Source organism: Coregonus clupeaformis, chromosome 9, assembly GCF_020615455.1.
Source record: "Coregonus clupeaformis isolate EN_2021a chromosome 9, ASM2061545v1, whole genome shotgun sequence".
In the NCBI taxonomy this organism is placed as follows: domain Eukaryota; kingdom Metazoa; phylum Chordata; class Actinopteri; order Salmoniformes; family Salmonidae; genus Coregonus; species Coregonus clupeaformis.
Genome location: NC_059200.1, coordinates 30,270,572 through 30,412,690, shown reverse-complemented (window position 1 = coordinate 30,412,690; position 142,119 = coordinate 30,270,572). Strand labels below are relative to the sequence as shown.

General features: G+C 42.5%; 3 protein-coding genes and 1 long non-coding RNA gene across 5 annotated transcripts; all 4 read left to right on the top strand.

Moving 5' to 3' along the window:
* Positions 1-5,956: 5,956 nt before the first annotated feature.
* LOC121574370 lies at positions 5,957-7,153 on the top strand. The gene is made up of 4 exons (XR_006002178.1): positions 5,957-6,007; positions 6,162-6,265; positions 6,374-6,439; positions 6,854-7,153. It is a non-coding gene; the product is annotated as an uncharacterized LOC121574370 (long non-coding RNA).
* Positions 7,154-28,648: 21,495 nt separating this feature from the next.
* LOC121574191 (melatonin receptor type 1C-like) lies at positions 28,649-32,319 on the top strand. The gene is made up of 3 exons (XM_041886830.1): positions 28,649-28,746; positions 30,992-31,360; positions 32,310-32,319. The coding sequence occupies exons 1-3, from the start codon at positions 28,742-28,744 to the stop codon at positions 32,317-32,319; spliced, it is 384 nt and encodes a 127-aa protein (XP_041742764.1). The 5' UTR covers positions 28,649-28,741.
* Positions 32,320-36,713: 4,394 nt separating this feature from the next.
* Positions 36,714-38,678, top strand: LOC121574369 (vacuolar ATPase assembly integral membrane protein vma21). The gene is made up of 3 exons (XM_041886991.1): positions 36,714-36,889; positions 37,393-37,502; positions 37,720-38,678. The coding sequence occupies exons 1-3, from the start codon at positions 36,828-36,830 to the stop codon at positions 37,863-37,865; spliced, it is 318 nt and encodes a 105-aa protein (XP_041742925.1). The 5' UTR covers positions 36,714-36,827; the 3' UTR covers positions 37,866-38,678.
* A 10,928-nt stretch (positions 38,679-49,606) lies between these two features.
* On the top strand, positions 49,607-113,367 carry npas2 (neuronal PAS domain protein 2). 2 transcript variants are annotated; one of them, XM_041885936.1, is made up of 22 exons: positions 49,607-49,745; positions 74,668-74,869; positions 77,783-77,839; positions 79,392-79,546; positions 86,610-86,701; positions 86,911-87,000; positions 87,372-87,492; positions 94,077-94,190; positions 95,161-95,279; positions 104,064-104,146; positions 105,374-105,480; positions 105,783-105,930; positions 106,429-106,513; positions 106,829-106,958; positions 107,168-107,274; positions 107,390-107,476; positions 108,045-108,230; positions 108,480-108,686; positions 110,385-110,578; positions 111,158-111,250; positions 111,549-111,759; positions 111,883-113,367. In XM_041885936.1, exons 2-22 carry the CDS (start codon positions 74,814-74,816, stop codon positions 112,081-112,083), a joined length of 2,643 nt encoding a protein of 880 aa, XP_041741870.1. In that variant the 5' UTR covers positions 49,607-49,745; positions 74,668-74,813; the 3' UTR covers positions 112,084-113,367. The 2 variants fall into 2 exon arrangements, with proteins under 2 accessions (XP_041741870.1, XP_041741869.1); XM_041885935.1 differs by lacking the exon at positions 49,607-49,745 and adding an exon at positions 70,745-71,042.
* Positions 113,368-142,119: the final 28,752 nt, after the last annotated feature.

The following is a 142,119-nucleotide window of genomic DNA, read 5'->3' as shown; positions in this document are numbered from 1 at the left end:
GTTGTCTGTAACTGTATTATCTTATCTAATTATATCCTACAGGTGTTATCTTTCTATTAACTTTTCAGTTACACACAATCTTATAGCAACACTATTGTGATGACACAAACCACTGTCTGTTTCTTTGCGATCCAACTCCTCGTTGACAATCACTGCCGGTACTACTGCACTCTCAGCTGATGTTTCAGGCCTCACTGGAACACTGTCACTGACTAGGGCTGTCTCACTATCATTTTCTTCACTTTGGCCTCCCTCTTGTTCTCTTTCTGATTCCTGCATGGGTGTCCTTGAAGTTAACACAATTGAAATGATGGTCATACTCGCTTATTTGTGTGCACAACAATAAGAGAGACATATTCCCAAAGAAAATAAATTATGCTACCCTTGCATTGCTTTAAGAAGTACATACCCATTGCAGCTCAATCTGTGCAGCTTCATCTCTGAAAAGGGAACTTCCTTCTGACAAGTGATGCAGGGGATGACTGGACCAGAGGCAGGACGTGAGCTCTCCTAACAACAACAACAAATGGCTTTTAATTAATGATTAAAAGTCACCAGTAATCTTTGTTTTGATTATGTATTAAACTAAGTCTCTGTAAATGTATGTACACAATCTAAGGGTAGATCCTGTTGAAGTGGACGTATGTAGATTGTAGCCTGTCCAATCATCGTCGATGGATCTTTCAGATAGGCAAGGGTGTATCCAGTGCTGGGACACTGAAGCAACGCAAGATTTCGACTGCGAGTAGATCCTACAAGTTTTAGAAATTCAAAGCCTCCCCCTTGTTGGAGCTTCGGAAACACTTCCATCAGTTTATTTGTTATAACCATGGGATCGTGGTCATTCCCTGGAGAAAAAAACAAAACAAAATCATAACTCACCTCACCTTAAATTAAGCAAATAAGCCTGTGATAACTATTATTGACACTATGAACACCAATTAAGTTTGAGTCACTATAAAAAGAAATGCAAATAATTTCAACAAGCCACAGACAGTACAAACTTTTTTTTACTTTTGGTAAATGCCTAGTTTCGCACTGACCTGAAAATGTTACTTTTTGCTCTCCAAGTCCTGAAGTAAGAAGTTCAGCTTTAAACAGTACGCTTGGAATTTTATCCGCATTGTGGTCAGCCAAACAACAGACAGTGTGTGTGTAGCTTCTTCGGCTAACTTGGACTTGTGCTGGTCGTCTCGTCATATTCCTTCTGGCTCCAATGTTATATGGCGCAAAGAGCCTTGCTACCTCCGCTGCAACACAGAAAAACGTAACAGCTCAATGGTCACCAGTCAGCTAAAACAGCCTCTACTTCTATCTTGGGATGCTCAAGCCAGCTAACACCATTTAGCCGATTAGCGAACTAGCTAGGTTTATGCTTCCCCCCATTAACAATAAACGTGTCACGCACGAAGCATCATAATACCGCATGCAAATACATGTTCGAGTCGATCTAATTTAACCTACACGTGTGTCCCGAATCATTAAATAGTAGCACACCTGGCTAACATGAAATTACTTAGCTTACCTTGGACAGGTGTACGTGATTGAGCGGCCGGTATCTGCTGTGACTGAGCTGCCGGAGTCACCGGTGCCGCGAGGAGCCGTTGGACTTCTGCTCAGAGCTTCCTCAATCAAATTCGCTGCTTCTCTCAGCAGCTCCGGGCAACTTTTAGACATTTTGTCCTGCACCTCACACAGCGTCTCAACATTGGGGCTAGCAGGACCGAGTCTTCTCTTGATTTTTAGCCGTTGCAATGAAAGTTCTGTTTAACCGTGTAACTAAACCAACGTAGAGGTGAATAGCGCCACCCAGTGTATTGGAATGTGTTCAGTAGCTCTGCATCAATCCATTATCCGGAATTGATTTGTCTTGGCTTGATGCAGAGGGTAACCAATCAGGCGTTAGGTTCCGCCTACCAACTTTTGATGGGTCAGTTTGACAGTTTTAAGTAATTCAGGAAGCACTCCAACGCAGGACCATGAAATGTAAATGTAAATAGTGAAATTATTATATATGTATTTTACATAAAATGAATCGGTATTTGAATTAATTAATGACACATTTAATAACACATTTATGTATTTAATTCTAATTTTAATTAATTAATGACACATTTAAGTAATTATTTAATGGTGTATTTATTTATTTAATTGTGGCACTTTTAGTCCTCCATAATTGAGAGGCTTTGAAGCCACCAATCGTCCAAATTGGTACTCCTCAGAAAAGCAGTCTTCCCTAGGAATGAATGGAATTCTAGGACAAAATTATGTGTATTTTAGTATTTTTGTTGTTGTAGTGAGGACAGTAACATTAGCATGTTCCAGCAGATTTTTTTTTTTTACCAATGATTTATATATACCTTAGATGATGTTTTGAAACCACCATGTCTCCATCTTGGCACCCCCCTCATTGTAAAAAAATATATTTTGGATTTCATATAAATTAATTTATTAATGTCTACATTTGTTTTTGCCACGTTTATTCTATTAAAGACACCTTAATGCATACTTTGAAATTATATTATGTGAGCTAAACATAACAATTAAAAAACATATAAAAACATTTTCCTTAAAGTGTACTTTTTTTAAAGTTCTAGTGTTACTGTCCCCACTACAACAACAAAAAATACTTAAATACATGTAATTTGTTCTTTTAAACATTTAATTTAAATACTATAGAATTTCATTCATTGCTATGGAGGACTGCTCCTTATGGGGAGTGCCAATCTGGCCGACCGGTGGCTTCAAAGCCTCTCACTGGCCAATACATAGTATCAGCAATCCAGGGTTTATATAAATTATTGGTTCCAACCCATCTGTGGAGAAGTCGGAAGAGACTTGGATGCAGTCTAGTGTGGAATATCAGGAGTACTGCATTACTTGGGAGTTGGGACAATTTTAAAGCATTTTGGTGTCACAGTCAACAGACTACGCTGAGCTGTAGGCCTTATTTCTAATAGGCTATGCCTATCAGATGACATTCTGGTCATCTACATTACTCTACAAGCTGTCTGGATCTAGAACCTATATTTTTCTACACAGCAAATGTTGGGTGTTAAAATCTCTGTGTTGAGGTAAAAAGTGTTGAGTGTTATATCTGAGTGTTGATTCTATTGGGGTTAACACCAGTGGGATTGAAATTGAAACCACCTGCAGTGAATAAATTAAGTGTTGAATCACAGTGGAATCACCACCGCGAGGTGTTGTTGTTGTTACTTGACTGTGTTGAGTTAATTTCCGTTAACTCTCTTGAGTGAAAAAGACATGGGAGGGGTCTCATTATCATATTTCCCAGCATGCTTTGTTGCAGGTTGCTTTTTAGAATATTTTGTTTTAATATCTATGTTTCTGCATGCACATTGATTGATTAATTGATCGAATACTACACAAAGATAAATAACATACATTTCCCTAAACTAATCCAATCTGTAAGTGGTTGGACTTATTTCACCCGTTATCGAGATGGTTGTTCCAGTTTAGATGTTTAGGTAGTCTAAATTATTAACATTTCCTACCTTGGCAGTCATTCTAACTGCAGTTGCGGGTGATTAAAAGTTCAAATTGTTGGTTATCCTAACTCTGCCTGGATTCCAATAGGAATGTGACTTGCTGATGTGGCCTGCAAACCAGGAGTTTCAGACCAATGTGTTAGGGTAAAACTAGGCTGTCGAAGTATGGTATTGTCAAAACAAGTATTTAGATTTTTATGATAACATATTCACTTAGGCACTGTCACGGATCCCCCCAGTACTGCTGCTCATTCCGTTCACCAGCTCCGGAGGTCTACGTCACCGGCCTTCTAGGCGTCACTGACCTGGTTCATTACCACCAACCCCCGACTGTCTTGTCTCATTACGCACACCTGGTTCCCATTCCCTCTGATTAGTATGTGTATATATGTGGCCTCTGTTCCCAATTGTCCTTGTCGATTATTGTCCCATTTCCGTTGGTCTCGTGAGTACATTGTATTACAGTTTACATACCGAGTATTGTACACTTGTTATTACGGGTCTCGTCCCGCGTATTATTTAGAGGTTTACACCACGCTCTTTTGTTTGGGTTACATCCCTGTGTTATATATATATGTGTGTTTGTTTTGGGCTTCGTCCCCGTCGTTTTCTATGACGTATCTTATGTTGGGTAAAGTAATAAAAACCCTGATTACGCATTCCTGCGGCTGACAGGCACTCACTTGGTGAAGGCTACAGGACTGAAAGCCATCGAACGCAACAATCATGTCTCTGTCATTGTTGCATGACTGGTACCTCTAAAATTCACTCAAAAGGCCCCCTGGGAAATAAATATGTAAATAAAGTTTTAGTGTTAAAACAACACCCCAAAACGAGTTACTGTAACACCACAGGTGTTCATTCCCTAACACTGAGAAAATATAACATCATCAACTCTAATAAAGTGTTAATTTAAGACGGAATTTGCAACACCCATGGTGTTAGGGACCAAACATTCTTGGGGTGTTAGTGTATCAACACTTTCAAAAGTGTTTGTTTTTACATTATTTGAGATGGTCACATCTCATTTCTAAGAACGTGTTGAATTTAACAATGTGGGTGTTAAAATTCTGATCGCAAATTTGCTGTGTAGATTTGCATCTCTCCTCAACTTTGTGCTCCTCCCTCCTTTGATACAATACATTAGCCAGAATATCCTAGTGAAAGTGATACAGATCAGTGGGAAATAGAGAATAAACAAAGGGCTCTTAGAGATATTTAAGGCAGTATTTGGACAGTCACGCCCCCATAATAGTTCTCCTCAGGATACATAACCTAGTGATTTAGACCTCAATGTGTGTTTCATTAAAGAGGCACTGTCTTTGTTTGTAGGCCTACTAAGTATGCCTCTATGAACGTGATTGTCTTTTAAAGTGTCTCACAGGCAAACTTCCTGCAGGGATGCCCTTGCCCACGAATCAAGTTAAATTTGCAGGTGAAATTCATGAAATGCACCTTTAAATAGCACTTAATTGTTTATTTTCTATGGCGAGCCTGTCATGCCAAATAGTGTCCCCCTGCCAAAAACACCGTTTTATTTTGTTCAGGTTATCTAGCTAGTTAACTGTTATTGTAGCTTTCTGTTTGTCTGTAGCTTGCACTTTAATGGCATCCCTCGAGGAGGTTTTATCTTTCCAACCAGGCAAAGTACAATGAAGCCACAACTGATCTCGACAAGAGGCGCAACATTCGTAGGGGGGCAGAGAAATTCACAATTCAGGGTAACGTTAAGCAGTTAATTTCTATTAGATCACTGGAAGGATTTATGCACAACCATTTTCCATCTAGCTAGTTGGTCGTCTACATGTCGCAAGCTATACATTTAGTTATATGTCTGTCATATTGAGGTATCTAGCTATAAGTTAACCCTGATCAATCAAATGGATAGGTGTAATAAATTATTGTAACTCCAACTGCCCTTAACTAGGTGTCTTCGCTAGACAGAGAGAGACTCATACAGAGAAAGACCCATACAGAGAGAGAGAGAGGATGGAAGTGGGAGAGAGAGATGTGGGAAGAGAGAGATGGAGAGAGCGAGAAACAGAGAAAGACAGCAGTGCAAATTTACTTAGACTTTAGTATTTCAACAACTCTTGTCTTCCAACTTGTTAGGCAATCACATGTACCTACGGGGGAAGGATCGCCAGCCACACAGGAGGGTGATTTTCACTAAGGAGGCCGTGCTGACAGAGATGCATGCTGGACATTTCGGCATGAAGCGCATGATTGCCAAAATCAACCTACGCTTCTTCTGGCGTGGGGTTGTCAAGGATGTGGACAGCTGGGCAAGTGAAATAACCTTTTGTTTATCAATTACATGCTATTATATCTGAAATTATTATGATTTCGATGAATGTCATATCAGAGCGCACAGTGTTTCAATTTGTCACTTTGTACTTATAGGTCAGTACCTGTCTAGCCTGCCAGACGTTTGAGAGGGTGAAGACTGGCGCCGGAGTTGAAGCCCATCAAAGTTGTTTCACCATGGCACATGATCGGTAAGTGTGTCACAATTCAAATTTTGCAAGTTGTTTTGTAATGGTTGTTCAATATTCAAACGTTTGTGTCAGTATCCTTACAAATATGAAAACTACATACTGTATGACACGGGTAAGAATAAAGTAATTTTCTCTCTAACACATTAAATGTTAGGGGTGGACCTCATCAGACCCTTCACGAAATCCAGGAATGGCATCCGCTGGTGTCTGACGGCGACCGATTAATTCACCAAGTGGGTGGAGACTATACCCATTAAGGTCAGTAAAGGAAGAGAATGTGCTTAACTCTAAATTCCCTTCTATAACCCATTAAAAAGGGTGCTTGGAACCAAAAATCGATTTTCATGTTGTATGATACCCATCAAGGATAAGACTGGCGAGGCCACCTCCAAGGCGATGATGGAGATCTTCAACACCCACGGTGCTCCTGAGGTAATCTTGAGTGACTGAGGTTGTGAACTCTGAAACAAGGTAATAATATATATATATATATATATATATATATATATATAATATGCCATTTAGCAGACGCTTTTATCCAAAGCAACTTAGTCATGTGTGCATACATTTTTACGTATGGGTGGTCCCGGGGATCGAACCCACTACCCAGGCGTGCTCTACCAATTGAGCTACAGCTATATTCTGTCACCAACTACATAAATAGCCAAGTTTATTTACTGATGTGCGATTTTCTTTAGACCAACAAAGCCTTGTTCGAGGACTGGGGGGTGAAGCACCGGATTTCCACTGCATATCATCCACAGACCAACTGTTTGTTTTAGTTTTTTTTACGGTACATAAATCAGACATTGTCAATAGATATCCCTTTCCTACCCACTCCTCCAGGTTTGGATGAATGGACCAACCAGACCCTCAATACTGCCATGGGCAAGTCCCTTGACGGGTACCAGGAACGGTAGGACAACCTGAAGGTAATTTTCTTTGCACACAACAGCAGTGTCCAGGCCTCCACCAAGTACTCGCCCTATCGCCTGCTGTAAGGACAGGAGCCGCAGCTGTTGACAGAGGTAAACAATGCAATTGTATATACAATTATATCAAATTATTGCAGATACTGCAGTCATTCAAATTTGTGATTGAGCTGGCTAACATGGTGGAATGCTCCCGGACCCGCTCAATGACTCCATGCTGTTTGGGTGTGTTATTCTGTAACAAGGTGAGTAGGATGGAGCCAGGCGCAGGAGGTGTGAATCATAGAATAGGGTTTATTTGGCCAATACAGCAGTCCACAGCAATGTGTAAACCAAATACAGTGCGACTTAAATGCGTACTGGGAAAACAAAACACGCGGGTGAATATCCCAGTGATAAAAGTAACATAATGCTCAACACGAGCTAGCGACACCTCCACATGGAACAATAACACACAAAGATATGGGGGAGCAGAGGGAATAATTATACAGAGACTGATGAGGGGATATGTACCAGGTGTGTGTGAAAAACAAGACCAAACAAATGGAATGATGAAAAGAGGAGCGGCATTGGCTAGAAGGCCGGTGACGATGAAGGCTGAAGCCTGCCCGAACAAGGAGAGGAGGCAGCTTCGGAGGGAGTCGTGACAGGAGCCAACTGAAAATTGACCAGAATATTTATTATTGCTCCTATCTGTCACATGCACTTATGTTAGCTTTGTCAAAAGCTTTTAAAACTGCCAGCGATGATGTTCAAAGAGCGTCTGCTGAATGACCAAAATGTACATGTAAAAATAAACACTTGCAAAACATGCTGGGTATTATTCTATTGAGCTCTGCACCTAAACAAGTACAAATTTGGTCGGTGTGAACCAGATCCAAATCTGAACGAATCATAGACATCTAGGCTATGTTTTACAAGTTTGAACATCACAGTACAGTAGAGCAGTGGTTCCCAAACTGTGGGGTTGGCAGGTGGGTCGCGGGGGTCCTCCCAAAAATACATTCTTATTTTTATTAAAACATTTTAAGGAACTCAATCTGGCTTTCAACTTACTCTTGGAAGTTGTAATAGTAGAATGCAGAAGGTGCAATTTCGAAATTGGGTAGTGCATTATCAGTTTTCCTCTTGTCATGTCAGTCATTGCATACCATAGAGAGCTATTTATAACTTGTCAGAAATGTCCAGATCAACTAGCCCATGTCAGCTAAAGTTTTTTAGCTAGGTTTCTTAGCCCAGTTGTTTGAGTCACTCAAATATCACACGAATACACATTAAACATTGCAAAATGTATAGAATTGCAAGAAAATTAGCTTTAAAAACAGCCAAAATGTATCTGCACCCCATTACAAAATGTGTAGAATTGTAGGAAATAAGCTTTAACCTTTTACTGCAGTGGCTAAATCAGGGTCACACAGATTGTTTCTTGGTAGTCTTAAACAAATCTACTTTGAAACAAAAGTATACACCTCACACACATGGTTATGGGCTTAATAAAAGAAGACACCTGTACCATGTGAGATATAGAGTTGAAATGTATTCCATTTTGAGTTTGCATCCCAATATTACACTTTATATACATCACAGAAGACTGAAATATAACAAAAGCATTTGACATAGAAACACTGGATTTTCAGCGGGTTTTTTGAAATAATGTTTATTAATTATGAAAACTATGAATAACATTCCACCCATGAGGCCACTAGGTCATTTGACTGCAGGAAAGGGCTACACCTGCAAAAAGTTATCTCCTCCAACAAGAGGGGTGTGAACAGTTTGTCTCATGAACAGTGCTTGTGCCCATAAAAATAGACGTGGGGCGCGGGATTTTCCCCAATGCTGGAAGGGGGCCTGAGTGAAAAAGTTTGGGAACCCCTGCAGTAGAGTATGGTACAGGACAGTAGAGTTTAATTCAGTAGAGTACAGTATTTTAATTCAATAGAGTACAGTTTAGTTCAGTAGAGTACATTAGAGTAAAGTAGGGTACAATACAGTACTCAACTTTACTGTACTCTGTTCTACTGTATTGTACTGTACTATACTGTAATGTATGGTCTCTGCTGTGCTCGACTGTACTGTATTGTGCTGTACTATACTATACTCTACTGTAATGTATGTCTCTGCTGTGCTGTACTGTATTGTGCTGTACTGTCCAAACTTGTGAAACATAGATGTCTATGATTGGGCCAAATCGAGGTCAGTCCGGACTGCACCAAATCTGAACCAATTATAGACGTCTATGTTTGGGACTCCAACAAAAAAAGAAAAACAACAGAGTGCCGGTCTGGAAAGGACCAAAAAAAGGTGTCCAAAAGACGTTGCCGTCTGTAAATGCTTAGTGGGATCTTACATTTAATATATCGCCTCGGACTCCTGTTCTGGATTCCTTTTGTGAAAAGTAGATATTGAGACCTTTGTCAATAGTGCATCTAATAACAACAGTATACATTTCACAATCATAGACATCTATGTTTCACAAGTTTGGACAGCACAGTACAGCACAATACAGTACAGTCAAGCACAGCAGAGACCATGGCTGTGTCACAGCCGGCCGTGACCGGGAGACCCATGAGGTGGCGCACAATTGGCCCAGCGTCGTCCAGGTTAGTGGAGAGTTTGGCCGGATGGGATTTCCTTGTCCCATCACACTCTAGCGACTCATTGTGGCGGGCTTGGCGCAAGCAAGCAGACTTCGGTCGCCAGGTGGACGGTGTTTCCTCCGACACATTGGTGCAGCTGGCTTCTGGGTTAAGCGAGCAGTGTGTCAAGAAGCCGTGCGGCTTGGCAGGGTCGTGTTTCAGAGGACGCATGGCTCTCGACCTTCGCCTCTCCCGAGTCCGTAGGGGAGTTGCAGAAATGGAACAAGACTGTAACTACCAATTGAACATCACGAAAAATTGCTTCCTACGCATTTGATGAGAATTGACATTCCAACCTGTCTCTTTTGCAGTTATGTTGGGCTTATGATATTAAATATATACAGTACCAGTCAAAAGTTTGGACACACCGACTTGAGGGTTTTTCTTCATTTTTACTATTTTCTAATAGTGAAGACATCAACTATGAAATAACACCAAAAAAAAGTGTTAAACATATAAAAATATATTTTAGATTCTTCAAAGTAGCCACCCTTTGCCTTGATGACAGCTTTGCACAATTGGCATTCTCTCAACCAGCTTCACCTGGAATGCTTTTCCAACAGTCTTGAAGGAGTTCCCACATATGCTGAGCACTTGTTTGCTGCTTTTCCTTCACTCTGCGGTCCAACTCATCCCAAACCATCTCAATTGGGTTGAGGTCAGGTGATTGTGGAAGCCAGGTCATCTGATGCAGCATTCCATCACTCTCCTTCTTGGTCAAATAGCCCTTACACAGCCTGGAGGTGTGTTGGGTCATTGTCCTGTTGAAAAACAAATGATAGTCCCACTAAGCGCAAACTAAATGGGATGGTGTATTGCTGCAGAATGCTGTGGTAGCCATGCTGGTTAAGTGTGCCTTGAATTCTAAATAAAATCACTGACAGTATCACCAGCAAAGCATCCCCACACCATCACACCTCCTCCTCCATGCTTTACGGTGGGAACCACAATGTAGAAAATAGTAAAAATAAAGAAAAACCCTGGAATGAGTAGGTGTGTCCAAACCTTTGACTGGTACTGTGTATGTATATAATAAATATATATATACATACACAGTGGGGAAAAAAAGTATTTAGTCAGCCACCAATTGTGCAAGTTCTCCCACTTAAAAAGACGAGAGAGGCCTGTAATTTTCATCATAGGTACACGTCAACTATGACAGACAAAATGAGGGGAAAAAAATCCTGAAAATCACATTGTAGGATTTTTTATGAATTTATTTGCAAATTATGGTGGAAAATAAGTATTTGGTCACCTACAAACAAGCAAGATTTCTGGCTCTCACAGACCTGTAACTTCTTCTTTAAGAGGCTCCTCTGTCCTCCACTCGTTACCTGTATTAATGGCACCTGTTTGAACTTGTTATCAGTATAAAAGACACCTGTCCACAACCTCAAACAGTCACACTCCAAACTCCACTATGGCCAAGACCAAGGTGTCAAAGGACACCAGAAACAAAATTGTAGACCTGCACCAGGCTGGGAAGACTGAATCTGCAATAGGTAAGCAGCTTGGTTTGAAGAAATCAACTGTGGGAGCAATTATTAGGAAATGTAAGACATACAAGACCACTGATAATCTCCCTCGATCTGGGGCTCCACGCAAGATCTCACCCCGTGGGGTCAAAATGATCACAAGAACGGTGAGCAAAAATCCCAGAACCACACGGGGGGACCTAGTGAATGACCTGCAGAGAGCTGGGACCAAAGTAACAAAGCCTACCATCAGTAACACACTACGCTGCCAGGGACTCAAATCCTGCAGTGCCAGACGTGTCCCCCTGCTTAAGCCAGTACATGTCCAGGCCCGTCTGATGTTTGCTAGAGTGCATTTGGATGATCCAGAAGAGGATTGGGAGAATGTCATATGGTCAGAGGAAACCAAAATATAACTTTTTGGTAAAAACTCAACTTGTCGTGTTTGGAGGACAAAGAATGCTGAGTTGCATCCAAAGAACACCATACCTACTGTGAAGCATGGGGGTGGAAACATCATGCTTTGGGGCTGTTTTTCTGCAAAGGGACCAGGACGACTGATCCGTGTAAAGGAAAGAATGAATGGGGCCATGTATCGTGAGATTTTGAGTGAAAACCTCCTTCCATCAGCAAGGGCATTGAAGATGAAACGTGGCTGGGTCTTTCAGCATGACAATGATCCCAAACACACCGCCCGGGCAACGAAGGAGTGGCTTCGTAAGAAGCATTTCAAGGTCCTGGAGTGGCCTAGCCAGTCTCCAGATCTCAACCCCATAGAAAATCTTTGGAGGGAAGTTGAAAGTCCGTGTTGCCCAGCGACAGCCCCAAAACATCACTGCTCTAGAGGAGATCTGCATGGAGGAATGGGCCAAAATACCAGCAACAGTGTGTGAAAACCTTGTGAAGACTTACAGAAAACGTTTGACCTGTGTCATTGCCAACAAAGGGTATATAACAAAGTATTGAGAAACTTTTGTTATTGACCAAATACTTATTTTCCACCATAATTTGCAAATAAATTCATTAAAAATCCTACAATGTGATTTTCTGGATTTTTTCCCCCTCATTTTGTCTGTCATAGTTGACGTGTACCTATGATGAAAATTACAGGCCTCTCATCTTTTTAAGTGGGAGAACTTGCACAATTGGTGGCTGACTAAATACTTTTTTCCCCCCACTGTATATATATATATACACAGTGCCTTCGGAAAGTAATCAGACCCCTTCACCTTTTGTTACATTACATGCTTATTCTAAAATTGATTAAATGAATGTTTTTCCTCATCAATCTACACACAACAAGGTACTGAGTAAAGGGTACCCCCCAAAAATAAAAATAAATAAAAACCTGAGCCATCACTTGCACTTGACCACCCCCTTTCTAGCTCTGACTGTACTGATAGCTACTGTACTTTATTAAGGAAAGATGTACTTTCTATGCCTGTAATATGTGGTTGTCCCACCTAGCTATCTTAAGATGAATTCACTAAATGTAAGTCGCTCTGGATAACAGTGTCTGCTAAATTACTAAAATGTAAATAGTGTGCTTCTAACGAAGAGCTACAAAAGTAAGTAAATTGCTGTATTAGACTGAACGATATAAGGTAATTTTCATCAAACTTGTAAGGCTCTCCATGCTCATTAGTTGCTCATTCAACCTATTTGCTGCTACTTCACTCAGTCCCGTTTTAAAGTCTCCCTTCATAACTGTTCAGAAATGTTTCCTTGGCCAAATAGTCCCAAATCACCCACACATGTGGTCTCGTTTCTGCATCACCAAATTTTGCGCAAGCTTGGCAAAAGAGTAGGCTACATGCAATTCAATAAGCTTGCTCGGTGTAGCGGGAGCGAGATGTGTGTGTGGTGGGGGGGAGTGCTGCCAAAAACATGTATTCATGTAGGCTACACTGTCCCGGGAAATCATCCTGTTGTCCCGCATTTGGGTATTATAAATGTGGTCTCCCTAGAGCTGCCCTCCCGTGGGATGGCCAAGAAACCAGAGGTGGCAGAACAGAGTGCTCGGGTTGGGGTGTAGGGTTTGAGCGTAGCCTGAAGTTAGGGAGAGGCAGTTCCCCTTGCTGCTCTGTAGTCAAGCACCATGGTCTTGTAGTGGATGCGAGCTTCAACTGGAAGCCAGTGGAGTGTGTGGAGGAACGAGGTGACATGGGAGAACTTGGGAAGGTTGAACACCATGGAGGCTGCGGTATTCTGGATAAGTTGCAGGGGTTTGATGTTACAAGCAGGGAGCCCAGCCAACAGAGAGTTGCAGTAGGTGGTGGACTGACATCAAGCTGTCTGCCAGACACGCACCTGGGTGTCAGAAGGGGGAAGGAGAAAAGTTGACGGACAATGGCGTGTATTCATGGCTGCTAAAGGAAGCTAGGCTACCCCAAAAATTGACCAATAATAAAAATTAAAAGTCTCTGTGTTTTATAATTTTCCTTAAATTCGCAAGGGGCTGAATGTATTTCACCGGATAAAGCATCCGAGCCAGCGAATCAGCGCCCCTCTGTCTCTGTATGTGTAGCCCATATATCTGATGTTGTCTGTTCAAAAAGAGTATGACATTGTTTCCACCCGTAGCATTGAATGCAAGGGAAGCCAGCGAGCATTTGGCCTCCCTTGATAAAAAAATAAAATAATAGCCAATCAGCGTTGCGCTACACTGAGTGAGCTCAACTTTGAATGGTCCTGGCGCACCAAAAAAAGTGTCAAGGGAAGCCAGTTTGGATTTGGCTTCACACCAATCACATCATATCCAGAGCAAAACATAATTTACAGAAAAAACTTGAATTGTTGCATCTCGTTGTGTTGGTGTCCTCCAGTGGCTAGCTAGCTAGCTAGCTAAAATAGTCATTTTCCTAAATTAGCCATGGATGGAGATAGGGATTTGGACTTCTGGTTTTACTTAAATCTCCGTACTGGCCAATAATTATAAAGGTGATTCTGATCCAACCATAAATTCATACATTGTGCCCCTGGCCTGAGAGGATGGAAGTTCAATATGTAGCTAGATGTAGTAGGCTAATGTTAACTAGCTGGCTCATCTTTGCCCATGAAAGGACTTTAGGCGAGCAAACATTTTAGCCAGGTAGCCTATGACAACAAAAACTAAAAGCATACTGTATGGGAGTCATAGACCGTTTCATCAACATGAAAGAGAGGAGGTTGGCATTGGCTTTTCTCTACAAGTAGGGTGAGTCAACATGTTTTTTCTATTTGCATGAACGCACGCATTCGCGCGCGCGCGCACACAGAAATCAGAACCATGGACAGCCAAATCGTATTTAGTTTACGTTGATTGGACTAAATAGTTTTTGGTATCTTTTAGTTGTCACTGTATTAGACTAAGCATAGGTGATTTGATGACGTTGAAATTTTGAAGTTGAAATGTTGTTGGAATAATGGACTCAGCCACGGAGCAAGATGGGAGGGCTGTGCCGGCCGGGAGGATAGGGGACAGTGAGTGTCATAGGATGCGGAAAGGGAGGAGAGTAGGGTCGAAAAGTGAGAATCATGAGACAGGAGAGAGAAGGATTTAGCAGAAGGTAGAGATGATATGAAAGAAGTGGAGAGAGTAGTGGGAGAGAGAGAGTGAAGATTGCGACGGTGCATGACCATCTGGGTAGGGTCTGAGTGGGTAGGGTTGGAGGAGAGAGAGAAAAATAAACAAAGTAGTGATCAGAGACACGGAAGGGGTTTGTTGTGCGATTAGTACATGAACAGCCTCTAGTAAAGATGAGGTCAAGCGCATTGCATGCCTTGTGATTGGGAGGGGACTGTGAAAGGATGAGGTCGAAAGAGGAAAGGAGCAGAAAGAAAGAGGTGGAAATAAATGTATCAAAGTCAGGCGTCGGGACATTGAGTACGACGAGTGGTGAACCATCGTCAGGAAATGAGCGTAACAAGGTGTCAAGCTCATTGAGGAACTCTCTAAGAGCACCTGGTGGGCAATAGATGACAACAATGTAAAGCTTGAGTGGACAAGTGACAGTGACGGCATTGAATTCAAATGAGGAGATAGACAGGTGAGGGAGGGGGAAAAGAGAACATCTCCACTTAGGAGAAATTAGTAGCCCCGTGCCACCATCGCTACAACCAGATGCTCCCAGACTACGAGGGAACACATAGTCAGATGCTGAGAGAGCAGCTGGAGTAGCAGTGTTCTGTGGGGTAATCCATGTCTCTGTCAGCATCAAAAGTGGTCAGGATTTAAGGGCAATAAAGAATGTCTCAACTCATTATATGATGTGTTGATGTAAGATATGGTTGCTTTTCCTTTTCCTCGTCATAATAAAAATAAATGGTATGTAAAAAAATTAATACTTGTGTGATTATCCCCACCTACAACAACTTTGTCTATGACCATGTTAATTTTTATCACTTGTGCTTAGGATGTTGCTTGCTGCTTGGTTAGACCCTGATTTAGTGTACCCTGCCTGATTTCATATCTGAAATGTACTTGAATTTCACAGTTCACATCATTTTAGTGGGTGGGCTGAAGTCTATATTTTATATATAGGCTACCATACATAGTTGTATCACCAAAAGGCTTTCTAAATAAAAAATAAATAAAAAACGGTTCCCTTTCAGTCGGTCAACTCTCTACAACATGGGGAGTTCGCGTTCTAGTGCCCTATATTGAAGAACATTAGAATCACGCCCGATAAGGCCAATGAACACCGTGCCTCAAAGGAAGCCCTGCCTTCCACATGTGATAAACCCGAGGCACGGATTGAAAACTTCAATTCTTCCGCTCTTCACCTCGAGCTGAGCAGAACAATTTCACGCATTCTTTAAAATAAACATGGGAATACGAAATCTATCAGGCTTTCCTCCAACTTAACTGTCTCACTTAAGGAGGGCATGTTCATCCTTCTGGACGTTATGTGTTTAAGCTTGGTAACTGGTTTCGTGAGTTTCTTGCTGAATCTGTTAGTTATTCTTCTGCCTGTTTAGCTTGGCTAACTGCCTGAGTAAGATGGCTAATGCAACCAAAACGATGAAGGTTAACAAGCGGGGTTGGGGTTCAAGACCATGCCCAAATAAATTAAAAGATACTCACGTTTTTTTCTTGTCTGGTATGTCTCGGCTCGGTGCATGCTCCGGCTGCCCCCGGTCAGGTCAGCTTGTGTGCGGGACGAAGGGACAGTGTAAGTAACAGTGGCTTGGCCGCAGTTGGCACTGTTCCCCTAGTCCGTGATGCTCGCAGGTTCCCTTGGCAAATGTGGAATTCTTAGGGCTTCCTCTCACGGATGTCCGTACCTTGGCTGGGTCTGAGTTACGGGACCCGGGATGAATTGGGGCTTTGGTCGGATCAAATGTCTTATCTGCCTGGGCTGAGGCATGCAGAAACGATGCTTGCTTAACCCTGTCACCGGCTAAGGGAGGCGACTTGAAGGGAGAGGGCGGCCGGGTCGGTGGGCACTCCCTGCCGCCTGTGCCTGCCTCGGTCAAGCACCGTTTACTTCTCTTCCCAGACTTGGTCGATGATCTAGTCTTATTATTATTATTTATGTTGACGGGATCAGGCTAGCTAAACAGCGTTGCATAACATGCTATCCAGGTTTGCTGACTCGTCAAGGCAAGCTAGCTAGCGTACTGTCAGGGGAGATTCCTGCCTCCCATGGTGGAATTGTTTGTGTAGCTCTCTCGTTTAGCATACATAGCATTCAGTTGCTTGGTTATTCTAAACGGACCATGCTGCGGTCAGAGAGATTCTCGAGAGCGTAGGCAGACGCCACATGAATTTCTTTGGCTAGCTCTGTGCTGGAAGCGGGCTTGGCTAGTGCTAGCCCACGGGGATAATGCCAGGCTACTGAGAAGCCGCATTGACTGACGTCGGCTAGCATATAGTACTGTGACAACAGTGTCTCGGTGTTTGGCATTGCTGGAGCTCCTGTGCCCATAAAAATGCTGACCTTCAGGCGGGCTATACAGTATCAGGCACTGTCTGTCCACAAGGGGGCACTCCTCCGCCATAGGTGGCTAATTACTGGGATTAATTGCTGATTCCTCCCTTCAGCTCACTGGTCCCTATGAGGTGATTAGTAATACAGGTTATGGACTCGGTAGGCAATTGGCAATCATGCTATTATCTCACACATATTATCTGAGGTTCATATGAACTACAAGATGTGTTGTCTGTTTCTTGCTTAACACGTTTCGTTTCTGGGAATTGGATTCAATTATGAATCGCCCTGTCTGTTATCACAGGTGGGGTCCGTTTTTCCAGCTGGGTTACAAACCGTTACCTATGAATGATGGGCATGATAACCTCCATGATAAAGTTTTTACCTGGGTCTATTTTTAATGAGTGCAGCCCCCAGGAACCTAGCGCGATTAGGGGGGAGGTGGCATGGTCTGGGGTCTCCCCTTTCCCCCCTCCCCAGATGTTCGCTGTGACAACAGTACCCCCAAGTGGCACGGCCAATCGGGGTATGTCACCGGTAGTCGAAGCCCCCGAACCCAGAGTGGACCGGGCTGCAGGCAAACGTCGGCACTTATTTCTACCCCAAGTTCCACAGTGTTTACGGGTGACAAGAGTGTTGTGTCCTCCACATGTAAGCTGAATTTAAAAAAGACTCCCTTCCCCACAGTCAGACACTCGGTTGTTGAGAATAGTGAAAATAAAAAATAAAAATGCATGAAAAAAGAACATATAGAATTCTCCCAGTCCACAAGGTGGCGTTCTGCCCCTTCAGATTGCACTTTACGGGAGACTCACGGTCTGTGTCAATTGTGCGCATGCGCAGTGTCGCTCTGGATTATGTGAACAGTGACATCCTACAGGCAACGATTCCTTTTGCGTCCCCCATGTTTTTGTCAGAGTGGTGCCTATGTCAGAGGGCCAAGATGGCTGGTGCAGCTGGTGTTTCCTGGTCCTTTGCGTCCCTTTTTAGACCTGCATGACCTTAACAAACACTTCAGGGTCTACAAATTCGGGAATTCTCACAAACAGCTGGTTGTTACAGTCAATGCGCGGTGTTATTACACACATCCATGCTGGTTTCCCATGTTCAGGTTCTAGGTTACATGGTGAATCAAGAGAAGAGACATTTGACTCCATCTCAGCGCATTCCATTTCTGGGTCTCGGGTTAGACTCAGTCGAGAATCGTGCATTATTTTTCCCAAAGAAGGAGGCCAGTTTCTGGCTTTGCTTGGCCCAATTTCGGCTAGGTCACATAGTGTGATTTCGCCAGTGCCTGTGCCTATTAGGAAGATGGCTTCTATTATAGCCATGGTTCCCCCGGGGCTGTTGCTGATTTGACCTTTCCAGCAGTGGGTGATAAACACTAAACCGGTCACTCTGGGTGTCCCCGTCATGCCTACGGGCTCTGGCTTGGTGGAGGGACCCGCAGCTGTTGTCACTGGGGACATGGGTCGAGTTATATCCCGCAAGGTGATCGCGACAGACTCATCCCCCCGAGGGTTGGATGCGCTGTGTGAGGGAAGCTCAATTCGGCGTACATAGTGCTCAGGCACTTTCCCCCATTGTTGGCAGGCCAGTATGTGCTGGTGAGGACCGACAGAGGGAGAGTGGTGGCATACATCAACAGACAGGTAGGGGTGTGGTCTTGCCCCCTCTTATCCTTGGCTCGCTCCCTACTGCTGTGGAGTGGTGCACACTTTTCCTCGCTCCGGGGGGCATTCTCAGGGGTCTCCCGGATATGGGAAATGTTCAGCAGGGCTGATGTAGATCTTTACACATCGCGAGAATACACGCATTATCGGCAGTTTTTCTCAATAAGGGACCTGAGTGCTCTGTTGGGAATGGATGCTCTCGCGCACCAGTGGCCTCGGTCCCTACTTTACGGGTTTCCCCCTGTGGACCTGATTCAGCCCACGCTGGAGAGGGTGCGTCTGGAGGGCTTGTTGTTGATCCTTGTGGCTCCCGTTGGCCCAAATGACCTTGGTTCTCGGAGATCATTCACCTTTTAGGCGGGGACCCATGGCAACTCCCCTTGCACAGGGACCTGTTGTCCCAGGTGCATGGGCAGGTCTGGCACCCGTGGGCAGTGATTTGGAATGTGTGGTCTGCAAAGGCACCCTCCACTAGAGGGTTGAATGGATATAAGTGGCTGGTGCTCGAGCTTTGGTGCCAAAATAAAGGAATGTCTGGTGGACATTTTAATATTCCTCCACAGGCTTTACAAGCAGGGCCGTCTCCACCCTGATGGTGGATATGGCAGCTATTTCAGCATGTCATGTGGGAATTGATGGTGCCACTCCAGGGGCTCTTCCCCTGGCGGTGCAGTTTTAAAAGGTGTGCACTGTTTCAGGCCGGTTTCTAAACCTATTGCGCCCACTTAGGATTTGGCTTTAGTTTTGAATCTGCTGTGTGAGGCCCCCTTTGAACCGATGGAGTCTGTGGATCTGAAGATCCTCTCATACAACACCGCCCTGCTTGTGGCTTTGGCCTTGGCCTTGGTTAAACGCGTTGAAGATCTCTACGCGTGACCCGTTCACACCTCCGATATGAGGTTTCGCCCTTGGCGACTCTAAGGTGACGTTGCATCCTAATGTGGCCTTCGCCCCTATGGCCATGAGTATGTCCTACAGGTCTCTAGCTTTATAGCTTTTTTTTTTAGCTCCCTTTTAGCCTCCTACGTTTGCTTCTGAGAAGCAGCAGAGGTTACATGCCCTGTGTCAGGTACAAGCGTTACACATGTACATTGAGCAGACCAAGTGTGTCTGTTTGTGTGACCAACTTTTTGTTCTAAGCAGTGTCTCTCCCACTAGATTGTGGAGGCTATTTCTCTGTCATGTGACAGCAAATGGCAGGAATTACAAAATGGTGTATGCACCCACTCCACAAGGGGTCTTGCGGTGTCTTATGCGTTTTTTAAAGGGTTGCCTGTAGGAGATATTTGTGCTGCTGCGAGTTGGACATCACCACACACTTTTGTTTTGTGGTTTTATCGCTTGGTTGTCACTGTCCCCAGTGTAGCCTACAGTGTGCGTATGGCTGGGACAGGAGAGGTTCATTAGGCAGCACGCAGGCTTTCCTATTGTTGTCTGCCATGGGACATTTCATTTTGTGTCCACTTGGGTCGGCTTGGGACGTGAATTCATATCCCCATAGCTTTGTTGTACCGAGTTGACCGACTGAACTACTGTTCCCTGAAGGAGGGAAATGAGGTACAACACCTATTTGGCCCGCGTCTCCCAGTTCTGGGCTCAGTGAAAAGCGGTACTGAATTGAAGAAATTAATCCTTGCCTCTGGTTTATCACCTGTGGAAGGCGGGGCTTCTGGTGAGGCACGGTGTTCATTGGCCTTGTTAGGCATGATTCTAATGTTCTTAAGTAGAGGGCGCTGGCGTGCGAATTCCCCATAGCGGTGTTGTACCTCGTTTCTCTCCTTCAGGGAACAGTAGTTATAGTCATAACTGTACGTTTTCTCCTTCACAGATGCTCAAAATGTTATGTTTTAGATTTTTTTAAATACAGGTGTCTCTCACATCACAAATGTTTGTGCCATTTTCAATCAGGGTCATTTTACTAGACACCTACTCAGTGCATTTGAGACTTGGAGTAAAATCATGTAAAATAATGTAAAAAATAAAAATAATTCTGTGAAATACATCTAGTAATTGAAATGCAACCATATGTCAGCTTGTTTAGAACACTGTGATGTTGCCAACCACAAAGCGGAAATACAGCAAGAGAGAGCGAGAGAGAGAGCATTTGACAGTTGACAGTTGACAGTTGAGTCAAGGCAGAGCCAAGATCAGTGGTTTGGTAATATGATAATCAAGAAGTAGATACTTAATCACACATCTGGCTTGGCTGGAGCACCATGGTATTTGTCAACTGGGGCCTTGGTCTAGCGCGCGAGATTACATTTTAAATTTTAGTCATTTAACAGACGCTCTTATCCAGAGCGACTTACAGTTAGTGAGTGCATACATTTTTCATACTGCCCCCCGTGGGAAACAAACCCACAACCCTGGCATTGCAAGCGCCATGCTCTACCAACTGAGCTACAGGGGACCCATGTGTGACTTATCTAATCTTTAGAGGACTGATCTTGTCCTGAATCTGATTTGTGGTTAAATTATGATTCTTTCTTTGGCTATAATCAACACTAGGTTATATCATTTCACCATACCTGGTTTGAAGTGGAATAATCAAATATAATGGACTGATAGAAAGTCCTAGACAAATGTACTCTGGTGAACTGTATGCAGATCCTCCTCCTAAATCAAGAATGGAACCTGTTGTCTATCTAAATGGCGAAGGGAAGGACGATGGGGAAGATTGATGATGCTAGTATGGAACAACCAATGTTTTATTATTCATTGGATGCATTACATGCTGCAATCAAAAATAAACCATTTAATTGGTTATCACTTTGCCCAGCTGGGGCTCATTCATTACTTTTTATGTTGTTCATAACAAATATATTTTGAATTTTGAAGTCTCCTAATGTGAGGAACTGAGTGGGTAAGAATATATTTGTTAAGGCTGTGAGGGAGTTTGTAGATGTGGAGAATAGCAAGAGGATATCAGGGACAGCTATCTGATGGTGGTTGGGATGGAACACCCAGCGACGATGTAAAAGACCCCCCTCTCCCCTGGTTGGAGGACTTGGTGGAAAACATAAACCTCTCTCTCTTTCTCTCTCTCTCTCTCTCTATCTCTCTCTCTCTCTCTCTCTCTGTATGTCTGGTGTTTCTTGGCCAAAGCAAGTCTCTTCTTCTTATTGGTGTCCTTTAGTAGTAGTTTCTTTGCAGCAATTTGACCATGAAGGCCTGATTCATGCAGTCTCCTCTGAACAGTTGATGTTGAGATGTGTCTGTTACTTGAACTCTGTGAAGCATTTATTTGGGCTGCAATTTCTGAAGCCGGTAACTCTAATGAACGTATCCTCTGCAGCAGAGGTAACTCTGGGTCTTCCTTTCCTGTGGCGGTCCTCATGAGAGCCAGTTTCATCATAGCGCTTGATCGTTTTTGCGACTGCACTTGAAGAAACGTTCAAAGTTCTTGACATTTTCCGGATTGCCTGACCTTCATGTCTTTAAAGTAATGATGGACTGTTGTTTCTCTTTGCTTATTTGAGCTGTTCTTGCCATAATATGGACTTGATCTTTTACCAAATAGGGCTATCTTCTGTATACCACCCCTACCTTGTCACAACACAACTGATTGGCTCAAACGCATTAAGAAGGAAAGAAATTCCACAAATTAACTTTTAACAAGGCACACCTGTTAATTGAAATGCATTCCAGGTGACTACCTCATGAAGCTGGTTGAGAGAATTCCAAGAGTGTGCAAAGCTGTCATCAAGGCAAAGGGTGGCTACTTTGAAGAATCTCAAATATAAAATATATATTTTTGGTTACTACATGATTCCATGTGTTATTTCATAGTTTTGATATCTTCACTATTATTCTACCATGTAGAAAATAGTAAAAAATAAAGAGTAGGTTTGTCCAAACTTTTGACTGGTACTGTATATAAAGTGTCTTTCCTAATCGCACTGGACTCAACCAAAACAACCAATCACTCCAATCTTAATTCCAACCCTCAAATGTCCACAGACTAACCCATCTTTCCCAGTGCACTACCATTTTACTATTTCCTTTTGCAATACATACCCTCTATTTTATTGTGATGTCTTACAAGGGTCTTGAACCTCTCTACCATTGTACCATTTCTACCGAGATTGCCATAAATAAATACTTTACCTAAGAGTATAATCATTTTTCCCATTGATTGACCGTGGTTTTTCAGATCTCCTAACAGTACTGTTTGTAGGGCCATCTGAACACAGACATTATGACTTAACTACCACTCCTGGACCTGACTCCAAAAGCGAGTCACCGAAGGACAGTACCAAAAGAGATGATCTATTGATTCTGTTTGAGTCTGCACAGCGCTGACTGTTCAATGCCCCATATATGAGCTTTGTTTTGGTGGCCAGAATTGTATATAATAGTTTAAATTGAAAAGAACGGATTGATGCGTCAGTTCATAAACCCGATACCATGGTATTGGGTCATAAAAAATCTGTTCCCAACTACACTATATATACAAAAGTATGTGGACACCCCTTCAAATTAGTGGATTCGACTATTTTAGCCACACCCGTTGCTGACAGGTGTATAAAACCGAGCACACCGCCATGCAATCTCCATAGACAAACATTGGCAGTAGAATGGCCTTACTGAAGAGGTCAGTGACTTTCAACGTGGCACCGTCATAGGATGCCACATTTCCAACATGTCAGTTCGTGAAATTTCTGCCCTGCTAGAGCTGCCCCGGTCAACTGTAAGTGCTGTTATTGTGAAATGGAAACTTCTAGGAGCAACAACGGCTCAGCCGCGAAGTGGTAGGCCACACAAGCTCACAGAACGGGATCGCAGAGTGCTGAAGTGTGCAGCGCGTAAAAATCGTCTGTCCTCAGTTGCAACACTCACTACCGAGTTCCAAACTGCCTCTGGAAGCAACGTCAGCACAATAACTGTTCGTGGGGAGCTTCATGAAATGGGTTTCCATGGTCGAGCAGCCGCACACAAGCTTAAGATCACCATGCGCAATGCCAAGCGTCGGCTGGAGTGGTGTAAATCTCACTGCCATTGGACTCTGGAGCAGTGGAAACGCATTCTCTGGGGTAATGAATCCAGTGGAGGCTCCTCAGAGGAGGAAGGGGAGGACCATCCTCCTCAGTGAATTTCATAAAAATAAAAATGGTGAAACATTCAAAAAGTTATCATTTTTAGATAAAACTATACTAAATATAATCACGTCACCAAATAGCTAGCTAGCTTCCATCCTCCTCTGGGTACATTGATTTCAATACAAAATCTAGGAGGCTCATGGTTCTCACCCCCTTCCATAGACTTACACAGTAATTATGACAACTTCCTGAGGACGTCCTCCAACCTGTCAGAGTTCTTGCAGCATGAACTGACATGTTGTCCACCCAATTAAAGGATCAGAGAATGAATGTAGTGATCAGGGGTGTATTCATTCCACCGATTCTGTAAAAAAAAAAATCCTAAATGGAAGCAAACGGAACAAAACAGGAATAAACATACAGTGGGGAAAAAAAGTATTTAGTCAGCCACCAATTGTGCAAGTTCTCCCACTTAAAAAGATGAGAGAGGCCTGTAATTTTCATCATAGGTACACGTCAACTATGAAAGACAAAATGAGAATCAAAAATCCAGAAAATCACATTGTAGGATTTTTTATGAATTTATTTGCAAATTATGGTGGAAAATAAGTATTTGGTCAATAACAAAAGTTTCTCAATACTTTGTTATATACCCTTTGTTGGCGATGACACAGGTCAAACGTTTTCTGTAAGTCTTCACAAGGTTTTCACACACTGTTGCTGGTATTTTGGCCCATTCCTCCATGCAGATCTCCTCTAGAGCAGTGATGTTTTGGGGCTGTCGCTGGGCAACACGGACTTTCAACTCCCTCCAAAGATTTTCTATGGGGTTGAGATCTGGAGACTGGCTAGGCCACTCCAGGACCTTGAAATGCTTCTTACGAAGCCACTCCTTCGTTGCCCAGGCGGTGTGTTTGGGATCATTGTCATGCTGAAAGACCCAGACACTTTTCATCTTCAATGCCCTTGCTGATGGAAGGAGGTTTTCACTCAAAATCTCACGATACGTGGCCCCATTCATTCTTTCCTTTACACGGATCAGTCGTCCTGGTCCCTTTGCAGAAAAACAGCCCCAAAGCATGATGTTTCCACCCCCATGCTTCACAGTAGGTATGGTGTTCTTTGGATGCAACTCAGCATTCTTTGTCCTCCAAACACGACGAGTTTAGTTTTTACCAAAAAGTTCTATTTTGGTTTCATCTGACCATATGACATTCTCCCAATCCTCTTCTGGATCATCCAAATGCACTCTAGCAAACTTCAGACGGGCCTGGACATGTACTGGCTTAAGCAGGGGGACACGTCTGGCACTGCAGGATTTGAGTCCCTGGCAGTGTAGTGTGTTACTGATGGTAGGCTTTGTTACTTTGGTCCCAGCTCTCTGCAGGTCATTCACTAGGTCCCCCCGTGTGGTTCTGGGATTTTTGCTCACCGTTCTTGTGATAATTTTGACCCCACGGGCTGAGATCTTGCGTGGAGCCCCAGATCGAGGGAGATTATCAGTGGTCTTGTATGTCTTCCATTTCCTAATGATTGCTCCTACAGTTGATTTCTTCAAACCAAGCTGCTTACCTATTGCAGATTCAGTCTTCCCAGCCTGGTGCAGGTCTACAATTTTGTTTCTGGTGTCCTTTGACAGCTCTTTGGTCTTGGCCATAGTGGAGTTTGGAGTGTGACTGTTTGAGGTTGTGGACAGGTGTCTTTTATACTGATAACAAGTTCAAACAGGTGCCATTAATACAGGTAACGAGTGGAGGACAGAGGAGCCTCTTAAATAATAAGTTACAGGTCTGTGAGAGCCAGAAATCTTGCTTGTTTGTAGGTGACCAAATACTTATTTTCCACCATAATTTGCAAATAAATTCATAAAAAATCCTACAATGTGATTATCTGGATTTTTTTTTCTCAATTTGTCTGTCATAGTTGACGTGTACCTATGATGAAAATTACAGGCCTCTCTCATCTTTTTAAGTGGGAGAACTTGCACAATTGGTGGCTGACTAAATACTTTTTTCCCCACTGTACCTGAATTTGTCCAATAGAATCTCTCATTTGCAACTGTTGGACTAATAATTACACCCTATATCAGCTAGATGCAGGCAAGAGTGTGCAAGGCAGTATTTAATGTGTCACTGTCTGTCCATGTGTCACTGTCTTTCACCTCAAATGTCTCGCTCGACCTGTGTCCACCTACGTTGTAAACTTTCATACACAGGCTAGGTTATAGCAACCTCATGATTGGTATAGGGAAAAATGTTGAATCATGTACAGTTGAAGTCGGAAGTTTACATACACCTTAGCCAAATACATTTAAACTCAGTTTTTCACAGTTCCTGACATTTAATCCTAGTAAAAATTCCCTGACAGTTAGGATCACCACATTATTTTAAGAATGTGAAATGTCAGAATAATAGTAGAGAGAATGATTTATTTCAGCTTTTATTTCTTTCATCACATTCCCAGTGGGTCAGAAGTTTACATACACTCAATTAGTATTTGGTAGCATTGCCTTTAAATTGTTTAATTTGAGTCAAACGTTTCAAGCTTCCCACAATAAGTTGGGTGAATTTTGGCCCATTCCTCCTGACAGTGCTGGTGTAACTGAATCAGGTTTGTAGACCTCCTTGCTTGCACACACTTTTTCAGTTCTGCCCACACATTTTCTATAGGATTGAGGTCAGGGCTTTGTGATGGCCACTCCAAAACCTTGACTTTGTTGTCCTTAAGCCATTTTGCCACAACTTTGGAAGTATGCTTGGGGTTATTGTGGCCTATTTATTGCCTTACCTCCATAATTTACTACATTCGCACACACTGTATCTATATTTTCTATTGTATTTTTAACTTTATGTTTTGTTTATTCTATATGTAACTCTTTGTTGTTGTTGTTTTTATCGCACTGCTTTGCTTTATCTTGGCCAGGTTGCAGTTGTAAATGAGAACTTGTTCTCAACTGGCTTACCTGGTTAAATAAAGGTTAAATAAAAACATATTAAAAAAATTGTCCATTTGGAAGACCCATTTGCAACCAAGCTTTAACTTCCTGACTGATGTCTTGAGATGTTGCTTCAATATATCCACATCATTTTCCTTCCTCATGATGCCATCTATTTTGTGAAGTGCACCAGTCCCTCCTGCAGCAAAGCACCCCCACAGGATGATGCTGCCACCCCCGTGTTTCACGGTTGTGATGGTGTTCTTCGGCTTGCAAGATACCCCCTTTTTCCTCCAAACATAACGATGGTCATTATGGCAAAACAGTTATATTTTTGTTTCATCAGACCAGAGGACATTTCTCCAAAAAATACGATCTTTGTCCCCATGTGCAGTTGCAAACCGTAGTCTGGCTTTTTTATGGCGGTTTTGGAGCAGTGGCTTCTTCCTTGCTGAGCGGCCTTTCAGGTTATGTCGATATAGGACTTGTTTTACTGTGGATATAGATACTTTTGTACCTGTTTCCTCCAGCATCTTCACAAGGTCCTTTGCTGTTGTTATGTGACTGATTTGCACTTTTCGCACCAAAGTATGTTAATCTCTAGGAGACAGAACGTGTCTCCTTCCTGAGCGGTATGACGGCTGCGTGGTCCCATGGTGTTTATACTTGCGTACTATTGTTTGTACAGATGAACGTGGTACCTTCAGGCGTTTGAAAGTTGCTCCCAAGGATGAACCAGACTTGTGGAGGTCTATAAAAAAATTCTGAGGTCTTGGCTGATTTCTTTAGATTTTCCCATGATGTCAAGCAAAGAGGCACTGAGTTTGAAGGTAGGCCTTGAAATACATCCACAGGTACACCTCCAATTGACTCAAATTATGTCAATTAGCCTATCAGAAGCTTCTAAAGCCATGACACAATTTTCTGGAATTTTCCAAGCTGTTTAAAGGCACAGTCAACTTAGTGTATGTACATTTCTGACCCACTGGAATTGTGATACAGTGAATTATAAGTGAAATAATCTGTCTGTAAACAATTGTTGGAAAAATTACTTGTGTCATGCACAAAGTAGATGTCCTAAACGACTTGCCAAAACTATAGTTTGTTAACAAGAAATTTGTGGAGTGGTTGAAAAATGAGTTTTAATGACTCCAACCTAAGTGTTTGTAAACTTCCGACTTCAACTGTATATAGACATTATGAGAGCTCATGGCTTTCAAGGCTGTAGTAATCCATATGTTTATTATTCTATGAACAAGCTACTGAACCTCTGTACAGAACCTAAACCACTCAGTAAAAAAAAATATATATATATATATATATATATATATATATATATATATAAGGTGCATTTTTGCATGTGAAATCATTCATAATGAACGCACAAGCCAATGTTTCTCACTTCATGTGAATAAATACCAGGATTTTGCCTTTGGTTTAACTTTAGGATAATAATTTCCTCCTTAGAGTCCAGACAATTCCATAATTGAGATGTGTGTGTTTCTCTGGCTGGGTATTGGTCATCGAAGGGAGAGAGATACTGTACACAGACTCTACTCCTGTCAGGAGGAATCAAGCTCCATAAATCAAACGGCGACATATTGAGTCCACAGCAGAAAATGATTTTGCTGATGCTTCTCAGACACTTGTAAGGTTACATCACAGATTTGCGGCTCATGTTTACCTGAACAAATACTACTATCAGTATGCACCTAGTCTCGTGAATCCAGACAAGTGCAGAGTATGTGAGCGGAGCGAGCAGCTGAGCATGGAGCGAGATTCCCAAAGGCTGGAGCTTCCGCCTTCTTGCCCGCTCCAATTTCTCTCCAGTAGCGCTCACTTCATGAGCTCAGGGCATGCCCAGCCCTTCATGCATTTGTAGTCTACTTGTGTGCTGCTATAGCCGCTTGCTTTAGCTACTGTCATGGAGTTCGCTAAATATTTGTTATAAAGAAACTGATAAAACACACAGGTGCAAAATCAAGGTGACTTACAAAGATGTAGACCAAGAGCAAGAGGAGTGCGGTGATGTAGTGTTCACAATGAAATAATAATTGTTGAATCTGAAAAGACACATATCCGGAAAGCCTGATGGTGTACTTACTACATGCATATGCTAAAAGTAAGGAATGAGGTGGGTAGCTAATTAAGTGTGTCATTGTAGCAACGTATTTATAACCCAAAATCAGATCTCTTAAAAGTTTCCTTCATTTTTGTTCTATTATCTATACAATAGGCCATACTTGATTTTGGCCCAATAGGCTTGGCATATTCCAACTTTCAAGGAGCTTTCTGTTTTGATTGGGTTATTTTACCTAAAAACCTTTGGGCCTACCTATCGAAAAAACAAAAACAAAACAAAAACTCTGAATCCCTGCTCAGCCTGGCAAGAGTGACCAAAAGGGTGTTTAGTATCCCCAGTGGCTCTGCAAGCGTGGAGTGGATATTCTCTCTCAAGGTACCATCGCATGAGCCTGAAGCCACAGACTCTGGCCAAACTGGTGTTTCAAAACAAATTATTCAAAGGCATTTTTCATTTATTTTGTATTTATTTCTAAGTAAGTCACAGCCTATATGCGCAATTTATAGACTATAATGATTTAATACAAATACATGTTGTTTAAATGCTGAGCGCTTAATGTCCCTGACTCCCTAACAGCCTAGTGTGTCGCACTCGCAAATGCTTCACAATGTATTTCTTTGTAAGCTATAGCCTTGAAATATTTGAAATAATATAACCTAAATAATTCATTTCTGTTCCTTCTTAGGCGCCCTGTCTGGCTCCTGACCTATTTAGAGTGTTTATATGCTGTTTAAAATATGACATGTAGCCTATTTGAAATGATGAGCGCTTCTTACATTCACCTTTTCATGTTTATTAAAATACTTTTCATTCAAATCATATGGTTTGGTTTCAATACTTCAAAACCAAATGGTAGGTCCAGGTAGTCACAAAAATAGTTGGGTGTTGGTTCAATTGTGATTTTAATGAATGGAGCGAATTTGGAGCAGTAGTTTTTTTCCCCCCTGTGAGTGTGGAGCGGTTTTTAGCGGAGAGGAAAGGACATGGAGGTGAGAAGCTCCATGAGTGATGAGCGTCAACTCCGCTCACATACTCTGGACAGTGTGTCTCTGAATATTATTCAGTAACTGTCTGGTCGTGAGATCAGTATGCACTGAAACACTCAGACATACACTACATTACCAAAAGTATGTGGACACCTGCTCATCGAACATCTCATTCCAAAATCATGGGCATTAATATGTAGTTGGTCCCCCCTTTGCTGCTATAACACCCTCCACTCTTCTGGGAAGGCTTTCCACTAGATGTTGGAACATTGCTGTGGGGACTTGCTTCCATTCAGCCACAAGAGCATTAGTGAGGTCGGGCATTGATGTTGGATGATTAGGCCTGGCTTGCAGTCGGCGTTCCAATTCATGCCAAAGGTGTTCGATTGGGTTGCGGTAAGGGCTCTGTGCAGGCCAGGCAAGTTTTCCACACTGATCTCGACAAACCATTTCTGTATGGAGGAAAGGGCTTTCCCCAAACTGTTGCCACAAAGTTGGAAGCACAGAATTGTCTAGAATGTCATTGTATGCTGTAGCGTTCACTGGAACTAAGGGGCCTAGCCCGAACCATGAAAAACAACCCCAGACCATTATTCCTTCTCCACCAAACTTTACAGTTGGCACTATGATTTGGGGCAGGTAGCATTCTCCTGCCATCGACCAAACCCAGATTTGTCAGTCGGACTGCCAGATGGTGAAGCGTGATTTATCACTCAAGAGAACGTGTTTCCACTGCGCCAGAGTCCAATGGCAGCGAGCTTTACACCACTTCAGCTGACGCTTGGTATTGCACATGCTGATCTTAGGCTTGTGTGTGGCTGCTCGGCTATGGAAACCTATTTAATGATGCTCCCGACGAACAGTTCTTGTGCTGAAGTTGCTTCCAGAGGCAGTTTAGAACTCGGTGGTGAGGGTTGCAACCGTGGCCTACCACTTCGCGGCTGAGCCGTTGTTGCTCCTAGACATTTCCACTTCACTGTAACAGCACTTACAGTTGACCGGAGCAGCTCTAGGAGGGCAGAAATTTGACGAACTGACTTGTTGGAAAGGTAGCATCCTATGACGGTGCCACGTTGAAAGTCACTGAACTCTTCAGTAAGGCCATTCTACTGCCAATGTTTGTCTATGGAGATTGCATGGCGGTGTGCTCAATTTTGTACACCTCCTCAGCAACGGGTGTGGCTGAAATAGCCAAATCCACTAATTTGAAGGGGTGTCCACATACGTTTTTATATATAGTGTATTTAATATGGAAGCATGTTTGTATTCAGTAAGTTTGACCACTAAAATTATTTTATTGTCTTTTGTAGGGACATCTTTGTGGTGAGTCTGTCGGTGGCAGACATGGTGGTGGCAGTGTACCCCTACCCCCTGGCTCTCCTGGCCATCTTCCACAATGACTGGACCGTTGGGGACGTGCACTGCCAGCTCTGCGGCTTCATCATGGGCCTAAGTGTCATTGGCTCCATTTTCAACATCACAGCCATTGCCATCAACTGCTACTGCTACATTTGCCACAGCCTGCACTACAACTGCCTGTTCAGCACCAGGAACACCTGCTGCTACCTGGGCATCACCTGGCTGCTCACTGCCATGGCCACGGTGCCCAAAGTTCTTCGAAGAACCTTAGGGTTCTTGGCACTGAAAATTGCCCCCAAAAGGTTCTTCCAAGAACCCCATAGGAGGTGGGGTTCATCGAGGAACCTCATTTGTTGGTGGGGGTTCTTGCAGGAACCTAACTGCCCAACTGAAAGATTTGGATTTGAATTTGAAAGGACAGCAGGTGCAGGCACTTAACTGAAAAATGTAAAGATCTCCACAAGGTATGTGAATGAAAACCGTTATCAAAACCGTTTTTTTCATTCACATTCACCACAAAATCCAAGGTTTGAATTCTGTCATGTGCATGTTTTGTTAATCATCTGTATAATTACTATTTTGGGGATTCACAGACTTCACCCTCTGTACACCTCTGATGAATATTACGGGAAACCTGTAAGATCACCATGCACTGCAAAATCATTCTGGCTATGGATACGGAGAACATTAACACATTAACATCAACACGCCAGAGGATATTAGACTTGGGGCTCTGCTGGGAGTTTACCTCATATTTTGATTTTTTAAATTCTGTTTTGCCACTAAAATCATAATAAACACTGAGAACTAAAATATTGTGTTATTGTTATGCGTATTATTATTATTATTATTATTATTATTATTATTATTAATAATAATAATAGGGAAGGGGGGGGTAGTTCAAAAATTAACCCCAAAAGGTTCTTCAAAAGGTTATTTGAGGATCCATTAGAAGGGGTTCTTTGAATAACCCCGTTAAAAGGGTTCTTCAAAGAGCTTATAGGGGTTTCCCCACAGTTTCAATTTGAAGAACCCCTAAAGGATACTCCAGGAACCTTTTCTTTTTAGATTTAGTGTAGAGAAAAGTTTGTATTGCAGCCAAGATTTGTACATGAAAGTTGTCCTTCATAAATTGTACGTAGAATATTTTGTAGAGCATATATGAAACAATACAAGTGCCGAAGAGGTTTAAAGCAAGACACTGATGTGTCACCCAGGTAATGAGAATAAAACAGTTTTGACCTCATCAGTGATATTGTCCCTCATCAGTCCCAACTAAAATTAGTCATTTTCACCTTTAATTTATCTCATCTTACTCAAGTGCTGAATGAAGGAGAAATCCACTTTATGCATAATGGAATTGATCATACATGGGGCGTTGGGACATTGGGACACCTTGGCGTTGATAAAGGGGGCAGAGGGAACACTTATACACGGACTAATGAGGGGGTAAGAACCAGGTGTGTGTGATTGACAAGACAAGACAAATGTAATTATGATAATTGGGGCGGCAGTGGCTAGTAAGCCAGTGACGACGAACGCCGAAGCCTGCCCGAACAAGGAGGGGATGCAGCCTCAGCGGAAGTCGTGACAACAATACATAACAAGAAGCAGCCACAATAAGTGAGTACATCTGTAGAAATAGTAAGAAAAATATCTCCATCAAATCAAAATGTATTTGTCACACGCGCCGAATACAACAGATGTAGACCTTACAGTGAAATGCTAACTTACAAGCCCTTAACCAACAATGCAGTTTTAAGAAAAATAAGTGTTAAGTAAAAAATAGATAAGTAAAAATACAAAAATTATACAAATAGAAAAATAAACAATAATTAAAGAGCAGCAGTAAAATAACAGTAGTGATGCTATATACAGGGGGGTACCGGTACAGAGTCAATGTGCGGGTCACAGGTTAGTCGAGGTAATTGAGGTAATATGTACATGTGGGTAGAGGTAAAGTGACTATGCATAGATAATAAACAGAGAGTAGCAGCAGCGTAAAAAGAGGGGGTGGGGGGTGGGGGACAATGCAAATAGTCAGGGTAGCCATTTGATTAGCTGTTCAGGAGTCTTATGGCTTGGGGGTTGAAGCTGTTAAGAAACCTTTTGGACCTAGACTTGGCGCTCCGGTACCGCTTGCTGTGCGGTTGCAGAGAGAACAGTCTATGACTAGGGTGGCTGGAGTCTTTGGCAATTTTTAGGGCCAGTAACAACAATGATGAATAAAATGCTCCTGCTAGAAACATAGGCATGGTACAAATAACACTGATTGACACTGCACAAATAAAAATACAGTACCAGTCAAAAGTTTGGACACATCTACTCATTCAAGGGTTTTTCTTTATTTTTACTATTTTTTACATTGTAGAATAATAGTGAAGACATCAAAACTATGAAATAACACATACGGAATCATGTAGGAACCAAAAAAGTGTTAAACAAATCAAAATATATTTTATATTTATATGATTCTTCAAATAATAATAATAATAATAATAATAATAATAATATTATGCCATTTAGCAGACGCTTTTATCCAAAGCGACTTACAGTCATGCGTGCATACATTTTTTGTGTATGGGTGGTCCCGGGGATCGAACCCACTACCTTGGCGTTACAAGCGCTGTGCTCTACCAGCTGAGCCACCCTTTGCCTTAATGACAGCTTTGCACACTCTTGGCATTCTCTCAACCAGTTTCATGAGGCAGTCACCTGGAATGCATTTCAGTGAACAGGTGTGCCTTCTCAAAAGTTAATTTAATGCGTTTGAGCCAATTAGTTGTGTTGTGACAAGGTAAGGGGTATACAGACGATAGCCCTATTTGGTAAAAGACCAAGTCCATATTATGGCAAGAACAGCTCAAATAAACAAAGAGAAACAACAGTCCATCATTACTTTAAGACATGAAGGTCAGTCAATACGGAAAATTTCAAGAACTTTGAAAGTTTCTTCAAGTGCAGTCTCAAAAACCATCAAGCACTATGATGAAACTGGCTCTCATGAGGACCGCCACAGGAATGGAAGACCCAGAGTTACCTCTGCTGCCGAGGATAAGTTCATTAGAGTTACCAGCCTCAGAAATTGTAGCCCAAATAAATGCTTCACAGAGTTCAAGTAACAGACACATCTCAACATCAACTGTTCAGAGGTAGTAGTGAATTGCTGCAAAGAATCCACTGCTAAAGGACACCAATAAGAAGAAGAGGTCTGCTTGGGCCAAGAAACACGAGCAATGGACATTAAACCGGTGGAAATGTGTACTTTGGTCTGGAGTCCAAATTTGATATTTTTGGTTCAAACCGCTGTGTCTTTGTGAGACGCGGTGTGGGTGAACGGATGTAGTTCCCACCGTAAAGCATGGATGAGGAGGTGTTATGGTGTGGGGGTGCTTTGCTGGTGACACTGTCTGTGATTTTTTTTAGAATTCAAAGGCACACTTAACCAGCATGGCTACCACAGCATTCTGCAGCGATACGCCACCCCATCTGGTTTGGGCATAGTGAGACATAGTCATTTGTTTTTCAACAGGACAATGACTCAACACACCTCCAGGCTGTGTAAGGGGTATTTTACCAAGAAGGAGAGTGATGTTGTGCTGCATCAGATGACCTGGCCTCCACAATCCCCCGACCTCAACCAAAGTGAGATGGTTTGGGATGAGTCTGACAGCAGAGTGAAGGAAAAGCAGCCAACAAGTGCTCAGCATACAGTGGGGAGAACAAGTATTTGATACACTGCCGATTTTGCAGGTTTTCCTACTTACAAAGCATGTAGAGGTCTGTAATTTTTATCATAGGTACACATCAACTGTGAGAGACGGAATCTAAAACAAAAATCCAGAAAATCACATTGTATGATTTTTAAGTAATTAATTTGCATTTTCTTGCATGACATAAGTATTTGATCACGTACCAACCAGTAAGAATTCCGGCTCTCACAGACCTGTTAGTTTTTCTTTAAGAAGCCCTCCTGTTCACCACTCATTACCTGTATTAACTGCACCTGTTTGAACTCGTTACCTATATAAAAGACACCTGTCCACACACTCAATCAAACAGACTCCAACCTCTCCCACAATGGCCAAGACCAGAGAGCTGTGTAAGGGACATCAGGGATAAAATTGTAGACCTGCACAAGGCTGGGATTGGCTACAGGACAATAGGGCAAACAGCTTGGTGAGAAGGCAACAACTGGAAGAAAATGGAAGAAGTTCAAGATGACGGTCAATCAGCCTCGGTCTGGGGCTCCATGCAAGATCTCACCTCGTAGGGGCATCAATGATCATGAGAAGGTGAGGGATCAGCCCAGAACTACACGGCAGGACCTGGTCAATGACCTGAAGAGAGCTGGGACCACAGTCTCAAAGAAAACCATTAGTAACACACTACGCCGTCATGGATTAAAATCCTGCAGCGCACGCAAGGTCCTCCTGCTCAAGCCAGCGCATGTCCAGGCCCGTCTGAAGTTTGCCAATGACCATCTGCATGATCCAGAGGAGGAATGGGAGAAGGTCATGTGGTCTGATGAGACAAAAATAGAGCTTTTTGGTCTAAACTCCACTCGCCGTGTTTGGAGGAAGAAGAAGGATGAGTACAACCCCAAGAACACCATCCCAACCGTGAAGCATGGAGGTGGAAACATCATTCTTTGGGGATGCTTTTCTGCAAAGGGGACAGGACGACTGCACCGTATTGAGGGGAGGATGGATGGGGCCATGTATCGCAAGATCTTGGCCAACAACCTCCTTCCCTCAGTAAGAACATTGAAGTTGGTTGTGGCTGGGTCTTCCAGCATGACAACGACCCGAAACACACAGCCAGGGCAACTAAGGAGTGGCTCCGTAAGAAGCATCTCAAGGTCCTGGAGTGGCCTAGCCAGTCTCCAGACCTGAACCCAATAGAAAATGTTTGGAGGGAGCTGAAAGTCCGTATTGCCCAGCAACAGCCCCGAAACCTGAAGGATCTGGAGAAGATCTGTATGGAGGAGTGGGCCAAAATCCCTGCTGCAGTGTGTGCAAACTTGGTCAAGACCTACAGGAAACGTATGATCTCTGTAATTGCAAACAAAGGTTTCTGTACCAAATATTAAGTTCTGCTTTTCTGATGTATCAAATACTTATGTCATGCAATAAAATGCAAATGTATTACTTAAAAATCATACAATGTGATTTTCTGGATTTTTGTTTTAGATTCCGTCTCTCACAGTTGAAGTGTACCTATGATAAAAATTACAGACCTCTACATGCTTTGTAAGTAGGAAAACCTGAAAAATCAGCAGTGTATCAAATACTTGTTCTCCCCACTGTATGTGGGAACTCCTTCAAGACTGTTGGAAAAGCATTCCAGGTGAAGCTGGTTGAGAGAACGCCAAGAGTGTGCAACGCTGTCATCAAGGCAAAGGGTGGCTATTTGAAGAATCTCAAATATAAAATATATTTTGATTTGTTTAACACTTTTTTGGTTACTACATGATTCCATATGTGTAATTTCATAGTTTTGATGTCTTCACTATTATTCTACAATAAAAACATTTTTTTTTTTACAAATAAAGAAAAACCCTTGTGAATGAGTAGGTGTGTCCAAACTTTTGACTGGTAGTGTATATACCATGTCAGCACCATTGACTTGGTCAACGTTCACATCCTGCCCCTTTCAATTGAATAGGTCATGGTCATGTGATGTAACCAGGAAGTCCTTTATGTTTACATCGCCACACTGCAAGAGCCATCGACATTGTAATCTTTTATAGAAATATATTGCTTGTGTCAGTCAGTTAAACCAAAAATGGATAACTATAATAAACAATCGTTAAACTCAATGCAAGGTCCTGTTCCAGATTTCAGAGGGTAAGTTGTTACAGATAGGCAAAGTGTTGCAAAACTGGAACCTTGCTAGCTAACTGAGACGGGATGGATTGTTAGCTAGCTAGATAACTTGCTAGCCAGCTTGTGAACTTAATTTATGCAATACTAGCTACTTGCATGTAGCTACATGCTTACATGTAATATTGTTAGCTACTGTACCTCAGCATGGGCATACAGTATTTGACCCCCTACAAAATCATCACCAGACAAGAAATATAGGTAGCTGCTCTCTCTGCCCAGGGTTAGCAAACTAGCTAAATTACTCTACAGTTAGCCGATACATGCACAAACGAATAATGGGGTTATGCATATGATGAAAATATACTGGAGACATTTTTCTTTTTTCCTTATACATTTCCGCGTTGTTTTCCTGCATAAGAAACAGTGTGTGAATCTAGCAAGTAAAGTGTTAGATGTGTGATATGTGGTCACCAAATCATCTAAATTAAAACAAAAGGGGTTTTCTTTGTTTCATTCTCTTTCAGGAACGATGGATCATTGGCGTCTGTACTGAAGACGTTGCTGTTTTTCACAGTCATGATGATAACCCTGCCAATAGGATTATATTTTACATCAAAATCATATATTTTTGAAGGTAAATGTGATAGCTAAGGGGGTAGCCCACCAAAAATCTAATTATGCGCAGCAGGAGCCACATTGTTGTTGTTTAGTGGAATATTTTATGTAAATGTTCCTAATGTTTTTGTCATTTTCTAAAGACATCCATTTCTGCCATCATGAGGGCTATTCCATAGGCCTACACTGTTTTAATGTCATATACAAAAACATGTTTTTCTCTCTTGCTTCCTTAGCTTCTGGATATTCCAGCAATGACAGTTATTTCTATGCTGCCATCGTGGCAGTGATAGCTGTCCATGTGGTCTTGGCCCTCTTTGTGTATGTTGCATGGAACGAGGGCTCCGGGTCACATCAGACGAGAGAAGGAAAGCAGGACTAGGAGGATCAGGCTGTGTGTGGACCAGGAGAGGATGACCACATCACTACCACAACACACAGAGAAGACAGTGAGGCTACAGCCTAGAGCCCACTGATGCAGTGCAATAGTGGATGGTTGATGTTCAGGATTTATATGCTTGGAGAGGCACGAAAGTATACAATGTGGTGGTCAGGCATAAGAATATACAGCAATTGCTCAATGAGTTTGTCCAGTTTTAGCAGTTAAAAAATTAGGGACAACTATTTTTAAAGACATGGGACCCTATTAAATCTAAGCTGGTAACAGGGTTTTGGGGATGAGTCAAAAACATGTTTTTGATATGTTTTCTTAGGGAAGAGCCTTGTATTTTGGTGTATTGCCATATGCCATTAAGGTAATCAATCATCATTCAGTCATTGTTTTGAATCTAAATACTTGATAAACATCTCTAGGTATCAACCTGATATGAACAGATGTGGCTTTGCATCATAGGAGGATAGATTGTATCAAAATGAAAAATTATGGATAAAATAGATGCTTAATGTCACGTACCACAAATCCATCTTCATGTTAATACGTTTGTTGCTTTAGAATGTGTTTTTTTCTCACAGATTCCTTTAAATGTGATTTGCACATTCTAGTTTGTTGAACTCCCAAGGCTCTTTTTGACTGTCACATATGTTGTATTCTGTTTTTGTTTTCACCTAATTTGATACAATTCATAATGATGCATGAAATACCCATGAAGTTGTTTGTTTTTATTGATCATGCTTGTAGAGACCACCCTGGGTCTCTTTCTGTAAGCTTGTCTCAATAAAGATATATTCAAACTGACACCATGAAATCACACAGAAAGGCAGGGACATTGTCGTCCTAAAATGAAGGTATGCCATCAGGGTTTGACAATTGGGTGAAATAGAATAGTAATTGGGGAAAACAAGGGGTTGTTCAATAAAGCATTACTCTCTGATTTGTGCTTCAAAACTGATAACAAAAATACTTGCAAGTCACACAGCAAATACTTACCGGAAAAACAAGAAAGAATGAAGGTCTTGACTTCATGACAGGCAGCAAACCAAGAGTTTAAAAACATGGAAAGTTAAGACAATCATGGAAACCTTGAGAACATGTCTAGGTTCTGACGGAGGAAATATGGAAACCAAGGCCACTGACTGGCCTAGTAACTTCGAAATGCTCTACTTAAATGGCCAATGATTAAGAAATCTAACCATTGCCTCAAAGAAAAACTATGCATCCTACAAAAAGGCATACCTAGCATTAAACCTCAGATTTTAGTCAGGCTTAATTTATATAAAACTTCAGATTAATGTAATGAACATATAATAAATAGCACTGGGTAGACATACTACACTTACACGTACAAAACAAACCCGTTCTGAAACCAACTCGTCACAGCAAGACTGACAGCCATGTGTTTCAGGTCAGGATTGGAGCAGTGGCGATTTTAGCATGTAAATCTTGGTGGGGTAAACAAAAAACAAAAATTGGGATGCATGCCAGCAAAGCCACTACACAACACTAAACAATACATTATGTGACGAACGGTGCCCACAAACTGTTAGGGCCTACATAAAGCTGTCCCAACAGCAGAGTCCCAACAGCAGTCCCAACACCTTACTACTGCTACACCTGGCTATGAGCGGAGCCTTGTCTGGCAGCGAAACAGTTAATTCAGCCTCATTTATTGCCTTTAAAAAAAATTGCTCATATGGCTGGCTTGCTTAAACAAATGTGGTTTCTACTGACAATTGAGATGTACAAACTATGGCATAAGGGGACGACAAGCGGATAAGAGGCAATCCATAGTTTCGATTAGGATGTCTGCAGTGGGGTTTTCACAGTATGAGTCATATTCCATGTGTCCTGTTCCCCCCTGAAAAACGTCTGCACCTCTGCTAGTCACGCACTCCTCTCTGGATCCATCTGGATGAAAAAGCCCCTGCAAGTCAGTCAGTACACTAGGACGGACGTAGTCAATATAACTATTTGTTCAGCACTTTTGAAATGGACAGCGACAGAATTCAGAACATGGGTCGTTCTTACAGTGTTCTCCCTGTACACCAAGTCAGAACTGTAGGATAAATAAAGGGGGCATATAAGCAGACAATGAAAGCTCTTACAATATTAGATGATTACATTTCTCTAAAACAGGCTATAGGCTACATGTGCACCACCAAGTCAGAACAGTAGGCGAAATTAAGAGGGGAAAATAGACCACATTATCAGGGTGAGTCACATGGTCTACTAAAAGCTTACTACACAACATACACTTAGTATTACTTTCTTAGCTACAGTATACATATCTCCCTGGCATATTACATCATTTATACAGCAGCATACAATACATTTTTGGACTCACCTTGTTGTCCTGTGCTCACTTGAACAGGAAGGTGGCACGCCAGTCCTTCTTGGGCAAATTTTGTCATCAAACTTTGTCATCAAAGTCTGGCATTCTCTGGATTTATGGTGCTTTCAAGACAACTGGGAACTCTGAAAAAAACAAGGTTGAATCATGATGACGTCAGTGATCTTCAGGTCGACGCTCTAGAGGCCCGATTTCCCGACTTACAATTCCAAGTTGGATGACCGTTCAAAACGTATTTTCCCAGTCGGAGCTCATGTTTTCCCAAGTTCCCAGTTGTCTTGAACTCTCTGAAGTCAGATTTCCCAGTTCCGAGTTAACAGTTGTTTTCAGCCTGGCACAAATCATGCTTCATAGACAGCATGGTCAATGTTGAACGTTAATAATTTTATTCTTGGAAAAGAGACCCTTAAACCCAGACTTGGGACCACACAGCCACTCCACTGAATAGCAGGCTAGTGATTGCTTATTTATCTTTATCTGATTGTCACGATCGTTTACGAACGAGAAGGACCAAGGCGCAGCGTGATAAGCATACATGTTTATTTAACGAATAAACACCACGACAAAACAACAACCGAAACGTGACGTCCAAGGTAGCATACACACAACATACCTTACACGGAGCAAGATCCCACAACTAACAGGTGCCAAAAGGCTGCCTAAGTATGGTCCCCAATCAGAGACAACGAGCGACAGCTGCCTCTGATTGGGAACCACACAGGCCAACATAGATCTAGACATACTAGAATCTAACATAGACAATCAACATAGCCAAACACAACACAGAAAATACACACCTGACTCAACAAATACAAGTCCCTTGAGTCAGGCGTGACAGTACCCCCAAAGGTGCGGACTCCGACCGCGCCACATAAACCTAACAGGGTAGGGGCCGGGTGGGCATTCCTCCTTGGAGGCGGATCCGGCTCCGGGCGTGACCACCACTTAATCTCCACCTCCCTGTTGCGCCCCTGGTCTGGTCTGGACCTCGGCGCGCTGCTTCCCCTCTCCTTCCTCCCACGATGTACCAAGCCCTGTTTGGACCCTGGCGTGGGAGACCCCGAACCTGGAGAGGGGCTTACGTCTGGGTCTGGACTGGAACCGCTGACTGGAGCTGGACCCGACGACGGTGGAGCGGACTGCTCTGGCTCCGGAGTGGAGCGACTGACCGGAGCTGGACTGGACCCCGGTGGAACGGATTGCTCTGGCTCCGGAGTGGATCCGCTGACCGGAGTAGGACTGGACCCCGGTGGAGCGGATTGCTCTGGCTCCGGAGTGGAGCAGCTGACCGGTGCCGGACCAGGCACCGGTGGAACAGGCACGGGCCGTGCCGGACTGGACACACGCACCACTGGCTTGGTGCGGGGAGCAGGAACGGGCCGGACCGGGCTGACGACGCGCACCACTGGCTTGGTGCGGGGAGCAGGAACGGGCCGTACCGGACTGGCGGCGCGCACACCTCTGGCCTGGTGCGGGGAGCAGGAACAGGCCGGGCCAGACTGGCGGCGCACCACTGGTTTGGTGCGAGGGGCAGGAACAGGCCGGACCGGGCTGGCGGCCGCGCACCACTGGCTTGGTGCGAGGGCAGGAACAGGCCGGGCCGGCTGCGGCCGCACCACTGGTTTGGTGCGAGGGGCAGGAACAGGCCGGGCCGGGCTGGCGACGCGCACCACTGGTTTGGTGCAAGGGGTAGGAACAGGCCGGCTTGGTGCGAGGGACAGGAACAGGCCGGACTGGGCTGGCGATGCGCACCACTGGCTTAGTGCGGGAAGCAGGAACGGGTCGGGCCGTACTGGGAACACGCACCACTGGCTTAGTGCGGGGAGCAGGAACGGGCCGGACCGTACTGGGAACACACACCACTGGCTTAGTGCGGGGAGCAGGAACGGGTCGGGCCGTACTGGGAACACGCACCACTGGCTTAGTGCGGGAAGCAGGAACGGGCCGGACCGTACTGGGAACACACACCACTGGCCTTGTGGAGGAAGCAGGAATGGGTCGGGCCGTACTGGGAACACGCACCACTGGCTTAGTGCGGGGATCAGGAACGGGCCGGACCGGACTGGCGACACGCACCACTTGCTTGATGCGAGGAGCGAGACTGGGTTCCCTTATAAACCCCCGCTCCTTCTGCTGCCTAACCAGCTCCTCTCGCCGTGCCTCTACACTCTCCTTCTCCCTTATAGCCTCCTGTAGCTCCTCCCTCTGACCAAATAACTCCTGCTCCCTCTGAACCAATAGCCCCCGTAACCTGGTGGCCTCCTCTCCTAACCTGCAGAATTGCCCTGTCGCTGCCACCTGCTGCCTCGTCGTCCACACCGTGTGCCCCCCCCCAATTTTTTTATTGGGGTTGCCTCTCGGGTCTCCGTCGTCGGCACTGTTGGCGCCGTTTCTCCTCTCCTACCTGGGCATCCTCATTCATCGCCCTCCGGTAACGGACGGCCTCTTCCTCCGTAATTCTCCCCCAACCGAGGAGGACATCAACTAATGTAACCTCCCGTTGAATTCCCGGCATTTGCTCCTGAACACGCTGCTTGGTCCTATTTTGGTGGGATCTTCTGTCACGATCGTTTACGAACGAGAAGGACCAAGGTGCAGCGTGATAAGCATACAAGTTTATTTAACGAATAAACACCACGACAAAACAACAAACGAAATGTGAAGTCCAAGGTAGCATACACACAACATACCTTACACGGAACAAGTGTCACACCCTGGCTCTGGGACTCATTATGTTGAGCCAGGGTGTGTTCATTCTATGTGTGTATTTCTATGTTGGTAATTCTGTTGTGTTTAATTCTATGTTTGCCTGAGTGACTCCCAATCAGAGGCAACGAGTGTCAGCTGTTGGCTGGTTGTCTCTGATTGGGAGCCATATTTAAACTGTATGTTTTCCCTTTGTGTTTGTGGGTTTTTGTTCCGTGTTCGGTCATTGATACCGTGGACTTCACGAGTCGTTTCTTGTTTTGTATGTGTGTTTACACTTTAACTAATTAAAGTATGTTCGTTCATCACGCTGCGCATTGGTCTCTCCCTGACGATCGTGACAGAAAAACCCACCATGCAACGACCAAGCAGCGTGTCCAGGGGCAGCTCTTGGGCTGGACATGGGAGGAAGCGCCGGGAGAAGAGACGGTGGAGGCGCGCCGTAGAGAGGAGCAACGGCGTGATCAGGGTCGTCGTCGGGCGGTCGAGAGGCAACCCCAGAAATTTTTTTAGGGGGGCACACGGCATGGACGACGGGGCTGACGGAGGCAAAAGAGGCGGATTCTGGAGGCCACCAGGTTGCGGATACACCGCCCTGTACGTCCTGTGCGGATGCCTCACACAGAGTGTGTGAGGGTAGGCATTCAGCCAGGACGGGTTGTGGCCGCTCTTCACTCCAGGGCTCCTATCCGTCTCCACAGCCCGGTTCGGCCTGTCCCTGCTCCACGCACCAAGCCTACGGTGTGCGTCACCAGCCCAGTCCGGCCAGTCCCTGCTCACGCACCAAGCCTACGGTGTGCGTCGCCAGCCCGGTCCGGCCTGTCCCTGCTCCACGCACCAAGCCTACGGTGTGCGTCGCCAGCCCAGTCCGGCCAGTCCCTGCTCCACGCACCAAGCCTCACGGTGTGCGTCGACAGCCCAGCCCGGCCTGTCCCTGCTCCACGCACCAAGCCTACGGTGTGCGTCGCCAGCCCGGTCCCGGCCTGTCCCTGCTCCACGCACCAAGCCTACGGTGTGCGTCGCCAGCCCAGTCCGGCCTGTCCCTGCTCCACGCACCAAGTCTACGGTGCGCGTCGCCAGCCCGGCCCGGCCTGTTCCTGCCACTCGCACCAAGTATACGGTGCGCGTCGCCAGCCCGGCCCGGCCTGTTCCTGCCACTCGCACCAAGTCTACGGTGCGCGTCGCCAGCCCGGCCCGGCCTGTTCCTGCCACTCGCACCAAGCCAGGGGTGCGAGTCGTCAGCCTGGTAAGGCCCGTCCCTCCTCCACGCACCAAGCCAGGTGCGAGTCGTCAGCCTGGTAAGGCCCGTCCCTCCTCCACGCACCGAGCCAGGGGTGCGCGTCGTCCAGCCTGGTAAGGCCCGTTCCTCCTCCACGCACCAAGCCAGGGGTGCGCGTCGTCAGTCCAGCACAACCCCGTGCCTGGGTCACCGGTGCCTGGTAGGTACCGGTCCAACTGCTCCACTATGGAGCTGAAGCTAACCGCTCCTGCTAAGTCCAGTTCGGCTCCAGCCGGCGGGGCCAGACTGGACCAGGGCGCTATGGGGGGTGTATTGGAGGGTGGTGGTCAAGGCCGGAGCCAGAACCGCCGCCGAGGAGGTATGCCCGCCCAGCCCTCCCCTGTTTTGTTTAGTTGAGGCGCGGTCGCAGTCCGCGCCTTTAGGGGGTACTGTCACACCCTGGCTCTGGGACTCATTATGTTGAGCCAGGGTGTGTTCATTCTATGTGTGTATTTCTATGTTGGTAATTCTGTTGTGTTTAATTCTATGTTTGCCTGAGTGACTCCCAATCAGAGGCAACGAGTGTCAGCTGTTGGCTGGTTGTCTCTGATTGGGAGCCATATTTAAACTGTATGTTTTCCCTTTGTGTTTGTGGGTTTTTGTTCCGTGTTCGGTCATTGATACCGTGGACTTCACGAGTCGTTTCTTGTTTTGTATGTGTGTTTACACTTTAACTAATTAAAGTATGTTCGTTCATCACGCTGCGCATTGGTCTCTCCCTGACGATCGTGACAACAAGATCCCACAACTAACAGGTGCTAAAAGGCTGCCTAAGTATGGTCCCCAATCAGAGACAACGAGCGACAGCTGCCTCTGATTGGGAACCACACAGGCCAACATAGATCTAGACATACTAGAATCTAACATAGACAATCAACATAGCCAAACACAACACAGAAAATACACACCCTGACTCAACAAATACAAGTCCCTTGAGTCAGGGCGTGACACTGATATGATATGATTCATATGATTTGCCAGTAGATTGCCGACTTGATTCATGATGATGACAGCTAGCTAAGATTTTGAAAGTATGATGTTGACATGATCAGTCCAATCAAAGCTACTGTAGATATAACGTGATTTGACGTCATTTTATCTGTGGCCAATGACCTTGAGCCTTCTTCGATGGGCACTTCTAATGTAACTCTATGGCAGCACCCAAGGGGCTTGAATTTTCAAGCTCTACCCTTAGACTTGGCGGTGACATAGTGTCCCCATGAGTGATGAACACTGAGCCAATCACGGCGCAACTAGTGAACATGACCAACCCCTATGCTCCGTACTTCCCGCTGGCTGCCCCACCACCACAGAAAGCTAGGCTGAAACACCTGCATTTTGGAGGTGCCTTACTCTTTTTTTAAAACATTTTAGTCATTTAGCAGACGCTCTTATCCAGAGCGACTTACAGTTAGTGAATACATATATATATATATATATATATATTTTTTTTCTTCATACTGGTCCCCCGTGGGAATCGAACCCACAACCCACAACTACTCAAGAAAGCAAAAAAGAGACCATGTTTGTATGCGGCTATATTAACTCAATGTTCTCTTGTTTGGCTTTGGGGAAATGCTGGACTACTAAATCCCAGCAGTACATAAAAAATAAAAATAAACATGGGGGATTGGAAGTGATGCAGACAATTACATTGATAGAAGATACAATCTATCTGCAATATTAAGCTGATCCATTCCCCCCGAAAAAAAATAAAAAAATAAAAAAATAAAATATATAAAAATTAAATAAAAAATAAAAAATAAAAAATAAATAAAAAAATATCCCAGCAGTACATCGTATGTGACTGGCTGGACGCTTGCGTTAATTGATTGTCATTTGTGTGTAAATGTGTGTGTGTAAATGTGTGTTTCTCACTTTATTTCTCCCCTCTTCTCTGACTAACCATGATGGCATATCCTCAGGCTGCCAGGTCTGTAAGGTAGATGGGAGTTGTATAACACAGTTAATTTCATTTACTTGTCATTGCTCCATGGATCCTGGTCAACTAATGCTAAAAGAATATGTACCATGATGACTCCACTGGTGTGTTAGGTGTGAATTGTTAATAAGGAAATTAATAATTTATGCAACTGCTACCATGGATACTATGACAACCCCTAATACATGTCTGTGTAGGCGTATAGTGATCGTTTTTTATGTTATAATAATCATGTTTTATGTAGGGCTGTCAAACGATAAACAAATGTAATCGAGTTAATCACTTAAATATTTGTGCACACATTTTTTTCAAAGTTTACTTGTAGAGAATTTTTTCCGCTCATACAGGAGTATAAATGCCTTGTGCACTAATTTGGTGGGACATTTTTAGTATATATATATATATATATACACTACCGTTCAAAAGTTTGGGGTCACTTAGAAATGTCCTTGTTTTCCATGAAATGAGTTTGAATAGGAAATATAGCAAAATGAATAGGAAATGTAGTCATTGACAAGGTTAGCAATAAGGATTTTTAATTGAAATAATAATTGTGTCCTTCAAACTTTGCTTTCGTCAAAGAATCCTCCATTTGCAGCAATTACAGCCTTGCAGACCTTTGGCATTCTAGTTGTCAATTTGTTGAGGTAATCTGAAGAGATTTCACCCCTTGCTTCCTGAAGCACCTCCCACAAGTTGGATTGGCTTGATGGGCACTTCATACGGTCAAGCTGCTCTCACAACAGTTCAATAGGGTTGAGATCCGGTAACTGTGCTGGCCACTCCATTATAGACAGAATACCAGCTGACTGCTTCTTCCCTTAATAGTTATTGCATAGTTTGGAGCTGTGCTTTGGGTCATTGTCCTGTTGTAGGAGGAAATTGGCTCCAATCAAGCGCCGTCCACAGGGTATGGCATGACGTTGCAAAATGGAGTGATAGCATTCCTTCTTCAAGATCCCTTTTACACTGTACAAATCTCCCACTTTACCACCACCAAAGCACCCCCAGACCATCACATTGCCTCCACCATGCTTGACAGATGGCATCAAGCACTCCTCCAGCAGCTTTTGATTTGGTGTGTGTCTTACAAATGTTCTTCTTTGTGATCCGAACACCTCAAACTTCGATTCGTCTGTCCATAACACTTCTTTCCAATATTCCTCTGTCCAGTGTTCGTGTTCTTTTGCCCATCTTAATATTTTATTTTTATTGGCCAGTCTGAGATATGGCTTTTTCTTTGCAACTCTGCCTAGAAGTTCAGCATCCCGGAGTTGCCTCTTCACTGTTGACATTGAGATTGGTGTTTTGCGGGTACTATTTAATGAAGCTGCCAGTTGAGGACCTGTGAGGCGTCTGTTTCTCAAACTAGACACTCTAATGTATTTGTCCTCTTGCTCAGTGTGCACCGGGGCCTCCCACTCCTCTTTCTATTCTGGTTAAAGCCAGTTTGCACTGTTCTGTGAAGGGAGTAGTACACAGAGTTGTACGAGATCTTCCGTTTCTTAACAATTTATCGCATGGAATAGCCTTCATTTCTCAGAACAAGAATAGACTGACGAGTTTCAGAAGAAAGTTATTTGTTTCTGGACATTTTGAGCCTGTAATCGAACTCACAATTGCTGATGCTCCAGATATTCAACTAGTCTCAAGAAGGCCAGTTTTATTGCTTCTTTAATCAGCACAACAGTTTTCAGCTGTGCTAACATAATTGCAAAAGGGTTTTCTAATGATCAATTAGCCTTTTAAAATGATAAACTTGGATTAGCAAACACAACGTGCCATTGGAACAGAGGACTGATGGCTGCTGATAATGGGCCTCTGTACGCGTATGTAGATATTCCATAAAAAAATCAGCAGTTTCCAGCTACAATAGCCATTTACAACATTAACAATGTCTACACTGTATTTCTGATCAATTTGATGTTATTTTAATGGACAAAAAAATTGCTTTTCTTTTCGAAAACAAGGACATTTCTAAGTGACCCCAAACTTTTTAATGGTAGTGTGTATATATATATATATATATATATATATATATATATATATATATATATATATATATACTTAAAAAATATTTTTGTTTTTATTTTTATTTATCAGGGGGTGCTGCAGCACCCTCAGCACCCCTACTTCCCGCAGCTGTGAATACAGCCAGGGAAGACCACAAGGGTAGGCAATGGCTAAGAGGTATCTCTTGCTCTCCTCTTCTGAAATAGAATGAAGTCACCCTGTCACCATGGACACACATTGAACTCATATCCTGTAAGGTTATAATGCAATGTAAACAAGGGTGATTCACCAAAGAGCAGTGATTTCCATAAAGGTTGTGCTATTATCAGATTTTCAAATCAATTCACTTCAGGTCAAAGCTGTTTTGGAGTGCAAGGACTCTTGAAATTACCACATTTTTAAGGGTTTTAATAGAGTTTATGTACAGCTTGCTTATAAAGCACTCAAAAATAATATTATATATTTTTGTATGAATGATGACTAAGCATGGAACTATATAAATGCCTAAAACCCACCCAGGGTAGAACATGTATTGCAAGCATTTTGGTTTGAAGTGAATGAAAATAGGTCAAAATAGCAAATAGGAGGGTTATACATGCACTATAAAATAGAGGGATTCTAACCCTTCTTGGGCCAGGGTGCTGGATGTGAACACAGCTCTCTGACCAAGACAAATGATTCAAGCAAGCAAAACAACAGTGATGTATTAAGAAAGTAAAGCTAGAATCCTTAAATGTAATAATAACAAAGGGGTACACCCCGCCTCTGTTTTGGTAAAAAGTTGAAGGATGGGCGTCAATTTATGGTGCTTTCAAGACATCTGGGAACTCAGAAAAATACTAGATCAAATCGTAACGTCAGTGATCTTCAAGTTGCCAAGTCGGAGCTCTAAAAAGAGGCCTGAATTCGAGAGTTGGAATTCCGAGTTGGATGACCGTTCAAAACGATATATCCCATCGGAGCTCGTTTTATTCCGATTTCCCAGTTGTCTTGAACGCACTGAAGTTAGAAGTCGGAGATTTCCGAGTTCCGAGTTCCCAGTTGTTTTGAACGCGGCATTAGAACTGAAACCAAAAAGGCTGCAGCACTGCACATGATGCATGCATAAATTGGAAACATAGCCAATGTGATACAAATGGGACGAGGTTGTCCTGCAGAAGCAGATGCCAGATGGCCTTGGTCATTACTACGAACGAATTGGCTGAATAGTGAATGTTGTCCATAATTTTAGGCGATTACATTGGCGGGCTACGCTTCTATGGAAATGAACTGAGGATATGCGCTCGTGCCGGACGCTCCTCCCCTCCCCAACTGTAGCGAATCTGGATACGACGCGCTTGGTTTGGTCACTCCCTGTAGCTCCTTTTAAGGTGCGACGATGGCTGATGATCTACATTTTGAGGTGTGTGGTTTGGAAAATGAACATCAGCAGAGAAAGCACTTCGAAGAATCTCATTGCATACAGAAACGGTGCCAGTTATATAACACTATTTCATGGTAGTCTAAAAGCCTTTTTGTATTTCTCGGATGGGATTTTCATATCGGAATCGTCGCCACGTTGCTGCTTTACATTAAGTAAGTTAATGCATTACTTTTACTCACAGCAAGTTCAAGCGTAACCTACATTGAGTGGAGTGAGTGACATCTGGCTAAACTTGATCGAAAGTTGATGTTCCACTGATATGCTGGTGCATGATAGTCTGTGGTTTTATAGTCGTGCATTTGACGGAAATGGGATCTTCCAGGTGATTTCATGGTTTTCTATTATATTACCTAATTTGACAGGCTAGACCAAGTGATGTATATTTGATTTTTCATCCAGTATTTAGGAATAAGGCTGCACCTTTTGGATGTGTTGAATAGCCTGTAGCCTACTTGGAAATACAGTAGGCTATCCATGCGAGCCAGACCAGTCGTGGAATTATAGTTTTGGTCCTATATAAAAGTGACTTAATTCTGAAAGGTTGATCGTGAGCACACTGTCAGGAGAGCAGTCCTTACAAAATCTAAGTTATGTAGGTTAATCACTAAAATAGACATTGTTATGTAACTCATGACTCATGAAGAAGCATGAGCCGGTTGCAGTGACGTCACGCCCCAGATGTATTTATTAAAGAAAGGAAACTAAACTAACCCGTGCTGCGCAGTTGTTCTGGGCGTCAGGAGAAAATAATTGCATCGAAAGCTGTTCATCCTTCTAAGAAAATGTAGGCCTATGATTACGTGGTATGATTGATGATGATGATGATGGGGACTCTTCTCCACACACATCCTCAATGTATATCAGACTCTCAGAAATAGTATTGACTTAGTTCAGATAATTGATATTATTCACAAATTAAATCTATGATGGCAAAACGTTAGTGGTCATCGTTGAATTACTTCAACACACACTGCAATCATGTGAGACATTATTTTGAAGACATTACATTATTCAAGTTTCCATTTGCCTTGATACTGACGATTTGATGATTTTTGGCTCATAATGATCCTGATAAAGTGTTCCAGGAGCCTTAATTGGTAGCCTATGTTGATGGTTTTACTCTTGTTAATCTGGTCTGTGATGAGGCTGGTCCCATGTGGTCAGGCTTTTAGGAGCCACAGTGAGGTGAGGTGAAGTAATGGTGAAGTGAAGTAGCTAAGCTTATTTAACTGAGCCAACCCACTAATAGTTAGACTTTTAACTCAAGAGATACACTGTCTGCCCTCTACTGGCTGCCCTCTCCTTTTATTTTCCTTTTCCTCACTCATCTGCCCATTTTTATCTATCTCTCCATGAACCTTCCCATCTATAGATACTTCTTCCCTTTCACTCTCACTGTTTGCCTCTACTATAGAGTACCACAGTATGAGTTATAATACCAATAAAACCTAGCGGTCAAACAGGGAAATGGTTCCAATTGTTTTTCCACCATTCATTTTTCCCATAGGGGATTTTAGAAACACTTCAAATAAGGGCTGTGTTTTGTGTAGGCTTACCCTGGCATGACGTTTTGATAACCGTGTAAATCTCTCAAGGACAAGGTGACTTTTATCAAAATATTCACCTGTATTTACCACCCCAAAAATGAAATGCTAATTAGGCTAATGTGGCTATCATAAAGAACTACAAATGCCATGATGATCTGGACGAGACTGCCGAATCGAGGCAAAGGTAAGAATCTCTGAATTAACTATCTAATGTTAGCTAAATGTAGAAATTAATAAAGTGGCAAAAAAATATTACATTGACACAATACCTGTTAGCAAAGGTGTCAGCTAGAGATGACGTACAGGAGCTTGCAGGGATTTCTAATTTTGCATGATGTCTACTTTGATACTAATTAGCATTTTCGAATCTGAGAGTAAATAGAGCCGAATATATTGATAAGTCACCTTGTCCGAGAGATTTACATGGTTATCAAAAAGTCACGTCAGGATAAGTCTACACGAAACACAGCCCTTATTTTAAGTGTTTCTAAAATCCCCTATGGGAAAAATGAATGGTGGAAAAACGATTGGAACCATTTCCCTGTTTTACAGCTAGGTTTTATGACACCTCCACTGTGGGGCTCTATAAGGTCTTCCTAGCAAAGCTGTGTCATGGCAGTATAGAGGGTCAGTTCAAGCCTTGGTTATAAAGGTTGAAAATATACAAATGCTTTTTATGAGCCTTTAGAACAGATGCAGTGAGCTCTGTTAAAGAGGTGATGCTATAACCTTTACTTTCACAGAGCTCCTTGACAGGTTTTTTTTAAATCGGAAGGGTGTACAGAGAGGAAATGGGGGTCTCTGCCCCCTCCTTATGCTGTAGAGGGTTTTCACGTCTCTCTGCCTGAAAAGATGCTGTGTGAACGTTAGGTAACTGATGACACGCAGCCTCTGCTGTTACGGAGCCTGCTGGAGGGAAAGTAGGTTACTGGGCCATGTCCTGCAAGCTTAAACGGAATGCTAGTTGGAATATCGCTGGAGATGCTAAATGTGACTAGCCATGCACAAATGGAGCAGGTCCATGCAATAGCAAAGTCATTTTTTCCCCTGTGCTCTGTCCCTTTAAGAAAGACAGTGGCTCTCTTCAAAGCTTTGATGAATGTTCAACTCATGACGATTCATTTCAACAACACAATAAATGAGTGAAACATGACTTCAGGTTTTTTTTATAGGGGTTTGGAGATGAGCAGCGAATTCACTTTATTCTTAAGTCTAGCCGTGAGCAGTGAGGATCGATCGCAGAGCACCATTTCCTGTTTCTATAATGTACCTGAGAATGCTTCATTATGTACTCTTTCAATGGAACTGACCTACTTGTAGTTTTTCATTGCATAAAGGCTAACCTGAGAAGAGTGTCTGTATCACTGAAGTGCTTTTATTATCGTGTTATTAGGTATTGTTGTTAAAGGGAAGCATCAAGCTCAACTCAAGTGTGCTGGCTGGAGTTTTTCTTTTTAAAGGGCAGTTTTATATCACCAAAAACTTAAATTTTTTGAAGCGACATGTTAGCATTGTGACACCCAGGTGAACTCCTCTATTCTGGGACATCAGTGAGGATTTAGCCTACTGCAGCGGTTCCCAACCTTTTCCGTTCTGAGGACCACCAAATCACTGTCAACAGCTCTCAAGGACCGGCATTCGCGTAGTCGCAGAATGTTTGTACATAAAATATTTTCCCAGTTAAATTTAGAGTCAATTTTATTAACTGCATATGAATATACAGCTCTCTGTCTCTTGCTTTGTTTGCCAATATTCTATTCACCAGACAATATTCTATTCACTGACACGGCCTCTAACTGTCTGACCTCTCACTTTGGGGTCACGAGGTCTCTACTTTTAGAGTTCACCGGCTAGGAGCATTCTGCTCAGCAGCAACTCAGGACACAATCCAATCAAACCTGCACTTCAGAAAAGTGGCTCTGCAGAGAAATAGCAATGCTCCTAATACAGTGTAAATGCAAGTGTTAGGTAATGAAACACATTCAGAGAATGATTCGGAATGGATTCAGACTTGATTAAATCAGACAGACTGTGGTCAGACAGAGACTGTGCCATGACCCTTTATGTCACGGACAGGTCAGGGCTAATCCGAGAAAAGGGTCTAACTCCAAAACTATGATGGTTTGATTTTGGGGTGCTAAATGCCTGGTAGCATTAGTCCTCAATTGCCTAGTGCGTTTGTATGGGAACAGGAGGTTTGGAAGATAGCAGATAGCAGGGGTTATCATAGCTTCACAGGCCAGTAGAAGTCAATAGTTAGTGATTTTGACTACATTTTAAACCTCCTTATACCTCTAGAATTTGATGTGAAAATAAAGGCAGCCACCCTGGCAGTGAACAGCTGTTGCACAGCAAGCATCTATTTACGGGCCCCTCTTCACTTGTTGTATCACCTAGTGGTTATAGTATGTTTCTTTGGGACACTGACAATGGCATGTCACATGAGTGTCAGCTGCACTGTTCCACATTAGATATCAACATAAACATGCCTCACATCACCAACATCATGCATTTGATAGTTGGTTTCCTGCCGCTTATGTCCTCAGGCAGTGACTGACATTAATGGACCTGGACACTGGGGGCTTGTTTCCTGGAAAGTCGTTGTGTAGCAAAATATTTGTTTCATTCATTTTTGAAGGGCATTGCTAAGCCCTACTTTTGGCACCTAATTGGAATGGATTTAAGAGCAGTAATTAACATTTAACTACTGTACTGAAGTGACAGTCAAGTGTGATGCATCTATCAACAGGATAAGAATATGACGTACTTATAATCACTCATGAGCAATTCCACGGTAACGGAATTACGCTTTGACTCACTTGGGGGTGCCAAATAAAAACCATTGATTTCAAAGTTTAACAAACCATACAAATCTATGCACACTGACTACTTTTAACAATTTCCACTGAAACATTTATAAAAACGTATTTAGAGGAAGAACTGTGCAGAGGAAAACTTTGGTAACGGAATTGTGGTAAAATCTCCCTCAGGTTTTTATGCGACCACTCTTAAATATCTGCTCCGTATTAAGATTCAAAGATGTCTGCAGAAAGAATGGGGTGTCAGCTATGACATGGCACCTTGAGTTTGAACAAATCTATTTTGGTTATTGAACTACAATAAGTGAAGTGGATTTACACCCAGTAACAGAATTACAGTAACAGAATTACATCATGGGTCCCTGATCTCTACTACACAGAAATGCATAATTATGGATATGAATGTCATTCTCCTCATGTTTCACAAGTGTGGACATCACAGTGCAGCACAGCAGAGTTGTACTGTGTTGTATTGTACTGCACTACTGTATTGTACTGTACTCTACTGTGCTCAACTCACTGTACAGTGCTGTACTGTACTGTTCTAACCAAACTTGTGAAACATACACTACCATTCAAAAGTTTGGACACACCTACTCATTCAACGGTTTTTCTTTATTTTTACTATTTTCTACATTGTAGAATAATAGTGAAGACATCAAAACTATGAAATAACACATATGGAATCAAAAAAGTGTTAAACAAATCAAAATCTATTTTATATTTGAAATTCTTCAAATAGCCACCCTTTGCCTTGATGACAGCTTTGTACACTCTTGGCATTCTCTCAACCTACATCTGATCAGTTATAATTAGGTCAGAATGTCAACACATCTGGAATAGATTATTAGCTCCTTTTTTGAGGTAGTGGGCCCAGGCTGCATCTGTCACCAGTGTGATGAGCGATTAAAATAACAGCTAGCATGAACTGGAGATCTTCTATGAAAGCTGCCTCTACTGGCAATTACTTGTAACTGGACTACGGCTGCCTCAGTTCATACTTTGTAGATTCCTTGAGTTGAATTTAGGTGAATTGATAGCTTGTATAAACCTCCTGAACAGTGATATATTATAGAGAGTAAAGTACCGTAGATGTACATCTTTCCCCTAGTCTTTTATGTCCCAATGCAGTTACATAGTGATAACATTTTGATGAAAAATAAATCATAACCAACCAAGCTTTTTTGGAAAGTCAGTCATGGCACCTCCACTTCTTTCAGCAGTGAGGAATATTCTTTGCATGTGTTTCACTTTTTAAAAATGAAGTGTAACAAAGATGAGATCAAGGTTCACGTGCTGATAATTACCCCAGTTGAATAGGCATGACAGACTAAACTACAGGCATGACACAACACAATCCTATCAAGCTATGGATTACATGACAGGTAAAAAAATAAAAAATAAAGGCTTTTCTGCTACTGTCAGATAACTCATATTCATCTAACAGATTAAACATATGGTGAAAATATAGCCATGCAAATCTAGAGGTAGAAAAGCTTGACATGATAACCTAAATACAGTGCATTCGGAAAGTATTCAGACCCCTTGACTTTTTCCACATTCTGTTACATTACAGCCTTATTCTAAAATTGATTAAATTGTTGTTTTCCCTCATAAATCTACATACAATACCCCATAATGACAAAGCAAAAACAGGTTTTTCGAAATTTTAGCAAATTTATAAAATAAAAAAAACTGAAATATCACATTTACATAAGTATTCAGACCCTTTACTCAGTACGTTGTTGAAGCACCTTTAGCAGCGATTACAGCCTTGAGTCTTCTTGGGTATGATGCTACAAGCTTGGAACACCTGTATTTGGGGAGTTTCTCCCATTCTTCTCTGCAGATCCTCTCAAGCTCTGTCAAGTTGGATGGGGAGTGTCGCTGCACAGCTATTTTCAGGTCTCTCCAGAGATGTTCGATCAGGTTCAAGTCTGGGCTCTAGATGGGCTACTCAAGGACATTCAGAGACTTGTCCCGAAGCCACTCCTGCGTTGTCTTGGCTGTGTGCTTAGGGTCGTTGTCCGGTTGTAAGGTGAACCTTCGCCCCAATCTGAGGTCCTGAGCGCTCTTGAGCAGGTTTTCATCTGTACTTTGCTCCGTTCATCTTTACCTCGATCCTGACTAGTCTCCCAGTCACTGCCGCTGAAAAATATCCCCAAAGCATGATGCTGCCACCACCATGCATCACCGTAGGGATGGTGCCAGGTTTCCTCCAGACAATACGCTTGGCATTCAGGCGAAAGAGTTCAATCTTGGTTTCATCAGACCAGAGAATCTTGTTTCTCATGGTCTGATAGTCCTTTAGGTGCCTTTTGGCAAACTTCAAGCGGGCTGTCATGTGCCTTTTACTGAGGAGTGGCTTCCGTCTGGCCACTACCATAAAGGCTGATTGGTGGAGTGCTGCAGAGATGGTTGTCCTTCTGGAAAGTTCTCCCATCTCCACAGAGGAACTCTGGAGCTCTGTCAGAGTGACCATCAGGTTCTTGGTCACCTCCCTGACCAAGGCACTTCTCCCCCGATTGCTCAGTTTGGCCGGGCGGCCAGCTCTAGGAAGAGTCTTGGTGGTTCCAAACTTCTTCCATTTAAGAATGATGGAGGCCACTGTGTTCTTGGGGACCTTCAATACTGCAGGAATATTTTGGTACCCTTCCCCAGATCTGTGCCTCGACACAATCCTGTCTCGGATCTCTACGGACAATTCCTTCGACCTCATGGCTTGGTTTTTGCTCTGACATGCACTGTCAACTGTGGGACCATAGATAGACAGGTGTGTGCCTTTCCAAGTCATGTCCAATCAATTGAATTTTCCACAGGTGGACTCCAAGTTGTAGAAGCATCTCAAGGATGATCAATGGAAACAGGATGCACCCGAGCGCAATTTTTGAGTCTCATAGCAAAGGGTCTGAATAGTTATGTAAATAAGGTATTCTGTTTTTTATATTTAATACATTTGCAACATTTCTAAAAACCTGTTTTCGCTTTATCATTATGGGGTATTGTGTGTAAATTGATGAGGGAAAACATTTATTTAATCCATTTTAGAATAAGGCTGTAACGTAACAAAATGTGGAAAAAGTCAAGGGGTCTGAATACTTTCCGAATGCACTGAATGTCAGGTAGCTTGTGGTGCAGTATGTCAGTAAGCAGAACATCCTGGTGATCCTGTGTGCTGTAGTAGTACTGTAGCATTCCTTGGTGTACTTGTCGGTGGCTTCATTCGCCCAGTGGAACTATGTTGCACATGACTCTTGAGAGTATGTCTGGTATTCATGTCACCCTCTTTAACCTTCTTACTGTGACAGACGAAATGTTCAGCTCGGGTTATAACTGCCAGTACAGACGTCATCGCTCATCTCTGGTCCACAGCACACTGTCTTTGTACCCACTAGCTACAGGCAGAGACCTACCATGATAAGACACTTCATTGCTTTACCTTTTATGTTCCTTTCTTCCGGTTGTTCAAATATGAGTAATGTTTTTTGTGTCAGCATGTAGCTTCAGAGGATCCATTCAAATGAGCTAGAAACATTATGCCATTTCCTCTAACGGCATTTGTTTTCCCATAGCACGGTAAGCTATGGGGGTTACTGTAAGTAGATGACCTGGAATCCTTAAACATACTGTGATCAGTGTAACTTGTTCATGGGATCATGGAAGAGATCTCCCACATAATGAGTCTAGTTAACTGAGAGGTGAAGATACTTTAATCTGGGTGTATTGTAATCCCCGACCGTGTGCAAGACAGGGATGCCTTCTATATATCTGGGCTATTCTGGCTCTCTTTTTTTCTGGAGTGTCTATTCTCATGTCCGGTTGTGATAATCCTGGCTGCTCTGGCTTTATCGGAGTCTCCCAAGGCAAAAGGTCACAGTCAAGGGTTGGGTGTGGCTACACTGGTGCTCTCAGAGGAAGACAGTTTGGTTTCACAATCTGAGCGGGCCCAGCCCTTCAGCTCTTGTGCTCAGGGTGTTGGTGTGCGTCTATTACTGACGTAATCATTTGTTTGTGTTACGGAATACTACAACATACACACTGTCCGTGGATTGTCTGAGGCGCCTCTCCCTGAATGTTTAACAAATTAGCAAATGTCTAAGTCACTGTACAGTAGAGCAGTGCTTCCCAAACGTTTTCACTCATGCCACCCCTGAAAGCCCCTACCTCTCTGCCAACCCCTGAAAGCCCCTACCTCTCTGCCAACCCCTGAAAGCCCCTACCTCTCTGCCAACCCCTTGTACCCCACAGTGTAGGAATCACTGCAGTAGAGTGTAGGTCTGACAACTCCCTGGTATGAACTAGAAAAAAGGTATTTATACATGTTCATACGTTTTAAAGGATCAGGAAACTGTAAAATTATTTTTTACAGATTATAAACTTTGACTTACGTGGGTTCAAATGTCAAAACTGTGCAAATTCTATTGTAGAATAATCATATTTATTTGTGGCGGCTTTTCCTTTTCCCAGAGAGGAGAGTCTGTCAATAGATATATCCTCTGGCGTGTTGATGTTAATGTGTCGATGTTCTCCGTATCCATAGCCAGAATGATTTTGCAGTGCATGGTGATCTAACAGGTTTCCTGTTATATTCATCAGAGGTGTAGGGAGGGTGAAGTCTGTGAATCCAAAAAAAATGTAAGTATACAGATGATTAACAAAACATGCGCACAACAGAATTCATACCTTGGTGTTTGTGATGAATGTGAATGTAAAAAACTGTTTTGATAATGGTTTTCATACACATACCTTGTCCATAATGTAGAGGCCTATGGGATATTCATTGAAGAGGTAAGGGAGGAGGATGTATATGTGATCAGCATAACATACCAATAGAAATTGACATACCTTTGTATGCCTACTCGTCTGAATACCTGCAGACACAGAAACAAAAGTGAGCAGTTCAATCATCTGCACCCAATACAGCTAGCCTTCAACATATTCTTACAGTGCCTTGCAAAAGTATTCATCCCCCTTGGCGTTTTTCCTATTTTGTTGCATTACAACCTGTCATTTAAATGGATTTTGATTTTGATTTCATGTAATGGACATACACAAAATAGTCCAAATTGGTGAAGTGAAATGAAAAAAATAAAACTTGTTTCAAAAAATTATAAAAAATAAATAATGGAAAAGTGGTGCGTGCATATGTATTCAGCCCCTTTGCTATGAAGCCCCTAAATAAGATCTGGTGCAACCAATTACCTTCAAAAGTCACAGAATTTGTTAACCTGTGTGCAATCTAAGTGTCACATGATCTGTCACATGATCTCAGTATATATACACACCTGTTCTGAAAGGCCCCAGAGTCTGCAACACCACTAAGCAAGCGGCACCATGAAGACCAAGGAGCTCTCCAAACACGCTCAAGTTCTGTTTTTTTGCTTATTACTTGTTTGTTTCACAAGAAAAAATATTTAGCATCTTCAAAGTGGTAGGCATGTTGTGTAAATCAAATTATACAAACCCCCCCAAAATCAATTTTTATTCCAGGTTGTAAGGCAACAAAATAGGAAAAATGCCAAGGGGGGTGAATACTTTCGCAAGCCACTGTAATAGAGTCCCTGTACAAATGTTATAATTGATCAATTAACATCAGGTAAATCAATTAATCAAAGGGTTTCATTATGAACTGGGCCTAAAGGAAATGCCTGCAAATTTAATAAATGATCAATTACTTTAAAACTACCAGGGCATAAACATAAGTTAAATAATTAATACCAACATTCAATAGACTCTGCTTTATTGCATTTATTTAAAAAGTGACCGTTTTAATAATACTCAACTTAAAAACTATACATTATTATTGATGTAGCTTGGTAAAGATTTTTATTTTTTATTAAATACTTCTTCACCATTACACTACATAGATTTCAGACATTTATTACCGTTTAACAAACTGCTAAGCATACACCACAAAATAAATAAATCATCAGTCCTGTCATTGAACAGGCCTCTTATACCGTCCTGCTCAGGAGCAAAAGACATGATCTTTGCAGCCTACATTATGACAATTACCTAAAGCGGTGTGTGAGCGGATATGTAGGTCATGATTCTAGGGCACGGGTGGAAGGACCATACAGCTCACTCTTTGTGCACACAAGCTCTGAGAGGAGGTTACATCTTGAATTAAATTATTGGCTGCAGAAAGGCCCTGATTATGTTACAATACCCTGAAGAGGCACTTTGGGCTGACAAAGTATCATCATCATTGTCACCATCATTATAATAAACCACATACATTTAAGAGGTGCAGCTGATACAGTTGGAAGCAAAGCACACTGGAACAGCTTTGAGAGTGAGAACAAACTATCCATGAAAAATATGATCCTATTTTTCATTCCTGTCAATTGCTACACTCTAAAAATGAGGGGTTCAACAAGGGTTCTTCTAAGATCCTCAAAGTTCTTCAAAGAACCTTGACACTGAAAATGGCCCACAAAAGGTTATTCCAAGAACCCCATAGGAGGTGGGGTTCATCGAGGAACCTCCTTAGTTGGTGGGGGTTCTTGCGGGAACCTAACTGCTCAACTGAAACATTTGGATTTGAATTTGAAAGGACAGCAGGTGCAGGCACTTAACTGAAATGTAAAGATCTCCTCAATTTAAGGTAAGGTTTGTCCCTTGTATGATCTAAATTGATATTGTTTTATGATGATACCATCTATCTTTTCATATTTGTGCAAATCATTCTAAAACAGAAAATGGACAGAATTCAATGGATATCAATCAACAAAGAGGTAAGAATATGTAGGCTATACAGTGGCTTGCGAAAGTATTCACCCCCTTGGCATTTTTCCTATTTTGTTGCCTTACAACCTGGAATTAAAATTGATTTTTTTTTTAGGTTTGTATCATTTGATTTACACAACATGCCTATCACTTTGAAGATGCAAAATATTTGTTCTTGTGAAACAAACAAGAAATAAGACAAAACAAACAGAACTTGAGTGTGCATTACTATTCACCCCCCCCAAAGTCAATACTTTGTAGAGCCACCTTTTGCAGCAATTACAGCTGCAAGTCTCTTGGGGTATGTCTCTATAAGCTTGGCACATCTAGCCACTGGGATTTTTGCCCATTCTTCAAGTTGGATGGGTTCCGCTGGTGTACAGCAATCTTTAAGTCATACCACAGATTCTCAATTGGATTGAGGTCTGAGCTTTGACTAGGCCATTCCAAGACATTTAAATGTTTCCCCTTAAACCACTTGAGTGTTGCTAAAGCAGTATGCTTAGGGTCATTGTCCTGCTGGAAAGTGAACCTCCGTCCCAGTCTCAAATCTCTGGAAGACTGAAACAGGTTTCCCTCAAGAATTTCCCTGTATTTAGCGCCATCCATCATTCCGTCAATTCTGACCAGTTTCCCAATCCCTGCCGATGAAAAACATCCCCACAGCATGATGCTGCCACCACCATGCTTCACTGTGGCAATGATGTTCTCGGGGTGATGAGAGGTGTTGTGTTTACGCCAGACATAGCGTTTTCTTTGATGGCCAAAAAGCTCGATTTTAGTCTCATCTGACCAGAGTACCTTCTTCCATATGTTTGGGGAGTCTCCCACATGCCTTTCGGCGAACACCAAACGTGTTTGCTTATTTCTTTCTTTAAGCAATGGCTTTTTTTCTGGCCACTCTTCCATATAACCCAGCTCTGTGGAGTGTACGGCTTAAAGTGGTCCTATGGACAGATACTCCAATCTCCGCTGTGGAGCTTTTCAGCTCCTTCAGGGTTATCTTTGGTCTCTTTGTTGACTCTCTGATTAATGCCCTCCTTGCCTGGTCCGTGAGTTTTGGTGGGCGGCCCTTTCTTTCCATTTTTTAATAATGGATTTAATGGTGCGCCGTGGGATGTTCAAAGTTTGATATTTTTTTATAACCCAACCCTGATCTGTACTTCTCCACAACTTTGTCCCTGACCTGTTTGGAGAGCTCCTTGGTCTTCATGGTGCCGCTTACTTGGTGGTGCCCCTTGCTTAGTGGTGTTGCAGACTTTGGGGCCTTTCAGAACAGGTGTATATATACTGAGATCATGTGACACTTAGATTGCACACAGGTGGACTTTATTTAACTAATTATGTGACTTCTGAAGGTAATTGGTTGCACCAGATCTTATTTAGGGGCTTCATAGCAAAGGGGGTGAATACATATGCACGCACCACTTTTCCGTTATTTATTTTGTATAATTTTTTTAAACAAGTTATTTTTTTCATTTCACTTCACCAATTTTGACTATTTTGTGTATGTCCATTACATGAAATCCAAATAAAAATCCATTTAAATGACAGGTTGTAATGCAACAAAATAGGAAAAACGCTAAGGAGGATGAATACTTTTGCAAGGCACTGTAGCCCGCTCTCTGAATTATTGTTGAATCTGAACATGTCTTAATTGATTGAACCAGATTAGTACAATCAAACATTTCTGAAAAAGGTCTTCCTTAGAGTTATCTGAATTATCTAGGGCGGCAGGTAGCCTAGTGGTTAAGAGCGTTGGGCCAGTAACTGAAAGGCCGCTGTTTTGAATCCCCGAGCCGGCTAGGTGAAACGTCTGTCGATGTGCCCTTGAGCAAGGCACTTAATCCTAATTGCTCCTGTAAGTCACTCTGGATAAGAGTGTCTACTAAAATCTAGGGTTTTGCTGTTACCAATAGATTATTTATGAATACTCACCTTTGGATGTGTATATTTTGTCACCTAATGATATCCATGTCACTCATCATTTTGAAGATAACAAATACATTGATTGCATGCTTTGTAGTCTGCTTGTGTATTTATTGTAAGGTCCATTAGTGTCAAATGCAATTTATGCCTAAGCAAAGCATTCAGTTACTTTCTGTTAAGCTGCATGACACCCAACATGATAAGATCTGATATCCTTATCTTATCTCAACATGAATATATTAACATTCTGAACGTACTCAGTCCATGCATGCATGGCATGAAATGAATTCTGAGGTACAGTCAGGTTTTAATTTGGGATTTTTAGACCTGTCAGCTGCTCTCCACTCACATGATGCCTGCTGCCCCAGGGCTTCCAATGGTGTCTCATTTGGAAACATTGTCTACACAGTACATCTCAGACGGTCATAAGGACAGGATGACCTTTTGGCAGATGAGATGGGACATGGTGCGTTTCATTTTGCAAAGAAAGAAAAGCTATGATAAACAATGTTAAGCCTTGTGAATATTAAATATTTATCAACAATTGACTCTTAGTTTTGCCAACAATGATGTGGAGGCTGCATTTAAAAGGTTTAGGTTAGGATTGGATCAGGCTTTAGAAAGCCAGTACTCAGTAGAAAGCCAGTCCTCAGTCTTGCGAAAACAAGGCCATTCTGAGACTAACTTCCAATAATTTTTTACCTATGGTAGGACTCTGCTTTGAGTCAGTGAGTTGAGGGAAAGAACTGCGTTGGCTGATGGAAAAGAGAGGACCACATGCATTTCCACCGCACAATGTTTCCATGGGAACACAGAGAGAACCGAAGTACCACAGCCTGATTCATTTAATTTAATTTAACCTTTATTTTGACAGGGAGTCATGTAGATGAGCTCAGTAATTAATGACAGTCAGTGCTTCAAATGACGACTGTGATGACATCATGATACCGGCATCACAGATGCCTGCTAAAGGCAGTTTGGCTCAACATTTCATTGATAGCAATGTTAAAAGACCCTCTCTTTTTTCAAAGATCTGAGGGCAACAGCTGGGCTTTAGGTACAGGGGAGTGACACACGCTGCAGTCCCTCCATTTATTACGTAGAAGGGGACCGTTTATGAACACTGAGTGTCATCCCATTATCCAATCGCCTGACCTACATAACAGAGAGGAACTAATCTCTACGTAGGCGGATGGTGAATAATGCAGTAAAATGTGGGTGATCTTTATGAATCATATATGCCTCAGACTTCTTGGCCGCTGGCATAGGAACAGTTCTTTCAGTGTGATACAGCATCATCGTCCTGAAATCAGTTTACTCTGGGATCATCATGCAATAAGGGTACATTTTTGACAAGCACGAGTGAATGTTTTTTTTAGGTTTTACTCAGATAACCTTATTTCAATCAAAATTATGATCAATATACACTACATGGCCAAAAGGATGTGGATACCCCTTCAAATTAGTGGATTTGGCTATTTCAGCCACACCCGTTGCTGACAGGTGTAGAAAATCGACCACACATCCATGCAATCTCCATAGATAAACAATAGCAGTAGAATGTCCCGTACTGAAGAGCACAGTGACTTTAAACATGGCATCATCATAGGATGCCACCTTTCCAACAAGTCAGTTTGTCAAATTTCTGCCCTGCTAGAGCTGCCCCGGTCAACTGTAAGTGCTGTTATTGTGAAGTGGAAACGTCTAGGAACAACAACAGCTCAGCCGCGAAGTGGTAGGACACACAAGCTCACAGAACGGGACTGCCGAATGCTGAAGCGCGTAGTGCGTAAAAATCATCTGACCTAGGTTGCAACACTCACTACCGAGTTCCAAACTGCCTCTGGAAGCAACGTCAGCACAAAAACTGTTCGTCGGGAGCTTCATGAAATGGGTTTCCATGGCCGAGCAGTCGCACACAAGCCTAAGATCACCATGCGCGGATGAATTACAGTCAAAGATAAAAGTTAAAAATGAAGTTAAAAAAAATTAAAAATAATAATAATATGACACTGATGGGCAACGTTGTTACATCTAATGCCTGTTTGCCTGAGGCTGATGCCACGCAGGTGTTTGTACGCGTGTACATATGCATATACACACACACTCGCATTCAAACGCATACACGTGCACATACACGGACACACACACATACACACGTAAATAGTGCCATACATGCACTCAAACGTATTCAGTTGGCCTTGCTGTTATGATTTCTGGTGTCCTTGATGTCTTCTGTTTTTGCATTGTTTTCTTTTTTTTGTCTGTTTTCTTTTTTTTCTTTTTGTTGGACCATTGGGGGACAGTGGCGTGGGGGTGGGGAATGGATAAAAAAAAAAAAAGCTCCTGGGGAACTGTGGGGGGGATCTTGGAGGGCTGGTGGTTGGGAGCTTGGGCCGGTGGCCGATAGGTCACTGGTTCGGGTCCCCTTTCTGACCTTGTGAGAGATCTGTCGACGTGCCCTTGGTTGCTTCTGTGGGTCGCTCTGGATGTTGAGCGGCTTCACTGCAAGTAGATTGTATGTTTTAATATTCAATAAAAATAAAAGATCACCATGTGCTATGCCAAACGTCGGCTGGAGAGGTGTAAAGCTCACCGCCATTGGACTCTGGAGCAGTGGAAACGCGTTCTCTGGAATGATGAATCACGCTTCACCATCTGGCAGTCCGACGGACAAATCTGGGTTTGGCGGATGCCAGGAGAACGCTACTTGCCCAAATGCATAGTGCCAACTGTAAAGTTTGGTGGAGGAGGAATAATGGTCTGGGTCTGTTTTTCATGGTTCGAGCTAGGCCCTTAGTTCCAGTGAAGGGAAATCTTAACGCTACAGCATACAATGACATTCTAAACGATTCTGTGCTTCCAACTTTGTGGCAACAGTTTTGGGGAAGGACCTTTCCTGTTTCAGCATGACAATGCCCCCGTATACAAAGCGAGGTCCATACAGAAATAGTTTGTCGAGGTTGGTGTGGAAGAACTTGACTGACCTGCACAGAGCTCTGACCTAAACCCCATTGAATACTTTTGGGATGAATTGGAATGCTGACTGTGAGGCCTAAGTGCCCAACATCAGTGCCCGACCTCACTAATGCTCTTGTGGCTGAATGGAAGCAAGTCCCCACAGCAATGTTCCAACATCTAGTGGAAACCATTGTTATAGTAGCAAAGGGGGGACCAACTCAATATTAATGATTTTGGAATGAGATGTTCGACGAGCAGGTGTCCACATACAGTGTATTTGAATAATGCTGATTCAAAAACTGTCCCCTTCAACACCAATACGGGTACATTTTTATATCCAATAAAATATATATCATTACAATGATGGTGTCATGGTCAATTGAAAGGTCAATAATTTTCCTAATCTAATGGATAACTATAAAGTAATCTTTGGATTCTAAGAGCCACGACCAAGAATATGGCATAGTTACCACAGCTTAGCATTAGCACAATTGCCTGCAAAATAGGAAGGGTAAAGTAAGCAATATTATTTGCCATATGAGTAAATTAGTCTGTTATACTGTATGCAGATTAATGAAACCACATGCACAATAACTTTATAAAGGGTACTGTAATTAATGAAGCATACTTGCAATTAACTATGTTCCCTTGATATTAATTAAGCATGGGACTCTGAAAATAGTTATATTTCTTTAATTATGCCTTTGAGCAGCGTTGTTTTCACAGACCTGTAACAACAGTGGTTAATGAGTCAACTGTCATTCATTATGTCACTACTCAGAGATTATATGGAAAGCAATTGCTGTAGCCGGTAATATAAATGCTCTTCACTGCCTGCAAGCCTCTGATTTAATTGAGCTGTCATTTGTGTTTTCCGTGTGATAAAAAAGTGTCAGAGTTAAATTCAAAACAGGTCACCTTAATTATACGCTCCCACATTGTTTAATTAGTTTGTGACTTTCCTCATCTCCTCTTATACAATAGACCCACATGTAAATGTTCATTTATCATGAGCTAGGCCTACTGTAGCTGACGGCTTTAATGAAAGAACATTAGTCTGATAATAAAGCAGAGGCAGATTAGTAGACAGAGAGAAGGAGAGAAAATTATAGGTTGTTCATAACTGTAGCCTTGCTTATTATGGTCTATGACGCAAGTGTGTAAATGCAAGTGCCATAAATATAGATTATATAAGGTGTACTAGGTTCTAAAAGTAAGGGCAAAATTCCTAATTTCAGGTTAGGATTTTCTATTGAACTAGACAAATAGCTTGGGGGTGGTGTGTCTCTGACTGAATGACTGTTGAAGTGAAATCAGGCATCTAAAACCTGCCAGAATTTCTGCATCAACTTGCATTTTGTCTTTACGAGATTAAGAGTTATTATTTTGTTATTACGATATTACTACTGCAATAGACAAAGGTTAATAAAATATAATGAAATAGAATAAAACAGGTAATAGGAGAAATTATAGTGTCCACTGCATGGGGGGGATGGGAGTCGTGGACAGGTTGTCATGATTACTTAGATACACAGGACATGGCAATGGAGGACACAAAACGAAGGAGCTGATGGTGGACTTCAGGAAACAGCAGAGGGAGCACGCCCCTATCCACATCCACAGGACCGCAGTGGAGAAGGTGGAAAGCTTCAAGTTCCTCGGCGTACACATCACTGACAATAAGAAATGGTTCACCCACGCAACAGTGCCTCTTCAACCTCAGGAGGCTGAAGAAATTCGGCTTGGCCCCTAAGACCCTCACAAACTTTTACAGATGCACAATTGAGAGCATCTTGTCTGGCTGTATCACCGCCTGGTACGGCAACTGCACCGCCCGCAACTGCAGGGCTCTTCAGAGGGTGGTGCGGTCTGCCCAACGCATCACCGGGGGCACACTGCCTGCCCTCCAGGACACCTACAGCACCCGATGTCACAGGAAGGCCAAACATATCATCAAGGACATCAACCACCCGAGCCACGGCTTGTTCACCCCGCTATCATCCAGAAGGCGAGGTCAGTACAGGTGTATCCAAGCTGGGACCGAGAGACTGAAAAAGCTTCTATCTCAAGGCAATCAGACTGTTAAATAGCCGTCACTAGCCAGCTACCACCCGGTTACTCAACCCTGCACCTTAGAGGCTGCTGCCCTATATACATAGACATGGAATCACTGGCCACTTTAATAATGGAACACTAGTCACTTTAATAATGTTTACATACTGCTTTACTCATCTCATATGTATATACTGTATTCTATTCTACTGTATTTTAGTCAATGCCACTTCGACATTGCTCGTCCTAATATTTATATATTTCTTAATTCCTTTCTTTTACTTTTAGATTTGTGTGTATCGTTGTGAATTGTTAGATACTACTGCACTGTTGGAGCTAGGAACACAAGCATTTCTCTACACCCGTAATAACATCTGCTAAATATGTGTATGTGACCAATACATTTGATTTGATTACAGTAGAGAGAGCATGTCTTGCCATCAGTGAGTGAAGTAGTGACTCCCCTGGTGTGATTGTGAATGTGCATACTAAGTACTAAGGGACTTTTGAATCTTTTTTTTTTTTGCTGTATCGGTTTGACTATTGCTGGCATTGAAAACCAAGCCTTGTATTATCCAGCTTGTGCTCCACAGTATTTCCAAAGGTCACAAATGGAAAGAAACAGTCCTGTTTTGTATCCAGTTTGAGTTCGTAGACAGGTCTTGGAGCTGAAGCTTGTATAGAAATAACAAATGTCCACCCCTGAGACTTTAGCTGCAGACATTTTACATTTTTGTACAGGAAGCTTATGGCTGTAATTAGTTATTCATTTACTGACAAGTTTAAAGTTGTCCATATATGTGTACAGTAGCCTGCATTCTGTGTATGTGTACAGTAGCCTGCGTTTGATATTCATAAAACATTGAGTAACGTGTTTGTTAATAGATAAGAGCAGCTTCCAAACACATTTATTGATATATCAATATTTCCAGTGTAGCGGAAGTGATCAAGCGAGACTGGTTTGTGAGGGGACATATCATGCACAGGGTATTCATGGTACTGGACACTGACCTTACTGAATAATGTTTTTGTAATAAAAAATACAGGAGCGTATGTAGAATCTGAATCTGTGTGTCACCATGTGTGCACTGTAAATGTGGGTTTGTGTGTTGTGAAAGTCTATCAGATCTTGGCCTCTTTTATTATTTCCCATAACTGGGTTGTGTATATACAGTATCTCACCGGAGAAAGCAACCCGAGCGAGCGAAACAGCACCCCTCTGTCTCTGTATGTGTAGGCCATCTATCAGATGCGTCTGGTCATAAGGAGTATGACATTGTTGATGCCAGTAGCATTGAATGCAAGAGAAGCCAGCGAGCATTTGGTCTCCCTTGATTTAAAAAAAGTATAAAATAATAGCCAATCATCGTTGAGCTAAACTGAGTGAGCTCAACTGTGAATGGTCCTGGCGCACCACCAAAAAAGTGTTAAGGGAAGCCAGTTTGGATTTGACTTCACTCCTATCGCAGAGAAATATGTCATCGATAGAAACAACTTTAATTATTGCATCTCGTTGTGTTGTTGTCATCCTGTGGCTAGCTAAAATGGGCCTTTTCCTAAATTAGCCATGGATGTAGATAGGGATTTGGACTTGTGGTTTTACTAAATTCGCCTTACTAGCCAATGATTATAAAGGCGATTCTGATCCAAGCATAAAATACATTGTGCCCCTGGACTGAGAGGATGGAAGTTCAATATGTTGCTAGAAGTAGAAGGCTTATGTTAACTATCTAACGTTGCCCATTAAAGAAAGTTAGGCTAGCGAGCAAGCATTTTAGACAGGTAGCCTAGGACAACAAAAAATAAAAGCTTGTAGTGTATGACAGAGTCATAGACCTTTTCTTCAACATGAAAGGGAGGAGGATGGCATTGGCGTTTCTCTAGATGTAGGATGAGTCAACATGTTTTTTCTACTTGCACGAACACACACACACACGCACACACACACACACACACACACACACACACACACACAAATCAGAACCATGGACAGCAACATCATACTGTATTTAGCTTATGTTGATTGGACTAAATCGTTTTTGGTATCTTTTAGTTGTCACTGTATTAGACTAAGCATAGGTGATTTGATGATGTTGAAATGTTGACGTTGAAATGGTGCTGGAATAGTGGAGGCAGCTCCTGTTTTCTTTGCAACTTGCAGTAACTCTCCGTGGTTCTAAATCAATAGTTGTTTAGTAGTCTGAAAATGTCGGAAACATGAACCTTCTTGACCATGCTGTAGGTCATGTAACTCTTTGTTACATGCAATATGCTTTGTGGACTTCACCGGACAGAGGTTGCTCTCCGGTTTTGTGATGAAACAAAGATGTGGTTGAATTTATTCTGCCACTGGGTCTTCATATTGTCTCGGCCGAAGGCCTTTATATCACGGTGGCAAGGCATATGAACTAACAGGTTATAGAGCAAACAACGCAATTATGACAACATGTTGTAATATGGCTTTTTTTCCTGGTTTGGCTTCCCCAGTGATTTTACCCACGCAGGGCAAGATATTTTCTTAGAATAGGCATTCATAAAAAATAAAAATAAAAATGTCACCTTGTACAGTATGTTGGCCTACTACAAATACTTTGGTCAAATGTCACTCATCTTGATCTCTGAACTTTTCATTATCAAATTGTAATTACAATATTTGATAGACAACCTAACCTAATTTGTCATCACGTCATGAATTGCCAGCCTATAGGCTACATGAAACAGGTAACATGAAGGTGAGGCCTCCATCGTATACGTCATTGGCAACATTATTAAAACGTTATTAGTGATTGGGAGCCAACCCATTGACAGCAAACCTAGAACCTATCCGAGATATTATATGCCCCGCTCTCTACCCCCTGATGTTGGCTACAACGTTTCAATTCACATTGAATAAACTCGGCACTGAAATTAATACAAAACGTTCGAATTCAGAATAATGTGACCTAAATGGCATTCAAGTGTTAGTATTATCCGAGCTATTATTTTTCTCACTATGTATACTCCTAGTCGTGTGATGTACAGCCGGTTGCTAATGATGTCCTTAGCTAAGTATTGAGCTACCGACTGACCTACTTTCCCTGTTTGCAGCGGCTCAGTCCTGTTTACAAGGGACTGCCAACAGAGGTTGAGTGGTAGGGGAAAAGGGACTGAGCATAGACCTGAAAACGATTACTCCCGAAATCTTGTACAGTGTTTGTACCGAATAGGGATTGTTACTTGAATTGTGTTTCGAATAATACTTAGGCAGCGTATGTATGCAATAATTTATGGTATTTTCGCGATGCGTTTGTGGAGAGTCAAGCTTAGGATAGCCTACATGGCTCAGTGAATTGCACAGTAGGCTATGTTGGAAAATGAGTACCGAGAAAAGTAAAGTATGGATCTTTATGTCAACTAAAGTCCAGTTTTCAAGGTATGTCAAATGTTTATGTCCTTTGCATTTTTTGTCACTCTAGTCTTGTGATAATGAAAACGTTTACCGGTTGGTTTTGCTACCATTTTGGAGATCTGTAGGCTACTGTTTCTGACGGTGTCAAAATACAAATAAAGTAGGCTAACTATTATACAATGTTAATTTATATGCATTATATGTCGTTTTCATAGAGAAGTGTTATATATTCTTTGTGTATTCCCCAACGTAGTTAATCATTTTCTTAAAAGGCTCCATGACAGTTCAGCTCACTGGTAGCCTATAGATTTACAAGTAGAGTGTGTCCTTGCAAGTGTATGAGTTGTCTTTTTTGAGAAACATCGTTTTAAAAACCATGTTTACCTTGATTAGAACAAAGTGCTTTTGGCACTTGCATGGTCACTGATTGGTTGAGGAGGCTTAGTGCCTTGTCAAATCATGTCTGGTCAATTCATCAAGTGAGGAATCTTGAAATTATTTAAATGGTGTATTTTGGGAACATATAAATCTTCCAGTAAGGCATTTGGCAAGCTCAGGATCTAGTTCAATGCCTTGGTCAGTGACTTATCATCTGAGAAGGAGTCTGTAATATAGACTTGCCTACAATTTACTCTTCAATTATGGAATACCCAAATATTGCTGTTCAATACTTCATGTAAATGTTGCATTTGCAAAGTTTTCAATTTTGATACATTTTCACATCATGATTTCAAAGGTTTGAGATCTGTCATTTGACATTTCCATATAATAATTTGGTTTCTTCTGTCAGCAGCCTGAGTAGATGGGTAGCTAAGTAGGCCTAGTTTATGAAACCATATGAATTAATTATCTGCCAATGTAATTTTTTCCCCAGCTTAGTCATGGGACATGATGCAATTATTTCTTCACCTCAGTGGATGTTGGTTGGAGTAGGTCACTGAGTGCGTGAGATGTCCCTCCCATTGTTTGGCTTAGGGAGCCAATGGAGGTGAAGCTCTCTGTTGTTTCCTTTTCACTCAAGACAGGGGTTAGTTAGTCGGCTAGTTTAATCATGGAGAAGCACATTGATCCAGGAAGTAAAGTCAAAGATTAATCCTCTTCCCAAATTGATGGTTGTCACTAGTTACCACAGTCACAAAGTCAACGGCTTTGGAAACACGTATCTTCCTCTATCTTTTTTACTACAAAACATAGAAATTTGCCATTTTCACATATGTTGATGTTGGGGTGGTTATGGAGATTATGAATATGAAGTTGAAAAATTGTGAAGTTTCCCTTTAAGGAAACAACCTGAAATACAGAGTTATTGATACATTCTTTGACACAGGCATGAGGTAAAGTTGAGACTTGATTGAAAAACCCCTCAACAACAAAAGGGAAGATTAAAGCTGAAGTAGGTATCAATTGTGCCTAAAATATAATCTTTGAGTTAAGCGAACCCTCGGAGTAATGAAGGGAGCCATAGTAAAGATTTATTGTGCATAATCTTATTGGGCATGGTGACAAGCAGCAGGCACCATCAAGAAACAATTTTCATGTTAATGAAAATGAAAATGTCATAAATACCATAAAGTGTTTTGGTTAATTTGTTGAGCTTTGAAATGTATTATGAGATTTTTTTGTACGTTTTTTTATGGCACATAATTTTATCACATTTCAGTTTTCCTCGCCTGAGCACATGGATTTCATTTAGATGAATAAAGCTATGTGAAATGTAATATCCATGTTGGCCCCTTCTCAGGCCGCTTCTGTATGTCAGTCAGTGGACGTATGGAGTAAGAACTGGGTCTCGGCCCAATGGAAACGGGCACATAGTCACCATTCTCAGACATACTGAACCGCAATGAACGGAAAATGGCCACCAATTGTCATAATTACACAGACACAATATATATATATATTTTTTATATATTTCCAGCCCACAGACCTCTATTCTTTTTAATTGGAGTAAAGGAAAAAATGATTTGTTGTTCCCCCACGCTAGATTATTGGAAAGATTTTTGCATGGAATACTAGCTTGGTGTAAGAGTAGATGCATTTGTGTTGTATTTTACAATCAACAGAATACTTTTGTATGCAGTTATTGTTGTTGTTTTTCACAAGCATAGCTTTAGCTCCAATGAAAGCTCTAGAGGAAGCATTAAAAAGTACACCTGTTCAGAATAGAATTGGAAATAGGATGACTTTCAAGTAGGTTTGGGGACTTGCTTGAGTGTGAATAAGAGAATACTGAGGGGCAGCACTGTTGCTGGGCATAATACAGCTATGACACTTGAATGAAACTGCTGCAAATTAATTAAAATATAGTAATTATCGCATTTGATCTTGGTTAACTTTGATTTGATCGAAAAGATTGGTAAGGGGCTTATTACTGTGTAGTTTACTACATCTGACGGTGGAAGATGGAAAAGGTACACCTGTTCAGAATTTCAAAGAAAGGAAAGGGGGATACTAGTCAGTTGTACAACTGAATGCATTCAACAGAAATGTGTCTTCTGCATTTAACCCAACCCCTCTGAATCAGAGAGGTGCAGGGGGCTGTCTTAATCAACATCCATGTCAGCAGGTGTTGTTGGGGGGTTAACTGCCTTGCTCAAGGGCAGAACAGCAGATTTTTCCACCTTGCCAGATCAGGGATTTGAACCAGTGAGCTCTAGATTACTGGCCCAATGCTCTTTACCTATAGGCTATGGTTCAGACACTGCAGACATTAAGCTAAGATGAAAGGGGTTCAATCATGGGGCTTAATGGTACATGGCTAATTAACTCTTTCATCTGACCTCAACATATCAATCACATTCCTCTTGTTTAAACACATGGTTAATGGTTCTTCCTCAGTTGTATTTGATTTCATGGCTGGCTGTGAAAAACAATGTTTGCTTGTTATGTAACCGGCTTCTGATTTACTTTTCTATTAGGGATACATTTGCAAATGGACAAAGGCTGTTTGAGTTCCCAGAGGTGTTTGCTCAAGTTTTTCTTTATATTTTGTGATGGGTTGAATGAGGTAACTCTTCCACTCTCTTTGTTAACAAAAGAGGTGTCTCTGCCTCTGGTATTTTTCTAGGTCAGTAGAGCTCCTCCCGCACATAATGCTGCGTCCTCAATGTTGAATTGCTGTATCCAGGTGGTCATTGATGTTTAACACACTTCCTTTAATACATGCTGTTCACTGTTGGAAAATCATGGCTAATGAATCACAATTAATAATTATGTTTTTTTCTGGTAATGTGTTCAATCACTGAGATATGCACAGGATCTGGGTTGATAAATAATAATTATCCTTGAGGTAGTCTATTGTATTTTACAATAAACAGAATACTTTTGTATGCATTTATTGTTGTTGTTTTACACAAGCATAGCTTTAGCTCCAATGAAAGCTCTAGAGGAAGCATTATAAAGTACACCTGTTCAGAATAGAATTGGAGCTAAAGGTTTGGGGACCTGCTTGAGTGTGAATAAGAGAATATTGAGGGGCAGCACTGTTGCTGGGCATAATACCGCTATGACACTTGAATGAAACTGCTGCAGTTTAATTAAAATACAGTAATTATCGGATGTATGAGTAATTGACATAGATATGCCATAACTACAGTAGACTTCCCTTCCCTTTACTCAAGCCCACTTTCTTTCTTATTATCCTCCCCAGGTTTTTGTATTTCTGTGGCGGACTCCAGGAGGAGGAGGTGGGCAGCAGCAGGTGATCACTAGATTCTTCCTGGGAGTTTCAGCGCAGCTAGCGCGAATGGGATACATCAGACTTCAGATAGGGCCTGGCTGGGCGAAGGAGTGAGAATGGACAACCTTTCCGACTTTGGGTCCCTATGTCCGTCTAGCCGGAGGGAATGGGAGTAAGTATCTCGGCTACTTTTATTTTCTTTCTTGTGTTTCCTGTCACTGCTAAATACATGTGTTTGTATGGAGAAATACACTATATATACGAACGTATGTGGACACCCCTTCAAATGAGTGTATTCGGCTATTTCAGCCACACCCGTTGCTGACAGGTGTATAAAATCGAGCACACATGCAATCTCCATAGACACACAGTGGCAGTAGAAGGGCCTTACTGAGGAGCTCAGTGACTTTTAACATGGACTTTAGGATGACTTTAGTGACTTTAGGATGCCACCTTTCCAACAAGTCAGTTCGTCAAATTTCTGCCCTGCTAGAGCTGCCCCGGTCAACTGTAAGTGCTGTTATTGTGAAGTGGAAACCTCTAGGAACCTCTGGGTTTGGCGGATGCCAGGAGAACGCTACCTGCCCCAATGCATAGTGCCAACTGTAAAGTTTGGTGGAGGAGGAATAACGGTCTGGGGCTGTTTTTCATGGTTCGTGCTAGGCCCCTTAGTTCCAGTGAAGGGAAATCTTAACGCCACAGCACACAATTAAATTCTAGACGATTCTGTGCTTCCAACTTTGTGGCAACCGTTTGGGGAAGGCCCTTTCCTGTTCCAGCATGACAATGCCCCCGTGCACAAAGCGAGGTCCATACAGAAATGGTTTGTCGAGGTCGGTGTGGAAGAACTTGACTGGCCTGCACAGAGCCCTGACCTCAACCCCATCAAACACCTTTGGGATGAATTGGAACGCTGACTGCGAGCCAGGCCTAATCGCCCAACATCAGTGCCCAACCTCACTAATGCTCTTGTGGCTGAATGGAAGTAAGTCCCCAGAGCAATGTTCCAACATCTAGTGGAAAGCCTTCCCAGAAGAGTGGAGGCTGTTATAGCAGCAAAGGGGGGACCAACTCCATATTAATGCGTATAATTTTGGAATGAGATGTTCGACGAGCAGGAGTCCACATACTTTTGGTCATGTAGTGTATGACTTACCGAGTTACCCTACATTCTAACAATATACAGTGCTTTCAGAAAGTATTCACACCCGTATACTTTTTCCACATTTTGTTGTGTTACAGCCTGAATTTAAAATGTATTAAATTGAGATTGTGTCACTGGCCTACACACAATACCCCATAAAGTGAAAGTGGAGTTTGTAGAAATGTTTACAAATTAATTAAAAATGAACAGCTGAAATGTCGTTAGTCAATAAGTATTCAACCCCTTTGTTATGGCAAGCCTAAATAAGTTCAGGAGTAAAAATGTGCTTATCAAGTCACATAATAAGTTGCATGGACTCAATCTGTGTGCAATAATATTATAAAAAATAAAAAAAATTACTACCTCATCTGTACCCCACACATACAATTACCTGTAAGGTCCCTCAATCGAGCAGTGAATTTCAAACACAGATTCAACCACAAAGACCAGGGAGGTTTTCCAATGCCTCGCAAAGAAGAAATAAAAAAAGCAGACATTGAATATCCCTTTCAGCATGGTGAAGTTATTAATTACACTTTGGATGGTGTATCAATACACCCATTAACTACAAAGATACAGGCGTCCTTCCTAACTCAGTTGACGGAGAGGAAGGAAACCACTCAGGGATTTCACCATGAGGCCAATGGTGACTTTAAACAGTTACAGAGTTTAATGGCTGTGATAGGGGAAAACTGAGGATGGTAGTTACTCCACAATACTAACTTAAATGACTGAGTGAAAAGAAGGAAGCCTGTACAGGATAAAAATATTCCAAAACATGCATCCTGTTTCCAATAAGGCACTAAAGTAAAACTGCTAAAAATGTGGCAAATAAATGAACTTTATCACTGAGTACCACTCTTCATACAGTATTTTCAAGAATGGGTATGCTTGTCATCGGCAAGGACTAGGGAGTTTTTAGGATACACTGGGAGACAAATTCACCTTTCAGCAGGACAATAACCTAAACCACAAGGCCAAATCTACACTGGAATTGCGTACCAAGATGACATTGAATGTTCCTGAGTGGCCTAGTTACAGTTTATTTAAATTGGCTTAAATCTATGGCAAGACATGAAAATGTCTAACAATGATCAACAACCAACTTGACAGAGCGTGAAGAATTTTCTAAATAATAATGTGCAAATATTGTACAATCCAGGTGTGCAAAGCTCTTAGACTTTTTATTTAATTTTTTATTTAACCTTTATTTATACAGGTTTTTATCATTGAGATCAAATCTATTTTTCGAGAGAGACCTAGTCAAACAGCAGCAGGGGGAACAAAGTTTCAGACAAAACCACTTACATACACTAACACAACATTGAACAAAACTAGAGACACACATACAGTACAACGATTACATATTACGTAAAGAAACACGAATGTCAAGACTCACAGCTGTAATCGCTGCTAGAGGTGATTCAAACATGACTCAGGGGTGTGAATAGTTATGTAAATGAGATATTTCTGTATTTCATTTTCAATACATTAGCAAACATTTCTAAAAACATGTTTTCACTTTGTCATTACAGGTATTGTGTGTAGATGAGAAGAAGAAAAAATATATATATATCATTTTTGATTTCGGCCTGTAACACAACAAAATGTGGAATAAGTCAAGGGGTATGAATACTTTCTGAATGCACTGTATACAGGGCTATACTTGGTCAACTACTGTACTATGTGAACGCCCTAGAATAAAGCATCTAGGCACAAGTCAGTTTCTTTAGGACCATAGTTGGAGACTGCTGTTGTATAAGATGTAGATTAATTAATTTTTAAGAATGGTTTCCACTCCAAGGGTGTCTATCTCTGTTCATAATGTTGTAGGGTAAAGGGGGATTCGAATCCACCTGCTTTGTATCTGTCCGTTGATGACATTGGTGTTAATTCAGAGAAACAGCATTCCAACTGGTTTTCCCCTCCCCCTCCCTTTAGCACCAGCAGCTGTGTGGACCATTTGATGGATGAAGATGAAAAAGACAGGGCAAAAAGGTATTCCACTACTGCATGTCTGTGTGTGTAATGTTTGTGTGTAATGGTTGTGTGTAATGGTTGTGTGTAATGGTTGTGTGTAATGTTTGTGTGTAATGGTTGTGTGTAATGGTTGTGTGTGAGTGTTTGTGTTTCTATGAGAGATAGACGGTTGAGAGTGAGGACGAGAGATGAAGCAGACAGAGACAAGTGGAAGTTGCCTCCTTCAGCTTGTATGTTAATGAAAGGTCGTCTTTAGCATGGCCCTACTTTGACATTACATCTATGAAGGTGTCTGTTTTCCTGATGTGAAGACTCTTCACACTTTCAGCTCTAGAAATCACTTTTCACCTCAACACCTTCAGCACAAAGACAAGTGTTTTGAAAGGCTTCTGTGCCTAGACAGTTTACAAAAAAGTCATAGGAAGGTGTTAAGGAGAGGGTCCCTCCATATATTCAACAAGGTCAAGACATTTTTTGCTTTCCAGTAATGATGCACACAAGCCTGACTGAAAGTAGACTTTTAAATCATTAGTCAGTGTATACGTTTTCAGGTGGGTTCAGCTGGGGTCAGATTCATCAAAAGTTTGTGTGGGGAGAATGGCAGCAAAAACTACAAGCACATAAAAATTATGTTTTTTTGTTTTAATGGTGGATTTTGTGCATGCTATGCTGTTGATATCAGAGTTTTTCCCATCTAAATAAGTCCATATGGGATGAATCTTCAGAAACGTTTGCTTGTGCTATCAGAAGGGATATTGTTTGGTTTCACTAGACTATCATCCTTCTCTTAGCATCCTGCAAGCTGTTTTATGGTGGCTGATGAATGAGTGAATTGTGATGGTGGTTATTTATTAGCAGTGGTCACTTCTTAGCATGAGTGTGTTTAATAAATAAGAAGCTGTAGGTAAAATTGTTGAGCTCGCAACTTCCACCGCATCTCTTGCTCATTAGCTACTGTCCTCAAATGCACTTCTTTATAAATAAATGTATAATGTGTATATGTTCAAAGTTTTAATGTACAATGAGTGTACAAAACATTCCATGATGGACTGACCAGGTGAAAGCTATGATCCCTTATTGGTGTCACCTGTTAAATCCACTTCAATCAGTGTAGATGAAGGGAAGGAGACAGGTTAAAGAAGGATTTTATGCCTTGAGACAATTGAGACATGGATTGTGTATGTGCCATTCAGAGGGTGAATGGGCAAGACAAAATATTTAAGTGCCTTTGAACGGGGTATGGTAGTAGATGCCAGGCGCACCGGTTTGAGTGTGTCAAGAACTGCAACGCTGCTGGGTTTTTCACGCTCAACAGTTTCCCGTGTGTATCAAGAATGGTCCACCACCAAAGGACATCCAGCCAACTTGACACAACTGTGGGAAGCATTGGAGTCAACATGGGCCAGCATCCCTGTGGAACGCTTTCGACAACTTGCCCAACGAATTTAGGCTGTTCTGAGGGAAAAAGGGGCTGCAACTCAACAGTAGGAAGGTGTTCCTAATGTTTTGTACACTCAGTGTAAATGGTAAGAAATGTAATCCTGTACATTTATAATGTTTTCTATTAAAGGGCATCTCGTAACAAATCGGAAAAGAAACGAAGAGACCAATTCAATGTGCTCATCAAGGAGCTGTGCACCATGCTGCAGGGCCAAGGCCATCCGCGCAAGATGGACAAATCCACCATACTGCAGAGAACAATCAACTTCCTGCAGACACAGAAAGGTAGGAATGTGTAATGTAGTGGGCTGCGTCATTCATCACATTGACGTTGGCCTCCTGCTGACCTGTGTGTGTGTATGGCGTTTAAAAAACACACACAAAAAAACACTTGCGCTTGTCTTTTCCTAAAAGCGCTGACTTTGCTGATAACTACACTACCAGTCAAAAGTTTGGACACACCTACTCATTCAAGGGTTTTTCTTTATTTTTACTATTTTTTACATTGTAGAATAATAGTGAAGACATCAAAACTATGAAATAACACATATGGAATCATGTTGTAACCACAAAAGTGTTATACAAATCAAAATATATTTTATATTTGAGATTCTTCAAATAGCCACCCTTTGCCTTGATGACAGCTTTGCACACTCTTGGCATTCTCTCAACCAGCTTCATGAGGTAGTCACCTGGAATGCATTTCAATTAACAGGTGTGTTCTTCTTAATGCGTTTGAGCCAATCAGTTGTGTTGTGACAAGGTAGGGTTGGTATACAGAAGATAGCCCTATTTGGTAAAAGACCAAGTCCATATTATGGCAAGAACAGCTCAAATAAGCAAAGAGAAATGATAGTCCATCATTACTTTAAGATATGAAGGTCAGTCAATCTGGAAAACTTCAAGAACTTTGAATGTTTCTTCAAGTGCAGTCGCAAAAACCATCAAGCGCTATGATGAAACTGGCTCACATGAGGACCGCCACAGGAAAGGAAGACCCAGAGTTACCTCTGCTGCAGAGGATAAGTTCATTAGAGTTACCAGCCTCAGATATTTCAGCCCAAATAAATGCTTCACAGAGTTCAAGTAACAGACACATCTCAACATCAACTGTTCCGAGGGGACTGTGTGAAACAGGCCTTCATGGTCGAATTGCTGCAGAGAAACCACTACTAAAGGACACCAATAATAACAAGAGACCTGCTTGGGCAAGGAACTCAAGCAATGGACATTAGACCGGTGGAAATTTGTCCTTTGGTCTGGAGTCCAAATTTGAGATTTTTGGTTCCAACCGCCGTGTCTTTGTGAGACGCGATGTGGGTAAACGGATGATCTCCGCATGTGTATTTCCCACCATAAAGCATGGAGGAGGAGGTGTTATGGTGTGGGGGTGCTTTGCTGGTGACATTGTCTGTGATTTATTTAGAATTCAAGGCACACTTAACCAGCATGGCTACCACAGCATTCTGCAGCGATACGCCATCCCATCTGGTTTGCGCTTAGTGGGACTATCATTTGTTTTTCAACAGGACAATGACCCAACATACATCCAGGCTGTGTAAGGGCTGTTTGACCAAGAAGGAGAGTGATGGATTGCTGCATCAGATGACCTGGCCTCTACAATCCCCCGACCTCAACCCAACTGAGATGGTTTGGGATGAGTCGGACGGCAGAGTGAAGGAAAAGCAGCCAACAAGTGCTCAGCATATGTGGGAACACCTTCAAGACTGTTGGAAAAGCATTCCAGGTGAAGCTGGTTGAGAGAATGCCAAGAGTGTACAAAGCTGTCATCAAGGCAAAGGGTGGCTATTTGAAGAATCTCAAATATAAAATATATTTTGATTTGTTTAACACTTTTTTGGTTACTACATGATTCCATATGTGTAATTTCATAGTTTTGATGTCTTCACTATTATTCTACAATGTAAAGAATAGTAAAAATAAAGAAAAACCCTTGAATGAGTAGGTGTGTCCAAACTTTTGACTGGTACTGTATTTTATTATGGAAACATGTACTGTACTTTATTAAGGAAACATGTACTTACTATGACTGTGATATGTGGTTGTCTCACCTATCTTAAGATGAATGCACTAACTGTAAGTTGCTCTGGATAAGAGCATCTCTCTTCTAAATACAGTGGGGGAAAAAAGTATTTAGTCAGCCACCAATTGTGCAAGTTATCCCACTTAAAAAGATGAGAGAGGTCTGTATTTTTCATCATAGGTACAGGTCAACTATGACAGACAAATTGAGAATTTTTTTCTCCAAAAAATCACATTGTAGGATTTTTTATGAATTTATTTGCAAATTATGGTGGAAAATAAGTATTTGGTCACCTACAAACAAGCAAGATTTCTGGCTCTCACAGACCTGTAACTTCTTTTTTAAGAGGCTCCTCTGTCCTCCACTCGTTACCTGTATTAATGGCACCTGTTTGAACTTGTTATCAGTATAAAAGACACCTGTCCACAACCTCAAACAGTCACACTCCAAACTCCACTATGGCCAAGACCAAAGAGCTGTCAAAGGACACCAGAAACAAAATTGTAGACCTGCACCAGGCTGGGAAGACTGAATCTGCAATAGGTAAGCAGCTTGGTTTGAAGAAATCAACTGTGGGAGCAATTATTAGGAAATGGAAGACATACAAGACCACTGATAATCTCCCTCGATCTGGGGCTCCACGCAAGATCTCACCCCGTGGGGTCAAAATGATCACAAGAACGGTGAGCAAAAATCCCAGAACCACACGGGGGGGACCTAGTGAATGACCTGCAGAGAGCTGGGACCAAAGTAACAAAGTCTACCATCAGTAACACACTACGCCGCCAGGGACTCAAATCCTGCAGTGCCAGACGTGTCCCCCTGCTTAAGCCAGTACATGTCCAGGCCCGTCTGAAGTTTGCTAGAGTGCATTTGGATGATCCAGAAGAGGATTGGGAGAATGTCATATGGTCAGATGAAACCAAAATATAACTTTTTGGTAAAAACTCAACTCGTCGTGTTTGGAGGACAAAGAATGCTGAGTTGCATCCAAAGAACACCATACCTACTGTGAAGCATGGGGGTGGAAACATTATGCTTTGGGGCTGTTTTTCTGCAAAGGGACCAGGACGACTGATCTGTGTAAAGGAAAGAATGAATGGGGCCATGTATCGTGAGATTTTGAGTGAAAACCTCCTTCCATCAGCAAGGGCATTGAAGATGAAACGTGGCTGGGTCTTTCAGCATGACAATGATCCCAAACACACCGCCCGGGCAACGAAGGAGTGGCTTCGTAAGAAGCATTTCAAGGTCCTGGAGTGGCCTAGCCAGTCTCCAGATCTCAACCCCATAGAAAATCTTTGGAGGGAGTTGAAAGTCCGTGTTGCCCAGCGACAGCCCCAAAACATCACTGCTCTAGAGGAGATCTGCATGGAGGAATGGGCCAAAATACCAGCAACAGTGTGTGAAAACCTTGTGAAGACTTACAGAAAACGTTTGACCTGTGTCATTGCCAACAAAGGGTATATAACAAAGTATTGAGAAACTTTTGTTATTGACCAAATACTTATTTTCCACCATAATTTGCAAATAAATTCATTAAAAATCCTACAATGTGATTTTCTGGATTTTTTTTCCTCATTTTGTCTGTCATAGTTGATGTGTACGTATGATGAAAATTACAGGCCTCTCCCATCTTTTTAAGTGGGAGAACTTGCACAATTGGTGGCTGACTAAATACTTATTTTCCCCACTGTACGTGTGTGTGTGTGTGTGCGTGCGTGTGTTTGTGTGCGTGTGCATGTGGCGCTTGCGTCCTGCCCTACATAAAGAACATCACTGCTCCCAGAACAGGTGGGAAAAGAAGGAAGGAACTAGGAGGGTGGATGACATTAGCTGTCTAGTATAGTATTTGTTCGGACAGGAACATAGAGAAAAGAGAGGAGTTCTCCACTTCCCTACCAAGCTTGGCCCAGACAGACAGAACCTCAACTCAGTCTAGGTCACAGCTGTCAGTGTTTACGAGATGGCTTTTAGACAGAAACCGTCCCGATCTGGGATATTTCTTAACCTCTCTTCCTCTTCTGTTTTGCGTCTCCTATTTTGTCTGAAAGCTTGACCAGTTTGGTCTATTCAGAGGTATTAATCAGGATCCTTCCACTACTAGCGATTTGGCAGCGATGGCCCCCTGGATGTTGGAGTGTAGTGTAGGTCTGACCCCATTTAGTCTATTGTTTGGTCGATAGGCTTTTGGTCGACCAAGATTTCTTTAGTCGAGCAGTAGCAAATAAAAAAAATGGTGTACAAGACACCGGAGTTAGGAGACGAGAAAACAGCCCTTGCCTTAATTGTCTAAGAAAAGTGAGGAGAGAAGAAACCCCAACTTAATTAGGTCTATAATCAATAGCCTAACTGTTAAATGTGCCTGGCTTTATAAATCATCCATATACAGTGCATTCGGAAAGTATTCAGACCCGTTGACTTTTTCCACATAATTCTTACTCTACAGCCTTATTCTAAAATTGATTAAATCATTTTTCAATCGACACACAATACACCATAAGGACAAAGCGAAAACAGGTTTAAAATTTTTTTGTGCAAGACCCTTTGCTATGAGACTCGAAATTGCGCTCAGGTGCATCCTGTTTCCATTGATCATCCTTGAGATGTTTCTACAACTTGATTGGAGTCCACCTGTGGTAAATTCAATTTATTGGAAAGGCAGACACCTGTCTATATAAGGTCCCACAGTTGACAGTGCATGTCAGAGCAAAAACCAAGCCATGAGGTCGAAGGAATTGTCCGTAGAGATCCGTGACAAGATTGTGTCGAGGCACAGATCTGGGGAACGGTAGCAAAACATTTCTGCAGCATTGAAGGTCCCCAAGAACACGGTGGCCTCCATCATTCTTAAATGGAAGAAGTTTGGAACCACCAAGACTCTTCCTAGAGCTGGCCACCTGGCCAAACTGAGCAATCGGGGGAGAAGGGCCTTGATCAGGGAGGTGACCAAGAACCCAAAAGTCACTCTGACAGAGCTCCGGAGTTCCTCTGTGGAGATGGGAGAACCTTCCAGAAGGACAACCATCTCTGCAGCACTCCACCAATCAGGCCTTTATGGTAGAGTGGCCAGACGGAAGCCACTCCTCAGTAAAAGGCACATGACAGCCCGCTTGGAGTTTGCCAAAAGGCACCTAAAGGACTCTCAGACCATGAGAAACAAGATTCTCTGGTCTGATGAAACCAAGATTGAACTCTTTGGCCTGAATGCCAAGCGTCACGTCTGGAGGAAACCTGGCACCATCTCTACGGTGAAGCATGGTGGTGGCAGCATCATGCTGTGGGGATGTTTTTCAGCGGCAGTGACTGGGAGACTAGTCAGGATTGAGGGAAAGATCAACGGAGCAAAGTACAGAGAGATCCTTGATGAAAACCTGCTCCAGAGCACCCAGGACCTCAGACTGAGGCTAAGGTTCACCTTCCAACAGGACAACAACCCTAAGCACACAGCCAAGACAACGCAGGAGTGGCTTCGGGACAAGTCTCTGAATGTCCTTGAGTGGCCCAGGCAGAGCTCGGACTTGAACCTGATCGAACATCTCTGGAGAGACCTGAAAATAGCTGTGCAGCAACGCTCCCTATCCAACCTGACAGAGCTTGAGAGGATCTGCAAAGAAGAATGGGAGAAACTCCCCAAATACAGGTGTGCCAAGCTTGTAGCGTCATACCCAAGAAGACTCAAGGCTGTAATCGCTGCCAAAGGTGCTTCAACAAAGTACTGAGTAAAGGGTCTGAATACTTATGTAAATGTAATATTTCAGTGATAAACCGGTTTTTGCTTTGTCATTATGGGGTATTGTGTGTAGATTGATGAGGGAAAAAAACAATTGAATCAATTTTAGAATAAGGCTATAACGTAACAAAATGCGGAAAAAGTCAAGGGTTCTGAATACTTTCCAAATGCAAATAAGACAGATCCTGCTTCTGTTGCCTGTTTGAGTGTTTGTTTAATAGCCTACTGATCATCAAGGCTCAAGCAACCACATGTCGGATAAACAATTTCACAAATTCTGCAGTTTTTTATTTATTTTATGCTGTAATAAAGGCTTTATATTTATAATAATAACCCTAGTTTTTCCTTGATCTCCTTCTTGTTATTATTACTGTTATTATTATGATCATCATTATTATAATAATAAGTAATGTCATTATCATTAGCAGGCTTAGTATAGCAGCCTTGTATAACCACCATCGAGCTGTAGGCCTAAGAGCGCATCCTGTTTAGTCTTAATACTGTAACTTACCTAGGCCCATATTTCAATACTTATATAGGCTACTGTATCAATCAATGTAATTGTTAATGTCATCAAACAGTATAGGAGTCATTCATGATATGAAATGCAATCAAGCGTTTTAGTTTTAAAATAAAATAAGAAAGTGACCATTGAATAATTAGCGTAAACAATAAACAGGCCTAAACCGTTCCATTTCGGAAATTGCATTCATGAATGAATGTGACTGTTTTTAGTCTTTGCTGTAATAAAGGCTTTACAAAAAAAACGTTACAACAGACTCTCTGGTACGCTTATAATTTATTCAGTGTTGTTTACATTGTTCCAAACAGTCAGAAAGATTATGTTGTAATCTAACAGATACTGTTTGGTACACATAATATGCATGCAGCGCTTGCTCCTTACTTTCTTTTTCTTGATCGCCAGTGTTTTCCACAACTAGTCAAATGTATTCCACACATCTGACTTCCCCTTTGTTTCCTGAGCAACCAGTAAACATTCCCCCGTTTCGAGTTTATTTGTCACGTTCTCTACATCCATTTTGTTGTCATGTGTTACGGTGTTCAGAGTTTGTTATTACCAATTTATTGATGTGATTATGATATGCTATAGGTCAGGCCCCATTGGTCACGTGCATGCCATGCATACATATGTCATGTAAAGAGAGCAAAGGGTTGAGGGAATAGGGAATGTTTTTCCTAAACAAATGAGGACATCCTGATGAACCTTTTTTTTTTACCTAGCGCAGAAAGTCTGAGCCAGGCCCAGCACATTCAAATCAATTGCGGTCAAACTCCGTCTAGTCATTTGTGTTTCTTAATTATTTAATCAAACAGTTTGCTTAAAGCATCAGACAAACACAGTGCATATAGTTGATTTTATTAAAACACACAGCATGTGTCTATATATGGAAAAATACCTGTTTTAAAATGTTGACAAATCGATTGGTTGAAAGAACAGATGACTCTTGGTCAACCAAGATTTTTTTTTGTCGGAGACAGTGCTAATGTAGTGCTAACAGATCTATCTAACCCCTATTCCTGGCCTTTACCTCTCTTATCCTCTGTTTCAGAAATCACAGCACAGACCGAGTCGTGTGAGATCCGGCAGGACTGGAAGCCTTTGTTCCTCAGTAATGAGGAGTTCACCCAGTTGATGCTGGAGGTAAAATCAGTTTAGCACCACGTTAATCTCCTCTGATATTAAATAAAGCCAAAGGACATCGTTCACTAGTACTGGAAGGAATACTGTATTTTGACATCCTGATTAACCTCTTTAGGCCAGCACCAGCATGATGCACCTCTGAAACAAATGTAACACACAACAATTATAGTAGCCGGCATAATAATAATCACTTTGTTTTCCTTCCACAGGCTTTAGACGGTTTCCTCATAGCACTAACTACAGATGGAAACATTATATATGTGTCCGACAGCGTGTCTTCACTCATTGGCCATTTACCGGTAAGTGAGAGTCAGGCTGATCTAGCTTGTAACAGCATTATGTCTTTGCACATGGTTATGAAAAAAAGTTTTGATTCCATTATTGTCCTTTGTAACTTCATATTAATGTATATAAGAATAGCTGCACAGTAAACAAGGATATAGATTAAATCTTGCAACCACCATGTTCCTGATTATATCATGCGTTAAACGTTAAGCTTCCACTTATGATCTCAATACACTCATTCAAATCAATGTATACTTTATTGCAATTGGGACACTGACTATGATATGTAATACCGTACCTGATAATATGACCGTGATATGACATGTGCATGGACAATGATGGGCCATAGACACTGACGCTCCCACCTTTTATCCTTTTGTATCAGTCAGATATGGTGGACCAAAATATCTTGAACTTTCTCCCTGAGCATGAGCATGGGGAGGTCTATAAGCTGCTATCATCCCACATGCTGATGACTGACCCCGTCTCTGCTGACTTCCTGGACAGTGAGTATTTAGTCCTCCTCTTCACTTCCTCAGTACTGAACCCATCTTTCCTCTTCACTCAGTACTGAACCCATTTTCCTCTTCACTCCCTCAGTACTGAACCCATATTTCCTCTTCACTCCCTCAGTACTGAACCCATCTTTCCTCTTCACTTCCTCAGGACTGAACCCATCTTTTCTCTTCACTCCCTCAGTACTGAACCATATTTCCTCTTTACTCCCTCAGTACTGAACCCATCTTTCCTTCTCAGTCAATCAGTACTGGGTCCACCTCCAGCCCTGGCACCACCAGGGATGCTTAGCTTAGGAGATGTCTGGATAGAGAAGATTAGTAATGCTTTGTTTTTCTTATTGGCATTATGTTGCAGAACAAGTATTCATAAGCATTTGTACCAGCCTCCTATTTTGTCCTGTACTAGTGCTTTGTTTTGCTTCATTTAATGCACTACAGCAATGAACAGGGCTGTGGTGACCTTTTTATTTCTTTTGATGTTGGCTATTTCACTTTTATGAGCGATATCCCCATGAATTATATGAGCGATATCCCCATGAATTATACATCAAACCATGCAGTGGCCCAGCAGTCACACGCCACAGCCTCCAAAACAAACAGTGATTTTATGCCAGCAGTGGGGAAAATTCTGTTTGACAAAGTGTTAAATCTCTCCTGTAGGCATCCATCCAGTTCTATTGTATTTACATGACTATTGCCTCTGTGTGTTAGGAATTCACACTGTACTGTACTGAACCTCAGACCACCTCTGCTCTGCAGTCCTGATACTGAACTGACCGTGAATATAGAGCAGGTTGCCGTGTTTGGCTCCGCCAGTTTATTGGATTGCTGGACAGTGTGGTCCTATGATTAGTCCTTTAGCTAATAATAGTAGTTAGCCTAGCAGCGTGGTTAGGAGTTTTAATCACTGTAGCTTCAGTAATCCTGTATCTAGGGCTCGAGACACTGAGCTTAATCCCATGCTACAATTGTGCTCTTCTGAGAAAGAGACTGATGTGGAATCATCTAAGTCTATGTTTAGAACTACAGGAATACAAAGCATAGAAAACTACTGTAGACGCTACTCTGTCTGGAATAATCATTTTCTCCTAGCCTCATTAACAGGCAATTCCTGCATTTAGCTTTCATCTCCTTTCTTTCATTAAAAAAAATACTGCTTCTCCTGCTCAACACACGAATTGCTTAGGAAGTCAGCGATCTTCTTGGTTAATTTGTTACTGTCATTTCGTTGAAGTATAGCAATGGGAATGTGTGTTGCTCTGAGTTGAGTGTTCATCACTAATACATACATTATGTGCACTGCACTCCCACCTGAGGACAAAGGAGCTCTCAGGTCCTTATGAACGTCTAGCTGCTCTTGGATAAGTGAACTCAATACTTGACTCAGAGTTTACGGTACCACAGAGGAAGCATTTTATTTAATTGAATCCAGGTAGATATGTGTAACAATGGAGTGATGATATCATTCTTGGTTTAATAAGGAACCTTTTTTCCTTTGCACTTTAAATCCCAAATGTGTGTGTCATTCTGTACAGATGTTTGCAAATGTATTAAAAATACAAATCTGAAATATCACATTTTACATAAGTATTCAGACCCTTTACTCAGTACTTTGTTGAAGCACCTTTGGCAGCAATTACAGCCTCAAGTCTTCTTGGGTATGACTCTACAAGCTTGGCACACTTGTATTTGGGGAGTTTCTCCCATTCTTCTCAGCAGATCCTCTCAAGCTATGTCAGGTTGGATGGGGAGCGTTGCTGCACAGCTATTTTCAGGTCTCTCCAGAGATGTTGGATCGGGTTCAAGTCCGGGCTCTGGCTGCGCCACTCAAAGACATTCAGAGACTTGTCCCAAAGCCACTCCTGCGTTGTCTTGGCTGTGTGCTTAAGGTCGTTGTACTGTTGGAAGGTGAACCTTCGCCCCAGTGTGAGGTCCTGGTTTTCATCAAGGATCTCTCTGTACTTTGCTCCGTTCATATTTCCCTTGATCCTGACTAGTCTCCCAGTCCCTGCCGCTGAAAAACATCCCCACAGCATGATGCTGCCACCACCATGCTTCACCGTAGGGATGGTGCCAGGTTTCCTCCAGACATGATGCTTGGCATTCAGGCCAAAGAGTTTAATCTTGGTTTCATCAGACCAGAGAATCTTGGTTCTCATGGTCTGAGAGTACTTTAGGTGCCATTTGGAAAACTCCAAGCGGGCTGTCATGTGCCTTTTACTGAGGAGTGGCTTCCATCTGGCCACTCTACCATAAAGGCCTGATTTGGTGGAGTGCTGCAGAGATGGTTGTCCTTCTGCAAGGTTCTCCCATCTCCACAGAGGAACTCTGGAGCTCTGTCAGGGTAACCATCAGGTTCTTGGTCACCTCCCTGACCAAGGCACTTCTCCCCCGATTGCTCAGTTTGGCCGGGCGGCCAGCTCTAGGAAGAGTCTTGGTGGTTCCAATCTTCTTCCATTTAAGAATGATGGAGGCCACCGTGTTCTGGGTAAAATACTTGCTGGGTAAAAGACTTGCTGGCACGAAGATAGGCATGAATGATCAGTTCCCGAGGTAGATTGCAGAACGGCGCAAAGTTCTGTACCCAATCTTCAAGTAGACTAGATTAAAAGGGAAGTGTGTAGCTCTCGTAGTCGATAAACTGTATATTGACAACCAAATGTTCAGAGACACAAAGACTACTCCATGGCTATTCTAAAAATTATAAAGTTCTCATAGAGGAGTCGAATAATGAAACACCCAATACTAGCCATGGTAGGGATTGTAATAATAAAAAAATATATAAATAGAAAAGCAATAAAATAAAACAATTGTTAAATAAATATAGTACAACTACACTGTACCTTTCAAGATAGGGAATTATGTAAAATAATTAGCATCCCAGAGTCGCCTCTTCACTGTTGACGTTGAGACTGGTGTTTTGCGGGTACTATTTAATGAAGCTGCCCGTTGAGAACCTGTGAGGCGCCTGTTTCTCAAACTAGACACTCTAATGTATTTGTCCTCTTGCTCAGTTGTGCACCGGGCCTTCCACTCCTCTTTCTATTCTGGTTAGAGCCAGTTTGCGCTGTTCTGTGAAGGGAGTAGTACACAGCGTTGTACGAGATCTTCAGTTTCTTGGCAATTTCTCGCATGGAATAGCCTTCATTTCTCAGAACAAGAATAGACTGACGAGTTTCAGAAGAAAGTGATTTGTTTCTGGCCATTTTGAGCCTGTAATGGAACCCACAATAGCTGATGCTCCAGATACTCAACTAGTCTCAAGAAGGGCAGTTTTATTGCTTCTTTAAATCAGCACAACAGTTTTAAGCTATTCTAACATAATTGCAAAAGGGTTTTCTAATGATCAATTAGCCTTTTAAAATGATAAACTTGGATTAGAAAACACAACATGCCATTGGAACACAGGACTGATGGTTGCTGATAATGGGCTTCTGTACGCCTATGTAGATATTCCATTAAAAATCAGCCGTTTCCAGCTACAATAGCCATTTACAACATGAACAATGTCTACACTGTATTTCTGATCAATTTGATGTTATTTTAATGGACAAAATAATTGATTTTCTTTCGAAAACAAGGACATTTCTAAGTGACCCCAAACTTTTGAATGATGGTGTATATAGTATGTATAAGCTGGAGGTAGAGGCCTAAGCGTTGTTGTTCAGTTGTTTACTCCAATTAGGGGAGGGGTGGTAGGGTTAGAAAGTAATAAAGGAAAATATATATAATTTTTAAAGGATATGTACATGTATTTATATGTGTATGTTTATATGTATACATATATATTTGTAAAAAATATATGGGGGATTGGAAGTGATGCAGACAATTACATTGATGGAAGCTACAATCTATTTGCAATATTAAAGCTGATCTACCCCTTAAAAAAATTTACAAATAAAAAAAATGTTTCTTCTGAAAAACAGTTTTCACTTTGTTATTATGGAGTATTGTGTGTAAATTGATTTTATGTAATCCATTTTAGATTAAGGCTGTAACGTAACAAAATGTGGAGAAAGAAATGTGGAGAAAGAAATGTGGAGGAAAGGGTCTGAATACTTTCCGAATGCACTGTATATATTATATTATAACAAATGTATGTATATATATGTATGTACACTACCAGTCAAAAGTTTTACAACACCTACTCATTCAAGGGTTTTTCTTTATTTTTACTATTTTCTACATTGTAAAATAATAGTGAAGACATCAAAACCTATGAAATAACACATATGGAATCATGTAGTAACCAAAAAATATTTTATCAAAATCAAAAAAGTGTTAAACAAATCTAAATCTATTTTATATTTGAAATTCTTCAAAGTAGCCACCCTTTGCCTTGATGACAGCTTTGCAGACTCTTGGCATTCTCTCAACCAGCTTCACCTGGAATGCTTTTCCAACATTCTTGAAGGAGTTCCCACATATGCTGAGCACTTGTTGGCTGCTTTTCCTTCACTCTGCGGTCAAACTAATCCCAAACCATCTCAATTGGGTTGAGGTCGGGTGATTGTGGAGGCCAGGTCATCTGATGATGCAGCACTCCATCACTCTCCTTCTTGGTCAAATAGCCCTTACACAGCCTGGAGGTGTGTTGGGTCATTATCCTGTTGAAAAACAAATGATAGTCCCACTAAGCCCAAACCAGATGGGATGGCGTATCGCTGCAGAATGCTGTGGTAGCCATGCTGGTTAAGTGTGCCTTGAATTCTAAATAAATCACAGACAGTGTCACCAGCAAAGCACCCCCACACCATCACACCTCCTCCTCCATGCTTCACGGTGGGAACCACACATGCAGAGATCATCTGTTCACCTACTCTGCGTCTCACAGAGACACAGCAGTTGGAACCAAAAATCTCAAATTTGGACTCATCAGACCAAAGGACAGATTTCCACCGGTCTAATGTTCATTGCTCGTGTTTCTTGGCCCAAGTAGGTCTCCTCTTTTTATTGGTGTCCTTTAGTAGTGGTTTCTTTGCAGCAATTAGACCATGAAGGCCTGATTCACGCAGTCTCCTCTGAACAGTTGATGTTGAGATGTGTCTGTTACTTGAACTCTGTGAAGCATTTATTTGGGCTGAAATTTCTGAGGCTGGTAACTCTAATGAACTTATCCTCTGCAGCAGAGGTAACTCTGGGTCTTCCTTTCCTGTGGCGGTCCTCATGAGAGCCAGTTTCATCATAGCGCTTGATGGTTTTTGCGACTGCACTTAAAGAAACTTTCAAAGTTCTTGAAATGTTCCGGATTGACTGATCTTCATGTCTTAAAGTAACAATGAACTGTCGTTTCTCTTTGCTTATTTGAGCTGTTCTTGCCATAATATGGACTTGGTCTTTTACCAAATAGGGCTACACATTAAGAACATTAAGCACATTAAGAAGGAAAGAAATTCCACAAATTAACTTTTAACAAGGCACACCTGTTAATTGAAATGCATTCCAGGTGACTACCTCATGAAGCTGGTTGAGAGAATGCCAAGAGTGTGCAAAGCTGTCATCAAGGCAAAGGGTGGCTACTTTAAAGAATCTCAAATATAAAATATATTTTGATTTGTATAACACTTTTTTGGTTACTACATGATTCCATATGTGTTATTATAGGTACATCTACAATGTAGAAAATAGTCTAAATAAAGAAAAACCCTTGAATGAGTAGGTGTGTCCAAACTTTTGGCTGGTACTCTATATATATATATATATATATCAGTTTGAATGGCACAGGGCCACTGGTATTCCCAGCCTCCTGACAATGCCACAATGCTCTATTTTTAGTCTACTGAAGAGCAACACATTGGCTTTGGAGGCTTAGTAGAACATTAACACAGTGAGTCCCCTCAGTGTGTACAGTATGTCTGAGCTAGTGCTCTGACATAAGTCAGTGGAGGCATTCTCTTGAGCAAAGGTAACCCGTTTAAACGGAACCGTGGACTCTGTAGAAAATGGTATGACTGTATTCAGACATTCTGTGTTACTGTGACATTGTGTCTGGATGAGGAGTATTTAGAACATCATCAGTGCACAGTTTTAGTGTTTCGATGGCACAGTTACATACTCCCCCGCATCCTCTCCCCCCGCTGGTCTCATTCCCCTGCCAAGTGAAGCCTCGTCTGTATGAACAACACTGCTGAGCCGTCCCATGACAACTGAGACAAACTATGTTTGGTTCAATGCCATTTACTGGGAGCAGTGTGCTGATTTTCAGCCATGAGAGAAAGGCCAAAATGTCTGAGCGGTCAGCAGTTGTGAGGAGCAGAAGTTGTAATGGCAAAATAATTATTGTCATCATTCTTTTCACTGAGATTTACCAACTCTGTCAGAGTTTCATCCAAGGCTCTCACATAAACTATTTTCAAATAGGTTGATATTTTATCATGTTGTACCATGAAGACTTCAAGATGATTTATATTAGAAAGAAGAGCCAATAGAGTATCTGTAAATACACACTGTAAATGGGTTATTCGCTTTTGCAGTAAATATTTTTCTCACTTTATTTTTCTTCATGATGATGGAAAAAGCATTGTGTTTTGTTGAGGACACTCCACCTAACTCCCATTTGGTATTTTTTACAGGTAAGACACACATTGAGTTCTGCTGTCATTTAGCCAGAGGAAACATCGACCCAAAGGAACCCCCTACATATGAGTATGTGAAATTTGTAGGAGATTTCAAGTTTCATAACAATGGTGAGTGTTCTGTTTTTCTACCCCCAGCTCACTTGACATTTTAAAGTTGTGCAATACTTTGCAATGTTTTAGTTCCCAAATCTTTGTTTCCTTGACATACTCGCATAACAACAGAAATTACTTTCTCTTTCAACTGCCAGCACTATTGTTCTATTATCATATGTATTTTATGTGCCATTTCATCTACAGCTGCTGACCGAGCTACAACCTGATGAATGGGCAGTAAACCATCTAGTTATATTTATAAGGCCAACCTCTGCATTCTATTGAGTATTAGAATGAAGATGTTATGTCATGAAAACTTACTCAAAACATGAAACAGACAGACAATCAAAGAGGTTATATAACCGTTTCAGAACTGCATATCTCATTGTGGATCACTATTCAAATACCTGGCTAATTGACTGGAAAATTAGACGTATGAGGAAATGTTTCCCTCTCGTCTGAAATTACACTTCTGACTTTTTGATATTTCCATACTCATTTAAAGTTTTGGACTTCCAGTCGTTTGAATAGCATAATGCCGTAGTATGTTCACCAGAGTGTGGTGAGATGGAAAGGTTATGTAAAGGTATTTGGCACTCGTAGAATAACTCCAGTCACAGCTAATCAAATATGTATTGCCTGATTTGCCATTACCCCCGAACAACAGCTGGGGATCACTATTGCAGTCTTCAGGGGCCACAGTCCTGCTGATTTTCCTTTCTCAAATGAGTGTGTGATTAAAGGGGCAATGACAAAACCCCCAGCGCACACTGCTGTGGCTGGGAAACACAGTTGGACTTTGATTCACAGTTCCTACGTCCTGTTGTAACATATATACCTGTGTGGGGTTGATGATAATCATTCCTAGTGACTATACTATACTGTTGTAATGCACCAAATGGATTGTTGCTGTTGATTTATACTTGCTATGCCAACATCCATCCTCTGGGGAGGTATTTGAGTGACTGTTGTTTCTGACTCGTAGTGCCTACATCCTCTTGTAACGGATTTGAGTTGACATTACCAAGAACCCTGCAGTCATCACTGGAAGAGCAGGTCTGCCTTGTTGCCACTGTACGATTAGTCACTCCGCAGTTTTTAAAGGTAAGATCATGTTTCTTTTGCTAAATCTTTGCTGATTCCATTTGATGACATACATATGTTTTATGTATGTGGATATTAATTTATAAAGAACAGTGAAAAAGTGTTGAAAAGGAAGAAGAAAATAATATATTTAGAAAATCTTTTTAAGGCCTGTCTTAGTTTTTTTTGCATTGTGAATCTTCATATTATTCTTTTGCCATTTGTTTTTTTACCAGACCTTGGAATAATTATATTTGACATTTTGGTAAAAGAAATTAGTTATTCACATAGTTGCTCTTTAGATGATCCTTCACATGTGGAATACATACATTGCACCCCCCCCCCCCCCAAGTCTCAAGTCACAAGGTCTGAGTCTCAAGTTGAGTCCCAAGTAGAACGGGTCAAGACTCGCATCAAGTCCAAGTCGTGCATTCCAAGAGCAAGTCAAGTCGAGTCACAAGTTTTCAAGTCAAGTAACAAAAAAATATATACATGCAACAACTAGTTCAACTACAAATCTTTGTCTATTTATTGAGACAGCCCTTTTCATTATTTTGTCTACAACACATTTTGATAAGCCTTTGTAATTGTAAAATAGGGACCTTGTAGCAGTCATAAGGGCATGAAATCAGCAGAAGGCAAGGAAGGTTGATGTGCTCAGAGTGTAGATTTATTTACAGGTCTTGGTGATCCAATGGTGAGACCACCATATCATACAAAATATACATGTAGATTTACCAAATATACACAGGCAATAGCCCAAAAGAAATAGCCTCTGTATCAGGCTTAACCTGTCCTATCTGAATGGACACAGGTAGAGGGCAAGACTGTACAGCCTCCCCTTGAGAAACCAAAGCGGTCTAACAGGAGCTCAAACAGGTATGCCTACATAATATAAGCACTTGGTCCCCAGGACCATACAATTACCCAATTGGCAATTACAACTAATTAACTGGTTCTACCATTTAAAAGGCAATTTCCACATCCATTGTTACATTCGTCTTAATCAGACTTAATGATTATTAATGATATTTCAACACCATGCATACATGGAACAATACTGTTCTCTTATATTATTATTATATTATTATATTATTATTATTATTATTATATTATTATTATTATTATTATTATTATTATTCAACGTTCTGACTCCAAAGCGTGGAGCGCAGGTCACGTAGCCTATTTCTATGTGCACTGAGGCGCTTGCCCTGATATTAAGCACAACCAGAATGACAGAGACATAGGACACAGACACACGGAACTCCGACATAACCTGGGCAATATGAACAAAGGAAACCATATATTTAATTAAATAAACAGACCTTCGACCTCATGAGTTGTGAACATTCATGTGCACAATAAAAATCGAGCCCACTCAGAGGGTAATAAATGGTTGGCTAAATGAAAATATATCGTAGGCCTATCAAACATGTAACAGAAATGTCTATGTGTTGCAATAAACGGTACGGGGATGGAATGATGAAACGCTAGTAATTATTGTAGTAATAGATGGAATATAGATTTACCACATAAGGCCTATGCATTTAAACATGTGAAAGCAAGAGCAAACATTTCAACAAGAGAAAAAAAGTACTCTCTACTGGCGGGTGTTTGGAGAGCGCAAGTGAAGAGCCACGCCTATGGTGCATCTTCGCCATAGTAATAATGAATTTTAAACAAATTCCAAATGCAAGCTTCATAAGTAAATGATCAATTTCAAGCAATTGTTACATACAAAAATTGTGGTAGGCCTATGCTAGTAATTGATGCCCCATTGCTTGCAAAGTAAACAGTTAATATTCTTGATCACTAAACAATTTTTTGAGCTGCATATTTATTTATTATGGCAATCCTCTCTTCCGATAATTTGACAAAATCACTATTTTAGTAGTTCCTCAATGTAAATAAGGCATACTTTTATGATTGCTGAATACCAACTATCAATCACTTAGATCATGTTTTTAAAGGCTCGCGAAGCAACTGCTTTCTATCCCTCTCGATCGCCTGTTCTCTCTTCTCTTAGTCTTCATGTCTGCTCTGCACAGACCGGGGTGCGTAATGGATTATGTGCATATGTAGAATATTGGCCTGTTGGAAACGACAACTCCCTACTACATCGCACAGTTCAGGCCTCATCTGATTTATCTCTACAGAAACTGCACATAGAGCTCACAACGAAATGGAATTCAAATAATTAAACCGACGTAGGTCAATTAGTTGTTTAAAAAACAAAAAATAACCAACATTTCGGTTAATCGCTCAGCACTTTCGCAGATAAAACCTTTTGATTTCAAGTCCTTGATTATTCAAATCATAGGTTATGGCATTCTTTTGCAATTATTTCGTTTTTTTGTGCAATTTTTGCAGAAGAATGGCCAAAATATCTGCTCTTTATGGCAAATAAATAATAAATAAATACAGGTACCTTGGAGCATGTTTAAGGCTTACTGGTGAGCCATACAGTGCCTTTAGAAAGTAATCATACCCCTTGACTTAATCCACATTATGTTGTGTTACAGCCTGAATTCAAACCCATCTACACACAATACCCCATAATGACAAAGTGAAAACATGTTTTTAGAAATGTTTGCTAATTTATTGAAAATGAAATACAGAAATCTTGATTACATAAGTATTCACACCCTGAGTCAATACATGTTAGAATCACCAACTTGACAGAGTTTGAAGATTTGTTTTAAGAATAATGAGCAAATATTGTGCAATCCAGGTGTGCAAAGCTCATAGAGACTTACCCAGAAAGACTCACAGCTGTAATCGCTGCCAAAGGCGATAACATATATTGACTCAGGGGGTTGAATACTTATCTAATCAAGATACAGTGGGGAGAACAAGTATTTGATACACTGCCGATTTTGCAGGTTTTCCTACTTACAAAGCATTTAGAGGTCTGTAATTTTTATCATAGGTACACTTCAACTGTGAGAGACGGAATCTAAAACAAAAATCCAGAAAATCACAGTGTATGATTTTTAAGTAATTAATTTGCATTTTATTGCATGACATAAGTATTTGATACATCAGAAAAGCAGAACTTAATATTTGGTTCAGAAACCTTTGTTTGCAATTACAGAGATCATACGTTTCCTGTAGGTCTTGACCAGGTTTGCACACACTGCAGCAGGGATTTTTGGCCCACTCCTCCATACAGACCTTCTCCAGATCCTTCAGGTTTCGGGGCTGTCGCTGGGCAATACGGACTTTCAGCTCCCTCCAAAGATTTTCTATTGGGTTCAGGTCTGGAGACTGGCTAGGCCACTCCAGGACCTTGAGATGCTTCTTACGGAGCCACTCCTTAGTTGCCCTGGCTGTGTGTTTCGGGTCATTGTCATGCTGGAAGACCCAGCCACGACCCGTCTTCAATGCTCTTACTGAGGGAAGGAGGATGTTGGCCAAGATCTCGCGATACATGGCCCCATCCATCCTCCCCTCAATACGGTGCAGTCGTCCTGTCCCCTTTGCAGAAAAGCATCCCCAAAGAATGATGTTTCCACCTCCATGCTTCACGGTTGGGATGGTGTTCTTGGGGTTGTACTCATCCTTCTTCCTCCAAACACGGCGAGTGGAGTTTAGATCAAAAAGCTCTATTTTTGTCTCATCAGACCACATGACCTTCTCCCATTCCTCCTCTGGATCCTCCAGATGGTCATTGGCAAACTTCAGACGGGCCTGGACATGCGCTGGCTTGAGCAGGGGGACCTTGCGTGCGCTGCAGGATTTTAATCCATGACGGCGTAGTGTGTTACTAATGGTTTTCTTTGAGACTGTGGTCCCAGCTCTCTTCAGGTCATTGACCAGGTCCTGCCGTGTAGTTCTGGGCTGATCCCTCACCTTCCTCATGATCATTGATGCCCCACGAGGTGAGATCTTGCATGGAGCCCCAGACCAAGGGTGATTGACTGTCATTTTGAACTTCTTCCATTTTCTAATAATTGCGCCAACAGTTGTGCCTTCTCACCAAGCTGCTTGCCTATTGTCCTGTAGCCCATCCCAGCCTTGTGCAGGTCTACAATTTTATCCCTGATGTCCTTACACAGCTCTCTGGTCTTGGCCATTGTGGAGAGGTTGGAGTCTGTTTGATTGAGTGTGTGGACAGGTGTCTTTTATACAGGTAACAAGTTCAAACAGGTGCAGTTAATACAGGTAATGAGTGGAGAACAGGAGGACTTCTTAAAGAAAAACTAACAGGTCTGTAAGAGCCGGAATTCTTACTGGTTGGTAGGTGATCAAATACTTATGTCATGCAATAAAATGCAAATTAATTACTTAAAAATCATACAATGTGATTTTCTGGATTTTTGTTTTAGATTCCGTCTCTCACAGTTGAAGTGTACCTATGATAAAAATTACAGACCTCTACATGCTTTGTAAGTAGGAAAACCTGCAAAATCGGCAGTGTATCAAATACTTGTTCTCCCCACTGTATATTAGTGTTTTATTTTCCAATATTTTTTTTAATTCATTTTTTTTTTTACAGAAAATCAATTTTAATACCACTTTGTAACAAAATAAAATGTGGAAAAAGTCAAGGGGTGTGTACTTTCTGAAAGCACTGTAGGGTAGTTGTCATTTCAGTGAACTATTGCTTTAAAATCAAATCAAATCAAATTGTATTGGTCACATACATATTTAGCAGATGTTATTGCGGGTGTAGCGAAATGCTTGTGTTCCTAGCTCCAACAGTAAAATAGTATCTAACAATTCACAACAATACACACAAATCAAAAAGTAAAATAATGGAATGAAGAAATATATAAATATTAGGACGAGCAATGTCGGAGTGGCATTGACTAAAATACAGTAGAATAGAATATAGTATATACAGTGGGGAAAAAAAGTATTTAGTCAGCCACCAATTGTGCAAGTTCTCCCACTTAAAAAGATGAGAGAGGCCTGTAATTTCCATCATAGGTACACGTCAACTATGACAGACAAATTGAGGAAAAAAATCCAGAAAATCACATTGTAGGATTTTTAATGAATTTATTGTCACGATCGTTGGTTAGAGATGAGGACCAAGGCGCAGCGTTGAAGGTGAACATATCCTTTTATTACTGATCACACGATCAAAACAATAAACGATAACGTGACGTCTACAGTTTAACACAAACCGAAATGAACAAGAAACCACAAACACAACGTGAAAGACAGATAGTTAAATATGGCTCCCAATCAGAGACAACGAGCCAACAGCTGACACTCGTTACCTCTGATTGGGAGTCACTCAAACAAAGAAATACAATAACCTAGAACCCACAACAAAACATAGAAACTAACACCCTGGCTCAACATACGAGAGTCCCCCCGAGCCAGGGCGTGACAGTACCCCCCTAAAGGCGCGGACTCCGACCGCGCCAACGAAACACAACAGGGGAGGGACCGGGTGGGCACTCCGCCTGGCGGCGGATCCGGCTCCAGTGGAACAGGCACGTGCCGTGCCGGACCGACGCACGCACACCACTGGCTTGGTGTGGGGAACAGGCACGGGCCGTGCTGCACTGACGACGCACACCACTGGCTTGGTGTGGGGAGCAGGAGCGGGCCGGACAGGGCTGACGAACCGCCCCACAGACTTGGTGCTGGGAGCAGGAATGGGCCGGACCGGGCTGGCGACGCGCACCACAGACCTGGTGCGGAGAGCAGAACGGGCAGAGCCGGGCTGACGAGACGCACCACAGACTTGACGCGGGGAGCAGGAATGGGCCGGACCGGGCTGGCGACGCGCACCCCCGACCTGGTGCGGGGAGCAGGAACGGGCAGAGCCGGGCTGACGAGACGCACCACAGACTTGACGCGGGGAGCAGGAATGGGCCGGACCGGGCTGGCGACGCGCACCCCCGACCTGGTGCGGGGAGCAGGAACGGGCAGAGCCGGGCTGACGAGACGCACCACAGACTTGATGCGGGGAGCAGGAATGGGCCGGACTGGGCTGGCGACGCGCACCGCAGGTTCGGTGCGGGAGCAGGAATAGACCGGACCGTACTGGGGACACACACCACTGGCTCTACACCGGGATCTGGAACGGGCCGGACCGGACTGGCAACACACGCCAGTACCTCTCGCCGTGCCTCCACACCTTCCATCCCCTCTTCTACCAGTGGCCCCCGTAACCCGGCGGCCTTCTCCGGCAACCCACTGGACCGCTCTATCGCGGCCTCCTGCTGGTCCGCCGTCGTGAGCCCCCCCCCTAAAAAATTTCGGGGCGTCTCTCCTACCCGTGGACCACGTCTCCATATCCCTCGCCAGCTTCTCGCCCTTCTGCCATAATGTCAAGCCCTTGTCTTCCTCCCTCGGCTTGACCCAGTCCAGGAGGCGAAGGAGATCTGTGAGGGATCTCCCTGGCGATGGCTCCTGAACACGCTGCTTGGTCCCATCTTGGTGGTTTCTTCTGTCACGATCGTCTAATGAGGACCAATGCGCAGCGTTGAAGGTGAACATATCCTTTTATTACTGATCACACGATCAAAACAATAAACGATAACGTGACGTCTACAGTTTAACACAAACCGAAATGAACAAGAAACCACAAACACAACGTGAAAGACAGATAGTTAAATATGGCTCCCAATCAGAGACAACGAGCCAACAGCTGACACTCGTTACCTCTGATTGGGAGTCACTCAAACAAAGAAATACAATAACCTAGAACCCACAACAAAACATAGAAACTAACACCCTGGCTCAACATACGAGAGTCCCCCGAGCCAGGGCGTGACATTTATTTGCAAATTATGGTGGAAAATAAGTATTTGGTCACCTACAAACAAGCAAGATTTCTGGCTCTCACAGACCTGTAACTTCTTCTTTAAGAGGCTCCTCTGTCCTCCACTCGTTACCTGTATTAATGGCACCTGTTTGAACTTATCAGTATAAAAGACACCTGTCCACAACCTCAAACAGTCACACTCCAAACTCCACTATGGCCAAGACCAAAGAGCTGTCAAAGGACACCAGAAACAAAATTGTAGACCTGCACCAGGCTGGGAAGACTGAATCTGCAATAGGTAAGCAGCTTGGTTTGAAGAAATCAACTGTGGGAGCAATTATTAGGAAATGGAAGACATACAAGACCACTGATAATCTCCCTCGATCTGGGGCTCCACGCAAGATCTCACCCCGTGGGGTCAAAATGATCACAAGAACGGTGAGCAAAAATCCCAGAACCATACGGGGGGACCTAGTGAATGACCTGCAGAGAGCTGGGACCAAAGTAACAAAGCCTACCATCAGTAGCACACTACACCGCCAGGGACTCAAATCCTGCAGTGCCAGACGTGTCCCCCTGCTTAAGACAGTACATGTCCAGGCCCGTCTGAAGTTTGCTAGAGTGCATTTGGATGATCCAGAAGAGGATTGGGAGAATGTCATATGGTCAGATGAAACCAAAATAGAACTTTTTGGTAAAAACTCAACTCGTCGTGTTTGGAGGACAAAGAATGCTGAGTTGCATCCAAAGAACACCATACCTACAGTGAAGCATGGGGGTGGAAACATCATGCTTTGGGGCTGTTTTTCTGCAAAGGGACCAGGACGACTGATCCGTGTAAAGGAAAGAATGAATGGGGCCATGTATCGTGAGATTTTGAGTGAAAACCTCCTTCCATCAGCAAGGGCATTGAAGATGAAATGTGGCTGGGTCTTTCAGCATGACAATGATCCCAAACACACCGCCCGGGCAACCAAGGAATGGCATCGTAAGAAGCATTTCAAGGTCCTGGAGTGGCCTAGCCAGTCTCCAGATCTCAACCCCATAGAAAATATTTGGAGGGAGTTGAACGTCCGTGTTGCCCAGCGACAGCCCCAAAACATCACTGCTCTAGAGGAGATCTGCATGGAGGAATGGGCCAAAATACCAGCAACAGTGTGTGAAAACCTTGTGAAGACTTACAGAAAACGTTTGACCTGTGTCATTGCCAACAAAGGGTATATAACAAAGTATTGAGAAACTTTTGTTATTGACCAAATACTTATTTTCCACCATAATTTGCAAATAAATTCATTAAAAATCCTACAATGTGATTTTCTGGAATTTTTTTCCTCATTTTGTCTGTCATAGTTGACGTGTACCTATGATGAAAATTACATGCCTCTCTCATCTTTTTAAGTGGGAGAACTTGCACAATTGGTGGCTGACTAAATACTTTTTTTCCCCACTGTACATATATGAAATGAGTAAAGCAGTATGTAAACATTATTAAAGTGACTAGTGTTCCATTATTAAAGTGACCAGTGATTCCATGTCTAAGGTGCAGGGTTAACAATCTGATGGCCTTGAGATAGAAGCTGTTTTTCAGTGTCTCGTCCCAGCTTTGATACAAGGACAAGTGTTTGGTGATTATGAATTGATGTTGAATATGGATTGATGTATTTCATGATGTGGTTTGAAGAAAGGAAGGCTATTCTGTTCATTTAATCATTAAATGGCTTTACTTTTCTATTAACATTGAAATAATCGTATCATTAAGTGCCAGAAATAACCTTTTTACGCAACACAGATCCACTTTTGAGACTTACAAGGTTACAATTACAACACCCCCCTAAAAAACAAATTTACAAAACTCCCAGGATTTTGATACTCTGCACTTTAAGTACCTTTAAGGTGAGGGACTTGATTAGTTATGAACGAGGAATTCACCACAAAACAGTTCTGAGATATGACGTGAAAACTTTGACGCTCAATAACTCAGATCTAGACTTATCGTAGATAGAACCAAGGTCACAATAGGTTTTATAGGATTAAAGGATTGGCTCTAGTGCCTTATGTATTTTTGTTACTTTTACCAGGATTTGTGTAATGTGGAAGATCCCTGTGATGAATTCACATCCAGACACAGCCTTGAATGGAAGTTCCTGTTCTTAGATCACAGGTAAGAGGAGCTAAGAAACATGTACATTTTGTCCTCCATCTGTTATCAGTCTTTAATTTAGTAGTTTCATAGCCTGATGGAAAGCTACACTATCATCGGTGCCCATCAACTGACATCCTCTGGGCTGCACATCTTTAGCGCTACAGTAACACATAGATTTAAGAGGACAACTGCTGTTCTCTCCTGTCCCTATCTTGGCAGTAACATGATATTGTTGTTTGTAAACTATGTCTACTGGCATGCCATACTGCCCCGCTGTGTCCCTTGGTTATGTTCCATCTGATTGGCTTTGGGTGATCAGGCTCAGTGATCAGCAGACTGCTGGTGCTAGTGGCGTGACTGACTGATTGTGCTAGTTTCCACTGTGTGGCCTGGCGTCCTCACTAAGTAAGGCATTTAAATCTGCTGCCATGCCCTGGATTGTGAGAGTGAGCCACAAGATTAGTCTGCAACGTCAGAAGTGATAAAGGACCAGTGAGAAACAGCCCAGACTGCTACATTCTATCATTCATGACACCAGAGGTGCAGTATCAAATCAAATCCATTAGCACCTGCTAATCAAACACCCTTGTGAATTCAGAGCATGGAGGATGGCAACCTCCCCGAGACTATTAGATAACTGTGCGAAGAAGGTAAAACCAAGGGAGGAAATTGCACGTCCTGTTCTCTGCTGAGCCATAATTGGACATTCACAGCTCCTTGCCAAACTGCTGTGCTCTGCGCTGGGTCTCAAGAATGGCTCCCTCTATAATGTGACCTGCATGCCATTCTGAATTTGGCTTATGGGGGCCTAGGCTAAGTGGATTTAACTGAGCATTGATGAATGAAATGCACCAAGTGAGCCAAAATCATGTCATAATCATAGCTGTGATTATATGACATTGCCATGTTTACACATTTTTGAGGCATTAGCAACATCACACTCGCTCAGCCCTAGCCTATTTAGAGAGGTGATATTCTGTCAATGTGTCATAACTGTATGGATCATATGAAGTTCTATTGCCCTGTGTGCTTGAGGCAATACAGACTTAGGTTTATTTAATCATAATGTTTATGCATTTTTCAATGTACTTGTCAAGGTAATTATGGCATTATCAATCAAGTTATTCTCTCCAGGCTGCAAAATAGTACATTCCGACAAAATAAATAGTTAATGTCCCAGTTTAACCAGTCTGTTGTTGTTATAAAACATAGTTGTCTAATATTTTGATTATTCTCTCTTTCCAGAGCTTCACCAATCATCGGCTACTTGCCCTTTGAGGTTCTTGGAACGTCTGGCTATGATTACTATCATGTGGATGACTTGGAGCTTATAGCGCAGTGTCATAAGCAATGTAAGCAACTCTCTCCACCATCTCTTTCATCCCCCCTCCCCTCCCCTACCCTCTCCCTCTCTCCCGCTCTCTCACTACCACAGGATCCAGGCAGTCATTTCACAAAAATAGGTCATCCCGCTGTAGTTACATTTCTATTTCCACTTCACCAATGTGCATAAAAAGCCTGGACCTATGAGACTTCTTAGAGCTTGGTACCTCTACCCTGATGTTTTAGGATTTCGGGAACAAGGGCAGTGTAGTGATTTGTGTATGCCTGACTGCTCTGTTGAAAATATCCATGTGTTGTTTTGTCTTTACAGTAATGCAGTTTGGGAAGGGTAAATCCTGCTACTATCGGTTTCTGACCAAGGGTCAGCAGTGGATCTGGCTCCAGACACACTACTACATTACATACCACCAGTGGAACTCCAAGCCAGAGTTCATAGTGTGCACTCACACAGTCGTCAGGTAAACCTAATTCCTCTGTCTCTCTCTGTCATGTTTGGTAAAGTATACTCTGACGCTACCCCCCTAGAGTTCAACAGGATCAGTCTATTGTAGACCTATTGAACCTGATCTACTGCATTAGGGGTCTGTGGTATCTGTCTGTCATTAGATATTGTAAATTGAGGATGAATATCTGAACGTCTTGAAGAACGATCTGGCCTTAATGGCCATGTACTCTTATCTCCACCAAGCACAGCCAGAAGAGGACTGGCCACCCCTCAGAGCCTGGTTCCTCTCTAGGTTTCTTCCTAGATTCCAGCCTTTCTAGGGAGTTTTTCCTAGCCACTGTGCTTCTGCATCTGCATTGCTTGCTCTTTGGGGTTTTAGGCTGGGTGTCTGTAAAAAGTGCTTTATAAAACACAGTTGATTGATTGATAGATAGATAGGAAAGCTAGGCTTATGGGCAAATAATTTGACATTTGATCTTTCTTTCTATCACACTCTGTCACGGACTTGTAGTTATGCGGAGGTGCGAGCGGAGAGGAGGAGAGAGTTTGGCTTGGAGGAGACGTCACCTGAGATGGCCACTTCGTCCTCCATAAAGGTATGAAGAAGAGACACTGGGATCAAATATAAATAATGAATCATAAAGAATGTTACAATAACATCCTGTATTCAAGTTTCATAATGCACAGCCATTTTACCAGGTCCAATTGTTACAATCATGTACAGTAGTGCTCTACTTCCCAATCCTGTGTCAGTGTTCAGAACTGAGTGGGATGGTGAAATGCCATGCAACTACGGCGCTTTCCAGTGTCAGCCATTGTTGTGTGTATTCTGAGTGGGTAAAAGCAAATATGTCCCAGATCTTATTGGCACTGTCAGTACTTGATGCTCCTCTGTCTATCCTGTGTTCCAGGCTCAGGAGGTGTCCCTGGACATCTGTCCCAATCTGGACCCTCCCGGACGGGACAGGATGAGCGGGGCACGCTCAGTGTCCTCCCACAGCTCCCGGAAATCCTCCCACACGGCCCTGTCCGACTCGGCATGTGAGTCCCCCTGCTGCTCTCTTTGTCCAGCTAACCCAAATACTGAATTTGTCAGTTTAGACTTAAACCCTGTACCATACAACACCACTCTCACCATAATCCAAACTCTGTACCACCATACACTCACTTACTGTATACTATTTTGGATTTAGATGGTTAATTATGAAGTATGCATAACCTTCTACCTATTTAATCATTTTCCCCACCAGCCAACTCGTCTTTGCGGTTCACAGACGCTTGCACACCATCACGGCAGTCTGCATCCATCGCAGGGACAGAGAAGAATTCGTCCAGACTCGTACCCAGTAGTGCAAAGGTCAGTTCACCTCATTATGAACTAGCCAGTGGAAAAAACAATATCTGTAGAAAAACATTAACCTGGAATCCTGCTCAACTCACCATCTCTGTTTTTGTTGTCCTTCTCCTTATAGAATTTGATACAGAGGCAAAACTCTTTTGACCTCCTTCCCCAACTGAGCCTCCCCCTTTCTCCTACCTGCAGCCAGCACTCCGCAATGGTTGGTATTTAGTCTAATCTCTCCTGTCTGTCTGTCTCCTGCCTGCTCACTGTTTGTGTAGTAGTCTACCAGAATTATGACAGCTTGCTCTTGTCTGTTGGTTTATATCCTTATATCCTCATTCATGTGTGAAATGCCTCCACTCCTACTTGATTTTAGACCACAGCAATGTAATTTGGGATGATCATATTATAGATGCAAATGTAGATGACGATTATATTCTAGATGTAAAACTACTATTCTCAAGTATGTTTAAATAGTCTCATGATGATCACTTCACCTCATGTTAAATGAGGCCCACTAAAAGCATCTCCTACATCTGCATGAAAACAAGAAGAGCTGGAAGTGCTAATCAAGCTATATGATTGTGGAGATGATTTCTGTGGACCTCAAGTGCTCGAGTGCTGTATCGAGTGCTGTATTTCTGAACTACTGCAGAGCCCTCCTTGGCTCTGAAAATGTGTGTAGGCAGCTGTGAAGGCTTGTGCCAGAGCATGGCCCATGCATGGTACTGTGATGTGAACCGCCTTTATCATGATGGCTGTGTATCCTATTCTTTCAATCGCAGCAACAACAACAACAACAGCAGCAGCAGTCCATGTACCAACAGCAGCCCCAAGAGCCTCAGCTAGGTGTGATGAACCAGCTCAAGGACCAGCTGGAGGAGAGGACACGCATCCTGCAGATGGACATCAAGACTCAGCAGCAGGAGCTGCATGACATCAAGGAGAAGCTTCAGCTGGCTAACCTCCAGGTAACCCTGCTTACCGCTAGTCAGACGCCCTGCCTAAAGCAATCCCTTAAACTCTGTCCTCTGTTTTTTGCCCTAACACTACACAGCTGATTCAAATAATCAACTCATCATCAAGCTTTTATAATTTGTTATGGCAAAAACCAAATGCACCCCTTGGGATCCTGAGGACCGAGTTTGGGAAATGCTGTCCTAAGCCAATTGTCATAGAGTGGATACAGTAGCAAAGCCCTCCTGTGTTTGTCTGTGTAGATGTTGTTACAGCAGCCCATCCACAGTGACTTTGGCCAGGTCCAACAGCAGCAGCCCCTGCAGCAGGGTCCAGGGAGGCCGGTCCAGCAGCAGCCCCAGTCTGGGGTGATCAGGCAGGCCTCGGGCCACTCCAAACAGCCTCTCCATGGAGCCCACGACTCGTCCCCTCACTCTCTCCTCAGAGAGCACAGCACACCCTCCCCTCAGGTACCCCAGCTCTCTCTCTGTACTCTTATCCCAATATATTTAGACTTTTACTTTGTATAGAGTTAGCAGGGAAATAATCAGTTAAAATATACAATTGAAGTCGGAAGTTTACATACACCTTAGCCAAATACATTTAAACCACCACTTTATTTTAAGAATGTGAAATGTCAGAATAATAGTATTATTTCAGCTTTTATTTATTTTATCACATTCCCAGTGGGTCAGAAGTTTACTTACACGCAATTAGTATTTGGTAGCATTGCCTTTAAATTGTTTAACTTGGGTCAAACGTTTCAGGTAGCCTTCCACAAGCTTCCCACAATAAGTTGGGTGAATTTTGGCTCATTCCTCCTGACAGAGCTGGTGTAACTGAGTCAGGTTTGTAGGCCTCCTTGCTCGCACACGCCTTTTCAGTTCTGCTGAATTTTCTATAGGATTGAGGTCAGGGATTTGTGATGGCCACTCCAATACCTTGACTTTGTTGTCCTTAAGCCATTTTGCCACAACTTTGGAAGTATGCTTGGGGTCATTGTCCATTTGGAAGACCCATTTGCGACCAAGCTTTAACTTCCTGACTGATGTCTTGAGATGTTGCTTCAATATATCCACATCATTTTCCTTCCTCATGATGCCATCTATTTTGTGAAGTGCACCAGTCCCTCCTGCAGCAAAGCACCCCCACAGGATGATGCTGCCACCCCCATACTTCACGGTTGGGATGGTGTTCTTCGGCTTGCAAGCAACCCCCTTTTTCCTCCAAACATAACGATGGTCATTATGGCCAAACAGTTATATTTCTGTTTCATCAGACCAGAGGACATTTCTCCAAAAAGTATGATCTTTGTCCCCATGTGCAGTTGCAAACCGTAGTCTGTCTTTTTTATGGCGGTTTTGGAGCAGTGGCTTCTTCCTTGCTGAAGGTTATGTCGATATAGGACTAGTTTTACTGTGGATATAGATACTTTTGTACCTGTTTCCTCCAGCATCTTCACAAGGTCCTTTGCTGTTGTTATGTGATTGATTTGCACTTTTCGCACCAAAGTACGTTCATCTCTAGGAGACAGAACGCGTCTCCTTCCTGAGCGGTATGACGGCTGCGTGGTCCCATGGTGTTTATACTTGCGTACTATTGTTTGTACAGATGAACGTGGTACCTTCAGGCGTTTGGAAATTGCTCCCAAGGATGAACCAGACTTGTGGAGGTCTACAATTTTTTTTCTGAGGTCTTGGCTGATTTCTCTTGATTTTCCCATGATGTCAAGCAAAGAGGCACTGAGTTTGAAGGTAGGCCTTGAAATACATCCACAGGTACACCTCCAATTGACTCAAATTATGTCAATTAGCCTATCAGAAGCTTCTACAGCCATGACATAATTTTCTGGAATTTTCCAAGCTGTTTAAAAGGCACAGTCAACTTAGTGTATGTAAACTTCTGAACCATTGGAATTGTGATACAGTCAATTATAAGTGAAATAATCTGTCTGTAAACAATTGTTGGAAAAATTACTTACGAAGTAGATGTCCTAACCGACTTGCCAAAACTATAGTTTGTTAACAAGAAAATTGTGGAGTGGTTGAAAAACGAGTTTTAATGACTCCAACCTAAGTGTATGTAAACTTCTGACTTCAACTGTACAAGGACATGTTTTGTACATGCCTGTAGTCAACCTGGTGTTAATGTCCTTGTTGTTGCTTTAGGTGCAGCAGAGGTTGATAAGGAGTGCAGGCGGGCAGATGCAGGCGGTCAGTCTCCCGGTGCAGACCCACACCAGCCTGACCATGCCCTTCTACAGCAACCCCATGATGTTCTCTCAACAGACGAACACACGACCACTGCAGGACTCAAACCAAAGACACTCAGACACTGAGTTCAGCCAAGAGGAACAGTTACGGTGAGCCCTACAGACAGTAAAACACTGATTTCTTGTTGCAGAATTCCTTTCAAGAACATGTTGTTGAAAGTCTGCTCTTCATGGTCAGTGTAACTCAGCCTTTAGTTTGGTCTGAATCGAAGCAACTTGTAACTGAATACATTTTGGGAAACATTGACATGGCAAGCTGTATATTATCGAAACAAAGCTTTGAGTTTGTTAATCATAGCTATGTTGTATGAATTCTGAATGAAATAACACCTGCTTAACACCTGCTTACCTTGAAGTGGAAGTAACTTCACATGAAAGTATTGTCCTTCAGTTAATTTAATCAAAAATAAAAGTAGGTTTGAGTTCATCAGATTGAAATCAAATAGTTAGAAGAAAAAGGTTAGGGTGACATTGGAGAGGGAATAGTCTCCTTGAGTCACAAAACCTTTTGTCCTGTCCATTGGACTCACACTGTATTTGGGAGATGGATAAGTATGTCAAGGGTGAAAAATACGAGCTTTGCAATCTCAGCCCTCATGGCCCAGGAGTCATTTTTAGAAAGGTTGGAGTTCCAGCTTTGACAATGACATAGACCGTTCTTTCTGGCAGCATGCTGCTCAACCAGCCAATGCAGACCCTCTTACCTGATAACAGTGTGAGCTCCCAGGCTTCCCAGTGCAACACAGCCATCCAGCAAACCAAGTAAGTGTGTGTTTGAGTTTGTGTATATCTCTTTACACAGTCTGTTATTTGACCCATATGTAGTACATGCATTGAAATATGAGAACATTTATCATTGATATGACCTGATTGTACTTAAAAGACATGATATACACTTATTGGCAAAGAATCAGACCATACACAAATCTGAGTGTTAAAGAAAAACATTCTAGTTTCTACTGGTAGTTCAACCAGCATGTTTTACCTTATGTTCCAAATAAACATATTCTGTTACTATGAACACAGTAAACGTAGTTTGATTGCGCCCATCCCTCCCCAGATACACCCTGGAGCAGCAGATGATGACCCCGTCGTTCCCCATGCAGCAGGTGAACTGCAACGCTGTCCTGGTCCCCTCCCCTGTATTCACGTCCCCCATCATGATCCCTCACAACAGCTTTATCACGCACCAGGCCCAGCCCGCCTACCACCCTCAGCAGCAGGCCAACCATCACTCTCTACAGCTGCAGCAGTCCCAGCAGTTCTTTCAGGTACAGTAGTAGTCCTACTACTTGCAGTAGTGTGATAGCAGGCCTTGGGCTGGGGGGGTTTGTCTCTCTCTGTAGAATAACTAGTATCACCTCACTTACGCCCTGATCCCTTTCTGGTGATAGATGCAGCCCCAAGGACTCTTACACAGTGGACCCACTCAGGCGTTCTTCCACACCACTAATGTCCCACAGCAAGGGACTGTGGGTTATATTCAACAACAACAACAGCAGCAACAGCAACCACAACAACAGCAGCAACAACACCACCATTCCCAAAACCAGACTGGCAGTCTTTCAGAATTCCGAAATGTGCTCACTCGGTAGCACCGAAGACTCAGAGTTGTGAGATATCCCCTGAAACGTATTGTCACAGGTTCAGTGGCAGAATTCTATGGGATGCATAGAAGAGACAGAGGCTATTTGTCACCATGCTGTACAGTGTTCTTCGCTGTTTAAGAAGCAGAAGAGGCTATGTTTCCACAGCAAACAAAACGTGAAAATATGCCTGTGGTGACCTTACTTCTGACAAGGACCACCATTTTCAGACAAAGCGGTTTTTGTACCCCATGCTGGGGTGAACCACAGGCAGAGGCTGCTTGGACCAGGGGCGGCCCCCAATGTGACAGCTCTCCCGGAAATGGTAAAAGAGTCTGTGTGCTGAAGGTCTGCGCTTCACTGCACCACCAGCATCTCTGTCCCACTCCACAGAGCTACTGGGACCATGCTTACACGTCATATTTCATCATGACACTGCTGGATGGAGAAAACGATGAAAGTAATCAACAGGAAAACAGTGCTGCTATGTGTTTTTATGCAGATGTGTTTTCAACAAAAAGAGAGGTTGTTGTTAGGTGAGTCTTGTTCGTAGCATCTGTCCTGATGTTTCCAGAGAGTAAACACAAGCAGTGAGCATTTACTCCTTCAAAGTTGCATCTTCATTTCACATGAAAAACACTTACGTGTCTGTGAGTTATGTTTTTTTTGTGCAGTTGTTGCATACTTTTTTGTTATGAAACAGCAGTTTTACAAACTTATAAAACAATAATATTTTCCCCAGAAGGAAATGTAAAGGGTTAATTTTGATGTTGGACATCAGTCATTATTTCATCAAACATTCAAATCAGTCATCCTAGATACAGTATACTGTAGTTGATATCGTTATTAAACACTATAGTATGTTCAACACTATTAGTCCATGTTTGAAAAAATATATTGTTTAATGACTGACAAAGCAACTGGAACAATATCCTCATACAAGTATAACCCTATTATGTTCACTATAGAATCAGATATTTAGACATTTTATTTTCTAAGAACAGTACCAATTACTAATGCCATTTTCATTCAATAATTCATAAAAATCAGGCTTCATATTTTTTATCCACACTTTAATGGACGGAGCAAACCTTATTAGTAGACTACCATAGCATGTTTGTTCATTCACCATATATTTCAAAACAAGAGTAAGCAGGCAGCCATTATTGTTATGTCTTGCTGTTCTACCATTTTTATTCGGGCATTTAAAGATAAAACAATACCCACTGGGCACACCATGTCATTTTAATGTGGAAATGTGGGTAATATTTGGTTGAGACGTTGATCAATGAGATTTCAACATTTATTCACCCACTCAAAAAGACAGCCAGAAGTTTGTTGAATTCCCAATGTGTTATCACTATGCTTTCAACCATCTAAAAGCACAGACAAATTCCAATGGGAAAAACACTGTCTGATTTTTGGTTTAGTTGTCATCTAAATGTGTTATCACTACGCTTTCAACCATTTAAAAAGCACAACAAAGTTAAAATGGGAATAGAATGTCAGATCATTTGTATTTATACAACAACTTAATGTGTTATAACTGTGCTGCATCTAATAGCACAACCCCAATGACCTGGATTGCAGTTGAGGTTACATTTAAAAGTACATAGTGCAAGTGATCAATTCTGTTCAAGATTCTGCACAGATTATTATAGCAATCTCTACAGACCTGCGACCTTTGCATGCTGTCTTGAACATGCACGCTTTCTAAGATTACATAAGAAGAAATGTATAGTTACAGTAGGCTAATCTCAAAATGTGGCCATGGATGCGTTACTCATTTAGGTTGAATAAATACGGTTACATTAGTTTGTAAAATAGCCAAAAATTAAGGCTATTTACTGTATTACAAAAGTAATATTGAATTGTGTTTGGTTGACAACAACCAAATATCAACATGTAAAGGATATCTAATGCTTGGATAGTTTAATCTGAGCCACTGGCTTAATCCTATTAAATTTTTTTTTTTTGGTTAAATTGTCGACAAGTTAATAGGCTATTTACTCTATTGCAAAAGTTATATTGAATTGTGTTTGGTTGTGTAGGAGATGTACTGTATCTTTGGTGCCACTGACTTAGTCTGGCTTTATTTTCAGTATGTCTACAAATTAATATGTTGGATTCACATCTCCATCTCAACCAAGAGGCAAAGTTAAAGAATAGACTAAATCAAATCAAACTTTATTTAAAGTGCATTTAAAGTTTTTGATTTGATTTAGTCCTATTCTTTAACTTAGATTTTTGGTTGAGATGGAGACGTGAATCCAACATATTAATGATTAACATGAAGATTACATTTTAAAATCAACCAAAGTTTGAAACCCTAGGCCTATATGTATTGTCCATTTTTTGTTTAACCCTGGGTTGAATTGAAACAATAGCTGTTGATGAGTTTGCAAATGCTATATAGGCCTAAATAGTATCATTTATGATATACTGTATGACTTGTAAAGTATGGTTACATTTAATTTGCTCTGTTAAACCTACCCATTGGAATGACTTCGATAGCAACAGTGAATATATTTAGTTATTAAGAGGTCTCTCAATAATCATTCTCACGATAGCACATTGGTAGTAGTCAGTGACAAATATCAAAGCTGGGCTTGGTTAAAACCCTGAATGGGAGACCAAATGAATAGCTGGACTGTAGATGGAGCAACTCTCCAGCAGGAGTTGCTGCCCAGCCTATTGTTTTTTTTTTTATAGTGGATATAACATTGAAGATCTGACATTGTTTCAAAGGTACATATTCAACATTTTATACAAGGTTTATATGTTGAATTGGTTACAATGGTGACATAATCCTGGGGTTGACGTTTCAGCCTCAAAACAGTTTGACTTTTTTCAAATCCAATGTTATTTCCATGTAGATTCCACATTACAATACGTTGACAAATTACGTTGAAACAATGTTGATTCAACCAGTTTGTGCCCAGTGGGTAGGGTCTTAATGCCTTAAATGGCTCACAACCATAAACTACTAACCAAGGACTATTTAGAGTTCACTTATTGTTTTGTATCAAGTGTAACAGATGCTGCAATGATTAAGAAGATGTCACTAATATATGGTAATTGTCATACATTGATTATGTATGCTTTCATAACGTATTTTTTTCTCAGGTTATTTGTGGAAATAACCACAAATTATTAATAATTACACATTTATTCTCAGTATTACATTAACAACTTGTACTTTTCATAATATTCTGGTTACATGGTTTATATCTGTTAGGTCAGATAATCTTTTTTTCTTTTTTTTTGTAAGAGAGAGTCTATTAGTGGATTTATCTATCTATGAGTTATTGTGTCCATACACTCTGGTGATTTCAGGAATACTGTGTAATAACAAAATACTAACCAGAGACAAATTACCTGCTAATGTAAATGACAATCAAACTGACCACTTCAAATAATACTACATATTTCCTCTTATTTAAGTTACATTAGCTTTCCCCAAATAACTACAATAGTAGGTATCTGATTTGAGTTACCCCACGTTCATTAGATATTGTAATATTTGAATGGGAAAGTTATTCTGTGAAACATCCTGTCAAACAAACAGGTCTATGTATGCCTCAATCCCTTTACACTACATGGCTAAGTCACTAGCCATAACAAAATGGAACAATATATTGGAATTCTAATCAAACTAAATGTGCCCTTTGACATGAAGTGAATGTTGAAATGCATTGTGGAGTGATAAGAATCTTTAATTGTACAACGTTAATGACAATCCTAGCAATCTCTGCTGTGTACATTGAGTCGCTATCACTTAATCTGTCACAGTCACTCTCATGAAGACTGGTGCTGTTCATTTAGGTTGAAGAGATGCTTAAAGAAAGTTGTAGAATGCTTAAAGTATGTGCTGTTTTACCCTTTACTATGTGCAATGTTAATTTTGGAGAGAAAGGCAGGTATGTACTCATGTAAAAAAGATATTCCTTCAACCATAAATATAACCAGTATCTTTACTGCGGTACATCTTGTATCTGGATTAGTCATTGTAACAAAGTCGAGCACACAAAAGACTCAGGTCAACTGGTCTGAGAGTGACGCTGGCATGAGGGAAAAGGGGGCCATTCTATTTTTCAGACCTCCACTCAACCTTATCATTCAGAAAAAAACTGTTGTTGGTTCAGTGTGCTCAATGCCCAATCATAAGGTAAACTACCTTTTGACGCTGGTTGAAGGAACATGTAGTGTATGTTTAATTATCAAGCTCATAGGATAACAGTAAACCATGTTCTCACATGTGTCCACTGTACTCTCTAGCTAACCCTTGTATGTAAAGAATTTGCTTTAGTTGCCCCCATGACACCAGAGGCAGTTATTCATTTCCATTAACCCAGTCCACAGATGATTTCCTACATTTTAAGGTCATGCTGAGAGCCATTGTGTGTTTGTGTATTGCTTCAGTTTATATAAATGTTCATGTTTATTGATATTTGTTTGTTAATTGTGATTGCTACGCTAGATCAAATGGTACTGCCTCGCTCTTTGATTCTGTTTAATCTGTCTCCCCCCAGCAGTAGATGCACTTTTTGTTTCACCGTTTGACTATATTTTTATGTTCATGGATTCTTCATCAAATGTCATTCTTTTTTCAAGGCAACATGTGACTTTGATTTTTGCATTTGTGACCTTTAGAGTGGACTGTGCATCCTTGCAGTATATGGGGTGGAGGGTCAATCAATGCATACTGTCAAGCATTTGCCAGGAAAAAGTAAAACAAACAGAACCTGGTACATACATGTAACAGCCATTGCATTGCAGAAAACTCATTGAAAATATTGTATTATAGAATGTACAAAACATGTTTAGATTATATAGTTGTTTATTTTATAAGATTTCAAATAGATTGAATATATGTTACATGATTTTAAAGTAAAACAAACAGAAGTATTTTGTAACAGATTATTGAAGTGTCTTATTTGGGGAGGTGAGGTTATTCTTTTCTTCAGTTCAGCAGGTTGGTGTAATGGTGTTTCACAGTCTGATATTGTATGGCTTGTTTTTTTCTGTCTGTATATATCATCAAAAATAAGCTTTAACATATTGTTAATATTGTTTTTAAATAAATTAATAAGAAGTTTACATTCTGAAACAGCTTGGATAATAATTATGTGAAAGTGATATTGAATTCTTGATAATGTGGTATCTTTGAAAATAAACATTTTTAAAAACATAGGCATTTGGTGCACTTTATTCTGCGTGTTTTCATTCATGTGTAACTGAAATGTATTTTCTCTGATGTAAGTCCAGTCCTGTGAAAATACACTATATATACAAAAGTATGTGGACACATACATTCAAATTAATGGGATTTGGCTATTTCAGCCACACCCGTTGCGGACAGGTGTATAAAATCGAGCACACAGCCATGCAATCTCCATAGACAAACATTGGCAGTAGAAGAGCTCAGTGACTTTCACCGTCATAGGATGCCACCTTTCCAACAAGTCAGTTCGTCAAATTTCTGCCCTGCTAGAGCTGCCTTGGTCAACTGTAAGTGCTATTATTGTGAAGTGGAAACGTCTATGAGCAACAACGGCTCAGCCACGAAGTGGCAGGCCACACAAGCTCACAGAACGGGACCGCCAAGTGCTGAAGCGCGTAAAAATTGTTATGCCCTCGGTTGCAACACTCTACCGAGTTCCAAACTGCCTCTGGAAGCAACATCCGCACAATAACTGTTCGTCGGGACATTCATGAAATTGGTTTCCATGGCCGAGCAGCCACACACAAGCCTAAGATCACCATGCACAATGTCAAGCATCGGCTGGAGTGGTGTAAAGCTCACCGCCATTGGACTCTGTGGAGCAGTGGAAACGCGTTCTTTGGAGTGATGAATCACGCTTCACCATCTGGCAGTCCAATGGATAAATCTGGGTTTGGCGGATGCCAGGAGAACGCTACCTGCCCTAATGCATAGTGCCAACTGTAAAGTTTGGTGGAGGAGGAATAATGGTCTGGGGCTGTTTTTCATGGTTCAGGCTAGGCCCCTTAGTTCCAGTGAAGGGAAATCTTAACGATACAGCATACAATGACATTCTAGACGATTCTGTGTTTCCAACTCCATATTAATGCCCATGATTTTGGAATGAGGTGTCACATACTTTTGGTCATGTAGTAGGCTACATCAGTAGTGCTGCAGCGTTGATGTGTGGAATTTACATTTTAGTCATTTAGCAGACGCTCTTATCCAGAGCGACTTACAGTTAGTGAGTGTATACATTTTCATACTGGCCCCCCGTGGGAAACGAACCCACAACCCCGGCGTTGCAAGCGCCATGCTCTACCAACTGAGCTACAGGGGACTATGGAATGATGGCTTCCTATATTCAAATCCACTGGAGCCGAAGCAAAAGCTGAGTTCTCTGATCAATTCGGCCTATCAGACGTTATACTGTAGCTACAATGTTTCCAACCAACTTGTCGTGATTTTCGTATCCTTCGTAAGTCAAAAAAGTAGCCAACGTTAGCTAGCTAGTCATAAACCGGAAACACGGATACCATATCAGTAACATTAGCATGCTAGCTAGCTGGCTGGCTAACAGCTGATTTAGCTACGTAGCTAAAGTTAACTACAACAGTAGCGTTTTTGTGCAAGATATAGCTAGCTAACAAGATATATTCTAGAATTTGGCAAGACAGATACAGCTAGCACTGGGTTGATGGTTAACGGTAACCCTTGTTTGCGTGGTCAACTAGTCAGCAAACGGCTGTTTAAAAACTTTGTTTACATAGCTACTTTTTTTTTTGTGCCAGCTATGCTAACGTTAGCTAGCTAGTTGTAAACAACCCCATTTCCCCCAGTGCATGGTCTGTTATGCACATTAATTAACCATGCCTGAAGAAGTTTAAAACACATCGGCTTTGAAGTCTTTCTTACATTCTACTTTGGAACAGTTCTTTACTGCAAAAACTCATACACTTCAAATTGACAAAACGGATGCAGTTATTTGACATCAGAGATATTTGACAAAACAACATCCTGAACAACAACAACCTTACAGCTATGTCATGACAGTAACTGATGGAGTGAGTCTGGCAGGCCAAGTGCATTCTTGTCGTAGTTTAAATCATCTGGTCCACAAAAACCTTCTTAGCAGTATAATTTATAATAACATTACCCAGTGCTCATTTGTTTACAATGAGAAATGATTTGGTCAGGGTTGTGTTTGCATTGAGAAGACTGAACATGGTTCAAAGGAGTCTAATGTTTTGCGCAATATTAAGGACTTGAATTCCCTCCCCATGGTTTCCAAGGATGGCTTTGGAAACATTGTGTCATTGCAACGTGTTGCACCGCAAACATTACCTGTCTCTTTGGAATAATGAGGGTCCTGAAGGCAGAGTATGGGTTCCAGATGACGTGGCTTCATGGTTCACACCACAATTGCAACATTTCACTTTTGTATCACTTTTATAACACATTAAATGTAAATTTTCCACAACTTGGATATCTCGGTTTCTCCCTTCTGCAAACCCTTGACACATGACCAAAAACTTTACAGTGATCACACTGCATTGGTCTTGGAATAAATGCTCTGACTTTGTAGTTTATATACCCCAACTGCACTTGAGTAGGGAGACTCCATATCAAAAAACAAAAGAACAGATAAACTTCACTTTTTCATCATTCACCACTAGATCCATCCGACGTGCATCAATCACTCCAGGAATATTTTTTAATCTCTTTAACATCGACTTCCCACAAGACGCCAGATATTACCCCCTTAAGGGGTGCCCTGTTCCGAAGAGACACACACGACACGTCAAACTTTTCAAATCGGGAGAGCCGCAACACACGTTCCTTCTGATCCGCAGAAGTACAAAAAATCTAAACAAACCCGCCTCTCGTGATGCTCACATCCTTCACTTTACCCATCACTCCACCAGTTTGGATAGATCAAATGGATTCTTCAAGATGGGTATTTCGATAAGTATTTCAGAGCAAATAACTACTCGATCTGGTTTGACTTCCTCCACCCACTGCAAGGCCAACAGTATGGCTATCCTCTCTGCCGTATACAGCCAGATGATCTGTAATACGTTTCCTGACTTCCACCCCACATTGCTGCACTACAAATGCTGACTGTATATAGATTTTCTATTGTGTTATTGACTGTACGTTTTGTTTATTCCATATGTCACTCTGTGTTTGTTGTATTTATCTCCCTGCTGTAAATGAGAACTTGTTCTCAACTGGCTTACCTGGTTAAATAAAGGTGAAATAAAATACATTTTTAAAAAATGCTGACCCAGTACATCCTGTCCTTGGATCTTTTGAAGCATCTGTGTAAATGTCCACAAAATCCTGAAACACAGTATCCAGACGTCTCTTTAAAAAATCTGATGGATCAACACTCTCCCTATCTTTCTGTAGACTCTCCAAACACTTCTAGATCAACTACTGGAGGCGGGAGTAGCCATGTTGGATTTACAGGAATAGCTACCATTGGACTAATCTCCCTTCCATACAGTCCCATCTCCTTCGCCTGGGTATTACCCACCCACCCAAAGCTCGTGTTCTGTCTTCGCTCATGTTCCCAGCGTGCCTGTAAAATCCCTTTCACAGGATGAGACACCCCATGTCCTTGTAGGTTGACCCAATAATTCATTGTCAGCTGCTGTCTCCTAATCCGCAATGGCATATCCCCTACCTCCACCTGTAATGCAGCCACTGGGGACGTCCGAAACGCCCCACTACATATTCTGAGTCCTTACACCCCTGTATGACATCTAGCCTTTCCAATGAGGTCCGGGCTGCCGAACCATATGCTATACTGCCATAGTTTATTACAGATCAATGCAACATACATGGTCCTCAGTGAGGAACACCCAGCCCCCCACTCCTTCCCCGTCAGACAGTGCATCACATTTAGCACCTTCTTACACTTTCCCACCACTCTCTCAATGTGTTCTGCCCAGGTCAGTCTAGTATCAAAGTATACTCCAAGGAACCTGAAGCCCCCCCCCACACTCTCCAAGTTTCTCCCATATAACCTCAAGCATACCTAATCTCCGACCTTCCTCCTGGTAAAGAGCACTGTTTGAGTTTTCTCTACAGAGAACCTGAATCCCCACATTAATGCCCACCGCTCTACCTCATCAATTGCTTCCTGTACCTTCCTGACTATGTATGGCACATTTCTTCCCATCTTCCATAAGGCCCCATCATCTGCAAATAACGACCTCCCAATATCCGGCTGTACCTGAGAGTAAACATCATTGATCATGATTGAGAACAACAGAGGGCTAATCACGCTCCCCTGTGGTGTACCGTTATCCACCAGGTAGCTGCCTGATAGAGACTTCCCCACCCTCACCTGGATAGACCTTCTAAACAGGAAATCCTTTATCCAGTTGTACGTTCTTTCTCCTACCCCCATAATATCAAGCTTGATTAACAACCCCTCCTCCCACATCATATCATAAGTCTTCTCCACATCAAAAAAGACAGCTACAACAGTCTCCTTGTTCACCTTAGCCTTCCTGACCTCTGCTTCTAAGCAGAGCACTGGGTCCATAGTTCTCCTACCCTTCCTGAACCCACTCTGATGTGGAGATACTAGCCCTCTGCTCTCCAGGAAGTAAGTTAGCCTCTCCGTAATCATACGTTCCATAATCTTACATACATGTGATGTTAAAGCTATTGGCCGATAGCTTGTTGGCCTTGTTGGGTCCTTCCCAGGCTTCCGGATTGGTACCACTACTGCCTCCTTCCAACTGCCTGGTAGTTTCCCCTCCTCCCACACTCTGTTGTACAACACCAATACCTTATCCAGTGCCTCATCACTATTCATACTATCCACATCCCCTCTCATAACCACCCGAGCATTCACCTGCTCACTCAGCTCCTGAAACTGATCCCACTTTGCCCTTCCAAACACCCACCTGCCTACTCCACCCACTGACACCTCATCCTCCCACTGGCCTACTGTGCATACTATGGGATAATGATCACTCCCTACTGTCAACTCCTCCCATACCTCCCACTCACAGATTCCTGCCATCGCACTAGAGTGAGGTCCAAGGCAGACTCTTTCCCTGTGGCTACATCAATCCTGGTCCCTCGGCCATCATTCAGGCACACCATATCTTTATTTTCTATCAGATTTTCCATCACTTGGCCATTTCCATTCATCCGTTTCCCCCCCAAAGCATTAAAATCCCCACACCACATTACCTTACTTCTATCCTGGCCCTCCACCCTCTCCAGCACTTCCAGGTCCAATATCTGACACAGATTATAGTAGTTCACTACCACTAGCACCCCTCCTCTCAACCACACCTCCACCACCACATATTCATGTTCAATACCTTTGCCTAGCATCCTGTAGGGAATTCCTTGCTTTATGAAGGTGGCACATCCCCCTCCCCCTACATCTCTGTCCCTACGAACCACTACATATCCCTGTATGATAAACTCCACAGTCGGTTTGAGCCATGTTTCCTGCACACAAATCACATCAGGCTTAGCTAGCATATCTACAATGAACTGCTTGAACTCCTGCCCATTAGCTAACAGGCTTCGAGCATTCCACTGTAGTACTACCACCATAACTAAGATCCAGTAATACATGACTCCACCCTCGGCTGATTGAGGTCATCTCGAACCTCTTCCCATGTCAACCCTGTCATACTCAGATGTCTCCCAGCAGCTTTCACTATTAGCTTAATCCTCTCCGTTTTAGACTCTACTTTATCAGTGCTATTGAAAGCTCCTGCTATGAACGTCACCAGCTTTCTCTGTTCTTTGTATACCATACCGTTGCACACCTGCCTCGTTTTCCCCGGTCTAGATGCTCCTACCCATCTCTCCCTTGAACCTACAGTTGAAGTCGGAAGTTTACATACACCTTAGCCAAATACATTTAAACTCAGTTTTTCACAATTCCTGACATTTAATCCTAGTAAAAATTCCCTGTCTTAGGTCAGTTAGGATCACCACTTTATTTTAAGAATGTGAAATATCAGAATAATAGCAGAGATAATGATTTATTTCAGTTTTTATTTCTTTCATCACATTCCCAGTGGGTCAGAAGTTTATATACACACAATTAGTATTTGGTAGCATTGCCTTTCAATTGTTTAACTTGGGTCAAATGTTCCGGGTAGCCTTCCACAAGCTAACCACAACAAGTTGGGTGAATTTTGGCCCATTCTGTCAGCGGGTGCTGTAGGTGGGTGTGGTGTGGGAATCAGGCGCAGGACGCAGAAGATAAGTCCAAAAGACTTTAGTAATGCACACTCAAAACACGATCCAACAGCCCGGAGGCGAGAAAATGCGCACACAGGCGTAAACAAAAGGGCGCACTAAACATGTGCGAAAAATACTCTCCTACACAAAGGAGGCAAGCTACAATAGCGCACTGAAAATAGTAGCGCACCAACACGACAGCGAAAACAATCACACACAACACCTGACAAACACAACGAGAACTTATAGGACACTAATGACGCTAAACGACAACAGGTGTACATAATCCAGACAAAACCAAACGAACATAGAAACATACAACGGTGGCAGCTAGTATTCGGAGACGACGAACGCCGAAGCCTGCCCGAGCAAGGAAGAGAGGCAGCCTCGGCCGAAACCGTGACAGTACCCCCCCCTTGACGCGCGGCTCCAGACGTGCGCCGACTCCGGCCTCGGGGACGACCAGGAGGACGCGGAGCAGGGTGCGTCGGGTGACTACGGTGGAATTCTGTCAGGAGAGACGGGTCCAAAATGTCTCTCCTCGGCACCCAGCACCGTTCCTCCGGGCCGTACCCTCCCACTCCACCAGATATTGGAGACCCCCCATCCGATGTCTCGAATCCAAGATGGACCGCACGGAGTACGCCGGTGCCCCCTCGATGTCCAATGGGGGCGGAGGAGTCTCCTTGATCTCATTTTCCTGGAGTGGGCCAGCTACCACCGGCCTGAGAAGAGACACATGGAACGAGGGGTTAATACTTTTATACTCAATAGGTAGTTGTAATCTGTAACACACCTCGTTCAATCTTCTCAGGACTTTAAACGGCCCCACAAACCGCCGACCCAGTTTCCGACAGGGCAGGCGGAGGGGCAGGTTTCTGGTAGAGAGCCAGACTCGATCACCAGGTGCGTACACCGGTCCCTCACTGCGGTGGAGATCGGCGCTCGCCTTTTGACGACGGAGGGCCCGCTGCAGGTGGACGTGTGCAGCGTTCCACGTCTCCTCCGAGCGCCGCACCCACTCATCCACCGCAGGAGCCTCGATCTGGCTCTGCTGCCAAGGTGCCAGAATCGGCTGGTAACCTAACACACATTGGAAAGGGGTTAGGTTAGTGGAGGAATGGCGTAGGGAATTCTGGGCCATTTCTGCCCAGGGAACGTACCGTGCCCACTCCTCCGGCCGGTCCTGGCAGTATGATCTAAGAAACCTACCCACATCCTGGTTCACACGTTCCACCTGCCCATTACTCTCCGGATGGTAACCTGAGGTGGGGCTCACCGAGACCCCCAACCGCTCCATAAAGGCTCTCCAGACTCTGGAGGTGAATTGGGGACCTCGATCAGACACAATATCCTCGGGTACCCCGTAGTGCCGGAAAACATGGGTGAATAGAGCTTCGGCGGTCTGTAGGGCAGTAGGAAGGCCCGGCATAGGGAGCAAACGACAGGCCTTAGAGAACCGGTCCACAACGACCAGTATAGTAGTATTCCCCTGTGAGGGAGAAAGGTCAGTGATGAAGTCCACCGAGAGGTGAGACCATGGTCGTTGTGGAACGGGCAGGGGTAGCAACTTACCCCTAGGCAGATGTCTAGGCGCCTTACACTGGGCGCACACCGAGCAGGAGGAGACATAAACCCTCACATCCCTCGCCAACGTGGGCCACCAGTACTTAGCACTAAGGCAGTGCACTGTCCGGCCTATACCAGGATGTCCAGAGGAGGGTGACGTGTGAGCCCAATAGATCAATCGATCCCGAACCTCGAGCGGAACGTACGTCCGACCCTCCGGGCATTGAGGAGGACTAGGGTCGGTGCGCAACGCCCGCTCGAGTTCAGCATCGACCTCCCTACCGGTGCCACCAGACAAGACTCCGGCAGTATGGGAGTGGGCTCCACGGACATCTCCTCCGTGTCATACCGCCGAGACAGTGCGTCTGCCTTACCGTTCTGTGACCCAGGGATGTACGTGATCTTAAATACGAACCGGGTCAAAAACATATTCCACCGCGCCTGGCGAGGGTTCAGTCTCCTAGCTGCCCGGATGTACTCCAGGTTACGGTGGTCAGTCAAAATGAGGAAAGGGTGTTGAGCCCCCTCAAGCCAGTGCCTCCACACCTTTAGGGCCTGTACCACGGCTAACAGCTCCCTGTCCCCTACGTCATAATTTCGCTCCGCCGGACTGAGCTTTTTGGAATAAAAAGCACAGGGGCGGAGTTTAGGTGGCGTGCCGGACCGTTGCGAAAGCACGGCTCCTATACCGGCCTCTGACGCGTCCACCTCTACCTGAAATGGTAAAGAGGGATCCGGATGCGCCAGCACCGGAGCCGAGGTAAACAGGTCCTTCAGCCTTCCAAAAGCCCTGTCCGCCTCGGCTGACCACTGCAAACGCACCGGACCCCCCTTCAAAAGAGACGTTATGGGAGCTGCCACCTGTCCAAAACCCCCGGATAAACCTCCGTAGTAATTCGCAAACCCCAAAAACTGCTGCACCTCCTTCACAGTGGTTGGCGTTTGCCAATTACGCACGGCTGACACCCGGTCAACCTCCATCTTCACCCCTGACGCAGACAACTGATAACCCAAAAAGGAGATCGACTCCTGGAAAAATAGACACTTCTCTGCCTTGACATACAGGTCGTGCTCCAACAGCCTCCCCAACACTCGGCGCACCAGAGCCACATGCTCGACTCGGGTGGACGAGTACACGAGAATGTCATCTATGTACACGACCACCCCCTGCCCCTGCATGTCCCTGAATATCTCATCCATGAATGATTGGAAAACTGAAGGAGCGTTCATCAACCCGTATGGCATGACAAGATACTCGTAATGGCCCGAGGTGGTACTAAAGGCTGTCTTCCATTCATCGCCCTCCCTAATGCGCACCAAGTTGTACGCGCTCCTGAGATCTAATTTAGTGAAAAAACGCGCCCCGTGCAATGACTCCGTCATGGTCGCAATCAGAGGAAGTGGATAACTGTACTTCACCGTGATCTGATTGAGACTACGGTAATCAATGCACGGGCGTAACCCTCCATCCTTTTTCTTCACAAAAAAGAAACTCGAGGACGCAGGGGAAGTGGATGGCCGTATGTATCCTTGTCTCAGAGATTCGTCTATGTAAGTCTCCATAGCTCTCTTCTCCTCCTGAGACAGAGGATACACATGGCTCCGTGGGAGCGCAGCTCCTGCCTGGAGGTCTATCGCACAATCTCCCTGCCTATGGGGAGGCAACTGCGTCGCCCTCGACTTACTGAACACAATAGCCTAATCCTCATACTCAGGGGGAACGTGCAATGCGGGCACCTGGTTTGGACTCTCCACCGAGGTAGCCCCTACGGAAACGCCTAAACATCGACCCACACACTGGGCAGACCACTCCATCAGAGCCCTCTCCTGCCACGAAATAGACGGGTTATGGATACTCAACCAGGGCATGCCCAGCACCACCGGATACGCAGGCGAGTCGATCAGAAATAGCTGGATCATCTCCTGATGACCCCCTGCGCACACATCCTAAGTGGCGCCGTGACCTCCTGATCAAGCCCGATCCCAACGGACGGCTATCTAGGGCATGAACGGGAATGGGACGTCAACAGGAAGAAGGGGAATCCCTAATTCTAAACAAAATTTCCTATCAACAAAATTCCCAGCCGCGCCTGAATCTACCAGCGCCTTATGCTGGGAATGAGGTGCTACCTGTGGAAAACGCACAGGTATACAGAAGTGCGCAACAGAGAGCTCTGGGTGAGTGGGGCGCCTACTCACCTGGAAGGACTCCCCAGTGCGGGGCCTGTCGTCTTCTCCCCTAGGAGGCCATCCCCAGCACCTAGCCGCGGTGTGTCCTCCACGGCCACAGTTGGTGCAGGAGACGGGCCCCCTCGTACTCCGACCCCTCCTCTCTCTAGCGCCAGCGCCCCAAGCTCCATAGGGCTCGGCTCGGAGGCGCTGGAGGGTGAAATGGACGGACCCCCCTCGGAACGTCCGCGGGTAGCCAGCAGGGTGTCCAGCCTGATGGACATGTCGACTAACTGGTCGAAAGAGAGACTGGTGTCCCTACAGGCCAGCTCCCGACGGACGTCCTCTCGTAGACTACAGCGGTAGTGATCGATGAGGGCCCGCTCATTCCACCCTGCATCCGCCGCTAGAGTACGGAATTCTAACGCGAACTCCTGGACGCTCCTCCTCCCCTGCCGGAGGCAGAACAGACGCTCCCCCGCCGCTTTCCCCTCCGGTGGATGGTCAAACACCGCCCTGAAGCGGCGGGAGAACTCAGCGTATGTGATGGTGGTAGCGTCTATCCTCCTCCACTCGGCGTTGGCCCATTCCAACGCCTTGCCGGTAAGGCAGGAGATGAGGGCGGACACGCTCTCATGTCCCGAGGGCGCCGGGTGCACGGTGGCCAGGTATAGCTCCACCTGGAGAAGGAAGCCCTGACACCCGGCAGCGGTCCCATCGTAGGCCCTCGGGAGCGAGAGTCGAATTCCCCTGGGTTCCGGAGCGGGAATGGGCTGACTGGCTGATGGTGATGGCAGGGGAGGTGGAGTTGGGGGTGTCCCTCGGGTCTCCCAGCGTTGAAGTGTGTTAATAACATCCTGCAGGGCGGTCCCGATCCGAAGGATCTGGTCATTCTGCTCCCCGGACCCGATCCTCCAAAGTCTCCTGTGCTGCTGCGGCTCCTGCTGATTCCATTCTGAATGGTGTGTGATTCTGTCAGCGGGTGCTGTAGGTGGGTGTGGTGTGGGAATCAGGCGCAGGACGCAGAAGATAAGTCCAAAAGACTTTAGTAATGCACACTCAAAACACGATCCAACAGCCCGGAGGCGAGAAAATGCGCACACAGGCGTAAACAAAAGGGCGCACTAAACATGTGCGAAAAATACTCTCCTACACAAAGGAGGCAAGCTACAATAGCGCACTGAAAATAGTAGCGCACCAACACGACAGCGAAAACAATCACACACAACACCTGACAAACACAACGAGAACTTATAGGACACTAATGACGCTAAACGACAACAGGTGTACATAATCCAGACAAAACCAAACGAACATAGAAACATACAACGGTGGCAGCTAGTATTCCGGAGACGACGAATGCCGAAGCCTGCCCGAGCAAGGAAGAGAGGCAGCCTCGGCCGAAACCGTGACACATTCCTCCTGACAGAGCTGGTGTAACTGAGTCAGGTTTGTAGGCCTCCTTGCTCGCACACGCTTTTTCAGTTCCGCCCACAAATGTTCTATAGGATTGAGGTCAGGGCTTTGTGATGGCCACTCCAATACCTTGACATTGTTGTCCTTAAGCCATTTTGCCACAACTTTGGAAGTATGCTTGGGGTCATTGTCCATTTGGAAGACCCATTTGCGACCAAGCTTTAACTTCCTGACTGATGTCTTGAGATGTTGCTTCAATATATCCACATCATTTTCCTTCCTCATGATGGCAAAAAAAAATGTTTCACCTTTATTTAACCAGGTAAGCCAGTTGAGAACAAGTTCTCATTTACAACTGTGACCTGGCCAAGATAAAGCAAAGCAGTGTGATAAAAACAACAACACAGAGTTACATATGGGGTGAAACAAAACATAAAGTCAAAAATACAACAGAAAATATATATACAGTGTGTTCAAATGTAGCAAGTTATGGAGGTAAGGCAATAAATAGGCCATAGTGCAAAATAATTACAATTAGTATTAACACTGGAATGATAGATGTGCAAGAGATGATGTGCAAATAGAGATACTGGGGTGCAAATGAGCAAAATAAATAACAATATGGGGATGAGGTAGTTGGGTGGGCTAATTTCAGATGGGCTGTGTACAGGTGCAGTGATCGGTAAGGTGCTCTGACAACTGCTGCTTAAAGTTAGTGAGGGAGATAAGAGTCTCCAGCTTCATAGATTTTTGCAATTCGTTTGCAAATCAATCTGAAGCTGGAAGAAAAAAACGAATCATGTTGGAAAAAAGATGTAAGCAACATCGGCGAGTAGGCACACTCATGGGTTAACTTGTTTTGCAATGCAGCAGGCGACGACATGCAGAGTTGATCCAATCCTCATCAGTTTGGGCAAATCCAAAGGTCCTAAAGTGCAAACCCCAACCTCCAGGAGCCTGTCACTTGCAAAACAGTCATCCACTCAGTAGCACTTTGCCCAAGCGTGTCCGAAATCGCACAATCATGTCCGACATCGCTCTACCACCACCTCCTGATGAGGACGAACACCCTTGGCTGTATCTAAAATAAATGTTTTCTACCCGATGAAATGTCTGTTATGATTACCAAAAGTTCAGGAAATACTAGCGTTCAAGAACTCTCCTTCGAACCTAAAAAAACCACATTGAGGTAAGCCTACTGTTAGCTTGCTAGCTAGAATAACGTTAGCGCATGCTAGCTAACATTAGTTAACCTAGCTAGCCCCCATTTGCTAATGCAACAAGCAGTGTTAGTTGATGCTAGCTAATCCTATATACCTAAATAGTTCACTAGCCAGTAGTTACCTACTTTAGCTGGCTAAAATGTGCCCAGATTCAGAAGCGTTGTTAGCTAATGTTGTTCACAGCTTTAAAATAAGGATCCTATACCTTAAGTATTTGGTGATGGTTGTTATGTAGCTAAGTAACTGTCTTTCTCTTTTCCTTTTCTTCTTATTTCAGAGAAAGCATGTACACCATCTTAAGAAGTATGGAGAACTGACGGCAAACACACTGAAGAGAGAACATGCACCTAAGACTCCCTCCACCATCAAGCAGAGCACATTACTGAAGACAGTGTCTCAAAAATCCATCGACAAAGCTGTGGTGAAGTATGTGGTCCAAGGGCTCCAACCATTCGCTGTTGTAGAACAAGAACCATTCAGAGAGTTTGTCCAGGATCTGCAGCCTAACTCAAAGATCTTATCAAGGCCCACACTGTGCTCCAGGATTGATGAAGCCTCCATGGAAACGAAGAAGAAGGTGACTGAGGCCATGAGAGGAGTTGACCACATCGCCACCACCACCGACTGCTGGTCTGCAAGAAGACGGAGCTTCATTGGTGTTACAGCCCACTGGATAGACCCTGACAGTCTCAACAGATGCTCTGCAGCCCTGGCCTGTAAACGGTTGAGAGGATCGCACACCTTTGATGTGTTGGCAGGCTCCCTAAATGACATCCATTCTGAGTTTGAAATCCAGGGTAAGATTGTGAGAACAACAACAGACAACGGCTCTAACTTCTTGAAAGCTTTTCAAGTGTTTGGAGAAGATGAAAACAACGAGGCAGTGGAAGCAGTGGGTGGTGAAGCAGCTCAGCCAGGACAGGAAGATGGTGAAGAAGAACAAGAGGAGAGTGAAGAAGTGGAGTTTGTTGATGTGGCAACGATCCTGAATGAAGATGATGGTTTTGAGTACCAGCTGCCGAAGCACCAGCGCTGTGCTTGCCACCTACTCAACGTAGTATCTACAGTCGATGCCCTGAAAGCAACATCCAGTGAGGCTTACAAAAAAGTGTCCCGTTCAACATTTGGCAAGTGCCAAGCACTTTGGAACAAATGCGGAAGATCCACACTTGCAGCCGAAACGGTTGAAGATGCTTGCGACCTCCAGCTGCTGCGCCCGAATGCTACAAGGTGGAACTCCTGGTTCATGGCTGTAGAAAGACTCCTGGGGATTGACAAAGGAGAGGCGGCCGTCAGAGTTCTCTGCACAGACTTCGAGGTTCCAATGTAAGTAAGGATTATGTATTATTTTGTCATAATTTAAGGTCTTGAATGTTGTCTAAATCTGTTTTTAGTGTTTCCTGACCCTTTGTTTGGGGACTAATAACTGTTTCACATGTTGTAGCCATACACTATCATTGATCCATTTAGTCAACTACTCATCCAGCCATTGATTACTGTAGTTAAATCAGGTGAAATTGTTAGTGGTCACATTTGTATAGGGTTAGGAAACAGTGTTATTTTTTTCATAGGTTCAATCCAGCTGAACTCGCCTTCCTCACAGAGTATGCTGCCACCATGAGCCCAGTCGCAAAGGCCATCAACATCCTGCAGGCTGAAACCAATGTCCAGATGGGGTGGCTACTTCCAACTATCAACCTGCTGATCACAAAACTTGACCGAATCAAGTTGTCCCTGAAGTACTGTAAGCCTCTGGTGGATGCGCTACAACTGGGACTGAAGAAGCGCTTCAGCCACATATTTCACGACTCTGAGCTGATCGCAGCTGCAATCCTTCTCCCCAAATTCAAAACAACGTGGACTAAGGATGACGCCACCATCAGAATGGGTAAAACAATGTGGTTAATTAACAGTATTTTATTATTCATAAACAACTGTGTATAGTGTACATTTTGACACTTCATAGATTTGAGAACCACCCATTTAAACTACAATCCTGACTTTGTGGTTTCGTCCAATGGGTAGCCTACTTAGCCCTGTTGCTTGGTTTATATAGATGGGGGATGGGGATGGATTAATGTACTTTTTATTTTTTATTTTTTTGCCTCATAACGGCATGATTTCTATTGTCATCTTCCTTGTATTTCAGGAATGGACTACAGCAAGGACCACCTGGAAGAACCCTTGCTGCAGCTAGGTGATGGCACCAGTTCATCAGATGAGGAGGACTTCTTCTCTGCCATAAAGACGTCTTAAGCACAAGAAAGCTCCAAACAGCTGGACGGATACCATGCCTGTTCAGCTGATCATATGGAGTTGCTCAAGTCCTTCCCGGCAGTCTGTAAGCTGTCTCTGAGGCTAAACACACCCTTACCTGCATCAGCTGCATGTGAAAGGGTGTTCAGCATTGCAGGACTTGTTTTCAGCCCCAGGAGAGCAAGGCTGGATTCCAGAAACTTTGAAAACCAGCTTTTACTGAAGATTAACTGTAAATTCTTCAACTTCAAATAATGACAGCTTAACGCTAGCAAGCCCAAGGACACGGATGCCTTATGCATTTCGTTAATTTATGTTTAAAATTCACACGTTATAGGTGTCCTTTGACACACTGATTTCTAATACAGTTTTATCAGTGGTGATGTCCTCATATTCCTACAGTGAGGTTGTGTGCAGTTCTGTACATGTACTTTTGATAAGCTCATCAACATTTTCTTTTTTATGTATAGGGTTCTATTTAATATCAGGTACTTTAAGACTTTTACTCAAGTAGTATTCTAATGGGTGACTTTCACTTTTACTTTAGTCATTTTCCAGTAAGGTGTCACAAGCATTTCGCTACACCGGCAATAACGTCTGCTAAACACGTGTATGTGACCAATAAAATTGGATTTGATTTGGATGGTAAGATGAGAATTTCAGTATTTAAATATTGTGAGAATTACTATTGTGATTACCCAAACCAGGTGAGTAGTATTTATATCATAGTAACACTTAACAAATAAACTATTTCTTCTCTACTCAACCCTGAAAATATAATTAACTTCTCTTTGAATGTTGTTGTCAGTATTCTGTATGAAGTGTCTCATCAGGATTGGCCCTCTCTTTGTTTATTTCTCCATGCTCCAGACCTACTTTGAGGTCGCAGACCAAAGTGTCACCATGTCCTTGTCCTGTGGAATGAGCTGTGTCCAGAGTGGTACCAGAGACTGAATGTTGGAACTATGCTCTAGCAGTCTAGCTCCAAAACTACACCCTCAAGCAGAGTAATAGATTATAATTATTAGAGTTTTTATTTTTTACATTGTTTTTAAACTGATATGTGACACGTATTAATGCCAAATTAACATGCAAAAACATAGCTAAAAATGTGGGGCAACGACCTGGGGAATAGTTACAGGGGAGATGAATGAGCCAATTGGAAGCTGGGGATGAGTTGGTGGCCATGATGGTATGGGGACCACATTGGGAATTTAGCCAGGACACTGGGGTTAACGTCCCTACTCTTACAATAAGTGCCATGGGATCTTTAGTGACCACAGAGAGTCAGGACACCCGTTTAACGTCCCATCCTAAAGACTGCAGGGTGGTATGCTGTGTATGTGTGCCATTCAGAGGTTGAATGGGCAAGACAAAACATTTAAGTCCTTTGAACTGGGTATGGTAGTAGGTGCCAGGCGCACCGGTTTGTGTCAAGAACTGCAACGCTGCTGGGTTTTTCACGCTCAACCGTTTCTCGTGTTTATCAAGAATTGTCCACTACCTAAAGGACATCCAGCCAACTTAACACAATTGTGGGAAGCATTGGAGTCAACATGGGCCAGCATCCCTGTGGAACGGTTTCGACACCTTGTGGAGTCCATACCCCGATGAATTGAGGCTGTTCTGAGGGCAGAACAGGTGTTCCTAATGTTTGGTATACTCAATGTGTATAACACACTTCATGTTATTTTAACACACTAATTCTATTTTTCTAAAGTCGATGTGTTGTTTTTTTTACAAGAAAAATAACAGGACAGGATACATTGCAAGACAAAAAAAACAACAGTTACCTGGACATTACTTTATAGGAATGATTTGCCATTGGTAAGTAAAGTTTAGAATACGGTTCAGTCTGTGGGTGAGACTGTTGTGGCTGTACCTGACCCACCCAGTGATCAGAAGACTGTAGAAATAACCGAAACACAGATAAACAGCAAAACATCGCCCTCTGGTGTGCAGAGCTCACCCAGCAGACGGGGGGGGGGGAACGACACGACCCAAGAAGAGGTGAGTTTGAATCCCTAAACCACAGGTAGGCTATAAAACATTACTAAACATTTCAATTTCTACTTCTAACTCCCCTTTACTACGGCATTTGAAATTGTATTAGTATATTTTACATTGTCATGATGACGTCACTCGCATGTTTTAGAATTATTTTATTTTGTCTTTTAGAGTGATGAAGCGATGCAACATCACTCGTGCCAGGATGCAAGAGAAAAGGTAATAAATCAACTTCTATGCTCCGCCATCCCAGGTAACTGTAATAATTTCTCTATGCCCATCAGGAACCCACCCAGTAGCTCAGGTTATGATGAGAGCTTTGTCTGTTCACAGATAAGCTAGCCATGGCTTTACAGAATAGGAGCTAGTGGAGCAGGAAGAGGAGAGTGATTCTGAATCCGAGGAAGAGGAAGGAGTTGGTCCACTAGAAAGAAACATTAACATTTTAGTCATTTAGCAGACGCTCTTATCCAGAGCGACTTACAGTTAGTGAGTGCATACATTTCCCCGTGGGAATCGAACCCACAACCCTGACGTTGCAAACGCCATGCTGTACCAACTGAGCTACACGGGAAACCCAGACCAAACCAGAGCCAGTGGACAACAAGGGCCATCAGGTATATGAGTGCTGTGCCACATGAACATACTTTCTCACCACTTATCTGTGGCCTAACTTCTATTCCTCTCTTTATGGACTAAGCATGGCTAGCCTGAGAAATTAACTACGCTGTCTCAGTCTGGAACCATGGAAACTGCTTGCCATTGCATCATTAATGAGGGGTGTTACAACAAGGCTAGGGACACTGATACACCTATTGTATTTTGTTTCTAAGATATTCCACATAGTGAAGGCGCTCTTGGCGAGAGTGGTTACAGACTGTGATAGATCATCGTGGGAAAGCAGCTCATGGCTGAAGCAGAGATGAGAAGTGTCCGAAAATTTGGGCCAATGACGAATAAGGTTTTAAAAAGGGAAAAATATTAATTTTGAAACTCATTTTATGTTCCATTGAGTGTTACCTATGCACTTTCAGGATTTGTCACAACAACAAAAAAATGTGTACAAAAATTGTCTTTTTATGCAACTGTTAAATTTACCTCCTAAAAAAAGTAATTCTGTGCGACCATTAATTTGTTATATAAAAAATTTAAACCATATAGAATTTTACAAAAATGAATTTTTCTCTTATAGACTGAGCTTCTCTCTGCATTTTTAGACAGTAAAATAATGTTCTTATTTTTTTACATTAAAAACACTGGTATTACCGAATGATCATTGCTGGTTTCACCGAACAGTGTCATTTTTTAGGCAGATCTCTCTCTCTTTCCCTCTTACTCAAACACACAAATTAAACAGTAAGTATGGTTTCTTATTCAACAACAATGATGCCTTTAATGCTTAATAAATTACAAAAAATGTGACTCAAATGATTATCACGCAGAAACATTTCATCATGAACATGGCAATGAACTTCTAAAAACAGGATTAAAATGATGCATTATGATTGATTTTTCAAACAATGTTTAAAACAGTTTTAAGAATCAATATAAAACATAAATAGTAAAGTTCTTGAAATACAGTAATGACATTCAAACTTTAAAATCCGAAACAGTGTTCTTCTACATTACATCAATTACAGATTTAATTAAAAACAAATGAAATTGCTTTGTGCAATATCTTGTAAAAATATTCAAATGTAACATGAAAACATCCATAAATGTGTTTAAGTTTGTTCAGAACAGTGCAAGATTAAAATAGAGAATTTAAAAATATATATATATAATTGTGAAAGCAATTCATGAGGTTCAAACATTAAAGACAAATTGTTACTTTGCAGCAAAAGTTGTAACAGATTCTCAAATTGACAATAATCCCAGACGTGCTCAATGGGATTGAGATCCGGGCTCTTCGCTGGCCATGGCAGAACACTGACATTCCTGTCTTGCAGGAAATTACACACAGAACAAGCAGTATGGCTGGTGGCATTGTCATGCTGGAGGGTCATGTCAGGATGAGCCTGCAGGAAGGGTACCACATGAAGGAGGAGGATATCTTCCCTGTAACGCACAGCGATGAGATTGCCTGCAATGACAACAAGCTCAGTCCAATGATGCTGTGACACACCGCCCCAGACCATCACGGACCCTCCACCTCCAAATCGATCCCGCTCTAGAGTACAGGCCTTGGTGTAACGCTCATTCCTTCGACGATAAACGCGAATCCGACCATCACCCCTGGTGAGACGAAACCGCGACTCGTCAGTGAAGAGCACTTTTTGCCAGTCCTGTCTGGTCCAGCGACGGTGGGTTTGTGCCCATAGGTGACGTTGTTGCCGGTGATGTCTGGTGAGGACCTGCCTTACAACAGGCCTACAAGCCCTCAGTCCAGCCTCTCTCAACCTATTGCGGACAGTCTGAGCACTGATGGAGGGATTGTGCGTTCCTGGTGTAACTCGGGCAGTTGTTGTTGCCATCCTGTACCTGTCCCACAGGTGTGATGTTCGGATGTACCGATCCTGTGCAGGTGTTGTTACACGTGGTCTGCCACTGCGAGGACGATCAGCTGTCCGTCCTGTCTCCCTGTAGCGCTGTCTTAGGCGTCTCACAGTACGGACATTGCAATTTATTTCCCTGGCCACATCTGCAGTCCTCATGCCTCCTTGCAGCATGCCTAAGGCACGTTCACGCAGATGAGCAGGGACCCTGGCATCTTTCTTTTGGTGTTTTTCAGAGTCAGTAGAAAGGCCTCTTTAGTGTCCTAAGTTTTCATAACTGTGACCTTAATTGCCTACCGTCTGTAAGCTGTTAGTGTCTTAACGACCGTTCCACAGGTGCATGTTCATTAATTGTTTATGGTTAATTGAACAAGCATGGGAAACAGTGTTTAAACCCCTTACAATGAAGATCTGTGAAGTTATTTGGATTTTTACGAATTATCTTTGAAAGACAGGGTCCTAAAAAAGGGACGTTTCTTTTTTTGCTGAGTTTATATCTAGATTAATAGGATAGTAGTTATTTACTTACACATATTTTCAGTATTAGCTGCTTGTTGTGCACTACTATAGAATTGTATAACATGGACATAAAAACATCCTTATCCTACAAAAACTTGTTTTTACTTAAAAGTAGATAACATTATATATTTCTGTGTACAATTAAAAATATGTAGATGAATAGATAATTTAATACAAAGACAAAGAGATTGATATCATTCAGTACAACTGTTTAGTCATATGGTGCTACTGGGATTTCTGGAGACTCCGAATGATAGTTTTGTCTGTACCGTATGACTTTTCTCACGTAAACATGTTTTACAGGCAACTGCTTGTGCACCCATGTGAACACTTGACTTTGACCTTAAGTATGTATCATGAGTATCAAAATAAAATACAAGCTTTTCAGATAATTCCACATTTGTATTGTTTTTTTTAGCGGTTGTACCGAATTATGCAATTTTTTGGGGGTAAAACCTGACAGGGAGTGGAAATGAGAACGTATTAAACATTTACGAGAGACTTGCTAACCTTTCTTCTTAATCAAAGGGTATCTAACAGGCATCTTAATGATGTAACATATTGTCACGAGTATCATCATATGATTTGATCCAAAATGGTGACTATGTCGGTTGCACCGAATGATAATCAAAAGGCAATTTTTTTCTGACAAAAATATTTCAAGTATTTAAAACCTTTCTGCCTCAACTGTCTTACTCATATACAAGTGTAGTGCAGTAGACCCTTACAAAATCATGCCAGAATAATCTTTTGACACTTTTGTTTAGATTTAAGATGTTTTATTAACAGTTATATAGATTACATTTGTCTTCTGAGCACCATTAACTATTTTAGGATACAGTAAAAGAGAAAATGCATAGTTACATAACATAAAATGGTATATATTGGTTGTTGAATTTTTTGAAAATATTTCATTGGGACACCAAAATATGCACGTCTTGCCATTGATCCATTTACATCCTAGTTGTGTGTACCCAGAGTGCCTTTCTCAGATATACAGATTTGTCGACAATACCCTTCTGCTGCAGCAGAGTAACCTCCATGCTGCCAGGTGGATGCTAGCGCAAACCACAGACACCCTCTCACCAGTAGCCTGCAAATGATACTATAAAACCACAGTATTTGTTAATGTAGAGCTCATGTTCATCATTTATATGCATTTCTTTCATTTGACTGGAGTTAATCAGGGATTTTGTTTTATACATCCTTAGTGTTTTTTTAATGTTTTATTCATCTTTTATTGCTTGTTTGCTTTTACTTATTTAATTTAATTGTTTTACTGTAAAATGTGTTGATTGTATGCTATTTTAAATGCACTTATACAGCTCCCTTTGTTAAAATAGGACATGCATGAATGTATAATTTTGCATGTTATACTCACTGTATTGTTTGTGAGTACAGGAGTTGCAGACACACTACCATGTATCTCTCTCTCGCTGGCAGGTATAAACCAATGGATGGCCATCGATGGTGCTTTTGTTCCTTTGATGTCATCTGGGGACCGCAGGTCCTTAAGTGTACCTCAAGACCCCCATGACAACACACTTCTGTCCTGCCTGTCTGCAGGCTTCATCTGCCCTCTCGCAGGGGCCAGAGTGAGGCTGCTCTCCCTGAACCCGGTAACTCACCGGGTAGAGGGGGACACGAGGGTAAACACACACCCCTGGGAGCCAGTCATGGGGCACTGCTTTTAGCTGAGGCGGAAGATCCTGGCTATTTTCAAGCCGACTACTATTCGTGGTTCATGACCTGCTCACAAGCATATATACAATATCATATTTCCTAATGTTGACCTTCAAGTGGGGCTTTCAACTTTAAAACTCGAGTCCACTTCAGTGAGCAGTTATGGCAAATGCACTGTCCATTCTTGAGGCTAGACTGAGTATTGATTACATGGTACAGTGCAAGGTAAAATCAAACATGATTTTTATGGTACATTCTGTCTACGCATATTAGGCATTGATTAATTAATTACATAGAATGTAGACACTGTTTTCAGGAGGGCTGTATGCATAATGTTTCTACAACTTAAAGTAACTGTTCAGTGTTTCCAGATTTCTATGAAATATGACCTATAATTAATTACAATATGAGTGGAATAGTTTTCCTTCCAAAAAAGTGTAATTAAGTATGTTTAAAAAACAGCTTTTATGTGTTAGAATGGTGTGGGAGTACCCCAACAACAGAATGGTGTGGGTGTATACTGGTCATTAAAAATATTCAGGAGGATGACATCATTCTCTAAGGAAATAGCAAGCATTTTTGAAACGGTCTGTTTGAGATACAAGGTTGAGGTGGGGTTTTTGAAGTGTTTTTTTTTTCTCTCCAATCTATGCTTTGGCCACATACGAGTATAGGATGAGTCAACAACATTATTTGGGTATGAGTTAACAGAATATTAACTTTTAAAAGTGAGATTTTCACTGTACAGTTACTTTAAATACTCTGAAGTTAATTTGTGTATGCTGGTTTTTCTTTTTTGTTCTTTCAGAAGAGATTTTGTCAACTGCTGAGGAGCTGAAAGACACTCATTTTGTGTGTATCCTTGACCTCTCATCTGGGAGGAGAGAAAGTAGAGGTTCTCATCACCAAGGTGTATAGAATGACAGACATCGCTTTGGTTAAGATATTAGACCACATTATGTGTTGTCTTGTATGACAAGTCTGACACATTTTATTGTTAAATTCTGGAAATATTTTTGTAGATATTGTTTGTGCCAATTTGTTCTCCTTTTTTAAACTGGGGGTTTGAGTATCTGGAGAAAAACTTAAAGGAAAACGCCACCCAAAAATGATATTTTAGTATTTGTTTCATTAGTCCATTGTTGATATACAGTGGGGGAAAAAGGTATTTAGTCAGCCACCAATTGTGCAAGTTCTCCCACTTAAAAAGATGAGAGTCCTGTAATTTTCATCATAGGTACACGTCAACTATGACAGACAAATTGAGAAAAAGAAATCCAGAAAATCACATTGTAGGATTTTTAATGAATTTATTTGCAAATTATGGTGGAAAATAAGTCTTTGGGCAACTACAAACAAGCAAGATTTCTGGCTCTCACAGACCTGTAACTTCTTCTTTAAGAGGCTCCTCTGTCCTCCACTCGTTACCTGTATTAATGGCACCTGTTTGAACTTGTTATCAGTATAAAAGACACCTGTCCACAACCTCAAACAGTCACACTCCAAACTCCACTATGGCCAAGACCAAAGAGCTGTCAAAGGACACCAGAAACAAAATTGTAGACCTGCACCAGGCTGGGAAGACTGAATCTGCAATAGGTAAGCAGCTTGGTTTGAAGAAATCAACTGTGGGAGCAATTATTAGGAAATAGAAGACATACAAGACCACTGATAATCTCCCTCGATCTGGGGCTCCACGCAAGATCTCACCCCGTGGGGTGAAAATGATCACAAGAACGGTGAGCAAAAATCCCAGAACCACACGGGGGGACCTAGTGAATGACCTGCAGAGAGCTGGGACCAAAGTAACAAAGCCTACCATCAGTAACACACTACGCCGCCAGGGACTCAAATCCTGCAGTGCCAGACGTGTCCCCCCTGCTTAAGCCAGTACATGTCCAGGCCCATCTGAAGTTTGCTAGAGTGCATTTGGATGATCCAGAAGAGGATTGGGAGAATGTCATATGGTCAGATGAAACCAAAATAGAACTTTTTGGTAAAAACTCAACTTGTCGTGTTTGGAGGACAAAGAATGCTGAGTTGCATCCAAAGAACACCATACCTACTGTGAAGCATGGGGGTGGAAACATCATGCTTTGGGGCTGTTTTTCTGCAAAGCGACCAGGACGACTGATCCGTGTAAAGGAAAGAATGAATGGGGCCATGTATCGTGAGATTTTGAGTGAAAACCTCCTTCCATCAGCAAGGGCATTGAAGATGAAACGTGGCTGGGTCTTTCAGCATGACAATGATCCCAAACACACCGCCCGGGCAACGAAGGAGTGGCTTCGTAAGAAGCATTTCAAGGTCCTGGAGTGGCCTAGCCAGTCTCCAGATCTCAACCCCATAGAAAATCTTTGGAGGGAGTTGAAAGTCCGTGTTGCCCAGCGACAGCCCCAAAACATCACTGCTCTAGAGGAGATCTGCATGGAGGAATGGGCCAAAATACCAGCAACAGTGTGTGAAAACCTTGTGAAGACTTACAGAAAACGTTTGACCTGTGTCATTGCCAACAAAGGGTATATAACAAAGTATTGAGAAACTTTTGTTATTGACCAAATACTTATTTTCCACCATAATTTGCAAATAAATTCATTAAAAATCCTACAATGTGATTTTCTGGATTTTTTTTTCTCATTTTGTCTGTCATAGTTGACGTGTACCTATGATGAAAATTACAGGCCTCTCTCATCTTTTTAAGTGGGAGAACTTGCACAATTGGTGGCTGACTAAATACATGTTTTCCCCACTGTAGTCCCAAAATGTTTTGTATTTGTATTTATTAAGGATCCCCATTAGCTGCTGCCAAGGCCGCAGCTACTCTTCCTGGGGTCCAGCAACATTAAGACAGTTATATACAGTTTAAAATATTACATGACATTACATTTCATAACACTTTACCCAATACATTTAGTGTGTTCCCTCAGGCCACTACTCCACTATTACCTATACAGTGCATTCGGAAAGTATTCAGACCCCTTGACTTTTTCCACATTTTGTTACGTTACAGCCTTATTTTAAAATTGATTAAAATATTTATTTTTCCTCAATCTACACACAATACCCCATAATGACAAAGTGAAAACATGTTTTTATAATTTTTTGCTTATTTATTAAAAATAAAAAACAAACACCTTATTTACATAAGTATTCAGACCCTTTGCTATGAGACTCAAAATTGAGCTCAGGTGTATCCTGTTTCCATTTATCATCCTTGAGATGTTTCTATAACTTGATTGGAGTCCACCTGTGGTAAATTCAATTGATTGGACATGATTTGGAAAGGCACACACTTGTCTATATAAGGTCCCACAGTTGACAGTGTATGTCAGAGCAAAAACCTAGCCATGAGGTCGAAGGAATTGTCCGTAGAGCTCCGAGACAGGATTGTGTCGAGGTACAGATCTGGGGAAGGGTACCAAAAATGTCTGCAGCATTGAAGGTCCCCAAGGAAACAGTGGCCTCAATCATTCATAAATGGAAGAAGTTTGGAACC

Coding starts and splice junctions, on each gene's coding strand:
- LOC121574369 (XM_041886991.1), top strand. CDS start 36,828: ATGGATAACTATAATAAACAATCGTTAAACTCAATGCAAGGTCCTGTT. Junction 36,890..37,392: donor CCTGTTCCAGATTTCAGAGG/GTAAGTTGTTAC, acceptor ATTCTCTTTCAG/GAACGATGGATCATTGGCGT. Junction 37,503..37,719: donor AAAATCATATATTTTTGAAG/GTAAATGTGATA, acceptor TTGCTTCCTTAG/CTTCTGGATATTCCAGCAAT.
- npas2 (XM_041885936.1), top strand. CDS start 74,814: ATGGACAACCTTTCCGACTTTGGGTCCCTATGTCCGTCTAGCCGGAGG. Junction 94,191..95,160: donor TTTCAAGTTTCATAACAATG/GTGAGTGTTCTG, acceptor TCTGACTCGTAG/TGCCTACATCCTCTTGTAAC. Junction 105,481..105,782: donor AGCGCAGTGTCATAAGCAAT/GTAAGCAACTCT, acceptor TTGTCTTTACAG/TAATGCAGTTTGGGAAGGGT.